Source organism: Gouania willdenowi, chromosome 5, assembly GCF_900634775.1.
Source record: "Gouania willdenowi chromosome 5, fGouWil2.1, whole genome shotgun sequence".
NCBI classification, from domain to species: Eukaryota; Metazoa; Chordata; class Actinopteri; order Blenniiformes; family Gobiesocidae; genus Gouania; species Gouania willdenowi.
The window spans coordinates 12,014,756-12,156,296 of record NC_041048.1 but is presented as its reverse complement, the minus strand read 5'-3'; the positions used below and the strand labels follow the sequence as shown (position 1 = coordinate 12,156,296).

The window sequence follows — 141,541 nt, the reverse complement described above, 5'->3', positions numbered from 1 at the left end:
CTAATGATCTCTTAATTAAACGCGAGGACCCCTTGTGATATAAGAGACATCACTCCAATGTCTGTGAGTGTTATCTACCTTAATCCTGATCTCAGCCTAATCCTTTTTTTATCACTGCACCTGCTGCTACTGCTGTAAATAAAATGCTCTATTGCATCAGAAACAATCCTCCATTTGTTAATGTGAATGCTCGATTTCAATCATGTAAAACAGTATTTTTTTTTTTTTTGATGTTAGGGTGATGATATCCTAGATTAATATGCACTATAATCCCAGAGAAAAAGACAAAACATTTAATGCAGGTTGATATTTGGGGCTTAGTTCTGTTCACATGAATGTTTAATAGTTGTCTAATCTTTTTAATAGTTATCATAAATCCCTAAAATAAACCTGATCAGTATGAGTTGAAGCTTTATGTGATGTACCGGTAGACAGTATTGCCAATAATATTGCACAGATTCTCTGCAAACGGGACCTACAGAAAGTAAATATCATTTTCACACCAACAATAGGAAAACAAATAAAAAGTGATACTTTTAGTTTTTTGTTGGTTTTCACTGCGACACAATAAAACCTGCGCTCGCTCCTGAAGCGGTGAGGGATTCTAAGAATAAGATTACTGACACAGCAAAACTCTTTTCCTGTTTTTTCACGCAGGGCAAGCTTTTCTCATGCTGTGAATTTTAAACCTTCGGCTGCTGGCATAGACACCCACATAGGTGGAAAGTTAACTTGACATTGTTGTATTTTCGGTGCATGTGCATGTTTGCTATAGTTGCAGCTGTGCAAACAGAATTATTTGTTTTCAGGTTTCTCGTGCTGCATCAGCTCTGCATATTGCACCTACAGTATATTTGGAAACAATCTAAATTTCATATCCTTTTGTTGCTTACTTTGTCATAACTGTAACCACATTTTGTGGATTTTTTTTTTTCGTATTTTTTGCTATAGCAGGCTGTAGGCAACACCAAAAGGTTTTATATACAAATATTTCAGCGTGCAGAAATATTGCTGTGACAATACTGATATGATATAACTTTTAAATACAAAGATTAACCATCAATGTTACTTTGATTATTACTTGTTACAGCCTGTAAGAGTGTTGTCCCAGGAATAGAGTAAAAAGGAAGCTATACCTCTTTACAACGTTGGTTATTCTTTGTTTTTTTTCTCATCTTAAGAATAGCTGCACAATAACATGTCTAACCAGACACGTACGGTTGTAAAGAAGGCAAGACATGTCATGGTGTGTCAGTGTTTGTATATATTTATTTATAGAATATGAAAAAGAAAAAAAAAAAAAAACATCTTAGCTGGAGTCTTACTGAAAGCTTATTTTTGAGGGCTCAGTAGGTTGCTACTTTTTTTTCCCACTTGTCTGCACATGCTGTCAAAGGTCAACACTACAAGGAGTGCAATCATGATGAGACAGCAATGCATGTTTTGTTATTGCAATTAAATACATTAATTTATTTTATTGCTTAATTGTGACCATCACCAGCCCTCCCTAAGGAAGGGTAAGAAATCTTTTATTATAGGGAGGATATAAAAAGGGAGAGCAGTGTTAAACCGAGGGGGAGGGGAAAGGGAGCAGGGAGCACAATCTGAGTAGCTGGAAGTTGCTCAAAGTTGAAAATTTTGAACTTTTCAAGCAACTTTGAGTGATGCTGTGTCACAACATCCAATTGGCAATGAGTTTCTAGCCACGTCACTCCCCTGGTTGTCACGTCACTATAGTTGCATTTGGTGTGAACGCACCTTTACACACACACATCTGAGGACGCACAGGCATGTCTTGGGCTTTGATAACTTAGTTTCTACATAACTTAGAAATGTTTGCTTCAAACAAAAAGCTCTGTCACACTTGTAAGCACACCCTCACTCCCTCTGTTCACTCATCTTGACAGTGTCTGAATGGATGGGTCTATATAACCCCTGTATAAATCTGCATGATGGGTGAAGTTAAACAAACTGCTCATACTCTGGGCGCCTCTGGCCACAAGTCATGGAGAGTCCGCCCTCTCCAGCTCCCCTGAGCCGTGGTCGGGGCCCAGCTTCCTTAAGTCCTACCTCCCAGCCCCCACTATTGCTCCGCCCCTGATATGGATGAAGATAGAAAAACAACAAGTGCTTATTAACCTAAAACTTGTGCTTCGTAACAGTTGTTAGGTACAGTATAGATATTTCACGTTGTATGTTCCAAGCCTCAATATCTTTACCAAACGCTCGTGACCAGTGCCACCATGGCCTCCTGTTGTGTTGCTTGTCCTATTTACTTATTTATGTCCTTTATAATTCAGCCATTAGAATTAATCTTTCTTTAAATACTGTATAGTCTCTCAGCTTGACAGGAAGGATGGAGTCATGGGGGAGACGGTCTCTCGTACTTTCCCGACTGTCTGTTAACACCTTAGGTACTCTCCTCTTATCTTCTGAGGTAGAAAAAAAACAAGACACATGGTTTGTTTTTAAAAAGATCATAATCTTGCAATGGGCTTTCATACTGTCATACTTCCTTGTGTACAACAATATTATCCACAGGGGTCCCAGATGCTGGGTTGTGAAGACAGGCAGGGAGAAGAGGCTTTGTCTGCCTTGGTTACAGCTACAACTTCTTATAACAGCTGCTGTGTTGAATTGTTGCTTAAAAAAAAAATTACATAGTAGCGTTGTGCTAAGTAAAGAGGTTCCCTTACAAACAGCAGTCTTTTCATTGAGTCTCCATAAGCAGCTTTCAACAGAAGAAGGTTATAGAACGAACTAGAACCATAAACAGACATGTGTAGTTTAGCTTGTCTCGGGTTTTACTGCAGCTCTTACACCACGAGAGGCAATCCCCACAAGAGGAAACAGCTGGGAGCACAAGGCAGGGATAATTAAACATCACTCCCATGCAACCAACTTGACACAGAATTGTTAGGATGCAGCTTGTTAGGATGCTGATTTTCATTAGTAGCCCATACAAAACAGCATTTAAAAGAAAAACACCTGTTTATTATTCAAAATGTTTTTGTTTCATAACCTGTTGGTCAAAAATTCTTTGCAAGTATGCATTTTGTTTTTTTGGTAACCGATTAGACGTGATAATAAAGATTTAAAATCTTTTTATTTTCCTGAATTCACTTGTATGTACTTGTGTCATTATGATTGCAATTATTATTTTCTTTTTAACCAAGGTAGTGTATTACAAATTTCATAGTCTGGTCACAGTAAATAATGGGGACTGAGGTTTAGCAGGTGTGTTTGGAATTGGAGCTCATCGATATGGAGAAACAAATGTCATTTATTGCACATGTTGAAGCACAGGCGACAGAGAAGAGTTTGCGGATGTCAGGCTTGCTATGCGGTGACCTAAGCCTGAGGTCTTGGATCTATGCTTGGCTACTAAATAGAAATTCTACAATGACTTTATAAAAAAAGTCTACATTTATTTGTGAATGATAGTCAAATGGAATGACAGCGCTGGGCACGGTTGCCTCTCTGGAGAACAATGTGTTGGACCTCATGTGATTGGTCAGTTTAGCAATTACACGGGGAAGCCAACCAATCCTTGTGTGACATCTATGTGCCGTTAAACTGTGTCTTTATTTGTGAGTGTGTGTTGCAGGATCTAGTGTCTGATCTGTGAGAAAGCTTCCCTTGCTGAAGGACAGTTTTGAGATTGCATCCTAGAGAGAGACAATACAAAAATATGCTGACTCGTGTATCTAAGTCCAATGCTGCGTTCACACCTGACACTTTTCGGGCGTCAAAATTGCGTCCCACTCCCCTAGTTGGACGCTTGTGCTCATTGAATCAGACGCTCGTCACCGAGGGTCGAAGACGCTCAGTGACAAGCGTCCAAACAAGTTGGGAAGAGAGCGCATTGAGCGCGTTTTGGGGAGGAGCTTCTCTGTTGCCGGTGAAAAGTTTAAATAACTTACCAGAGACCTCCTCACTAATCCTCCTCCAAGCAAGGTCCTTTCTATTCCTGTCTCAATAGTAATAGTCTGTTGGGTTATACAGCTCAGAGCAAGCACAGCATAGTTGTGTTGGCTTCCTGTTGTCATCCGGGTCCTACAGTCCTGTCATGAAATACATCACTGTTGGAGAAAGCTGCTGATTGGTCGACATGCCGCGATTCCAGCCAAAAGTTTAACAATCCCAACTCCAGTGTTGGCCGCGTTGGAGGCATGGGACGCGCATCAAAAGCTTGAAATCTCCAAACGCGCACAAAAAGCTTCAAAATGCACTGCACAGGAGATGCGAGAGGCGCTGCGGTATCCCTCAACGCTCCGAGAAGCGCGTCCACCATATATTGTGTATACAACCCCGACGCTTTTGACACGTTTGGTGTGAACGTGCCATAAGGCTAAGCAAAAAGGCAATAAGATCAAAGCACAAACCCCACACGGAGGTTATCGGTATGACCACGAAACAAGTTGAGGGTGATAATGGGTAAATTCACCACACTGGTTCACTCACCGAAGGACCTGGACCTCCTTGGTTATTATCTCTTTGACTTCATTGTAGAAACAACACTCGTACCGCTCCTCAAAAAGGTAAAAAAATGGCGGTGTCGGCACAAGAAAGACTGGGGAAAGCAACTGCCGGAAATCAGGTTATGAGTCGAAAAATCACAGCCTTTGTGGTTCATGTCGCATAGTTAGGATTCTTGGAGGTATGAGTCAGGCTACAACGTAGGGGTCTTCGTCGACGTAAAGGGCTATGGCTTAGAGATCCTCATCAGCGCCTCGACATGACACAAAAACATAAATCTCACTTTAGTCTGAAACACACACATACACACAAATCCTTCTCCCAGCTATAGACATATTGCTGTTTATAGAGTATGCACTAGCACACACACACACACACACACACACACACGCACACACGCACACACACACACACACACACACACACACACACTCTCGTCTGAAGCACAGATTGTCAATTAGGGAATGTTTTAGGAGAAGCCATGGCACTGACATTGAGACAGTTTGTGTGCCATTAATGTGAGATTTGCTGTTGTCTGGTGCCCAATCATACACACAGACACACACACACACTACACACATTCGTCATTTGATGAACTCTCTGACAGGGGAACATTACAGCACCGGGAGACGTATTTGTGGCGAGTGTTGTTTGTGTGTCATATTTGAAGTGAAAATAATGTTTTGGTCTTTACAAACGCTCCCTGATCAAACACTTCAGTAATTTGTCTCCCTGGACCAGATTTATCTGGACTTGAAAACAGGTTGAAAAGAGCTCTATGACCCACGGAAACGTTCATCCTTTGGTGACTGATTTCTATTTCTGTCCTATTTATCGGCAGCTTCATATCTCAGTGTGTGTCCACATGTGATGCAGCTCAATATTTGAAGTGATGAGCACAGTAAATAATGATTTCCCCAGGAAATTAAAAAGCAATGCTATTGGTTCTTCGGAGCCTGTATGACTTTATTAAAATGGTCATGAACATTTATCGGCTGCTCGTCAATTTCAAGGCCGTAGTGTGAGGAGGAATAATACACATACACACACAACAGCCTGGTCACACAGTGCTGTGGGATGTTCTATAACTAACATTTGTCAAACGTCAAATCCCAAAGAGGATCTAATGGCCTGCCAGTAGTCCTGACCTTCACCCTGTTCAACGCGTATAGGATCACCTTGTTCATGTCCGACTGACCAACACAACCAGGTTGGCTGGGTTACAAAATACTGATAGTAGTGAACGTCTCACAGCAGTGTGCTTTCATGCTACTGAAGCTGCCGACTGTGAAGGTAAAAATGGATTGTTTCTTCAGACTTTGATCATCTGATCCAGAAGTGACAAACTCATTTAGTTCAGGGGCCAAATGAGGACCATTTTAACCATAAGTGGGCCACAGATTTTAGGTACGCCCTGGTTTGCACTTTGTATACATGATAAAGTATACAAGTATATCAGTCCCTCCAGTAAGAAATGGAAAACTGAGCTCTGCAAATATTGTGGATTTTAATTGAATTTTTGTATTTGGAGATGCTGAGATATCTCCTACTGAGTTAGTTGGTAATTTACAAAATGTTTCATGTTTTTTCCTTTCATTTTTCCTTTCCTGAGGGAGCCAAATTTGATGCTCTAAAGCAGAGATTCTCAACTGGTTTCGACCTGGGACCCACATTTTGCCACAGTCATTAAATCGCGACCCACTTTTTTAGAAGTCAACCAACCAAATGAAGTGTTTCAAAAATAGCTGTTGAAAACACACACATATAATCTTTTTTAAAATATAAATCTATATATTTTCCTGTGCAACATGCATTTTACAGGATGCCTGTCAAAAGAAAAGTATCTTTCAAAATAAAAGACAAGTCCAACATGAGAAACATTAGGTATTTATTTATTTATTTATTTATTTTTGACCAGCTGTCTTGGACCCAACCAGTACAGGTTCGCAACCCACTTTTGGGTCCCGATCCACCAGTTGAGATTCGCTGCTCTAAAAGGGCCGGATTCGGCCCCTGGACCTTGAGTTTGACACCTGTGAGACAACAAAGAGAAAAACTGTTTTGCATTGGTGGAGACTATTCTGAAAATGTTCACATACTTAACACTGCACATTGAAAAAAAGTCATGTTCCTACGTAGTGCCATTTTACAGTAGGAAATAAACAGGCTTTCCAATGTTATAAGATTTATTGCTGTTTATTTGCTGTTTGTTCAAATCAAACATTCAGATTGACACCTTTAGAAGTCAGGTCCTTCTTTCTTCAGACTCTTGTATTCATTGTTGATGGTCCAGTAACTGCAAAAGGTAGAAGGATTCATCAGTTTATGTTTTTTTTCTTCCACATTTCTTTTTTATTACAGTCGTCGTTTGGGAACTCAGTGGAATTTTGATGAGATCTTTGCCTCGCTATCGAGAACTAAAAATATAAATATCCTGTCCATTATTCCAACGAAGCTATCAAACACTCAGAAAGCACAAAAATACACACCATCCAGAAGTCATCTTGTAGGTGGTGTCAAATTATTGGTGTTTTCCCCCGTGTTTTCATCTCAATGGTTAATATTTTCATTAATTTTCAAGGGCTTTGGCATTTCTTTAGAGCAAACGTAATTACCTTACTATCCACCTCTTGGAGCACAGGGCTCCATCTACCTTAAATAGTTCCCAAAATACAACTTCTTTATCTTTGTTTGATGAGATGCTAAAAAAAGGATTGATTTCAACAAATATTTTCTTTAACTGGACTGAGATCAGCTGTCACCTTGTACTGGTAGGTTGGATCGAGCTTGTTCCAAGGCTCTGGGTTGTTTCTCTTGTCCCAGAACCTGCAAATGTAGACCCATAAACAGCATGCAGAATAAACTGTTGAGTAAGTGTAAATACCTAGAGGGTAAATTAGAGTTGTGCACAGCAAGTGTAGGAAGATGAAAACTATTAGAAAACAGACAATGGCAGAGAAAACACTAAAGAAAAAGGAAACAAATAAAAAGAAGCAGGGCCGGCCTTCCCGCCAGGCAACACAGGCGGCTGCCTAGGGTGCTATTTACTCGAGATAAAAATAATAATAATAATCTAAAAAGGTATAATAAATGTGAAACATACCCTTTACAATCAGTGGACATGTTTTCTCTTAATAAAATAGTAATAATACAAATCTGTAACTATACCTGCTAATCCTCTTCCCATATTTATTCTACTTTAATTCTTGTTCTATTCTATATAATTCTTTTGTGTTCTTTGGTTTCAAGATTTGTGTTACTGATTGGAAAAACCAAACAGGGAAGTATTAATGTCCTTGCACTGACACTTTTATATTTTATTTTAACTTTTGATTGCACTGTTTTGCATTGCTTTTGGATGTTGCACCATTGTTGTTGTTGTTCCCTCAGGATATTTGCACTATGCCTGTAGGTGTTATATTGTATTATAGTGTATTATTCATTTTTTTTTCAATGGTTTAATGTGTCACAGAATTGTGTTGTTATGTATTGTTATTTAAAAATAAATAATAATGTGTACACACTGTGTATAGCCTTTCAAACAAACTGAAAAAATTCATTTATTCGGGGGGGGGCTAAAGTCCACTCTTGCCTAGGGCACCAAATGACCTAAAGCCGGCCCTGAAAAGAAGGATAGATATAAAAGATGATAAATGCAAAATAAGTGAAGAAGTTGGGAGATGAGGTGAGCCTCTTCTGTTTATTACCCAAAGCCTAACTTTGACAGCTCCACCTCCTCCTTTTCCTCCCTTTCCTCCCTCCATCAGCACATCATGTTCACCAAAGCACAGAGAGAGTGACAGGAGCAAAGCATGTCACCCCTCCTGTCCCTCCATTACAACAAACACTGGGTGCACTGAGAGAGAGAAGGTGGGAGGGAGGGAGAGAGGCAGCCGCTGACCACAGCACTCATCACCAGCTGCTGATGAGGTCATGCTTTATGGCTGACCCTCAGAAGAAGTGGCTCCATGTGGCCAAAAAATAGGACACAGGCAGTGCAACAGTGTGTGTGTGTGTGTGCAGGCACTGGGATTTGTTGAATCTATAAAATGTCCCATTTAAATTTAGCAAGCGTTGTTTGAATAGGCTAAGATATGTACAGTATACAAAAAATAATGGAATCAAAGTTAGAATAAATATGTGTTGAGGAAATGTTGGAAATCAGTGAAATATAATCAGTAATATTTTTTTCCAATGTATTAATATCATGCTTGTTTAACTTTATTTTGATTTCTTGCAAATGTCTCACATCTGTGTTTGTTAAGCTGTCGTCTTTGAACCAACCAGTCACATAAAGTGTCAGGATACAGATGAATTTCAGAAGCTTGGAATCAAACTGTTTTAGGAAACCTGATCATATTTGTAGAGGAAAAAAACTAAGATTTCTTGCCAAAATGCACTAAATTACTTCATAATTATTATTATATGTAGTACTTCTCAAAGGTGCCCATACTTTATATCTCACAATGTCTGATCTAATTGGTAACAGAAGTTGCTCTACACGTTAATAGCCAGAAAGCATTTTCTCTGTTTCTCAGACATATGCTCATAACAGCATTGTTTCATGTTTTACGTGTATTTTTATCTTCTGTTTAATGTGAGTGCAGTGACAGCCTGACACTAACTAAAGCACTTTTTTTTTTTTTTTTTCAATGACTGGCAAATAACTGGTTTTGCAGACCAATTAGTGTTGTTTTAATTATTGTAATGTTACTGCCTTCTAATACAGAGTTTTTATAAATGCAACAAAACAACAAGTGTTAAGTTTTTCCTTTTCTTTCTTTTTTCTTTTTTGAGTAAATTAAAGGTGCAGTCTCTTGTAAAAGTGACTTTTTATCATATTTGCTAAAGCTGTCCTTATGTAAGGACAGCTTTACATGAAACTAGTAGTTTGCGTAAAAAAAAACAGGCTCATTGAGACCCCAGAATGCACCGCGACCGAGCAAAAAGAACCAATCAGAGCTAGGATTGTGTTTGATGGGCTGTCTGACAGCTGTTGCTCACAGGCCCCGCCCCTTTCCCGGGGCTGTAGCGCCGTCTTTTTTACAGTGTATGGTCTGGAGGAGTAGAAGATATTACTGTGATGTTGCTGTCGGATTAACGTTAGCTTGTCAGGGACTTTGGAAAGTTTGGAGGCAGAGCAAGAGAGCAGTGGGGAGGGAAGGGGAGAGAGGGATCTGAAAGTCGCGGACTGCACCTTTAAGTTTGATTCATTGAGGCATGAATCAACTATGATTTTATATTTAATATAAAAATATCTCGAATAGCAGCTTTAAAATAGTCAAGGAGGTAACATTTAACAAAAAGTTTATTTCAAACTAAATTGGAAGTTTAACTTTACCCTGTATAATGTACTGTATGCAATTGTAAGTATGAATATGGGCGTTATTGATGGCAATTCTTTCTGAGACTGTTTATTCAGTGAATAATTTTTACTACAATAAACACTATGTGTAGCAATGAAGAGTTGAGTCGTCTGTTTAACCTTGCAAAGCCTATTTCTACATTACAGTACCACATTCATTCATTTGTCATAAAGACAGATTCACCAATATTCAAGAAAATGCAACCTGCGGAATAAGGTGGTTATAAATCTTGTTTTAATTTTACCTCAGCAGTGGGAGGGTAGATATCTTTAGAATTTGTGCTGTGTCGACAGACTTATGTGACGTGGGGCCCTCTTGCCAAGCGGATCAGGTAGAGAGCGGCCCCTGTCATTCCCAGGGTGGTGAAGAAAAACTGAGGGATTAACTGTGCGGAGGAGAGAAGGAAAAGCAGAAACAGAGGATGGTAAACACACGTATTCCATCAAGTGGTCGGCTGTGATATGTATCATGTACACCTGTGTGAGACACACACACACATACATACACACAGGTAGTTGTTATTCCATTTTTCCCTTCCCCTGCCCTCATCCATATGCATGAGACCCAGGCCATGTGTGAGGCAGCATGCTGTCAGCCCAGGCTGAACAGGCAAGGACGCCGAGAGAGAGAGAGAGAGCTGACGCATCTCAAAGTGCAGCTTCTCCTCCTGTAATACTCTACCTGTCAGACTGAGCGACAGCATCACACACACACAAACACACACACACACACACACACACACACGAGTCTACACGTAAGTCCTCACAAAGATGCCCAAATGAGCTCACACATCCAAAAGCGTGCATACTTCCTGTGTGTATGCAGATAAACCTGATACAAATTCCTGTTTGACTAATGGTTCATAAAATAATTTCTTAAAAAGCACATAAAAGAGATCCTCCACTGTTTTTACAAATGTGGCCTAAAAGTATTTATACGCATAGATGGAGTTTGTGAATCTTGCTGGGGGGGCAAAAGAAAAATTAGAATTAGATACAGTATATACTGAAGACCATCTCGAGATTTGCGCCAATCACAATGTGTGTAACATACAGTAATGCAAAAATGATTAGTAACATAATTGATAATGTTGACTACAAAATTTGTGCTGACGCATTGTTTAATGTTGTAAATTCATGGGGCTGCAGTCGGGATGGGAATCGAAAACCGGTTCTTTCTGAGAACCAGTTCCCAGTAATCCAATTCCTAGGAATCGTTTGTTTGCTTGCCTGTCAATTCCACCTATCGGTTCCTCCTACGTTGCAAATATGTAATGATACAAAACTCCTCCAGATCCTGTATATTGTGTTTATGCTAGCACCAAGTGAAGCTCCTTCCACCGTATAGTTTGCTGTCCACCGCAGAGAATCCACCTCCTCCACCTGCAGCAGCGCTGCCCTTCATGCAGTTGTAGCATCTCTGTTGCTACGCTACTCACTTCCGTGTTCTGTACACTCGCGTAAAAGTTGCTTCTTGCACGGACTTTTCATCCGAAAACAACAAACTTACACAAGAGCACTGTAACTATTCTCAAATGTTTGTAGCCAAAATGTGTCATATGTTGTAATAATAATAATAATAATAATAATAATAATAATTCATCAAATTTATATAGCCCTTTTGTAGATATTATTATCCAGTGAAAATAATCTATACCTGGTGGATTAAAAGAGAACTGATATCCCTGCAGGAAATTAAAGAGACAAAGATAATATAATAAAGAGTTAAAGCAAACAAATCCATTTGTATTATTGAATTCCCTCACCCAATGAGAATCGATAAGAGAATTGGGAAGGAATTGAATCAATAAGCAATAATGATAATGGAATCGGAATTGCTAAATTCTTATCAATTCCCATCCCTAGGCGGCAGTAGCTCAGTTTGTAGGGACATGGGTTGGGAACCATTGGGTCACCTGCTCAAGTCCCGGTGCGAACCAAAAATACGGAAATTGTTCTTCACTGCCAAGGTCCTCTTGAGCAAGGCACCGAACCCCAACACTGTTCTGTTGCGCTCCCTTCATAGTAAAAGCAGCCCCACTCTGACATCTCTCCATTAATGCATGTCCACAGGTCCTGTTTGTGCATGTGTATGATTCAGATGCATGTCCCTAAAATAACAGAGTGCAAAAAACCCAAATTCCCCACTGGAATTAATAAAGTATTTCAAATTCAAATAAAATCAGGCCGGAGGCTGCTTTCTGCTTCATTTTTGCTGCAGTACCATACATGAACTGCTAGGTGCACTGTCGCTTCACCATTATACATTGTGATGAAGAATTGCGCAACGGAAGAAGAACCAACCTAAAGTCTCAAAATTTTGGGACCGTTTCACTGAAAACTGACACTACACACCTGAGGTAGAACTAACATCTTAGACATGAAAAATTGTATATTATGCATACCTATCAAGTTTTGGATTTGAAAATAAGTGACATTTACAGGGGCCCGCTACGAGCCATCCCACCACCCCAACTGAGCTCCAGTATCCCTTATATTTTAAGACAAGTGTACAAGAAATCTAAAATACCCACTTGATCATGACCATACCAGCCTGTTATTGCCCGATCCCGTTAGATCTCGGAAGCTAAGCAGGTCTGGGCCTGGTTAGTAGTTGGATGGGAGACCACTGAGAATTCCAGGTGCCACAGTGGTATCTGTCATTGTGTCCTTGCAGACCAAGCTTTACATCATTTAACACTGTTTTTTTTTTTTAAAGCAGTTTATATTTGTGGCACTTGTGATTGGCTGATTTTTCATGGTGACTTACGTCGTTTCTTCCGCTGTGGGAGACGCTAAAATCTCAGTTATTGATCTAATAGAACGTGTAACTGTGTCCCATCCTGCTGCTCTTTAGGAAGGTAAACTTTCTGTCACATTTTACAACGTATTTACACCAGTTCTTTTTTTCTTCTTCGCCGGAACATCTTCATTCATCTCTTTTCTGAGTTGTTTCTGTTTCCACTAATCTAATCTAATCTCGTGAGAGCTGCCACCCAGGCCATGTCAGGTGGCAGTTCTCGTGAGGGTAGTGACGGCGTTCAGTCTAATAAGGCATCATTTAATTATTATTACATTAAAATATGAGATATTTATGGGAAAATACTAATATGAGACTATGGTGAGAAAGAGGGGTAAAATACGGGAGTTTCCCGGGAAAAACGGGATTCTTGACAGGTATGATATTATGTACATTATATTAAGAATATTTTTTTAGAATGAATTTGGGAAAACTGTAATTACAATTTTTCATCACTAGCGGGGTCAATGCTCCCCATGCGAACTCTGTGTATGGATCTATGCCCAACAAAACGCAATATTTTGCACCATATTAGTTTTATTAACTTTTAAAAATTGGACTACTTTACTGTTTTAAAACCTGTAATCCGCCATCTTGAAATCACGTGATTGATGACGTCACACACACCCATTTGAATGTAAACATCCCATTGTTTTCTATTGGAGTGAAGCATTCATTCTGCTTTTTAGATCATTTGGCAACTTTTTTGGTCAAAGTGCAAATTTGTGCTGTTTTTGGTTGCTCTAATTAATCAGGAAAAAAAGTTAAAGATGTTGATGTAAACCTTTTTGTTTACCGAAAGAGAAACAGAAATCATGGACTGTCAAAGATGCACAAACCCTGAGGATAGAAGTCCTTTTGGGTGGTAGACCTTGATTTAGTCTCTAACTTCAGTCACCACAGCATTAGCCGCTCACTGAGCTCTTCTTCTCTGCTTCATTGTCTTCATTATTTACTACCAAACCGCAGAATTGGAACTGTCGCCCCCTGTGGTCATACATTATTTTTCTGGTCACACCTGTTTTTATTCTGTTTTGGTAAACAAAAGAGGTTTACATCAACATCTTTAACTTTCCTGATTATTTAGAGTAACCAAAAGCACCACAAGTTGGCATTTTCATGGTAAAGTAGTCCTATTTTTTAAAAGTTGATAAAATGAATATGGTGCAAAACAATGTGTTTTGTTCGTCATAGAACTTCTAATAAGGATTTCAAAGATTTTAGGCCACATTTGTAAAAACCGTGGAGGATCCCTTTAAGACGATGTCGGGATAATGAGAGACGTACTTCTTTAATACATGTGACAGTTGTTTAACAAACAGTATGTTAGTCATTAACACATTGTGCCATCGTACATTTTCTGTCCACTTTGTCACTGAAAAACTTTATGTGTGAGAACAGAAACGAGAGGGAGACGGTGAGAGTCGCACCACTGGCGACCAGCTGTTCACAGCCCACGCAGATCGAGGGAAGCTGAAGAGAAATGACAGTTTGCTCAGGTTGAACTGAAGGATGTCTCCACTCAGCTGTATCAAGACATCTGTCTCTCGTCCAAAAGTGTCGACACTTGCATTGTTGTTGATTAGGAAGACGCCAGATTAGAAAACTTAAATATACACTACCGGTGAACCTCAACATTTATCATTTCCCCAATAAGATGAAGGATTTCCGTATTTATTCACCCAATAGACAATTTATAAAACTGAATTAGTGTGTGACAGCACTCAACGTTTGATAATTCGGCATTTTACAACAGGCGAAAATAAAGCTTACATGCTAAGTAGGTATAGAAGATAAATCATTAAATGACTTGACTTCCTAACCTTCCATGACAACAGATTTTTATAAAATGCAAATATTATTAATGATCAATGGGTGTGCTCAAACCGGACGGACGGCAGGGGTTTGAAGAATCCGAAGACAAACAGGACTTTGATTGACAGGTCCACCTTGAAACAAACTGACAGCCAATCAGGAAGAAGCTGAAAACATCAAGCTGGGCTGAGACGTGCGTGCACTAACAGAGAAAATGGTTCCAAAAGTGATATCCCTTGGATTTAAAGATTATACCGTGATTAATAACTGATATGGAAAAATTATACCCAGTTCTACAGTACTTCCCAGTATGATTATTGTTTAATTTGGCTAACAGAGGAACTGTGGAAATTGTCAAATCTGAAACAATGCCGGATTGATATGTTTATAAAAGCATATGTCAGATTATATCACTATTATTTGACAAATATGTACTTTGTTCAAGTAATTCCTTCTGTATATCAGTTAAATAAACTTGCTCTGTAAAATGGCACTAGCCGTGGTACATTCCTCATAACTTGGTAAGACTTGTAAATTAAAGTTGAGGACTTGACTTGACTTTGACTTGACTCGGGACTTCAGTGACATAACTTGGGACTTACTTAAGACTTGAGAGGCAGAGACTTGTTCCCACCTCTGTATAGGCTTTTATCTTGTAGTCGGAATCAACTGAATTGATTAACTTATACAGAATGACTTTTGGGTAACACTTGAAGGCTGTCATCAAGTGTTGTTCGCTAAATTATGACATCTTTCACAAAATTATGACACCTTTCCCTCAAATTAGGACACCTTTCGCTAAATAAGGATACCTTTGAAGCTATGTTGGTATTTTTTTTGCGTTAGGTGGAGCGATCTCGTGGGGTTAGGTAGGACAGTGTTTCCCAATCTTTTGTGTCTCATCTACCCCCGAGGCCTCTCTTCAGATTAGGAGAACCCCTTCGCTCCAATTTAGTAACCTTTCTTGTTTTATTTACATGTTGTTAACATGTTGGCCTCTGAAATCTCCTACAGCTTGAAAATGTCAACCTGTACATTTAACGCACACTAAATATCAATTTTGTACATTACAATTATTGTATATCAAAGAATATAGTTGTGTCAATTTTTAGTAATGTGCATAACATGTTAGTAACAATTTAGTAGGATATTAAGGCCACATTATTGTTTATTCCATTAATGCTGTTTATTGTCAATGGGTGGAAAAGATTTTGGATGAGCATGTACAGTGTCGGAAATAGGCTTTAAAATGACTCAGCATCTTAAAAATAGATTCATCAATGTTTCCAAGCACCCTCTGCAATGTGTTCAAGTACCCCTCGGGGTACACGTACCCCTGGTTGGGAAGCACTGAGGTAAGATTAGGGTTCGGGGTTAGGGTTTAAGGGTAGGGGTTAGGGTAACAAATGACAGCCTTCATGACACCTTATTCATGCTAATGACTAATGACTTAATTATGAAACTTCAAGTAAAGTGTTGTCACTTGTTATTAAATGTTTATGATCACTATTTTAGACATTCTGTCACAAATAATTTGTCAGTTATTCATGAATAATTTTGAACACGTGCGTGTGATTTAGTGAGTAGGACCCTTTTCTTTGTCTCTCAAACCTTGAACCTGAAAACTCCACTATGGACAAAATAAAGATTAAAAAAAAAAATGGAATGACCGGAACAAAAACTTTCTACTATGACTACAACATTACAATTCATTTTTTTCAGGTAGTTTTTTAGTTGTTAGCAATAATAAACAACACAACACAGGGAATAGCTGCAGTGATTAATGCTTTATCTTACCATGCCTTTTACTATTGTTTAATTAGCAGACAGACCCTCAGTCGTGTAGATAAGGTGTTTTTAAAGTGTTTTTCGAGTGTCCACATTCCTCCAAATGTAGGTTTACGATGAACTTTTCATAACCTTGAAAAATAATCTTGCAAAGTTTTTTGTTTTTTCTCACATTCACACAGAAAGTGACACTCCTCTTCGATTATCGCTGGAATAAACACAGACATTAACAAAGAGAAAAAGGTCATTATACACCCACTCACACACACACACACACACACACACACACACACTTAAATACACACACTCTGTGCATTGCTACCTACTGTCGTGTACCGATATTGACATATACCACATAAGCAAACATTTCACCTTTCGCTAATCTGCCTGACTGATATGAGAAGCTTTTCATACTCTAGGGTACATTGGGGTTTGATGCTGTTGCTGCCCAAGCCTGTCAATCCATAAATGTGGGTCACCCTCAGCCAGGCTCAGAATCAGCAGGGGGGTAACAAATTAAATACTGACATTTTATGTCCCATTTCTTCTGTTTGTTTAATTATGATATTAGTAAAGCAGATTAGCCTCTACAATTATATGCCGCATAACACTTGCTTTTCAGATGTCAATAATAACGGCAGAGCTATACATTTCACGTAAAACACTTTTAATTGTACCATAATAAGCTCAAAGTCAACATTTGAGTAGTTGAAGGTAATTCCACATTGCACAAATACTCTTGATTAGTGTTCTCAGTAGCTTATTTTTATTTTTTAAATCTAAGTCACAGTGGCAAAATAGTTCAACTGTGAAAATGTGTTTAGTCTGCAAATAAAACATGCTGTTTTTGATTTAGTCTTCCTACATACAACATTCATCTACAGTATATTGTTTCAACCTGCACACATAGGGACTGTTTAAGGTTTGTGGTAGGGTAAATAAATCCTGTAATACACATATTTTATAGACCATATTCATCATGAGATCAGCTTCAGTAATAGCTTCAATTTTTATTTGCAGTATCACATCCGTTTAAAGAAATGTAATCTATATTTTCAGTCATAATTTATAATGGTTGCAAACATAAAGAGTAGTTGTGATGCAACTTACCCCAGGATGTTTCTTCGCATGTTGAAACACGGTCACAATTGTCTTTATGATTGTTCACAAACTTTCCACCTGAATAAGAGCTGATAAATAAAGGAACTGTGTTCTAGTGAGTGAATGTGTGATGTGATGCTGTTTGCTGAAGTACAGGCTTCGTTCGCTTTCTCCCACTGGATAGATGAGAGGGTCAATGGGTCGGCGGAGAGCCAGTCCTAATCCTCATACCCACATCTGTTGAGGACACTGTATGTTTCCTGTGAGGCTGGCTGAGTACTCAGTGTCCCAAATGTTCTGTTATGTACAAATAAAAACTGTAGACAGTGAGCTAAGTTTTTTTAGCAAGACAACAGTTGTGGACAATTTTCCAAAAAATCTTTCCCCAAGGAGCACTTCAGTTCACTTCCATAATAGCTTGGTGTTATGCGGCGGGCGTCCACAGTGCAGGCATTGAGTTGGATATATTCTCATTACGCTGCCATATCCAAAAATGACACCCCACTATTTTCATGGGTACCCATAACACTTAAACTTTACAACAAGCGATCCCCGGCTGGTTTTAAATGGTGCAACTTTTGCAGACGTTCCCATTACTGTGTGTGTGTGTGTGTGTGTGTGTGTGTGTGTGTGTGTGTGTGTGTGTGTGTGTGTGTGTGTGTGTGTGTGTGTGTGTGTGTGTGTGCGCGTGTGTGTGTGTGTGTGCGTGTGCGTGTGCGTGTGCGTGCGTGCGTGCATGCGTGCGTGCGTGTGCGGGCCAGGGGGTGGGGTTAATTGTAACAGCAGCATCTAACATGTCCCTTGGGTTGAGACATTTGTCCCCGCCTTGATGATATCTATTGATTGGTCATTGATGTGGCACCTGCAGACCTTTTCAGTTCCTTAACAGCACTTTGCAACCAAATGTAATTAACACCAAAATGCTTTGCTTGGCAAAAACCACAGGTAATTACTATTCCTCGCTCACTGTGCCTCGATCATTAATCATGTTTAAGGCGGATGATGCATCGCGGTTGCTTTTTGTCTACAGTCGTGTCATCACGAAATCCAGCAGTGCTCATGATATTGGTCGGTGTTTTTCAACTTTGACTTTATTTCTTGCTAACAATGATTGGATTTGGCTGGTGGTAGGAAGAGGATATTTCATTGATTAATAATATCATTTTTCACTTGTTTCCAAATATCTTATCTGCTTATTAGGTTTAGCACACTTGTGTTTGTCCAGCTCCCAGACATGATTTGGAAGAGCGTCCAAACTGTTAAGATGTTACAAAAGTTTTCAAGCTCATGTAATGAGAATGTAACTTTAATATTCCTAACCAGACATGGTCGGTCGCCCAATTTATGTTGGCGCACCAATAAGTAAATCATATCTTTCATTTTCCAATTAACCCAACTTTCTTTTTTTTTGCTAATATCATCTACAGCATTTTAATAACAAATTAGTAGATTATATTAACGTCGGCCACTGAGAAGAGAGACAAATCTGAGAGACCCGTTGGATCCAGGAATACACAAACTATTTCCAAATAAATATAGTGACGTCCCTTTTTAAACAACTGTTCCTCAGGAAATCTACTTTGATCGTGTCAGTGAAACCGAATTGTTATGACTATAACTTCTGTTCCCTGAATAAGAGGAACGAGGTACAACACATATAGTATGGGATATCACACCCCAGCGTGGCCTATAAGACACCTCTAAAATCATGCCTTTTAAGGCAGATGATCTGTGATGACGTATGTGAGGCTCTGCCTGCATAATAAATACGGCTGTCATCACAGTCATCCTTCAGTTCAGTAGCCGCTCTTCACCGAGCCCAGCTGCGTAGCTGGGCAAAGAAGTGTTGTACCTCGTTCCTCTCCTTCAGGGAACAGAAGTTATAGTCATAACATTTTGTTCCCTTTCAGTCGTTTCACTCGGTACAACACATATAGTAAGGGACATGTATACATGCCCCGCAGAGCAGCTATGAACAACAATCAAACCTCCTGCACTCAAATGCATACTATACCCAATAGAAAGAACCGAATGGGCCACTGAAGCGGCCGTTACATCTAGACAGTAAACCGTACAGAAGTGTGCAGTGAAGACCAACTGGCGGCACGACAGATGTCCCCTAAAGATGCCCCTTTAAACAAAGCCCATGATGTAGACATGCCCCTGGTCAAAGGTGCCCTCACACCATGAGGTAACTGAAGATCTCTGCTGTTGTAGGCCAGGGAGAAAGCCTCCACAATCCAGTGAGAAAGCTGCTTTGTAGACAGGGCTTTACCTATAGGCTGGATTAGCAAAGCAGACTAACAGCTGGTCACACAAACGCACACTCTGAGTGTGATCTATTGGCTTGTTTCCACTGGCGGTATCGGCTCTACTTGTCTCGACTCTACTTGCATTCAGGACCCAATACTGTTTTTGCGGAGTATTTCCATTGAGCAACAACCTGATGGGTGAAACTGCCATGACGCCATTTTCCGTGCGACAAGACCCACGCACACGGACACGCCCACAAGCCGACAAGCTGACAGAGACGAACAATGGAAGATGCCAAGGCACTGATGTTTTTACTTTTTGACTTGTGGCAGCTTGGCACAGCAAGAATAAAGGAAACATGCCTGAGAAGGTTGGAGACAACGAGAAGAAACACTAATCAGACAAATAGAAGCGTTTGGGAGCCCCTGTTCGAGTGCATGGACGGTGATGATGAGTTGGACGGTGATGAGGAGTCATGTTGAGAACACCTGAAACGTGCACTGCACAATATGCATGGGAAAAGGACTGAAACTGAAACCAAAGGGCTACCATTGAGCTCATAAAGACTGGACGGTTAAATGTCATTTGCTGGGTTAATTAAGTTGTTGAGAAGAGGAAAGTCGTTTAACGTTTGCTTAAAACCTTGTTTATGTGTTTAAGGGCGAAAATAAGTTAATATTTATAATATAGCAAATTTCTCTTTAATAAAATTGTGAAAATATTTAATTAATGTGATGATGGTATGCCTTGGCCACAAAAGGTTTGGGAAGCACTGCTTTAGAGGCATAATTTTGTGTGTCGATGACATTTCGTTAGAGTTATTAGATGCGGCCAGCGATGGAGAAGTTGGACACAAACCTCCGCAGCAGTGTGCCTCTAAAAAAGAGAGTGGCCATTGCACTGTGGAAGCTTGCGACAGGCTCTGGATACAGAACTGTCGGAAACCTTTTTGGGGTGAGCAGAGCCACCGTGAGACGTTGTGTACAAGGTTTCTGTGCTGCTGCGGAGACATACCTGGTGCCAGAACAGATACGTTTACTAGCCCGGGGAAGTTTAGGGAAGTGGCTGCCTATAATGAGAACAGGTGGGGGGGGGTCTCACAGTGTATTGGCGCTATTGATGGATCACACATACCAATCCTGGCACCACAAGAGTACCACTGAGATTACTTTAATTGTAAAGGGTGCCATTCCATCATTCATCAAGGAGTGGTAGATGGTAGAGGACTTTTTTGGAATGTTTTTGCAGGACAGCCTGGGAGCTTGCACGATGCTCGGGTTTTGAGACTGTGCACAATGTGGGAGTTGGCAAGTTGGGACAATCTATTTCCAGCTTATACAGGAACATTGGTGGGGTGAATGTGGGATACTACATCCTTGGCGATTCTGCCTACCTTTTGCAGAAGTGGTTCTCTGACACTGGGCACCTCACTGCAGAACAGCAGGTGTGCAATAAGAAAATCAGTGGTTGAAAATGCCTTTGGTCGACTGAAGAGAAGATGGCGTTGCCTCATGAAAAGAAATGACTGTGAACTTAAACTGGTAAAAAGTATGGTGCTGACTAGCTGTGCGCTTCAAAACCTGTGTGAAAATCATGGCGAAGTTTATGACAGGGAGTGGGATTCAGAGTCAGCGGCAGCAGGGCCTGGAGTGTCACTGTGTCTTGGTATCAAGGAAGAGGGGAGGGATATACGGGAGGGTCTGATGCGATACTTGAATAGATAAGTGTACTTATCGTTGGATGAACACACTGCAAATTTATTTACATTTTTTTCCTAATCCTGACACTTTGAAAATTAATTTGTGTCAACACAATCAAACTTGAATCATTCCATACCTGACTACTTTTTTTTTCTTCATGGCAAACTTATTTATGGTTAAACATTATTTAGGGCAGAGATAAAAAAATTCAATAATGTATTCATGTAATTGGTTACTACTGCCCTATTGAATGCTTAAGTGTTCTATTATTGTCTTGCATCCGTAGCCAAGGATAAAAACAAGTTAAAATCAATAAACAGAAAAAGAAAAGTGTAATTCTATAGAAAAATAATAAAACTACAAAATTTTCCTACAATTTATTATTTTTGACCCAGAGTAGCTTAAAATAAATAAGATGCATGAGGATTAGTGTTTGAAAAATAATTATAACATTGTCTTTCAAGCACAAAAAATTTATTAAAATATTAAAATGTAAAAATGTGCAAAAAGTTAAATATACACATGCAAACACAGCATGATATCCCATACTATATGTGTTGTACAGAGTGAATTGACTGAAAGGGAACTTAACATATTATTCAAAAAAAATTTTGCTGGAATTATTACTTCCAGTGACTTATTTCCAAAAACAAAAATCGACAAAATCTTAGAGCTTCTTTGGGTGGCAGTGTTGGAAATTAGCGAGGGCCATGGGAGATTTGGCCTTTAATTTAGCCGAGAATACCCAAAAAAACCTTGTCCCCTTTGAATCTTTAAAAGTGTAACTGTAACTACATTTTTTACATGGCCCCCAATAATTTTAAAAATGCCCCCCATATTTTAGACTAAGGGGGCCAAAATTGCCAACATAAGGACCTAAAATAGCAGTTTAACAATAAATAAAAAGCTGTTTTACCAATGAATTTGAAGCTCATCTTCAAATAAAAATACTCTATATTGTTAAAATAAGGCACAGCCATCAGGGAAAACCAGGTAATTGTCTACAATGTCTGAAACATCGTGGATAATGCATGTCAAACTATTGGTCTCCTCTTTTTATCCAAAGCACAACACAAGTGTCTTTTTTTGTTGCCGTTTCACAAGCTGGTGATTGAAACATTGAGCCTGCAATCAAACATACACTGACTTTACCACACATGATGATAACCCAGAAATCAGGCAACATGACCCATAACAACCCCATGCATTTTTAGATGGATTCTTCATTTTTTAATTTGGAAACATCTAGGCTCCACAGCCTTGGACAAACTGAGTGTGACTCTATGTGACCCCACAACGATTGCTTCCCCAGCACAGAAAAAAGAACAACATTGCTTTGTTGATTCTTCATACAGAAAATGTTGTGACAGCACAAAAACAAGCACTCAGAAAACACAAACCTCCACCAAGTGCCAAATATTCTATCTGCCAGATATTGGCAGTTATATGGATCAATGATCTTGGTAATGGCACAATGATTATTCACACTTTAAAGGTTTGTAAGAAATGCCTATGCCCATTAATGTTATTATACAGTAGGTAATAATGGAATTGTATGGCACTCCATTTTTTTGATAAATTGTGATGAAATGTGCAACCTGGATTCAATCTGGATTCAACTTTTTGGAGCAATTATGAAACCAACCCAACGTAACTGATTCAAATTTCAAAACAATCGGTCTATTACAAACCGAGATATGAATTTTTTAAGTTTCGCCATTAATGAAAGATAACGATTTTTCCATATTGATCCGGATCCTTCCCAAAATTGCATGGAATTTTCCGTGGCATATGGTCTATCTTTGGTAAAAATGTTGACGTAATCCTGCAAACAGACAAACAAATAAATGAAAGCGCTCATGCAGCATCAAACTTTGGAAAATGCCCAATTTCATTCTGAGCTGACATAATTTGTCAAAATCGCTAAGTCAGCAATCTGGATCGGATCTGGATCATGTTTGGTCAGATGTTGCGTGTCATAGCCTTACATTATCCTGCAAAATCTTGAACGAATCGATGAAGATCTGACAGAGAAATTTTGCCCCATGCTAAAGACCTTGATCTTGAACCTACCTTCACCAAAATTGAATGATTTCATCTGTGTTCAAAAAGCAATTAACAGGAAAAAATTGAAGTGAATTCATCAAAAATTAAGGACACTATCGGGTGCACAAACAGACACACATACAAACAAACATGGCGACCAATATGCTTTTGAAAATCGTTTGCGAAAGTAATAAACACTGTGACCTAAACACAATATACTGTATATTAACACAATATGACCTCAATGAAATTATGAGAAAATATTAATAGTTGCTTCTGTTAAACGAATCAATAGCTTGTTCAGCAATTATTCATACCAATAAAGTGTGAATTTTTGTTTCAAAAAAGGTCACATCTTTTTTTTTTTACATTTTGTTGCATTAAGGAAGCCCTGAGAATTTTTCAATCTTCAAAGGAGGGCGAGGCAGAAAAAGAGTGATCAATTATTAGTGTATGTAAATTAAAACATTTACAGCTGTAAATTTGGATATATGTTGTATATGTTCAGTTTTTTTTTGGTCAGGGTTGTGTTTTCATCCATTACAATACATTTTTTCAAGCTCGTTTTAATAAAAAATCTTCACCAGAATCTCATCGCTCCAAAGCCTTCTGTAGCAGCGATACAATAGGTGATAAAGTTGGAAAATGTGAATATGTTCTGCACCTGATGGAAGCTTGTTTAAATTACCATATGGGCTAACAACATGATGAATAACACAGAGGGAACATTATATTTCTCCAGGGGTTTAGCTGTGAAACACAAGCATAAACAAACAGCACACATGATGTGTGGCTATGACTACATTAACAGCCTTAACAGCACAATAGAATGTGAGGATTGAAGGCAAAGCACTATAAGGGAATGTCATGCTCTTAAAATGTTTAAAGGGCCCATGTTACGCTAAATGGACTTTTCTGTGCTTTAAACATCATAAAGTGCTATTTGGGCTTCATACACATGGCCAAAGTGTTTTTTTTTTCATTGATTCCCTCATTCGTTAGTTAGAGAGTGATTTGCTCCTTTCTTACTGCAGGGTGAGCACAAACACCTTGCTCCACGAATTTGACGCGGCACTGAGCTGGAGAAGCCGCGCCTCCAGGAAGCTCTCTGCTGTGATTGACATGAAAACATTCACGCCCACAAAGGTTAACATTTCAGCGTCCTTCGCGCAGTGCTATGTATGTATTATCTACGGTTTATGTATGGACCGGCGAACGCCCCGCCCCCACGCTCTGTCTCATGTTTATAAAGCAGCATGAGCTTGGCTATGGAGTGGGTGGGAAGAGGACGGGCCGTTGTCTGGCTCTACGTCACCGTGCAGGGAGGAGGAAGTCAGTGTCCCATCTATAGACACGCCCACTCATGAATATGCATTAGTAGGCCGCAAATCAGCCTGTTTGTGTAGAGTTGCTCAGAAAGTGACTTTTCAGAGGCTGAAACTCTGGAAAACAGGCAAGTTTGAGAAAATAAACCTCAAATACTATATTTTTGGGGTTCTTAGAACAAATGGAGATGGGTGAAAAATAGCATGACATAAGACCTTTAAGAAATCACAATAAATCTCAGACTTTTCGTCATACTGATTAAAGATTCTTGATTATAAGATCACTAATAGACTTTCATGTATTTTAATGCAATGTTGTGCTAGATCATTGTGTGTGTTAACAACTTGCACTGTCCATCAGGGGAGGTCAGTTTTGGAACATTCTTCCAACAGATATGAGAGAATGCCCAACTTATAGCTCTTTTAAAAACAACTTAAACATGATCTTAAGGTAAATCAGTGCTGCGCTCATTTTAATTAATTTGTAATTTGTATAGTTTTTAAATTGTGTTTTGTATTTTTTTATACTGTACATTGTGTTACCTGTGTGACCTGCCTCGGGACTACAATTGTAAATTAGCATTTTTGCTATAATCTGGCACATTTACAACTTGTATATGATTGTTCATTGATGTGTGTTGTCCCGATCAAATAAATTAATAATTTATAAATAAATTGTGTACAGTTATAGAGTTTTTCCAAAGGTGTGTTTTTGCAACTAATAATCCATTCAATTTCACAGAGTCTTTCCTCATTGTGAGCACAGTCATTAAATACTGGCTGACTCATTTGGTGGCAATAGGCAACACAAGTCTGCAGCATTGTGCTACAAATTGACTGATGTGTGCATGTGCACAGGGGCTTTTTCCAATTTGGAATGTGTGTTGTGAATCACAAATGCTTTGTTAGAAAAATAAAGAATGAATCACCAATGGAAGATGAAATAGGTCTTCACTGTTACAAAATAATGGTTTTGATTCCATGTCAGGGCTTTGCTGTGGGTAGTTTACATGTTTGGTTGTTTTTTATTGTTACTTTTCCCCCTTATTCATTCATCTGCTACATTTTGATCTATATTGCAGCTTCCTGTATAATGTATGTGTTTGCTTGAAAAGATTATGAAACTCTCTGTATTGCTGTACGTGCAGTCAAGTGCTGCACAAATCTTTTAGCAACAAAAGCTCTGAACTAAAACACATTAAATGTGTTTAAAAACAAGTACAATAATAACCGTTTGCTTTTCTTTTTGCTAACTATCTCTTTTATCACATAGTTAGACTGTGACCATACCAGCCTGTCATTGCCCGATCTTGTTAGATCTCGGAAACTAAACAGTTTTCTGGTTAGTAGGTGCCACAGTGTGGTGGCAGTCATCCCAGTGGTATCTGTCCTTGGGCAAGGCACTTCACCCACATTGCCTAGTATGAATGTAGCTTGTGAGTGAGTGTTGGTGGTGGTCGGAGGAGCCGATGGCACACCTTGGCAGCCGCACCTCCGTCAGTCTGCCCCAGGGCAGCTGTGGCTACAATATAGTTTACCACCACCAAGTGTGGAATGAAAGAATAATCCCTTAATTCTGTAAAGCGACTTTGAGTGTCTATGAGAAAGCGCTATATAAAATTGATGTTGTGTTATTATTAAACCTAAAATAATACCTTGAGTAATGCTGCCTTGAATAAGGTTGAAACTTCTTTCTCAGCTCTTGCTTTGATTGGCTGGATATATAAAGCGGTTTCTGAAGATGAAAGGATTCATAAATTATCTGATGTTTTTCAGAGTTCAAGTGTCAAATGTGTCAACCCTATTATAAGTATAAACAGGGAAAAGTACATCAATCAAAGGAAAATAAAATACAGTTGCAGTCTGGATTGTTTTATTGGTAAAAGATAAATTTTATTATTTAAGTCATGTTACTAATACTTACCCCGGTTTCAGATATAACCAAACCAATTTGCACTAGTCATGTCACTGTGTTGATTCTGTTCTTTTTCATCATTTGTGTCTCATGGTTTTGATTCTGTTGCGTATGAAAGGTTTTTTTGTGTATTATTTGATGACTGTTTTCATCTGAAATCCCCTTTCATCAAAAAAAGTGTTGACTAAAACTTATTATTATATGAAAGAACAAAAGAACAGGTCAGCTGGTTGTCATGGACTTTATTTCCCAGAGTGCTCAGTGCAGCTTCTCTCCCTCTTCACCCGTTTGAGTGGGCGTGGCCAGTTCCTCACTACCTGTTTTAATCTGTCCATTCTCTTCTTTCCTGAAAATGAAACCTTGTTTTTAAATTTACTTTTTGAGCTTCGTTCTTTGTGTCTGCGTCCGTGTTCTCGGGCCTTATTGTCACTCTAATATGCATCTCTTTATGCTGCTGTGCTATTTGTTTTTACAATTTTGCTCTCAACAAAAACTAAAACTGATTTTCTGTATGGACATGTCAGAATAAATAATATAACATCATAAGAATTAAACTGTAATCTTAATGACGCAAAGAGTTTTAATTCAGAATTAACCTCAGGATAAATGCCATGTGAGGGATTGCAATGCATGTCATGCTAACTGTAGCTACGACCCAAATCAGAAATGTAAAAAATCTGATGCTGAAAGGACAATAATAAAGACAATATTCATAATCATTGATCCACTAAGAATACATAAAATTGTGACTTAAATAGAGTACATGTAATTCTAACAGCAAGCGCTTTGTGTCTTTACACACACACAGATGATCTTCTTTTTCTCCGTTATTTATTTAAATAAACCAAGAACCACACAGAATAAGATGATTGGAGCGTATGACATCTGCGTACACGGCGTTATCCATCTGTGACTGATTTCAGCCTCCTGCAGTCGCTGCATAAGTAAGGAAGTTAGACTAACGCTGATCATGGTTGTTTGTGATTTGGCTGAGCAGAAGGTGGAGGAGAGAGTCGCTCTTAAAGCAGAAGGCATTTTAGCTAATAGCCATGTGTGAATGTAAGCATGAAAAACAACACAAGCTGTTGCAGACGCAAGTCTAAAATGTGGGCTTTTTTTTTTTTTTTAGTGCGCAACTAAAATGTGTGCACCTTTAACGCCTGGAAAGCGAACATCCCTTAACACAATCTGTGTGGCAAAGGTTTGTCATGAGACCTATTTTATGTTATTACTATTACATAGCACTGCATTACTTTAAAGCTCTTTGCTATAAGGAACAGGCCACTAGTGTTTGCACTAATGCGGTTTGGCCACAACTGTGTGTGCCTAACTCTGTCCCAAGAGTTGTGCGATTGCTTTGATGCATTTTTCAAAAGGGTCTGTGACATGAATGCCAACAAACCAGATTCCTCCAGGCAGCACGCAGTATCCGTGCCATTCCTCTTTTGTCACATTTTTAAATTCATGGTGGAATTCATGTGGTAATGTAAGTTCTGTGGAGGCCTCCAAAGTGGCCTGCCACCGCTGACTAAGACCTGGCAACGGTGCAGCTGTAATAAAACTTAGCTTTTCTTTCTGGGAATTTCCATCTGGCTTTCTAGGTTAGTTGTCCATGCAATGCAAATGAAACCCTAAATATGCGCAATTTGCTACAGTGTAACAAAAGTTATGACACCTCAGTGGGATTTATTGAATTTGCTTCGTTAGCTTACTGCTGTGCAGATACTGTAACCAGATTGTTCTTTGAATGGAATTCATGCCAAAACATTAACATCATAATGCCAGAGGACAAAATACCAGTGGACAGAATCCCAACCCTTTATTAGAGAAGAAAATAAGAGGAAAAAAATGCCACTTTTGTCTTTTTTTTTATTGAATATTTGCCATCACCCGAGAACCATTTTAACACCTTATTGATATGACTTTTCCATTCTTTCAACTACATCAAAGTAATGACCAGATTATCAAAGTATTGCTAGTATTCATTCAGAAAACAGATTCAAAGTACTTCACTGCACAATTTCATTTCTTGAAATATAACCAATAAGTAGCAGTCGTTTTTAGCTGTATGTGACCTTTTTTTCGATTTGTCTTCCATGTTCTATCTTTACGTCGTGTCTTTATTTCTATTTACATCCGCCAAGGAGGTAGTGTTTTTACTGGCATTTGCCTGTCTGTCTGTATGTCTGTCTGTCTCAAAAAGCTCTGAACAGATTTAAATGCAATTTGGTAAGCTGATAGGCAATGTCAAAAGGAAGAACATGTTTGATTTTGGAGATGATCCAGAAAGTATTGTAGATACAGTACCTCTAAACTTGCTTTTCTTAATTTGTATGTATTCCTATCAGTGTTTGGAATAACAGCCTGTAAAATAATGGCATTTGGTAACAGCGTTTTTTTTTTTCAGTAACAGGGTAATCTAACTAATTAAGCAACTCAAATTTAATGAAGCACCTCATGACACACGCATCTAAAAAAATCTGAATTCTTTGACATATACTGTAGCAACGGGTTTTTTTTTAACAGTAGCACAAATAGTTACTTTCCTTGGCAATGAGTTACTTTTATTAAAGAGTAATTCAGTTACAAACTCAGTTACAAGTAGTGAGTAACTATAACTAATCATTTTTTTAAAGTAACGTTCCCAACACTGAAATTCCTATAGACCAGTGGTTCCCAACCTTTCTTGTCTTGTGTACCCCTTGAGCCTTTTTGTCATACCATGAGTACCCCCTCACTCATACGTGTTCATGATTCTCCAAAAGTAGAACACAACACAACTGAATATTCAACGCTAGTCATTTTATTTCATCTTTATAAATTGAACAATTAATATTCAGCCATTATCTTCTTATTCAATTCAAATTAAACATAAAATTATGTTGCCTTGAAGGCAATAAAAATTATTAATATAAGAAATAACATTATAGTAAACATTTGTATTATTAATACTAATATATTATGATTATATTGTTATTGAAGAAAAATAATAGTTGAAATTAGAAAAAAAAATATAATAAATAAAAATAAGTAATGTAAATAAATAAATACAAAACAAATAATTAACCTGCCTGTGTTATATATAACTTTTATGACATTTTTTCACAAAAGGAGCTTCTTTGAATATGTCTCCTATAAACAGGCATTTCAATTTCAAAAACAAGCCATAGCGCACACGTACCATTTTATTGACGGACTTCTTGGAAATAAATTCTTAATTTTTCCACATCCCCCCTGCAATGTGTTCACGTACCCCTAGGGGTACGCGTACCTCTGGTTGGGAACACTGCTCTAGACAACGCAAGGATGTGTGTTGCAGCTACTTTCGATGTGTTTGGAGTTAATATTACAAATTCTGATGCTGAAGCCTGTGGTCTGCAGTAGTATTTACACTTGGGATCAGCAGCTGATAGCGCTACACAACAGGAGCGAGCAAGAGAAAGACCAGACATCCTGGCAGAGGAGACAGAAATAATACCATACATAGTGATTCTGAGTAGGAAAATGTCATGACCAGAGACATGCATGATGGCAAAAACAACAAAGCCTGTGAACACCCTTTACTAAGGAGCAGTTGTTTAGTACATGGACTGCTTGATAATTAAAGTTGTCCTTTTTAGAGACTGGCACTTTACTAATAAGGTTGAGATTCTGTCCAATGGTACTTTGTTCCCAAGATTTCTAACCGTTGGGATTTTTTTTATTAAATTTTTTTAAAAATATATTCACACTGCATTTAAAATAGGAGATGAACCAAAAATTAGTGTTTTTGTCACTTTGGCCCTGCAGGATAAAGTAGGAGAGTTGAAATGAATCTGGTGCTACTGAAAACTTAATAACCAAAGTCCCAACAACTAATGACTTAAAGCTGCAGTTTGAACATATTGTAGTCCAAAGTGTTCTGAGTGAACAGTGAATCTCTTCTCCTTCTCCTGGCTGTGTAAATGAGCTTTAGAAATACAGGAGCGCGACGCTGGACTTCAACCAATCAGAGATCTTTTTACCAACAGGGCGATCCCGTGAGCTGTTTTAAGCATTACTATTGACTGCTCGAGCTGCTCGTCAAAAGTCTATGCACGTTCTCGATCTGAGAATAGGGACAGTCCCATGGGATTATATTCCAGCAGAAGTCTCCATCCCGGCTTTTGACACAGCGGTTACAAGGCAAAGCAAGAGGAAAAAGGAAGTCCAAGGTGGAGAAGCAACAGAATAAAGGCACAAATAAATGACAATAGACGAGACCAATAGCTTGTAGACCTAAGAGAAAAGTTATCTAAGGTGGAAAGAACAGACCCAATTCATCTGCAGTGTGGACGGAGTGTGTGTCTGCTCTGATCAGCTCGGATCGACTGCAGCTGCTTGTGTGTGAGGAGCGGCTGTGACTCTGAGCCTCTTACTGTCCTCACAGCAGTGAGTGATACTCAAGATTTTAAAAACTGCAGCTTTATTGTGGTAAACGTAGAGAAACGGGGGAACATGCAACTTCAATTTAGAACGGTTACAGATCCAACACAACAATGGAAACCAGAACACTCCTAGCTATATGATAAACATCTACACAGAGAACACTTAGCATCATTTGTCACAAACCACAGGTAAGGTGTTAAGGGCTCAGCTATAGGAAAGTGTGAATGAATTCACACCTTTGATGGAAAGGTGTTTCCAGTATTCACTTGTTTTCTGCTTCAGCACCAGCTAGTGTTACCCATCTGGTGGAATATGGCAATGTGAAAATATTTGGAGACAGGAAATAGGTGAGAAATTATTAAAGGGATGAAAAACCAAAGGCTTTTTATGTTTTATGTTCAACAAAAATATTTGAACACATCCAATAGTCTCAAAATGCTTTGTCTTTGCTGCGTTTTCTGCAAATAATTAAATTGTGGATCATCTGGACAGTCTGAGTTTTTATTTCAAAAATGCGGATTGAATTGTTCATCATAAATTCAGTCATATAGGTTAATATCATAATGTTAGAATCAACATCATATCTGAATATGAGGGGTAATAATAGCTTTTCCTCCCTCTGTCTGCAGGCCTTGATGAAAACCTAATTTTATTGCCACAATCATAATGGGATTATCTCCAGGTGTGATGAGGGCGTTTAATGAAATCATTACAAAGGATTACTTGCTCTTTTTCACGGGCTTATTAAAAGGCCCTTTGTGTTATGAAGCTGAGTGAGCGAGAGGCGGCTTTTTTCCCCCACTCCGCTCTGACTGATTGCATGTTTGTCAGTCTGGCAGTCGCACCATTTGTGGCTGGCATAAAGCCTGCAGGGAGCCACAAGATCTGATTGGGAATCTCAGGCAAAAACAAAAAAAGAGGAGAAAGGAAATAAGACATCCATTGGCGGCAGTGGCGTTGTATTGATGTGTTTGAACCTCTTGTTTTCGTGCCCTAAAAGCACTCATAAAAATGCCTTTTCAATAATCTCTTCACTTTGATGCATAGTTTATCTGATGCGGCTGTTACAACTGAGTTCTCTCTTTTACTCTCCCCCCTTTTCTTCTCCTTATCTTTTCCATTGTATTCATCTACTACTTTTAGATCCACCACCTATAATAGCACTCATGTGACTTTACCTCCATCGGCATTGAACTGTGTTTAACCTGCCCCTGTAAATCCTATTTCGTACACTGCCGGAGGGAAGAGGTTTCACTGTGGATGTTTCGTTTAATGAGCAGCACAGGCAAATCACACCAGTGTTGCCATCCATAATTCTCTTTGATTGAGTTCTGGATCGTAAAATCAATGCCTCCTTGCCCCCTGTTCATTTGTAGTTAATATTTCTTTGTATGACAAAGCAACTTTGTTTCAACCTTCATCAACTTGCCCTGGCCCGAGGTTCTTCCATTCATCAGCATTTGATGGCAAAGAGACCACAAATTCTTCTTCTTTATTGTTTTTATCGGCATGTCTGTTGTGTTCGTTCTCCTGAAACGTAGAATGGCATCCACCGGGGTGTTCTTTTATTGCTGTGACCACTAAAACAGCTTATGAACGTGCACAGCAGGTAATGATAAATAAATACACACTTTAAAACATGTATTTCAGCAGTTGTTGAAGTAACTCAAAGTTCTGAGTGAGTTTTATGCTGATTTGTGCTATTCTCATTTGAGTGAACCTGCATCCATTAGGTTTTTAGTGATGCCTTCTCTACAATTTCCGGAGAAAAATCTCTAGGAAAAAATGAGTTCATGTGTTTAGTTTCATGTTTTCTGCCAATTTAAAAACATAATTTTAGCCAACTAAATACTACAAAAACTCATTTTCATTAAACCATCCATAGTATCAGATTAGAAGCAAAGTTGTGGCCTGATGGTTTAGCAGACTTGTAACTGAAGGGTTGCTGGTTTGAACCCCACCGTGGGTCATTACTGTGGGCCCTTGGGCAAAGTGCTCTACCCTAACTTCTTCTCAGTGCTGCAACCTCAAGAGGGCAGAAAGAAGAGTTTTAAGTTTGACAAATGCAAAAGATTGATTTTGGAGCAATTCAACTATTAAGTCCATATCAGTTAAATCAATTATTGTGGTAGTCGACTCCTCCACACCCTGTCCATCGTCCCACCCTGACTCCCTCTCCCCTGTTCCCTTTCTGCTCACCTAGGTTTAACTCTGCCCTCTTTCTTATATTCTCCCTTTAATAAAGTATTCTTACCCTTCCTTAGGGAGGGCTCGTGATGGTCACAATTATGCATAACAATAAATTATTTAATTGCAAAAATAAAACATGCATAGCTGTCGCAAAGAGATTGCACTTGTGTTGACCTTCGACAGCATGTGCAGATAAAGCAAAAAATATATAATTATTAATTATGGTAATGTAACATAGTAATTTAACTTAACTCATTTAGGAAACAATTCAATTAAGTTGGTCCAACTATTTTCTTTTTTAATGCAGAGATATTCAAATTCATTTTCTATTTAAAATTAAATCTTTCAAACTGCAGGTGCACTATAATGCTTCTCGCAGTTTTTTTGTTTTTTTTTACACTTGCTATAACTCTGCTTTTGTAATTTATTAGAGTGGCTGGAAATGGAAACATAGCAAACAAAAGTCCCAGTTTGGTTTGTTCAAACTGTGACCTTCAGAATCCCAACAGCATCAACTCTCAGGTATATTCGAGGCCAAACTACTATTGATCTGGAGGGTTTTACCAGAATTCAGCGAATATAAATCTAAAGATTTTAGTTATGATTTAACACATTTCCATGACTATTTAGAAGACTGTGGATGACCAAAGTATTTGCTATATTTGTAACCAGCATCGAAAGACAAGTAAATAACTGACAATTTGTGCACCGAATGTTTTCATGTGACCTCCACAAAAAACTAGTTTATTACCTTTTATTCAACAATAACCTGCTCAGTCTGCAACGTTGATCAGCAGTTGTCGCACAAAGCTCCAGTAAAGATGATGAATTCATCATTTGGCTGTGACAGATGAACAAGAGTCTGAGAAATATGTACCTTCTCACCAACAGCCTGCGGGAAAATTTGTCTTTTAGAAAAACTTGAGGAAACTCAGTCGGCAGCTGAACGGCTTAGTGTTGCTTTTCCTGCCATCACTTTCGTCGACACTGAGGATGAGCAATGGCTACGTTCACAGCTGTTGTCACGACGAGATGAATAGCTGCGCCTAACTGCTCAGAAATAACGCTTAACAGAGAAAATGACTCCCCGAGTCGTGAATAAATATTTTAAACATTTGTTCTGTGCCTGGTCATCACTGATTCCAGTTAAAGGAGGGGGTGAAGGCAACGGGTGGAGGTGGAGGTGTAAATCGTTGTGGTAGAGCAGTGGCAAGAAATCCAGTACTCAGCTGCTTCACAATACCCCATTAGTCTTCATTTTCAGCAGGACATGCAACATGGCCGCCACGTCTTGAGGAACAAACTAAAATTTATTGTGCTGGCCAGTTCAGGCTAATTGAAAGAAATTGTGTGTCTGTTTGCTTTACAGTAAATCTGCAGAGGATGGCAGGTCGGGGCGGGGGTGATGATTTGGGGCCGGAGTTGCTTGCCCTCCAATCTTCACCTCGGCCTTGGTTTCCTGTTAATGGTTTGATCCATGAGTGCCTTCCACTGAGCAGACAGCCGGAGCTGTGGGAATCATTTAGGGAGAATTTATGAGACGCATTCATTGGGAAGTGCGTTTACACAAACTGGCTTCGATCGGCAGCGGAATCGCTGTGATGTTTACAATGCCGTGTGTGCATTGCTGGAGTTTGGGTTCTCTCCACTCTCTTGTACACAAAGTAATTATGACTGATTGTCTGAGTGCAGAGATTTTAAAATCTCAGGCATTGGAGTTCAGGCTTGTTTTAAGTGATTATGTTTGTGTAATTTTTATGATGAATCATTAATAATGGTGAAGCATTGATATTGAAAACCTTTGTCACAGATTTTGATGACATCTTAGGCGTCAGACAGCATCTCACTCACTTACTCACACACACACACACACACACACACACACACTCACTCACTCACACTCTTTCAATTATTCAAATATACTGATTCTAGTTTAGTTAATGGCAATATTGGCTCTCTCTCAAGAGCACTCTGAGTTTGAGTTTTGAATTTATTTCATTTAAAACAGGGACAATACATATTAATAAACATATACATGTAAACATGCAACGGCTAATTTCCATCTTTAGTCCCTTCTGCAGGTTGATGTCAACAACATGAGATAATAAAATCAATCAAACAACAGTAACAAGTAACATTGACTTGAGTGAAAGTTTTGATGTGTGTTGTGTAGGAAAATTAAATTTATTATATTTCATTAAAGCTGCTTGAGATGATTTTTTTCCCAGATAAATCTATAGTGTAGCCCTCATACACTGAAGATCATTTGCACCAAAAAAAGATGTAAAAGGTTGAAATTCCAACTCGAAAGTTTGTTTTTGACCTCCACCTTAAACACTCCATCCCTACAACCTAATCCCTAATCCCTACTCTCTACTACCTCCTCCCTACACCCTATCTTTGATTTATTGATTAATGAGGCCTACAATATGTCTTTATCTAATAAAAAATGATTGCCACCAGGAACCTGTAAAGCCTTTTTATGAAACATAATGGTTGTGTATGGCAAACAAAGAGTGGACCACTACTATTCCACAGCCAACATATGAAGGGTGTCATTAATGTTCATGTGCCTGTGTCCCATCCTGAATGTTTTTGGTAAGTTTAATGAAAGCAACTACAATGATTTGTTGTTTCTCTCTCAAGATGAATCATCCAAGAATCAAAGCTGCATTAATTAATCATTCCAATATATTCAGTCAAAGTAAAATTATTATCCAAAGCAGAAGGGTGGCAATTATATTAAATTATCATTTTATTTTATGTTTCTTTAATCGGTTTTAAATTATTGGGCTGTAATTTTCTTTACAGTAGACTCTTAAGATAAATCCCAATTCACTCATCCCTGCATTAAAAAGTGTTTTGTTTTCTTTAAAGTTAGAAAGGTAATGTAGCTACTACTGTGTGTGTGTGTGTGTGTGTGTGTGTGTGTGTGTGTGTGTGTGTGTGTGTGTGTGTGTGTGTGTGTGTGTGTGTGTGTGTGTGTGTGTGTGTGTGTGTGTGTGTGTGTGTGCTGCCAAAAACAGTGCTGCTGCACAGCTTTTTGGACTTACGCGCAAGGGAGAATAGAACCCTTAATGTTTTTTTTTTGTTTTACAAAACTATAACAATAACAATTATCACATACAATGTAATAATCATTATTGTATGCTCAATGATTCAACATAATTAATGAGTAGTAAAGTGATAACTTTGGACTCCTTATTTATTAAAATTACTGTAGGTTCTCCAGTCTGATTTAAGCTAAAACACTATTTCATTTAACTAGTGCAGTGCCTGTAGGAAGTATGTCTTGCTATAGAAAAGTGGGAGGTTAAGTAGCTTTTTCATGGATGGTTTACATAGGAGCTTTAATTCCTTTTCAAACTGACCTTGTAAACATTTAATTCCTAATGCATGCTGCCCACAGTGTGATTGGCTCTGGTGCCCCCACGGGCTGCCTCTAACTGTTCTGCGTGATCAAAGGCTCATTCCACAGTGATGATGTCATCATATCTAAAATTTTATAAAATTGTTCGCTCCCGGTGGACAATTTCATCAAATAATTTATGAACAGTATCGTTGCAGGCCAATCAAATCCAACGTTGTACACCTTTGAACCAAGCAGCAGCCATGTTGAAAGTCTCAAGTCAATCTGAGCCTGATTTGCAGAGATATTTGAGGAACACACACACAGACAGACACACAAACAGACATATTCCTTGTGGGGAGGCTTGCAGTGCCCTGGCCCTCCTGGTCTCCCATGGGGGCTGCAGCCGACTCATAATCAGAAGATGTTTAAGTAGCCATGTGGTTTATTTCAACGTGTAGTTTATTGGCTGAAAACAATAACCGGAGTGTGTGGATAGCAAAAGACAACTGGTATGTTGTTCAACTTTGGGATTCCGAACCCCAAACACCGATGCCACCGTTTTCAAACACAAACACTGTTCACTATGTCCGCATAATGACAATAAAGTCTCTTTAATCTTGTTATTTGAAGGATGGCGTGCATTCTTCTGCTTCAACTACTACTACTTTTTTTTATCAAAAACCAAAAATCACAGTTTTCTTAGAAAACAAAGGGTTTAAAGCTGTTTCTCAGTTTCACTCATGCACGTATGTTCCTGGTTTTCTGATGGTGCTTCACACATTGGTAACCAGGAGCCACTGAACTTGAAGGGGCGGAGCAGTTCTTTGCATCTGGACAGATCATAGTAACCTGGACTACATGAAATCGCGCGCCCTCCAATTTGCGATACCACTCATAGCTTTGACAATATTGTCTCACCCTCACGTATTTCAACCCAAAAGATTCCCTTCCTAAATTTATGCCGTGTGTGTGTGTGTGTGTGTGTGTGTGTGTGTGTGTGTGTGTGTGTGTGTGTGTGTGTGTGTGTGTGTGTGTGTGTGTGTGTGTGTGTGTGTGTGTGTGTGTGTGTGTGTGTGTGTGTGGCGCGCGCGCGTGCATGCGCCTGTGTGTGTGTGTGTGTGAATAAACAGCAGACTAAAGCACCCAGTGACTCAGTAGAATTAACTCAGCCCTTTTAAAATAGGCAGCGAATGTATTCTGCTATGCCGAGTGGTGCAATCAAATCTTTCTGAATTTTGGGCAATAATGCCTTTCCCTGCTTTTTTTAATCAACTTAACTTAGGGCCACTTGTTGTTAAATGCTGAGCTTCAGATGGCTCACAGATCGCTATTATAACAACACACTGTTATAGGGGGAACCAGTAGTAGGGGGTCCTGACCCACCTTTTTCACGTCGATACAATACAGATATTGCAGGCCTGAGTATTGGCCAAAAACGATATCAATCCGATGTGGTATCAACACAAAAAAATCATACATGTTACTTTTTTTTAGTGTGGAATGTTAGAAAAGGTTTGATCAGAGAACAATAGTCAGCAACAGTATAGGTATGAGAAAAACTGACCCATTCATTGTTAACAAATGGATTACATACATTCTAACCATATCATAATAATATTTTACAACTGAATGAAAACAAATAAAACATAAAAAATAAGACCCTGAAAAATAACATATAACATCAGTAGGTCCAATAATAACAAAAGACATGAACTGCTGGGCGAAGTGGCGCCCAGCAGTTCATAAGAAATGCACAACAGGGGGGTGGGGGGAGCAATGCTCTCCCTGCCTCCCGAATACTCCGCCTATTGTTCCGATCTGATTTTGCTAGTATCGGACCGATTTCTGATATCAATGGTAACCTTAATTTAAAATGTATTATTAAAAATGCCTTATGGTGTTGTCTCATGTCTGGGTATTCTACATCTTTAAAGAGTAACTAAACCCCTGCTTTCTCCTGACCTGCCACTAGGAGGGAAATAAAAAATATGCCTTGATTATGGGTGGGGCTCCTGGAGCAGTTAAGACACGCCCAGTCTATACTATAAAATCTCCAAGGAACAATCTATGCTATGCTAACTAGCTATTCATTACTCACTGTACCTCTCTATTCACTTTTCTCTCAATCCAACCTACTCACCACAGATTGTAGAGCTGCTCGTTTTTTATAAAAGGGGCGTGGCTAACAGTGCTTGTTTGTGACACAAGATGGTCCAAAAACATCACATTATCTTGTTCTCAGCTAATAGCAAAAATCTATTGTGATGGTCGAGTTTCAATCCATAGAGGACAGTTGATCTGGCAGTTTTACAACAAAATATGCCAAATTGAAATACTTTGACTAAAATATTGAGAGTTTGAGAAGGATCAATCAACAGCACTACTTCATACCCAAATACGTTTTTATTCAGCAGGAAAAAAAATGGTTTTTGGGTTTAGATACTCTTTAAGTGTTGATAACAAAGCATATAAAGGGTAAAGCAGCTGCCTGTAGACATGTGACAGCCACTGAGCTGAGCTACAGTTTCACACTGAGTATAAATCATAGCCCACCACAGCCAGAAACACTTGGACAACTTACACCTGCTGCCTCCTCCTACTTTCTGTCACAGGAGAGATAAACCATGTCCAACCTCGCCTCCCTCGCCGCTCGCCTATAATTGCTGGCGTTTAACAGCACAGCCCAGAATCTAGAGAGCAACCCAGAAGGAGGGGGGAGGCTAAGAGCTCCCAAAATGAACGCACACATCTCTGGTGGAAAAGTGACTGGCATCAAGTGTTTGAAATAATAAGATGCAGCTGTTGATAGCTGCGACTGTCGTATGCTGGTTTGCTTCCTTGTGGCCTCCGTGGCGGCTGAGGAGCCATGATGAAGGCAGACAGCTGACAGGTGCTCCAGGAAGGCGCTGCCATCAGGTGCATCTGCTATACTTAACTCAGTCAGGAGAGGGAAGACAAAGACTGGGTGGAAACAGCAAGAGAGAGACGCCACGTGAGTGTGTAAAGAGAGGAGTGTCCAAAAATATGAGAAAAATATAAGAAAAAGAAAAATATATAGAGGAAAAAAGGAGTGTTTGTGTGCTTCTTGAAACTTTCTGCAAGCGGAGAATCTCTTTGGATGTCTTTGAGCTCGGCGAGGCTGACACAATAGATGCCTCTCCGTTTCGACATTGACGGAAAAAAAGCTGACAATCCTACTGAACAGGTCAGAGGATGGAGAGGCAGCGTGAGGAGATAATGAGGAGAGATAATGAGCGAAAGCAGAAAATGATGGAGCCGTAATGGAAAGAAATAAGAAAATTAAACAAAATGTGTGTGTGCGTGCGTGCGTGCGTGCGTGCGTGCGTGCGTGCGTGCGTGCGTGCGTGCGTGCGTGTGTGTGTGTGTTTGTGTGTGCGTGTGCGCGTGCATGTGCATTTGCGTGCGTGCGTGTACACATCAATGCATGCATCAGCACTTTCCAACTGCTACAAACATGCAGACCCTTCTTCTCATAGGCTGTGTTTGAAATTGCATACTAACGTCCTACACATACTACTCATACTACTCATACTACTCATAATACTCACACTACTCATACTACTCATACTCCTCATAATACTCATACTCCTCATAATACTCATAATACTCATAGTGAGTCTGACGTCCAAATGAATACATTAGATAGTATGCCAAGATTAAGTACTCAAGAAATATCCGGATTTTTTAAGTGTGCACGGTGAGCACACTAGTCATACTCAAGCGCCCCATGATGCATTGCAAGAGGAACATAAAATCGTCATGGGACCGGCTTCAAGCTTTAAGTCAAACATCCCTGTTTCAAAATAAGAGCATCTCTTCTTCTCCTGCATTCATTGTTCTTTCACACTTTTGTCAGTAGCACAATGGCAGGTCTCTGAAAATCTGCAAAATGTCGGCATGAAATCTGCAAGTTTTATGGATCAAATAAGCACATGTTTATATTCTACTTGGACACTTTCTCACTTAAAATGTTTTCAGAACTTTCAAAGGTAAAGAATCAACAGAGATATTTAGTCTCAGTGGGCTTCCTCTTTTTGTTGTTGGAGGTTCGAAATACATTTTTGGAAACTTTGGAGAACACTTTAGTGGGAACGTTCATCATCGGTCATTATCCTAATCATACTTATAGTATGTAGTAGACAGTATATATTATTATTGAGTTTGCAGTGTATAGTATGGAGTGTGTGCCTTTTCGAACACAGCCATAGTTTTTTTTTTTTTTTTTTTCATTGGTATTATCATTTTAATGTTATTGCTTTTGACCTGCCAGGGACTTCAGATTGAAAGTAACAATTGGCTAATTCTTTCATATTTAAGCTTAAATGTTCATTAATATGCACTGTCCCCTTTTAAATAACTTATTTTGTTGTTGTTGTTGTTTAACATCACTGGTTCATAATAACAGGGTTAACACACAAATAAATAATTGATAGAAATAACTGCAGTATCTAAAGAAAGCACACACACATGCTTATGCACACCTGTAACTTTTCACAACAGTAATTACATTTTATAAAACACAAAAATAAATTTTTATTGGTTCTGTGACAGCTGTTTATATTAATGCAAGTTATTGCTACACCACCAGAGGGAGCCATGTCCCATGAACTGGGTGTTGGGATAAATGTCTAGCAGGGGTCAGCAACCAGTGGCTCAGTGACCAATCACGGTTTACATTGCACGTTTACTGAGAAATCTCAGCACTACAACAGGAGACATCTTTGCACCAAGTAAAAATACGTAAAGCAGTGGTTCCCAAACTTTTTGTGGGTCATGACCCCATTTTCTTCCCTCGCGCTGTAGTCAATTTGCTAAAGCAGCAACACTGAGGCTGGAAGGACAAATATATGTGTAATTTAATCTTTCTGCTATATGATTGACTGCTGCCAACAAGAATTGATTTTGTTGTATCGTTTTCAGTGCAATGACAATAAAGCTCTTAGATCTATTTTAATATTACAATTTTATGGTGACCCCAGAGACATTTTACTTTCTTTCTAGAATTAGTTTTTGATCATGTTTAGCGCACAAATTGACGAGATGCACCAACTCAGATATTGTTCTACTGATTTTTTTATTGGGTTTATATTTGAGAAAGTGAAAGTTTACAGGTTGAGATGATTTGGTGTTTTAATTTGGAAACGGTTAATGGTTTTTATTTTAATCAATTACTAGACATTTTAGGCAACCCCACATGAGGTCACAACCCCAAGGTTGGAAAAGCTGATGTAAAGTAAATGGTAAAATGGACTTGATTTTATATAGCGCTTTATCACCACACTGAAGCAGTCTCAAAGCGCTTTACATATCAGTTCATTCACCCAATCACTCTCACATTCACACACCAGTGGGACAGGACTGCCATGCAAGGCAACTTAGGGTTCAGTGTCTTGCCCAAGGACACTTCGACACATAGTCAGGTACTGGGATCGAACCCCCAACCTCCCGTTTAGAAGACGACCCACTACCACCTGAGCCACGGTCGCCCAAAGTAAGGTGTGGGAGTGTTTATCTATCAAAATATAAGATCTTTGGCAGTGTTAGTGCTAGAGGGAAGCCCAGCTGTGTGTCAGTCTGTGCTGTAGGTTGTTAAACCTCCATAATATTATTAACAGAGTGAAACTCAGTCATTCTTAGACACACTGTTTAATATTAGGGTCCATTTAAAAGCCTCAATCACTCAGACACATCTCAGTCAAACATGAGCCTGGAGGTTAACAGATGTTTACAGCTGCTTTAGTTAGACAGGGGACCAGTTTCATCAAAACACCAGTGAACCTGCTCATCGGGGTTCACAGCAAACTGGTTCTTTAGATAAAAAATATAATTAAATTAATTGACAGTATTTTGTTGTACTGTTAATTAATCCAGCACACACACACAGAAGGGAAAAGTATATGTATATACAGTATATATGCCTCTCATTTGTTTGGTGGGCGGAGCTACAGTAGCCGTTACAATGCTAAAGCAGGGGTTCCCAACTGGTCTCATCCTGGGCCCCACATTTTGCCACATCATTAACTCGCGACGCACTTTTTTTTTTTTTTTTAGAATTCAACCAACCAAATTTAGTTTTTCAAAAATAGCTGTTGAAAACACAAACTGTATATAATCTTTTCTAAAACATAAACATGCTTTTCACAGCACGCCTTTTTTTTTTGTTATTATTCCTATTTATTTATTTTTGTCATAGTATTTTTCTTATTTTCATTGTATTTTTGTTTTGACCAGCTGTTTGCGATTCACCTAATACAGGTCCACAACCCACTTTTGGGTCCTGAACCACCAGTTCAAAATCACTGTGCTTAAGAGTACAAAACCCTGATCTAGTGCATAAAAAGTTCTAATAACTACATAAATCTGCCTTTTTGTTTCTTTTGTTTGAAATAAACCATTAAAACGTTCTGAAAGCTGCCTCAGTCAAACTCGCACATTAACAGCTCCCAAATGTTACTACCTCAGTGGTCTGTAATGCTCCATCTGCACAGTTCCAGTAGTTTACGTAGCACAAAGTGCAGCATTAGCAGGCAGCATGCCTCAGCTCCATGGCTGCACACAGATAATGCTGATGGCCACCCAGTCGCTCTTTGGGTGTAGGAGTTCATTATCAACTGTGGGAGGAAATCTCACAGCTTTGAGATAACGGCTAACAACTCATTTTCATTTGGTATTCAACGGTCGAGCCGACACAGGCGGATATAAAACTGTTTGGACAGATATTAGTTGTGCTGAAAGGGTGAGGCGATGCTCTGACCTGTCACTGTCTGTCACCATCAGGACTGAATACATGGTGAAAGGCTTTAAATTCTGTACGTCCAGCACAGCGCAGAAATGTTTGCCAGCTCGGACAATGAGCTCATGTTTTATTCAAACCTTCAGCATTAATTCAGTGTCGACTCAGCTCATCAACTTACAGCATCTGTGGTCTCGCCGTAATGGGCCGATAGGACCGTGATACTTTAGTGTGTGCTTGGAAATCACTAAACTGCTCTGATTTAATTCAAACGTGTAACAATAAAACGTATTTGGCTTCTTAGGGAGGCCCACAGATCAGCTCCAAAGATTAATAACATCGCTAACATGTAATACTGACATTTTTCACCTTTTCTTTAAATCCTATGCACCAAATTTTGGTGTTTAACAATGAAACTCCTTGAATTGATCAACAGTTTCAAAGATATCTGTGATTAAAACATGTTGCAACATCACCTTCTACACCTCGTGAAGAATCACTATCACAAAAAAAGTAGCACCAATTATCCTCTTAGATACTGGCAGTAATTTGGATCAGTGATCCTGATCATTCACACTTTATAGGATTGGAAAACATTAGTAACCACTTTAATAAGTTTAATAACAATATAGTAGGACAAAATGTATGGGCACCACATTTTTAAAAATACGTATCCGATCCACATTTAACTCAGGAGCGTCAGGAAGGAACCCGAGTCCAATTTGAAAAAGATTGGTTAATTACGAAAAGAGATATGATTTCTCGATCCAGAATTAGCATACTGATCTGGATCCCCTCCAAAATTAAATTGAATTTTCAACAGCGTAAGTAAGATCATCTTTGGTTAAAACTTTGTGGAAATCCGTTAAAGTAATTTTGACGTCCTGCAAACAGAAATATTTTTTTATATATAAACCCCGGTGAAAATTTGACCTCCTTGGTGGAGGTAATTATTATGGAAGAAGGACCTGGCTACTATCTGGCCTACACAAAGGTAACTGCTCAACCCGGAAGATTTTCCCCATGTAGATCTATAGCAAGGTCTCCCATAAACTTTGTGGACAATCTTGCTGCACTTCTTTCACACTTCAAGGCTTTGTTTATTTCAACAAAACAGCTTTGCAAACTTAGATGGATTTTTCCCCCCACAAAAATAAAATTGAAAACTGGTGCAAAAGGTGGGAAATCTTTAAACATTTAAATCTAGAATTGGCAAACCTGGTTAACTTTTCACACAAAAGCATGTTTTGGGTATATATAAGATTTATTTTATTATTTTCAAAACCTTTTCTGCATTTTCACTAAAATATGCAGGTAGGTCTTCACAGAAATTTTGTCACTGTTTGTTGAAGGAACAAATATATTGTTTACTGGGACATTGCACTATAATGGTGTCACTGGTAAGAAAGACCCTATTTCTTGTTTACAGAAAGCACTATTGGAGATACTTATTCGTTTACATTGGTATGTTGACACTTATTTACAGAAATGTTGCACTAAAATAGTGTCACTGACTGTTCATAGGACACTTTTTCAATGTATTGTCTTTCAGAGATATAAAATAAAAATTTACATTTTTCACTTAATTTTTTTTTTTCTTGTTATGTCATAGATTATTGTAGATTGATTTCGGACCAATATATCAATAATCGCATTATTGTCGTATCGTGAGATAATCGTTACCGTGAGCTTTGTATCGTGTGGTACCCAGAGGTTCCCACCCCTAACGCTGAGAGTGTATATTCAGCTCTAGATTTACAATATCAAGTAATGCTGGGCGAAATGAACCAAAACGCATATCTCAATATTTTTTTTTAAAATGGTAATATACGATATGAATCCCAATATTTTTAGCTCAATAAATCCTAAACAGAAAGACATTTCTAAGCTAAATGTACTGATGTAAAATGCCACACAGGCACATGTATTAACAACCAGCTGCACAATATATGCCACATTTGGCTTTTTCTCCTATAAGGGACAGCATGTGTGAGTGAGTTCTGTGGTGTGGATTGTTTAGGGGACAGTCTGGGTTAGAATGCACTTAGTATCAGAATCAGAATCAGAATCAGAATCAGAATCAACTTTATTGGCCAGGGGTGAATGAATACACACGAGGAATTTCTTTTGGTGACCTGTGCTCTCTCAGGTAGTATAACATTAAATAATAACAATCAACTAGAATAAAGAAAAACAAACAAAACAAAGAAAAATAAATGAAAAAAGAAGTATAAACATAAATATAAGAGTAGTTAGACTAATATGTGCAAACTAAATAAAAATAACAAGATAATAATAATAGTAATAATAATAATAATAATAATAATAATAATAATAATGAAATAAAATAAGAATACAATAATAATAATAATAAGATAATAGTGCAGTAGTGCATTGATGAGTATTCCATCTAACTGTGCTTTACATGCTGTTCTGACAAGTAGTGAAAATTCATTTTTTAGTACAAAACACGCAATCAAATAAAAATTATCATTATAGGTGATATTGTAATTTTCTATATCACCAAAAAATCTTGATATATCTTCAATCTCAATATATGTTTGTTTTTAATCAGTTTACAACCGTTAATTATAATTAAAGTATATAATTTGCTGATTGGACCTCTCCACACAGGTGTTTCTCTTACCTAGATATTAGTAGGTAAAACATTCCCAGAGACATGAGTGAGATCCCGATGTGAAAGGACACGCCCACTGCTCCATACTCTTTGAAGACTTTCTTCAGCTGCTGAGTCTTGTTGGGTTTTCCTCCTTCGGGCTCTTCATCACCTGAAGCCTTCTCGGGGGAGGAAGAGGAGGGAGCTGAAGCTTCCTTCAATGTTTCCACTTCCTGGTTTCAAATTTAAAGGAAACAACAAGAAGAAGGAATGAGAAGGTTGGAAAAAGAGACGAAACACACTAAGGCAGCAGGAGAGGGACAGTTGAAATATAGAGAAATATGACAACTTCATGTGTGACAGAATAGAGTAATTTCTGCATGTGTTTGCCAATAGAAAACGTTAGAGACACATCTGTGTATTTATTGATTGTGTGTCTAAACTCCTACAGAGATGGAGGGAAAATGTGTGCTAGCTAGGCCTGTGCCTTCTACTTGTAGGTCAAACAACGCTCTAGATGTTTACGAGTCCCCTTTTGTTCCCAGAGATGCAGAGAGTTGATTATACACAGGCTGCCGTTTGCTTTGCTAGTTTACACAATCACTCACCCTTTCACACATACTCATAAAAAGAAGCCAACAAATAATCCAACAAATTAAGTTCGTGTAGTAGTCAATCTCCGGGACGCACAGGCGGCCGACGCTTTACGATCTGACAGCACAGCATTAACGTGCCTTGATGAAAAAAAAAAAAAGGGAAAAGAAAGCTCTTGGTGCAATTGTGTCTATATTTGAACAGTTGTCGGCTTGTTTAACAACTCCGTGTTTATCTTTAGGAGAGACTAGCACATATTGCCTCTCAAATAATTTAAGGCACAAAGACTTCACTTATAGGTCAATTCTTAAATCAGGCATTTACACAGGCTAATAACTTGGCACACAAACACCAAATATTTGTCTTTTGTCAAAAAAAACAAACACGTGAATAACAGTTAGCAAAGGAGGAATCTTTGAAAATATTTGTGGTAGTGCAGGTTTACACAACCTGACTTTAGTGACTTGTTTCTGTTATAATCTAATGCCCATCCGCCCTCAAATGGTGTTTAAACCTTTAAGATGTGCGTCTTGGAGATGCTCACGCTCTGGTACTACAATGCTCTTTGTGTTTTAATGAGAGAAGATATATATTTTGACTCCCTTTAAGCAGATCAGTCCATTATAGGCCTGTATAATATTATTTAATGTATGAGTGGGAACAAGTTAAACATTTATTTTTCTTATTTTATATTGTGCATTGTTGGAATGTCAGTGCTAACTAAATATTTTCATATTTTTAATTGAAATATTAATTTATACAATTGCAATGTTTTAACTTTAGTGAAATTAGTACCCATTTATACCCATAAAAGCAATGGGAATAATAATTAGCACAATAATTTATTTCGGTGTTTTTTCATCGTCGGTTTCGTCAATAATTTTAATTTCAGAGCATCCCTAACATCAAGATATTAATTTTGGTCCGTATCGCCCAGCCCTAAACTCAAGTCACATTAACAATAGACACTGTTCTTTCTACGAAGTTTAGTTGTGTTGTAACACTCACTTATGGCGGATTACAAAAGTGTAGCCGGTGCGAGAGATAGACAAGTCTAATCCTCCAAGGCCAAAGCCCTGCATGTTTGACATGTTTCCAAGTATTGTGGCATTGGCAACAATCATCCCTGCAGAAGGCCTGATAAAGAGGCTACCACTGTCAGGTAGAGAGACAAACATGCAGGACAGGACCCCTTGAGGACTGGAGCAGTCCACTCCTACTAGCCTGAACCATGAGCTCTTAAACAAAAAGAGAAGTGAAATATGGTAGATTACACATGGAAATAATGAACCTTTTGTCTGAATTCAAAATTCCAATTTGACCCAACATAAGTGTGAGAATTATCAGAAAATGAATCATGTTGTAGGTAGAAAAGAAGCTTGTCTGTAAAAAACAAACTTCTTTTCTCCTGGCTGTAATTTGTCTTACGAAAATTTATTCTAAACCTTCTTGTTAAAGCAACCGTCCTGGCAGCATGTTTTAGTGAGCAGCAGCAAACAGCAGACAATGGAAGAGAAGAGTAGTGAGAGAGAGGCCTGTAGCTTCTCAGAGGCTAGAAAGGCCAAGCAAAAAGTAAAGGCGAGCAGCGCTGTGGGAGGGTCATGTGAGTGAGCGGTTAGAGGGCGTTGTGCCAGCGATGGTGCTCAGACAGAGAACAGTGGGGCTGCTGTGTCTGATAACAGCTTTACACAGCCATCAAGACACATGCAAAGTCACAGGGGTATGGAAACACAAAGCCACACACACACACACACACTGAAGGACGTGGAATTTTCATAGCCTCTTTGTATCAAAGGCATTATGAAATTATTTTTTATAAAATCCAAGTTTGTGCATTTGTAACAGGGTCACTTATGTGTGCATATAAAATATTTTGTCATAAGTATACAAAATCTGTGTCATCTTAAGTTTATTTTATTTTATTAGTTCATGCCTGACAAGTTGGGCCTCCGAGTCAGTATGTAGGATTTGACTTTGTGTCTGTATCCCTATGTTCATGTTTTAATGTAATACTTCTGTCTGTCTAGCTTTCCTGCACCTTTACCTCTGCCCTTTTCTTAATGATCTCTATGCGAGAGGAGCATGTTTGTGGATTAGACTGACTGGAGACTGACACGCTGCTGTCAGAATAAACCATCTATCACACAACGCAGAGTCAGACTCGACCAGTTACACATTGTCAAAGACAAAATGTATTAAGTGCTCTGGAAAAATTGAAATGAAGTATTTTGCAAGTACAGACATTTTTCCTAATCTTAGTGTAATCACATACTGTACGCATACATCAGGGATGGGCAACGTTTATCACAGTGGGGGCCACTACAGGGTGCTCATCTGAGCCGACTGAGGGCTACATTTTTAAAATTCATGTCAGCATTTAGAATAATGACAAATCTAAGCATTACTACAGGAAAGAAAAAAGTTTTTTTATATATAGGCTATTTTCCTGTCATTTGAGTACATTTTTTGTTTCGTGTGTTTTTGTTTTGTTGCCGTTGTGTGGTGGGTTTTTTGGAGTCATTTTGTGTATTTCTCTTATTGTTTTGAGTAAATTTGTGAGTTATGTTGTAATTGCCCATCTGCACTGTATGTTGACTGCAATGAACGAGGAAAAATCCCATTGTCCAATACTGGCACAATTTGGTGTCATTAACTAAGAAAATAAATTTCAAATTGAGAAAATGGGCTCCATAGTGTAAATGTTAAAGATGCTGTTTTGCGGTGGATAAAGTGAATTAAGATTGACTGATTTTTTTTTTTTTTTCCACATTAAACTAAATACAATGTAACCGCTGAGATTGCTGTTGAAAGTAGGAACTATTGATTTGCTCTAGTGATGACGGTCTTAATCATTGACTCAGTCAAATCACAGCCTGTTGTTCCATTTTTAGGTAACTGGAGCAGATCCTTTGACAGGTAGATGTTATTCATGATTAAAGCCTATACTTTGAAGAATAAAGATGTAATATCACACATTTAAGGTCACACAGAGTTTCCACTCCAGATTTGAGGCATGGTTATTTATCCGACTACAATTTTTTATTTTTTGTCTTTTTTGTAGCGATGCACCAAAATTCCAGCCACCAAATATTTTCAACCAAAATTGCCCAAAAGGGCATTTTTGGTTTTGAGACGAGACATGTTTGGATTTTAAATAAAGCTAAGATGCTGATTTTCATCAATAATTTATATGCACTTTGTGTTTTAATGACAATTTATTTCATTTAACTCACTTCCAGCAGCTGAGTCAGTTATAAGCCTGTACAATATTATTTAATGTGTTAGTGGTGTCAAGTTGAACATTTTATTGTTTATATTTTATATTGTGCATTGTTTGAATGCCAGTGCTAAATAGATATATTTCCATAATTTTAATTGATTTATTCTTTGAAGCAGTAATATTAATTCATACAATGGGAATGCTGCAATAGTCAAGTTTCAACTTTGTTTTTTTTTTTTGTTTTTTCCATTTTCGGCCCTCCGTCAAATGTTATGCAGCCCCAAAAGTAAATGTACAAAATGAAATAAAAATACACAACAGCAACAATACATTAAAAAAAAACAAAAAAAAAAAACTGCAGTAAAATACACTCAGAGGAAAACACTCAAAACAAAACTGCTAGACAAATGGACTACACAACGGTAATAAACAAAATTAAGCAGGAAAATATAAAAAAATATATATATATATACTGTATATAGAAAAGTACACCAAAAAACACAAAAATAACTATGCAAACCCACAGTACTAACAAATAAGGAAAACAATGACAGAAATGCACAAAAATTACAGAACAACCACGTTAAATGGGGGGGGTATCATTAGGTTTTAAAGTTGTTTAAAAAGAAAGAAAGAAACCCTTATTTGTTTATCTAGTTTTCCACATTATTAAATGTTTGTGCAGCAGACAGAAGTCCATCTGCCTCAAGCACTGATGTCGCCACATTAAACGAGTAAAACGCTCATTCAAATAGGGGCGGTCTGCACCAGTTCTGCTCATGCACTAATCATTGCTGCTACCTTAGTGAATTCCACGCAGCAGGTGAGGAAACTACGTCACTAAAGGATTTAGGGAAGCAACTGAATTACCACCCTGTATTTCAGACATTTGTCAATCCGGCCCCAGTGTATCGTTACACCTCTAGGGTTTTATATTGACGGTCACATTTCCAGTGTAGATGCAGGTTAATTATAGTTATATAAGGAGGACTTCCGTTAGCCCACTTTAGCTGAATACATCATGTTAGCTTGTGTAACCAGCCTCTGACACTCCAGGGGGGTTGTAGTGAAACCATGAGCTAGTTGTTCTCTGCATATTTCGTGTGTGCACCACAGGTTGAACTCGGTGACTGTGTGTGTGTGCGTGTGTGTGTGTGTGGTCAGAGGTCAGACAAACACTTAATTTACCGCTTTGTTGGAGCTGCTGCTCTGTGAGCTGGATGAGGACCGGGTCTGCATGCTGATCCTACGGTCGGCTGTAAACAAACCATCGGAGCTCCGCTGATGGCGCCTGTTTGTGCTGCTCAACACCTCGTAACGATCTCTATCGGTACTTTTTAAAAGCTCCACAGCCACCGTAGACACCCGCTCCGACTGAGTCCAGCCCGACACCCCGGAACCACACGACGTGTGCCGGCTGTGCCCAGGAAGCGGTCTCTGTTTGTCCAGGAATACCGTGGATAGAACCCGGTGCCGCTGGAACGTGCGGGCCGTCACAGGGACGTCCCTCAGTCCGTTTGTTGAGACCAGCACCAAACACCAGCCCGGTGACTTCTTTAGGGTGTGTTTCAGAGCCGAGAGACAGCCAGTGCAGCGCAGAAACATATTTGTCCCACCTGAAGACTCAATAAACCGAGTTATACGGTCCAGGTTAACTAATTAAAGCAGCTAGTAGCTGTTAACATGCTGGCTCGAGCTCTCATGCGCCCAATCCTCTGATGACCGATTATCGCTGGTAGCCAATCAGAGCTGGCTCAGGTAGCCAATCAGAGCTGACGCACGCTGGGTGGGTGGGGCTATTTAAAGGTGTAAGAAAGAAAAATGAAGTAGATTTAGTTATTATTATATATATATACACAGCAACACACAATATGAACACCTGTTTTTTTCTGTGACTGAAAAGTTGTTTTTATTATTGTTGTCATTGAAGTGAGTTATTATTTGATTGAAAATATTTTTTTTTGATTGAAGCAATATTTTTTGGAATTTAATAACAAAGACACAATGTCTACCCATAATATGGCCAAAAAAACATGACTTCAATAAAGAAAAAATATATATTTACAATCAATTAATAACACACTTCACTTAAAAATAAATAAATAAATAAAAGAAAAAAGGGGTTAAAATGCATTTTTTTTGGGGGGGGGGTTAGGGTTAGGATGATTTGCATTTGAATGCTGTTTTTCATTGACTGAAATGTAGTTGTTTTATTATTGTTGAAGTGAGTTATTTGTGCGTTTTTTTTTTTGTTTTTTTTTCCTTTGATTGCAGCAATATTTGGGGGGCTTTGATAATAACGACACAATGTCCTCTACCCATTATATGACCCAAATACAAAAAAAAAATGACTTTAATAAAAATATATACAGTATATTCAGTCAAAAATGAACTTACTTCAATAAAAAAAAAACTACTATTTAATCAAAGTAACAATTGTTAAAATGCAAAATTTTGGGGGTGTCAAATATTTATTTGCATTTGAACACTTTTTTCTTTGATTGAAAAGGTGTTTTTGATTGGAGTAAAAAAAAAAAAAAAAAAAAAAGCAACTTTTGATTAAAAACTAAAGACACAAATCTACCTCCATAACATGGTTGCTGAGTCACTGATGTAACATGAAGCTCTGTAGAGCAAAGGTGGCTGACGCTGACATTACTGCACACTCTGCTGCTGACACAGCTGTTTTACCTCCGTTGGTGTGTATAACATGTGCAGTGGAGTCTCTCTGTGTTACTTGGCCAAAGTGTAAACCACAATTCAATCATGTTGTCCAACTCTTTGACTACATTATCTACAATTATTCAGTCTACTTTTCTCTTTACCTTTGTACTTCCACTTTAAAAGGTAAATGGACTTGATATTAATATAGTGCTTTATCCCTACACTGAAGTAGTCTCAAAGGGCTTTACAATATCAGCTCATTCACACTCACATCCACACACCATTAGGACTTTACATTTGTGACATTGAACAACAAACTAGAAATGTTTACAAGGCGCTGTATAAAAATGGTGTGGTGAGCGTGAGAGCTTTGGACTTACAGTATGGCACAGTTTGAACAATTAGTGCGAGGTATCAATAGTCAAGCATGCAAAGAACATGATTTTACAACACACACACACGCACACACACACACACACACACACACACACACACACACACACACACACACACACACACACACAGATTAAGCCTTGCTTGTTAGTGAACTTTTAGACAGAAATGTGTTTGAGTGAATAGGAGAGACAAAAAAAAAGGGTGGGAGACTTTATCCAGAGAGCCCAAAAGCAACATGTGGGCTGATTAAACTGAAATTGCAGTAGAAAGAATGTAAATGAACAACTTTTAGTAAAATAATGTCAAAATGGACAAGAATAAATCATGATTTATCCTTTAGAAAGCAGTCTACTGTGAATGAGCTGCGTTTCTTTCTATTCACTATGTAGACCAAGTTGCATCACATCCAAAAACGAACTGATAAGAGACAAAACCGCCTTTTTTCTCTTCTAGCTTTTTCTTTTTTTTTTTTTTTTCTTTTTTTCAAATCAATGCAAATTTTCTGTTTGGCAACAGTAAATAAATCATTGAAATGTCTTATTTAAACGGCATAATACTGTCTTGATTCTAATGACTGGGAGGAAAAAGAAAAGAAACATGAGGAAAAGAAATGTGAATGTTTAAAAACCAGCAATTCAGGTTTACTGCAACATTAGTTTGTTCCTCTTTCATTGACGCGTATTAGAACCAGTTATGACACGTGGTTAGTTGGTAATCTTTGTGTCAAAAATACAGCAAACAAAGAAGTGTGGTCTAGTCGGTGGGCCTTTCTTAAACTGTCCTTTTCATGTATAGTTTACATTGATTTGTACAAATGAGTAAGTATGATGTACGTGTTTGTTTTTTTTTGTGTTTTTTCTCTTTTACCTTGTTTGCACTTGCTGTCGAAGGTCAACACTATAGTGCAATCTTTTTGCAACAGCAATGCATGTTTTATTATTGCAATTAAATAAATGAATATGTTTTATTGCATAAATGTGACCATCACCAGTCCTCCCTAAGGAAGGGTAAGGAAACACTTTAATAGATGGAGATTATAAAAAGAGAGGGCAGTCAGTGTTACACCTAGGTGAGGGGGGAAACGGGGAAGAGGAAGTCAGGGTAGGACAATGGAAGGGGTGGGGATGAGTCAACTGTTTTAAGGTGAGAGTGCAATGTGGTGGACTGAAAAGATTTTTAATTAGCATTGAAGTGAGTTATTATTTGATTGAAAATATTTTTTTGATTGAAGCAATATTTTGGGGGGATTTAATAATAAAGACACAATGTCTTCTACCCATAATATGGCAAAAAAAATATCACTTTAATAAAGATTTTTTCAATCAATTAATAATCAAATAAAAAAGGGTTCAAAATGCATTTTTTGGGGTGTCATATATTTATTTGCATTTGAACACTTTTTTATTTGATTGAAAAGTTTTTTTTTTTTGTTGAAGCAACTTTTGAATGAATAATAGTCACAAATCTACCTCCATAACATGGTTGCTTTGCAGTCATTGATGTAACATGTTTTACAATTGCAATTAAATAAATGAATGCATTTTATTGCATACTTGTAACCATCACCAAATACTTTATGAAAGAGAGAATGTAAAAAGAAAGGGCAGTGTTACACCTAGGTGAGGGGGAAGGGAACAGGGAAGAGGGAGTCAGGGTGGGGCAATGGAAGGGGTGGGGATGAGTCGATTATTTGAAGGTGAGGTACTTGTTTGAGGCAGCACAATAAAAATGTTGTGTTAACGTGGTCAGTGACGGTTCCTAAAGGGATGCTGGGATCAGCTTTAGCTGCTGTAACATTGAATCTGACAAACAGGAAGAAAAACTGCGTGAACAGTAACACTGAAGGCTTGTTTGGTCCTGGAAAGCAGATGCTTTGACCCCCTCCTGCATCTATTTGTCCTTTTGTTTTGACTCCACTTTCTTTAACTGCCAAACTGAAGCTTCCTTCCTGCTGAGACGCTCTTTTCGGCCTGTCATCCTGCCATCCATTTATCTACATGTTCTCTGTCTCTATTCACAAAAAAAAAAAAAAAAAAAAAAATACATCCTCCTCTTCCATCTTGTACATATTGTCTAATCAACTCCTGGGGCTCCGTCATTTCCTTGCATTCCTGTCCTTGTACAGCCTCTGGCCAGTCAATGTGTGTCTTGTCTTTCTGAAGCAGATTCTTTTTGCCCTTCACTGGAGAGGCCAGAAGCACTGGGAGCAGAGCCAATAGCTGGCACTCACTGTGGTTCAAGCACAATGGTCAAGGCAGCCCACACAAAGGAGGCGATTGCAGTCCAGATCATGTGTTTCCAGGATTGTGCTTCACACTCTGTCAGACTAAATGTCTCAGACATACACAGTGAGTCCAGAGGGACGGCCAGACAAAAGGCTAATTTACTCAAGACTCACAAAGATACCTTTGACCAATTAGGAAGTGCTTGTTTGAGCGATGCTTTAAGTAAATCTTTGGGGTTCACCCTCACTTCACACAAGAACATTCTCTTAAACACAAACCAACAGGACACACCATTTAAATAAAAATTATTTTTTTAAAAAGTGGTTTCCAACATGCTGTTAAATAGTCATTCTCAATCTGCTATAATGGGTTTAATAAGCACCGATCCTCCTGCTGGCACATTTTCCTATATGTCTGTGGTAGACACTCAATCAATCGATTATTAGTTGAAATTGGATGTAAGATCTTTCAGTCAAACTATCATGTGTAAGAAGGTAATGATACCTATTAGTTTTAATAACCAGCCGCACTCAGTAAATGCTTTTATAGAAAAACAAACACTTTCTCCTTTGATGAAAGTCTGCAATCTGCCATTCATGTGTTCACTATAAAATCTATACAGACGACACTGCACAGGCAAACCATTCCCAACCCTCACTTGGTCTTCTCCATCTTTTTAAAGAATGAGCATCACGGCAACAATGTAGAAATCAAAACATCCCGCTTCAATTGTTTGCATTTAAAAGTTAGCAAGGGTCCTAAGTTAAAGGCTCTTTTGTAGTATGTAAAAAATGTATGGGCAGCTCCATTTTTTAAAAAATTGCAATGAAATGCACAGTCTGAATCCGATCCGAATGAAACTGGGTAAATGAGGAACCAACCAGACATAACTGAGTCAAATTTCATAAAACCGAGATATGGATCTGCATTTTTGAACATTTTCCAAAGAGGAAATGTAGGGATTGTTTGGTTAAAATTGTATCCAAATCTGTAAAGTACTTTTGCTATAATTCTGCTAACAATTAAAACAAATAAATCAACAGCAGTGAAAATATTATCTTCTTGGTGGAGGTAATTACCATATGTGACATGTACTTTTGGGAATTGTTTTAACTTGATACTCTCAAGTTACTAAGCTAGTACGAGTGTAAAAATAGCTATACTTACCTTTAACTTATCTAATTTAATATAATATACTTACATCATATAGCTCTTTTTATAAATGTGAAACAAGAAAAAAAAATGAGCAGTTGCCAGATGCCACAAAACAAAAAGATTGGGTTTAAACCCTTGTATTTAAGTTTAGGACTTAGGTTCTGATCACTGCTATTCCCTCCCATTAAGGTACGATAGTAAGTTATTGGTCCCACAATGTGGATAAAGCAATAACTATGGTATTTAGACAGAGGCAGGAGTGACACTGTGTGTATTTATGTGTTTTGACCCTGTGATGGACAGTGACATGTCTCCAGTGTATAGTCTGCTTCATGCTCTCTGAACAGGCAACGCAGACATATGTATTTAGTGTCTGCCCATCCAGAACAAATCCAAGTAGAAAAGCGTTTACATCACAGAGTTCTGTGCCACTCTGTGCTTTTAACAGGAATGAAGAATAAACGGAGGTCATTTTAAACTCTCAAAATATACAATTTATTCAAAATATGTTAACGCAACCATCAATATAATCCAGTAATTACAAATTCAGTAGTTTTTCTTTCCTATTGATAATGCCAAGCCTTCATCTGTGTAGACTTTGAAAACTGACAGTTTCTTTCTTGTGATACAAACAAAGGGCATCACTCATCATCACAATCCATCTGATTGGACTTTATTGATAAGAATTAAGAAACCAATTGTAGGATTTTTTTTTACAGTTGTCAGCAGTTTGGGATTATTAAGTAGATTTGAGCAGATTCAGGTTCTGAATGTAATAGAAATATGTTCTCAAACAGATTTTACACAATAAAGTTCCCATCTTTACAAACTGACATCCGTCCATGTTCCCTCGTTGTAACGACACAGACAAGTTGATGCACATTTTGAAAACATTGAGACAAATACTGATACAAACATGATATCAACAAATTCAACTGTACAACTGTACAGAGGACAAAAGAAACAGTGGAATTGTGGGTAATAATCACATTTCGGAAGGGGTTGGTCATCAAAGGCAAATAATTCTGAGACAGATCTTAATATCCTTGATGTTTTAATTTTTAGCTCAAGGAAAATGTCTTTGGCACACATGATCAAAAAAGTTATTAGAGGAAAGGAAAAGTTTTGTATTCATTGGATATTTTTCCAATTTAGATTAAAAGGATTGATACAGTAACGCTGTCTGTATGTGAATGATAAGCTGGCTTTTTACACCAATTACTATCACTTTATTACTCGTTTGGCTCCAGATGTTTCTGTGATGACTCAAGTACCCATAAAAAATTTAATTAAAACACCAACTTGGATTAAAGTAAAACACAGAATATTACAAGGTAGCTAAAATATAAAATGTTCAAATTTAAAAATATGAGATAGATACCCAGAACATTTTCAATTGTGTGGTAAATTTGACTCATTTCCATTGTGGAAGTTAACAGTAGAGATTCCCTGTACGTGATTAAAAATATATATTTAAACAAGGATGCCACGTCAACATTTTTTACTTACATTTATTGTCAACAAAGTCCTCAAAACTCAGCAGTTTTAGTTGTGTTAAAGTGTTAAAACCCAGTGATTTTGATGATATGTTTGAGCCAAGAGAACATTTTAATTGTTTTTATTGTAAATCTATGGAATTAAATTCAGAATACTTTATGGTTAAGTAGTGACAATGTGGAATACTTTCGTCAAGATGTGCTTTTGCGTTAAACCTGAGAGTGTCTTGACATTTTTGGCTAATTTATGCTGACAAAAGCAGCATGGACATTAAACAAACCCATATTTATGTTATTATTTTGATGACCTACAGTAATTCTTGATGATATGTGCAAGACATAACTTTACTTGTTTTGAGCTGAAGGCTAAAAATCATCCAAGTACACCTGATCCAACAGTACACATGTGAGAGCCAGAAATAATAATAATAATAATAATACATACATACAGCTAGGTTTATTTCTAATGACACAGAAATACCAAGAGGATGCTCACAATTAACATCAGAAAAATAACTAAAAAATAACCTTTTTATTTGTAGTGACACAATCATGGAGGATGGTGTGAGTTTCTTCTATATGTACATAACACTTAATTCTTACAACGTGATTTGAACCTTTGTTTCATGTTTCTGAAGGTGCTTTGCATCTCATATTGCATTCACGCTCTCCACACAGCATCCAAATAATAAATACACTCAACTTCATAATGCATGGTGGTTTTTTTTTTTACATGTTACAGTAGTTTTATAAATAAATGTACAGTCCTTTTTAGCTATAGGCTTAAATCATCAATAGGAGTCAGTTTGCGAGAACGGCGAGGCGAGGGGGACGCGTTCAAAGACCGAAAGCTGTGTTTCTCGTCTTTTTCCCACCCCTCGCTGTTAAAAGTACACTTTGGGAGTATTTCCACACTGTTTCATGGCATTGCTTCCCTTTATCTACAGGCTATTGTTTCTACACAGTGAAACAGATGTCACTGACTTTGTGTGTGCATTGTGTGTGAGGAATGTGGATGAACCGCTTCAGAACGCCGTCTTTCCTGGACACAATAAAGAAGCAAACATTGTGGTTTGATGATAGAGAAATTCCATGTCATGTCAACAATTGGCCCACGCACTTTGGTCTAAAAGAATTCTGAAATTTTAACCAATTTTTCCGTGATTATTCAATAGGTAAACTGTACGGTTATAGTGATCGGATTCATACTTTTTGAGATATGGCCAATTTAGTGAGGGGTGTTGATTTTTGCACGTCCTTACTTTTCTTCTATTTTCAGCATTGGAACAGTCTATGTATAATTGTACATAACTCAAAGTTGATAAAATTACAGGGCGCTGAGGCATATGCAAAGTATTTTACTCCAGCGCCAAATATGTTGGAGTCCAAAATCCCAACAAACTTTTTTCCAAGTTTGAAGGGCTGGCATGTCCACCACATATGATGTATAGCAGATATTTTTGTATATTCTGACAAAGTAGGCGGAGCTGTATTACTGTACCAAATTTCAGTTTCCTATGTGGTGTAGTTCCTGAGATAATGGAGGCTGAAAATGGAAGAAAAATAAGGACGCGCAAAAACGTAATAATTTTTTTACACCAAAGTGCATTGGATGTCCAGAAAACTTGTTGAAATGACATGAAATGACCTGATTGTGATTTTTATAGGTGAAGAAAAATGTGTCAGATTGGCTTATTTTACTGCATTTTGGGTAAAAATCTGCAGAGACAGGAAATGTCTGCTCTTTTGATCTATGTGGCTTTTCATGTAAAAAAAAGAAAACTAATAGAATTTCTCCTCCGACTTGCAGCATGAGTTATGGAATGTAGAGTTTTTGTTATAGCTGGAGAATTCAAGGTCCATGCATGAAGCAGAAAAAGGGTAGTTTTGAAAATGCTGTAAAGCAGAGGTTCCCACCCTTTTTTGGGTCGTGACCCCATTTTGTTATCACAAATGTCGGGCGACCCCAGAGACATTTTTTTTTCTTCTAGAATTAGTTTTTGTGCACCACCTCAGATATTTTTATACTGCATTTTATTTGAACTAGATTTATATTTGAGAAAGTTCAAGTACAGGATACAGTTATTTGATATGTATTGTGTGTGTGATGAATATTTGAAAAATAATAATTCATTAAAACTATAATAATCAATCTATTCAGGGTCGAGACCCCATGTGGGGTCGCCTGGAGTTTAAATGGGATCACCTGAAACTTTTGAAAAATCAAAATAGATTTTTGAAATGTTTTGATTATTCTTTTTAAACAACACACAATGCTAAAGCAGAACTAAATAACTTGTGCTTAGCGCTCCCCCTAAAGGTCCCTTTTGGTTATGTCACTGTCGTAAAAACACTGTTGGCAACCGATCACTGAAAAATCCTAATACAACAGTGACACTAAGGGTGCTTTCACACATATAGTCACATGTGACCATGTGAACAGTATGAGGAAGAGAGACAAGTAAAATAAATGAATGATGTGGGAGTAATATGGAAGGGAGTGTGGAAATGTGTGTGTTTGTTTGTGTGCTGACAAAGCAGCTCTGAAAATGAATGGATGGATGGATGGATGGATAGATGGATAGATGGATAGATAGATAGATAGATAGATAGATAGATAGATAGATAGATAGATAGATAGATAGATAGATAGATAGATAGATGGATAGATGGATATTTGTGTGTGTGCTGCCTGATGGAGCTCTGGGTTGCAAGTGTGTGTGCTTGCCTGTTGCCGCGACGACAGTGTGTGGTGATTGCTGTGTGTTGCTGATGAGCTGTCCCTGCATGGAGTTGCTCCGTTCTTCGGACAAAGGTCTTCTCTGCCTTTTTTTGTGCTGGCTCCGTCATGATATAAGTTTGAGAAAAGTGAATTTGTAGATAACCGTGTGCAGACACGGGGCTGGTCATAATCTAGCATTGGTTTGTATTGGGCTGCCGTAAAGCAGGGAGGCAGGAAAAGTTGCAAGTGCTGTTTTCTGGCCAGAGACAGCATGGAGAGCTGAAAGACCCCCAATCACTCCATAAACACTTGGATTACCCTCACAGGGACTATGACAAAGATTTATTAAGGTGAAAAAGTTCCTTAGTTCTGCTTTAAACACCTGTATTTCTATACTTTCACTTTGTGAAATATAAATCTTGTGAAATGCAGTAAAAAATGTATATCTGAGCTCAGACATGATCAAAAACAAATTCTCGAAAAAAAAAAGTATTTGGGGTCGCCAGAAAGTCTTGATATCAAAATGGGGTCACGATCCAAAAAGGTTGGGAACCACTGCACTAAATACTGTTTGTTTCCACTTATTTACAAAATGATATTCTTTAAAATGTATGTCATCACTCGTTCATTCCATAATTATGCTCTATAGTTGTTTTTAAATAGATTTCTAAGTAAAATATTGCAGTCAGACAAAGGAGGGTAGTTGGATTCAGAAATAAGAGAAAGGGGGTACTTGGGCCAAAAGATTGTGAGAACCACTGATGTAAAGCATATTGAGTTACCTCGTGTATGTGTATGAAATGCACTGTACAAATGTATTTTCCTTGCCTTTGGCACTACGACACGCAGCAACAGGTCCTGACTTTGGGCTGCTCGTCCTCCATTGGCTGTTTAAACCTCAGCAGCGGTGGCTCGCCGCTGGCCGGCGTGTAGTAAACAGCGTTGCCATTGGACGAGACTAGCGGCATTCGAGGGTCCTCTGAATTCATTTTAGCATCGATGAAGGAATCCATGGAGCCGTTGCCGAGGTGACCGTTGAATAACGGGTGATGGAGCAGCTTGGCGGCAACGCGCTGCTTCTTCAGCTCTGACAGAGTCTGAGGGTGCTCTCGTGGCACAGCTTCCTCCTGTGAGGGCTGGGAGGTGGTGACCGGGCCCTTCTTGGGTGACGGTGTGTTGCCATTGGAGGATGGCTGAGGGGGCACAGACGTCGTCGTGGAGATGAGGCCATTGTGTTTGTTGTTGGTGTCTTTGAGGATGGTGGGCAGCTTGGGTTTGTCTGGCAGTTCCACGGCTACGATTGGCTTAACCTGCAGTACATAAATAAAGTTTGATTAAGTACTAATCAGATAAAGACAGCAGGTGTTTAATTAGGTCCAGATATAACACATCTGAAGTCAGTTTATTAGCTTTATTACACTAACATCCAACCCATACCAGTATTATATTGTTTAAATTTCCATTTCTAATGAAATGATAAAGTTAATAGTGTGCAATTGCAGTTCTTCTCAAATGGGGGTACACAATGAAACTACAAGGGGTATTTGAGAGAGAGAGCAGAAATTTAACAAACTAAATTATTGCAAATATCAAATTTGATCATTTTTGATTTTAGTGAAAAATGATAATCATTAATATAATATTAATGTTGATGGAAGTGATTTTGATTAGAACATACAAGGGACAGTCTTGGTCCCACACCAGGCAGCAGACGACCACCAGAAATGATAAAATGTTAATGTTTTATTTTATGAACTTGTATGTTTTAAAATGTGATGATTGTCTCTTATTATACTAGTGCTAGTGTCATGTGTTATTATTTATTTGCATTTTTCACGGTATATTTTATTGTATATTTCCTGTAATTTGTATTATTTTAACAATTCTGTTCAGGGACTACAGATGAAAAATATCTTTCTGGCCAAATCTGGTAAATTTTGTGTATTGATATTAATGTACACTGTTCCTGTTAAATAAATAAATAAATAAATAAATAAATAAATAAAACTAAGAAAAACTATAGAAATAAATCTATTCAGGAGGCACCAATTACTGTTTCATTTCAATTATTTGCAAAATGAGATTATGTAAAATGTGTGTTATTACTCATTTATTCCATCATTATGCTCTATAGTTGTTTTTAAATAGTTTTCTGAGCAAGATGTTGTAGTCGAACAAAGGGGGTACTTGGGGGTACTTTGAAATCTTTAACTGAAAAAGCTTCATTTCACCTTCACAGAGCATCCACTGAGATGCTGAAAAATAAAGTTACCAAACCAAGCAGATGATTCCTAACTTTTCCTTAATCCAAACCTGAGGATCAATAAACTCACATTCACCACGTGGTGGTTCTCCTGATCCGACTCCTTCTCCCTGTCGTTCTCCTCCTCCCGTCCTCCTCGCCACACGATGGCCTCCGTCTCATACTCCTTGCGGCACAAGTTGTGTCTGTCCGACAGGCTGGCTCGACGCACAACTTTTCTGTGAACCCAAGAAACAATTTATATTAAAAAAACTGTCTTTACTGTTTTAAAATGACAACAAGCTGAAATATGTAAGAAAAAAAGTTAATTTTTGGCAGTATTGCGACCGTGGCTCAGTGGTCCAGTGAAATAACTGAAGGGGTTGGGGGTTCGAATCCCGCTCTATCCATTGTCGTTGTGTCCTTGGGCAAGGCACTTTACCCTCATTGCCTCTTACGAATGGGTATGAAATTTGCATGAATGTTGGTGGTGGTCAGAGGGGTCATAGGCGTGAAATAGCAGCCACGCTTCTGTCAGTGTGCCCCAGGGCAGCTGTGGCGACAATGTAGCTTACCTATATCGGTATGTCTGATGTGGTTGACTGATGTGAATGAATAATGGTTTCTGTAAATGCTTTGAGTCTCCTTGAAAAAAGCACGATATAAATCCAAGCCATTATTATTATTATTATTATAAATTGATCATAATAGGTACATTATTAAGTGAAAATGAAAACACATGATCTTAAACTCTGGTCCAACCCGATTGTAGTCTTGCATATTAATAATGCCTTTATGCTCCAACACACTGTAAAATATAGGGTTATTCTAATATTACTTTATAGCTGGAAGGTCACAGGATTTCAGATCTAAAACATGCTGGACTTCAAGATTTTGAAAAAGAACAAATACTATTTTACTTCTTGATTATTGCTCTTTGTGTGATGTTATATTCAATGATTAAAAATCCCTCCACAGCCCAACCTTCCTGTCTTTAGAGAGGAAAACCTACACATTGTAGTAGCCACGTTAGTGCCAGCAGGTGTCAGCACTCACCCACGACTTCCTGCACTGGACGTTCTCCTGCACAGTGAGGTCTTGTGCTTCAGCTGAGACTTCATGATGATGTCGTGTTTGTGTTTCAGGTCCAGCAGGATGGCTCTGAACTCCTCATCCTCACATAGATCTTTAACACACACACGCACACAGACACAGACACAGACACAGACACAGACACAGACACAGACACACACACACACACACACACACACACACACACACACACACACACACACACACACACACACACACACACACACACACACACACACACACACACACACACACACACACACACACACACACACACAATGAGAAGAAGAAGAACACTGCAGCTGACATTTTGAAAAAACATACGGTTTAGTATTGGCTTGAGTTGATCCATTTTCATTCTTTTAAGAAAAGCTTTAATGTGACTGATAAGGGTGTACATTGCCATGAATCTGATGATTTGATACGATTCACATTTGCATGACACGATACGATACATCCCGATACTAAACAATACGATATAAGTCACGATATCAATATTTACAAATTTCAAGTACAAAATGGTATGAAATAAAATGTATTTTATACCATTTTGTACTCGGCTGCCACCTCTGAACCTGGTTCCGCTGGAGATTTATTCCAATAAAAAAGAGGGAGTTTTTTCTTCTCACTGTCGCTGAATGCTTGTTCATGTGGCTCTTGTTGGGTTCTTTCTCTCTTACTATCGACTTTATTTTTTGTTCAGCCCCTTGAGATGATTTGTTGTATTTTGTGCTATATAAATAAAGTTGAATTTAATCAAATTGAATTGAATAATCATGCTGTGAAATATCGTGATATATCGCTGAATCAATTTTTTTCTTACACACATTGTCACCTTGGTTTCTTAAACCAGGCTTAAATGTGAACGTACCAATGGGCGTCTCGTCCAGGAAGGTCTTGGCGTTGAGACTGGCTCCATGAGACACCAGCAGCTCTGCTATATGCATCTGATCCAAAACCCAGCACAAGTTATTGTTCATTTATTAGTTGCACAGACATGTAAATGTGTGTCTTTTGTATCTGATGTGTTTTTGTGTTTAACTGACCTGACCCCAGCACGCTGCAGCATGTAGAGGCTGCCACCCGTCTGAGTCCTTCAGGTCCATGCGTCCCCCTCCCTCCAGCAGCAGCTCTGCAGCCTGCACGTATCCATTGGCTGCTGCAATGTGGAGCTGAAAGGACAGAGGGCGAGGTCATTGATCCTGGTCTTTAGTTTTATTAGTGTAGTACTGATTGGTTATTGATTAAGACATCACAGTTAAATGATATCAGGAGTATTGGGTAACTGTATTTATTTAATTTGAATCAAAATGTCAGCGCAGCTCTGTGAAACCTTTATCAATGAGTTTTAACATTGTACATGTCACACATGGACAGAAAGACATAAAGCCAGTATATGTTACACATATTGTGGTTGGCGTGAATCTCAAGACGGTCTATATACTTAATTCTATTTTGTCTTTTTTTCTTCAGGAATTCAAACTCTTCACTCATTAGTTTCTTTTTTTTTTAAAATATAAGATGAACATTTACAAAGTTTCAGCTTAACACATTTTCTGAGTTGTAAACATTTCAAAACTTACAATCACCAAAATAGGAACGAGTCAGGTTACCTTCAAGTACCAGCTTATCTTCCATGTGGCAGCTGCACCGTGCTTCAGTATTAGACGAAAACTCTGTGTTTTGCAGTGATTGCATTAAGCATGTTTAAGCCTAATCTTGCGTTATGTTATTACGTACCTGATGAAGTGATCCCTTCATTTGTGTTTAGCCCTGAGAGGTACTGTGGTTCCACCAAAAAGCAGTCAGTTTAATTTAGTGAGTAGGGTGTCTAAGGCCTGGTGCTTTAACAAAGTCTCTATCATGTATCAGGGATTAACTCCAGCATGGAAACAAAGTGAAGCATCACCACATGAAAATAACCAGAGGACTCACCCTATTAATCTTTAGAGTCATGCTACAGATTGTCTGATTGAGCTGCTTGTGTCTTTGCTTCAAGCCTTCTCATAATCTTCATCCAAGCATGATGAAGCAAACTGGAGCATGGCTTGTTAAAATCGCAGAAACCTGGAACTATCAGACCCTTACGTAACTTTAATATATTTTCTCCTAAGGGTGAGAGCAAGCTTGTATAAAATGTATAAAATAGCTATTTTTCAATTTTAATTCATCCTAAAATCTAAACTTACATCATGTTATTTCTTTTGTATAGTTTATTGACTCCCAGTCTCCTCCTCTGGAAGTCGAGCGCTGAACGTGCACACGCATAGGTTGACAGTCTGAAGTTGCATCCAATCATCTCTTTCTTTTCTTCCTCTGATTTGCGTTCGGCAGCCATGCTTTACTGAAAACAAGTTAGCACCGTGCACGCGCTTCACCATATATCGCGGCAGCCAATGAGGAGGCTCCTTTGTAGGCTCTGATCACCCCTTATTTCGCTAAATCCTGTGATTGGAGCTGGAGGGGGTGACCGCCAAGACTTTGTCTTCAGGGGTTTTATTAACTAAAATACTTAATTATAAGGCACAGACAGCACGCAGACATATGATTTTTTCAGAAATGATTACTTATACAATATACTATATGATACTAATAAGAATTTTTTTTTTAATTAAAGACAATAATTTGAGTACCCCAACTTTAAATTACTGCTACAGGTTCATTTCAATGTAGTGTGTATCTGATAAAATAACTGCTGTAAATATATCAAGCCACACATTTCATCTGCGGCTGAAAAGACACTAATGACTCTTCAGACGCACAAAAAGCTTTAGAATTTTAACAGCCTCATGAGACTGAGCAGCAGAGCAAATCAGCTTGAAATAGTGAATTCATAATAAAGCCGCTGCTCCAAATATTAACAAACCATTTACTTTTTTCCCCCCACTGGAGAAAACCTGTAGAGTAAACTCCACAAAGCTACAAGGGTTTGTGGTCTTTAAAAGCTCCTGAGCAGGATAAAGCTGGTGCTTAGGCTTTTATTAATTATTATTGTTATATTGTTATCCTGCATGTTCTTCTTCTTCTGAGGAAGTCCTACTTCCCATGCAAAAACAATCGCCAAATTTTGCACAAAGGTCCAAGTCCAGTGTCAGATTGCCTCGACTGCAAAACCAGACCAATCATCCTCAATGTGGTGCTACAATAAGCATCTAAAGTTTAAAATTGTGAAAACTCACAATAAATCAACCATATGTGCTAGAGATTTGGAACTTCCAGCAAAATGTAGCCCCAATACTGAAGAAACTTTGGCACATTTAAACCTTTTGGAAATTGTAAAGTCTGTTCTTCTGTTTTAGGATGTAGCTAAAAATGTAACCTACAGTGCATCAAACTATTGGACTGTAAACGGTGATGCAAATATGTACAAATTCTTACTGAATACATTTTCAAAATTCATGCCCCCCAAAAATTACCAAATTTCTGAGTCATTGTAGATTATGTTATAATATCAGAATTTATCTCTAAAAAAGATTCAACAGCATCTGGAAGTTTTGAGTGAAAGCAAAAAACGGGTCCTTTAAACATCAATGTTTACCTTATGGAGCTAATAAATTATTGTTAAAAACGAATTACCAACATCTTCATGCTGTCAAGGTTCCATTTGTGTATTTTGGGATTTTTGTCTTAGTAACTGAATTTTGAAGCTACATGTGACATTACCATTTGCTTAATGACATAAATGATGTTCCATCATGTGTTTGACATATTGATTTATTGACTCATCATTGCAGCTTTAGAATTCCTATAACGAGGAAGAAGAATTCATAAATATATACCGCAAAGTTTTCTCTTACTAATTAACTCAATAGAACATCGTCTCTAGTGCCAGAAACTGAGTTCAAGCCTCAAATGACTGACTTTAAATTGTAAATTAGAACCTTTTTTTCCTTTTTCCTACACTCCACAGCCACTCAGTTAATAGAGGGGTCGCTTTTAGATCGAGAGGTTGCGAGTTCAATTCCAAGGCTACACCTGTGGAAGTGTTTTTGGGTGAAACTCTGAACTCTAAGTTGCTCCAAATGGTCGATTAGTAGCTCGAATAACACCAGTGATGTGTGGATGAGCTGATATTGTAAAGTGCTTAGGAACTACTTGGTCATAAAAGCACAATTTAAATCAGTTCCATTTTAACATTTACTCTTTGCTTGAAAATTGCTATAATTTTGTCATTATATTTAGCCTGTAAAATGCTAAGACCTACATTTTCTCTACTCCAATTTCGACCCACAATTCAACAACGTGAATGTTCAGTTAATTGGTGTCTCGAGATTGATTTCCAATCCTTTTCCCTACCCATAATGCTGCAGTTTTATTGCAGCACTGACTGGAAGAATGAAATTATCATTCTAAAATGATTTTTGCCACCGCAATTACAACAATAACAGATTATATTGACCATTGCGTCACATCCCTAAGTGAGCGTTTGACATTATCAAGAAAACTATGGCTGTTGGTTCAATATTCAGGAGACAAATAACAAATGTATCAAACATTATGCTTATACTGGATGTTTAATTATTGGTCTGTGTTGTTTCAATTCTAAAACTTTTGTGGTATAGTCTCAGATATATATTAGGGATGTAACGATTCGATTCACGATACTGGGTTCACGATACGATTCTCACAATTTATTTTACAAAATGGGACTGTAGATACATTTTTTTTTTGGGAAAAAAACTAGAATATACTGTACTATTTTTCTTTTATTTTTCATTGTCAAAAGATTTCCTTGATAAACAATTCAAAACAATGCAATTTAACTAAAAATAAATCTTGAATGAAATAAATAAAGGAATAATACAAATGAAAATGAAGCCTATTAATTTAAATTCTGGTTCTATAATAAACAATGCAAAACTGCATAATAGTTCTTTTTCTTTTAAAAGTGCAACTGAAAATGTATTTAAGGCGGCCAGAAAGAAAGTATTAGCAGACTCCGCCCGCCGCCTACACTTGTGTTTACTGATCATGAGGGAAATGTATATATAATAGTTTGATATAAGTATAACTGCTCATAAATCGTCGTCTTCTTTGACCCTACAGTTAGCAAGAGGCAGAAGGTAAACTGTTTACTACTAGATGAAGATGTTGTAACCGAAGAAGTAACGTACTATTACGTCCTACAACACTTTTAGAATGTAACAGATCATTAAATGGCATTGCAGTCCTGCTTTCACTGCTTGGCTGATGTATCGTAGTAGTAAAGTGCGTCTATTTCTATACATATAATTGGACTTCTGCATTTTAACCATTTAAAGCTTATCTGTATGTTTAAGTTGATAAACAAACTGGTTTCTCTCACCAGTGTGGCTCCCTGAGAGTCCTGCTGGTTAACCTCCGCTCCCTGCCTCAGCAGTGCCTGAATGTCACTCAGCATCTTCCTCTCTGTCGAAGCCCGCGTCTCGTTGATCATCTCCTGTGTGATGCCTGTCAATCAAACGTGCAAACACAAGCAGAGATAACGGTGAGGGCCGAGGTTTTTCTGAGCTCTGACAGCATGACTATGAAGTACAACTGACATGAAACATCATATGATCAGAGACATGCAGGAACACACACACACACGCACGCATGCACACGTACGCACGCAGCTGGGATTTAACAACAGGAAAGAAAGAAAAAAAAAGAGCTGTTTTTCTTCTTTAAATAAAGAAAAAAAAAAGAAAGTTGTTTAAAATGAAAAAGATAAGCCCCAGATCATCTAACATATGTGTCAAACCCAGCCCTTTAGAGCATCCAATTCGGCCCACAGAAGACAGTAAAAATGATATAGAAAACATGAATTATTGTGTATTAACAAATAATTCAGATCTCAAATTCACAAATTCAGTGAAATTCCACAATATTTGTAGAGACTCGAAGTTTCCCCACCCATATATGAGATGAATGCAGTCATTTTTAATTGAAAAAAATGGAAAGAAATCGACATTTTTCAAAACAAATCTTGCAATTTCTCACAATAATTCCAATAAGTTACACAAAACATGGTTACAAAATGATTTTTTTAAGAAAATATCCTTCAGGGACTGATATTGAAAAATTAGAGCACAATATTTTTTCCCACACCTAAAATCTGCGGCCCACTTGAGATCAAACTGGTCCTTATTTGGCCCCTGAACTAAAATGAGTTTGACACCCTTGATTTAGCAGCTCAACAATGCAGAGAATGGAACCATTTGTCTAGTTTAGGAAGATTTAACGTCAAAGTTAATGGATAAAGAGCTCAACAAGCAATGAACAAACTGTATTTCTCCTGTGTTAAACACATCATCCACAGTGTTTTTATCATTGAGGCTGTGTCCAAGTCATCAACCTTCATTCTTTTTTCAAAAATAAACCTACTATGTATTCAGGCAAACGTGACATTTGGTTACTGTAATAAGGCAAAAAAAATCTTTGAAAATGAAGATATTTTAAATCCATGGACACTGCTTGACTGAAATTATTCACTGCACCATAAAAAACATTTAAATCTCAATTTCAGTCGCTTTGAGTGACTAGCAGATCATCCCGTGTGTATGCTGCAGTTGATTCCTCTCACTTTCCTCCCGTCACCTTTTAGCAGAGGTTCGTCCCGTCTGCTACTGAAAGCTCCAGTGATTCTGTGTGTAACCGCCTTTCTAAATCCATTCCTAAGAGCGCCGCACTGCAGCGAGATAGGACTCAACACCGTGACCGCAGCACTTGAGGGAAAAATTGATTCTCGCACTGTTCACATCAGGACTTTGATGTGTTGCCCACAAGATTGAAGGATGCATTAGACTAATAAGGAATGAAACGTCTATTCAAGTCGAACCAGACTGGTAACACTGTCACTGTTTGGCCATGCGACCTCTTTCAAGGCATTAAATGAATGCATAACGGCAGTGATTAAAGCTGAAGGTAAAATACACAGTCCAGCAAAATCATGACTCAGATGTCATCTCCTGCGTTTTTTCTTTTCTTTTCACACTCATGTACGTGACCTTGACCACTGTAAGTGTGAGATGAATATCTAATCAGACTCTTAGCTGGAGGCTGGTTAAAGCAGCAATCAGGACAATGACGGAGACCTCCTCTTTGAATTAATGCAGGTCTTCAGAAGCTAGTCTGACTATAATGCAGTAAATATCTTGTTTGCCTTTGAATTTATGCTTTTTTTTAATTTCAGTATTACTGTATTTCAGTAGTAACCCCAAGCTATGACACACTATTATATTCTACGAGACATCCTGTGCTTTGCATGAGAATCTATCAGAACAACTTTTTTTTACTGCGATACTAAAAAATTGTCAATCGAGTTGAAGACAAGAGATTGAGTCATCAACATCAAGCTCTAGATCTAGATCAGCAGTGCAGTCTACTTTCTTGTTTTGTTCCAGGTATAGACAAATCTGCTGCTCATGGCTATTATAGATGAATGGGGCTCTACAGGGATGGATCAAGGAAGTGTTAGATCACTCGATACTGCGTATAATATGCTGTGTGTGTGTGTGTGTGTGTGTGTGTGTGTGTGTGTGAGAGAGAGAGAGATAGATGGTAGAGAGCAGTATTCTCCAGTACAGAGCTGAAATTATTACAGGCACAATTAGCAGCGCCGGCGTCCCTTTGATCGGCTGAAAACTCATTCTTCTCCTCTACTGTAGCGTTATCTGCATTCTGCAGCCTCACAGGTTCTATTGTGGGCTGATCACCATGTTTCTCAGAGCTTGTGTTTCATCTGTAGACACTCGCATTCTGTTTCCAACGCTGAATCGCAAACACAGAACTGAACACAACATGGCGTTAGAGTTTATGCCACTGAAAGCTAATACTGTATGCAATCCATGAAATGTGATGTTTGTGGTTTCTTTAATGGTTTTTTCTGCTCCTTCATACACCCCACATTCACCCTGTTCACTACAAGGCTGAGCTCAACTGATGTATTTCAGGTTTACTAAGATACCAAAGGAATTATTTGACCAAAAAGTGTTTAAACCTTCTTCTTCTCATTGTCAGAACTACTGTAGAACGGCAATGGCAACCCTGTAGCTTCACAAATGTATATCAGTTGTGGATTGGGAATGTCATTAATGTTATGTTTATGTGTATTTTAGACATAAACAAATTATTTCAGTTCCAAAATGTAAAAAAAAAAAATCTGCCAAAAAAATGCAACAAATAAAAGAAGCAAACAATGAGTTCTTGTGTCTGTAACCTTGCCTGAAAAAGCACAGTCACAGAGAGAATGTGTGACATTTAATCACATGATCATTGGTGAAATTGCAGAAATGACAAAAAAAAAAAAAAAGAAAGAAAGAAAGAAACAACATTTCCCTGAAGAACACTTTAAACCCTAAAACACTATCAGTGGTTGATTTTCACCCGAGCAAACATATGTACATTATTTTCATGAAATTGTGTTTGTCAGAGTGGGTTCTGGGGTAGCTTTAGCATCTTCTCTATTGTTTTAGAAGATGTGATTGTTATTCTACTCCAAAGCCCACTTTTTCCTACAGGTACACATTTGGGTGATTTTGACCCTGCAATAGTGTTAATGTCCTGTTATTACTACACTTTGGGGTGGATTCACTTCCATCTGAAATAAAGGGTGGTCAACCAGTTGCGTCCCTAAATCATTTGGTGACGCAGTTTCCTCACCTGCTGTGAGGAATTCACTAAGATTGCAGCAATAATTAGTGCACGTGCAGAAGTGGTGGAGACCAACCTACTTAAATGAGAATTTTGCTCATTCAATGTGGAGAGGTGAGTGCACAGAAGCAGTGTAGTATCTTCCTGATCCAGTCATTAATATGAAATAGCTTTCAAGCAAGCACAAAGGTGAAGTGACATCAGCTGTAAGCCTCAGCTAAAAAAAAATATGCTCATTAATGCTTCAACGTTTGATCCTACAACAGATTTTAAAGTCTTTACTTTGTACCTCTGTTGGCCATTGCAGTCTCTATGATGTCCAGTGTTGGGTCGTCTTCACACAGGTCGTAGGGCATATTCCCATCAGAATTGACTGCCAGCAAATCTGCACCACTGTGGGAGAAGAATGCATGAATAACTGAAACGATCACAATAGTTTTACCAATAACAAAGTCTCTGAAAATGTGTAACTAATTTAATAACTACAAGTATTTTTTACAGATAGTCTGTGATGCAAAAAATTAATTTGATTTTCAGCGTAAAACTTTAATACTCATGTTTTAAAGATGGCTGAGATGGCAAAGAATGCTAAACAAATCTCTGTAAGAGCAGTAACTGATGATGTAAACAGTTTTCCAAGTTCAATTTGATTTTGTGTGCATGTGTATGTGTGCATACAGTAAGTACATTACATCACTCCATATTCTCATGAATCAGTGTGTACAATCGTGCTGCACAGACGTGTTTACAGTGCAGTGTGTAAAGCCTACACATGCTCAATTACCTAATTAATGTAATTTATTAAAAATGATATGAACTGCTGTGTGCCATGTTGTCATAACAGGGAGAGGAGCAGAGAACAGTGAAATATCGCCACCATTAGCCTTTAATAGAGAAAGACAATAATAACATCAGTACAATAATCTTATCATGAAAACCTATTAACACATTTACAATAAAAGCAGAGAATAGAAATCGTTATCACAGCTGCACAATATATTCAAATATTACCACCACTGATACTGTAGGTGACGTGATAACTCAGTCTTTATCATGGCACCGGTTATTAGGAGCAACATTGTGGAGGAGTAGTAAGTGGACAGAAACATTCAAGGTTTGCTGCAGATTCTCAAGCATGTGGTCTGACCAATGAGACAGGCTAACCTTCAGAGTGCTGTTGAAGTGACTTTTGGTTTGGATAGAAAGGTGTCAGAACATACTGTGCTAGGTACAGCCCAGTGGACCCAATCTGATCCTTGTCCACCACTAATGGCCAGAATTGGTTGACAGATCATTAGATATAAGTTGTGTTTTCTATGATATGAATGACCGGTTGCCTGTGTGTTGCTTAATTAGTAAGTATGTTGCCAACCAAAGATTTTTCTGCGCTGGCATCGCACCAGTGTTAATTATGAAAGCTAAATTTGATTTAGTTTTAGTCATAGTCTTTTGACTAAAATGCAACTCAGTTTTAATCAAAATTTTGATTAAAACTTATAGTCTAGTTTTAGTAATATATATGACATTAAGATAGTTGTGTTTTATAAATATTGCTTTATATTGCATATAGATTATATACAGTATACTACTTACATTTATTCAAAATGCATGGTTTTCTTATACTAGAAAATTTCAATCAGAGATCTTTCTACAAACACGTGGGCTGTTTTTGGCGTTACTATTGTCGTAAAAGTGAAATGATGGACGTTCCAGCAACGTCTCCATCACAATGTTACACCCAACAGTTATACAGCATATCAAGAGTGGAGAAGCAACAGTTTAAAGGCACAATTACAGTCTGGATGTGGAGTGGCAGCCGCTACTCAGAGCAGTAACTACAGACTGATACGTGCATTCATGTTAGAGTCTCTGAAACACCAGAAAAATCTCCAATAACACAACATAAAGTCCATACACTTGTCACTAGTCTATATTGAGGAAAAAGTTGCTAAGTGCATTCACAAAAGACACCTGTATGGGAGGCTGAGTTTCGGTTACGGTTTAAAAACGGAGCGGAGAGAGGATTCTGCGTACCGCAGCATTAACTGGAGCATTTTCTCCCCATTTCCGCTGTGTTTTGTGTCAACATTCAGTGCAGCGATGATCTGTGTGTGTGTTTGCACCTGCCTGTGGGTCGTACTATATTTGCCAGGTACAGTTTAGAACAATACTAGGAATTTGACTTGCAGCGAAAGAACACACATCAACACACCAGAGCCGCCATTTGCGGCGCCCACATATTTAGGTGAAAAATGGATAATGAATTGCATTGCGCCCACTGCATTAATGTTTTTGCATGTCCCCCTCCCATTTTTCTGCTACCCTTATGAGATCCGCCTACTTTACATATTCATCAGAGGGAAATGCGCTAAATAGATTGTGGGCGCATTGTGACACAGAAGATGCGCAGTGCTAATTCCCTGGGGTTTGTACCCCTTATTAGCGCGTGGAGTGACGTTTGCACACGTTTTAATACCCCTAAACCTTTAGTGAATCCGATCCTTAGTATTCACGAATAACAGAAATAACATGGCAGCATTTCTGTATTACTTACTGAGCAATTAATATCTTTACAAGCTCTGCATGGCCACAAGTGGCAGCAGCATGCAGCGGCGTCCATAGTTCATTGTCCTGAGCATTAACACTTGCTCCGCGCTCCAGCAGGATCTTCACCATCTCCTCATAGTTGTCAATACAGCACTGTGTGCAGAGAGAAGGGATAGGTTCACAATTTATACAGCAAGTATGATTTATTTTGCACTAAAATCTGGATCATAAACATAAAATAGACAACTGACAAAAAAATGGAAAGAATATTTATTTTTGAATTTTCTTTGCAGGAACAAAACATGCAGAATTGACCTTTGACGACATACGCAGACAAGAAAAAATGTAAATATAAAGAAAACATCGAAGACGCAGTGGCCAGGCACAACACTGTGTCGTACTTCTGGCTGACAAGAAACTTTATAATTTAGGGTGCACACTGAGCTGTGCTGCATGCTGAAGGAATTTAATCATGGGGAAAAGGATGAAAATGATTAATTTGTCCCTCGTTGCCAAGATCAACAAGTGGAAAACATCTGGTTAAAGATTTCAACAGCATGTTGTGAGCTACAAAGTTGTGACAGCGCGCTAACACAGTTTGACCGCAGTCCATCTCATAACTCAGCTGCTCCCTCCGTGGACCCCAGTATAAACTAAAGCCCCTCCCTGAACTCACACCCATCCTCTGAGACTGAGAGACAACATGACAGAAGGAGACACAATCTTTTCTTTGTAAAAGTGGACGGGGTGAGAGGGTGGAGAAGAAGAAATACCTCACAACTAAACTATCTAAATGTGACAGCTGTCAATGGGAGATGTTTCTCCATCCTTGCTAATTGGTGCACTCGTGGCAGCATACTGATGTTAATTTTAAAAAAATCCAAAAACTTAGAGCAAAGACGAGGAAAAGCATAAATAATGTTGATTAAGGCCTTTGTTGTCAGTTTAAATCCAACAACTTTCATCCTTAAACATTTTAATCAGGGCAGCCACAATGCTGAAGTTCAAAGTTTGGGTTTTTGCAGAAATGTGCAAAAAAAAAAAAACAATCAAGTTTTCGTGAAGAAAACATCACAAAAATATATAAAGTGTATTGGGAGAAAGAAAATGGGACACAAAGCAATTGCTAGCAGAAAAATACTAAAAGATACAAGGAAATGAGAAAAAACAGTAAATGATATTTTTCTGTTTATCGAGCTGAAGCTTGTGGGAAGCAGCAACCAATCCCATTATGCTTTTTGAAAAACACAGAGATTATACACAGAGAGCTGAGTTGCTCTAAAAAGTTTCCGCTTTTCAAATTCAGCTCATCGTTGAACAAGTCAGTAGAGTCTCTATGAAGGAAAATGTAATGAAAATAAAACCATATTTTGCTTCTCACTCAAGTTTTGGACAGTTTCAGTCAGGCATGTTTTAGTCTGCCTGCGCCAACACGTCATCATCCAGCTCTGCAGAAACACTAATAAGATACTCATCAAAATAACATGTTGGGATAGCAACGCTTAGTAAAACCACACTGGTCTGCAGAGACCCAGTTAGAAACCTATTATGGAAAAAATTTAGCTAATAATAATAAACAATCTTTTTATCTAAATCCAATTTCATATTTTAGAATAATTTGGTATACAGAGTAAAAAACATAGCTAATGTTCCATCTATTGTGCATTAAAATACAACAATAAAAGTTAAAAATATAACAAAAAAAATGATTAGTTCCAAAAGTTATCACTCATTAATTCAGAAATTGCTGCTCTCTTTGGGGGGAAAACGTCTTTGCTCACGTACAACGTTTGGTTTCTAAAATTGACATGTGGTTTGTAGATCATCTTATGTTGTTGACATCAACCTGCCGAAGGGACTAAATATGGAAATTAGCCGTTGGCTATAATCTTGCATATTTACATGTACATGTTCATTAATATTTATTGTCCCTGTTTTCAATTTTTCTTTAGATAGTGAAGAAATTTTAATTTATTTAAAGAAAGTGACCAATAATAAGTTTAACTAGGGGATAATTAATTTAGGAATGCATTAAATTTATTTGAGAAAAAAGCTAAACGGTTTGTTTGTGAAATGTTTGATGAGAAAGTGAAATTGGCCTTTTAAGTTTGCATATTTAAATATAAAATACATATCATATTATTATTACCTAAATCATAATCATTTGAATGCATCCTTGTAGTAAATTTTACTTTAAAGACCATTCATGGTATAAAATGTGCTACATTAATATAGTCCATTAACAAACTCACAAGAGTGTCCTCCATTTTTTCCAAAAAGTTTAAACTTACCTTTGGATTGTCCTTTGCAAAAAGTCCTCCATACAAAAAAAAATAATTTAAAAATATAAAGTGCGGCAAGAAGAAAGTTTTTCTATGGGTACATTAACAAAGAGGATGAGCTGAAGTGCCTTCTCTGGAGGTTTTAAGAGTCCGGGTGAGAATACAAGACGAGGACAGAGAACTTCAAGGAGGATCACAAACATGAGATAAACCAACAGGAGAGAAAAACCCAGAGAAAAGAGGTAGAGGGCAGATTCTCTGGGTCACCATGCAGAGTCTTTACTGGGCTTCTTTGAAATGGTGATGGTTGAGTGTAAAGTTAGAAATACATAAAGGCAAAAGTCTGACGATATTCAGCTAGCATAGATGGAAGTAATGAGAAATAGGCTTCATTTATATGGTGGTTTACTTCCCATTAAAGTCGCCCCAAAGTACTTTACAATATCAGTCACATTTAAACTAAATACATAGATGAAAATAATCAGAATGTTTTTGTCCCAATTTTTCCCCTTCCCGACCAAGAACGGCAAACACTAGATTATATCATTTCTAATCAGATTATCCGAAAGATAATCCTGTGGTCTGAGGTGTGTTGACCGAGAATTTGTCCCGAGAAATGGCTCGGCGACAAGTCAGAGATGACAATCTTAAATATTGAATTTACGACCAAAACTCTTTGTGTGTCAGGAAATCTGACAACTCCCAACTCATGACTTTGTGATTTGTGACATGGAGCCAACAAAGAAGCGAGCTGACTAAGAAACATGTAATGCCGCGTTCAAGGCAACTCGGACTCGGCATTTCCGAGTTGAAAATCCTGATCTCCGAGTTTAGCTGCAGCATATAGGAAAATCTCAAACATGGCTGACTGCTGTAGTATTAGATTTTCCCCCAAAATTTACAGAGTAGGAGCTCAGAATACTTGGAATACAGCATTAGATCACGCTGTTAGATCTTGTTTAAGATCTAACAACGGTAGGACGGGCGGTTGCGGTGTAACGGTTAAGGAAGCGGGTTTGTAATCGGAGGGTAACCGGTTGGAATCCAACCTGGGCCATCACTGTGGGATGTTGAGCAAGTCCCTTTTTACCCTAACTAATCCTGTTGTACATCGCTTTGGATAAGAGTGTCTGCTAAAGAAAATTGTAATGCACACACAAACACAGTACAATCGAAACTGTTCTATGTGTGATTTTGATCTTTATGTGTGAGGTCTGTAGAAGATAAAAAATCTCTTCAGATTTAGAAAATCCTTATTTGTGTACTCCACTTTACACTCACACCAATGGTGACCAGGCAAGGCACCAGTCTCGCATTGGGAGCAGTTTAGGTTTAGGTTTCTTGCCCTGGGACAGAAAGGTATAGCTATGAAGTCAAACCCCCAACCTCCTAATCAGAAAACAGCCTCTCTACCACCCAATTAGCCCCAAGTGGTAGAGATATATAAACAACCTTTAATGAGAAATTATCAGAAATTCTCCTGGGAGGATAAGTGTGACAGAATGAGCTGAAATTATAAAAAACATCTTCGTGACCTTTAGAGCCGCTAAAATAAGGAGTGGGAGTCGGCGGTTTTCTTTCTGTACGTCAACTCCCAACTGCAACAGTTCATTTCTAACATTATGAACCAGTAGAGTTAGTGACACCTCTGTTAGTCTGTGCCTGCATGTGTGAAGTATCTAATTAAAACTAAAACATTCAGAGAAGACCTTATGGATTACAATTTCCCTCTGAGTTTAGTAATTGGCAAGCTTGGCGATACGTCTCAAGAAAAAACAAACAGCATCATCAAACAGACAAGAATAGAATACCTAAGAGACATATAAGCTTGTCAAAGACGTTCGATACTGTAATATATTAACTTGCCGGCAGTAGCAACAGCAGCAGCAGCAGCAGCAGTAGTAGCAGCATAATAGATGCAACCTACACACAGCAGCAAAACAATCAGGCTACTCTCTGCATCAAGAAACCCACAGATGTCAACCCACCAGCTTGCTGACTACAAGGCTGATCCCTGAGCTGTTCCTCTGCAAAAAAAAAAAAAAAATCACACACATTTTTCTCACGTGCTAAATAGCAACTAAATTAAAGATAATGAAGCAACATTGAATTAATAAGCCGTTCATAAGCTCAAACAAAGGCCTATCCGTATGGCTAGAAAACAACAGTAGCAGTAAAACAATAGGCTGAAAGTGGGCAGAGGGCACTGCAGATGGGGTTCAGGGGCCAAAAAAGTGGACGAATATGAGAAAAGTATGAGTAAAATGAGGGGAAAAAAAGAGATCAGTGAAGAAGACTATAGGCCAGAGGAGCCAGGAAGTCATAAACCTCACAGAAAAGAGTAAGAAGTGATTGAAACCGGTTTAGCTGTCTGAAAAATGTCATCAGCAGCTTGAAAGGGGAACAAACACATATATTTTTTATTAATTGATATAAGGAAGCATTAATGTGCAATTCAGTTTCACTTTGCTGGCAATGTCCACTTAAGAATTCCATGGCTTAATCTTAATCTTAACAAACCAGCTGCTAAACTAGGCTAATGGGGCGAATTGCTAATCACTAACAGACAAACAAAAATAAACAAACCAGCTACTGTACAACATGCCTGCTTGGCTGGTGGAGGTGGTGAAAGGGCTGTGGGTCCAGAATACAGAGAAGAAGAGAAAAGCCTACCTGGAGAGTCAAGATAAGCAGCTAAAACAGAAAAAAAAATTCAGAAAAATACTTGCTTTAATGAACATTGAACAAAGATCCCAATTGGCTTAATCAAGAGAACTTGTTCATGTTTTACTTCCCCTTTAGCAAGCCAATGTTGTTACTTCCTGTATTATTCTGTTTTTATCTCTTAAATAGATGTACCAACACTGAAGAAGCCCCAAACAACAGTAACAAAGCCCTTTTAAGACCTGAGGTAACATGTGCTTCTTTCCTGTTATCACCATTTGCAAAGATTCTAAGGTCTATTATTTAGAATGAAGTCACAGTGTGATTTTATGTGCCTATTACATAACAATTTATTTTGGCAGATTTTAATGCTGGTACCATGTGGTAGAAAATAAGCCATGAAAGTAAAACCATTGCTGTTCCTCAAATTTGATGTAAGCGCAGCATGTTGTTTCATCTGTAGCTGTAAAACACATTCACTTACTTATCCCCAGGTTCAAATTCTCCATTTTAAGTAGAAGAGTTGAATAAATAAATAGAATAAAATGAAATAAACAAGAAGACAGTCATCAACATCCCCCGCCAAAAAACAAACAAAACAAGGGCAATAACTATAGCGCGCATCTCATTTTCGAACTCCATCAAGGTACTGATACCCTGAAAACACACACCAAATTTGGTTATCCTATCTTAAACAGTTTCTGAGAAAAGTTGTCTCCTTTAACTCGGACGGACGGATGGAGCTCAAACCTATATACCCCGTCCACACTTTGTGGCGGGGGATAATAAATAATATCCACAACACAAAAAACTTGCAACAATGCTCAACTCAAAACACTAACTGAAAGGAAAGCTCCAAACAGCAGTGATGCCAGATAACCTGTGTTTTTGGTCTTATGATGTCAAAACACCCAACACTTCTCTAAAATGAAAGCTTTTTAAACAAGACTCCAGTTCCTTGTGGCATTTTTTCAGGATCAATGTAAAAACCTGGTACCAGAAGCATTTCAAATCAAAACCTCAGCGACCATGAGCATTCACAGCAGTGGACCACTATAATGCAGGTGTGTCAGGAAACCTCTGCTAGTAAAGACTCACTAACTACTTTTCATTATGTAGTAAGTGCTGTTCAGATGGGCTTTACCATACAGTCTTACATACATCTGATGAAGTTTCTTACTCCAGGTCCCTACAGCCGTGTACGTCATTGTTTACTGTGGTGCTTTCGACACCGAGTTTGAAAGCCATCTGTACAGGGTTAATGGTTCCAATCAGTGAGGTGAGACGAGCAATAGACAGATATGCGCTTATTGACAGAAACAACACTGAACATTTCACCTCTGTGTGTTTGTGTGAGAGAGTGAGAAAAGAGGGATAGAAAGACATTGTTTGAACTAAATTTCAGAGCTATGAACTCTATTATGTAGGTGTAAATGATACGAGATTGGTCTTCAGGAAAAATCTGTCATATCTGATGAGTCGTAAAGTGTAAGTATAACCTAAGACCACTTTTTTCTGCTGAATACATATGATTAGGTTTTATTGATCCTAGTCCCACTCTTCACATATTAGTATTTAAAGTTAGCGTTTTTAGTAGGGATGTAACGATTAATTGTAAGGCAGTTAAAAATTGATTCATAGGTATCACAGTTCATATCGATACTCTTTAAACAGCAGAGGGCGCTATCTATTCATCCTTCTCTTGTTCAGAAGCGTAGGCGGTGGGCGGAATCTCCTACTACTCTCTTTCTGGCCGCCTTCTACTCATAAACATGTTCATATATGATTCTTTACCCCTTTAGCACCAAAAGAATATCTGTAATATTACCTGAATATCTGTAAAAGTCACGTTTTTCTATTCGCTCTGTATGCTGGCGCATAGCATCTCTTCTTCACTGCTAGAATATCTGCATGCCAACCGACCACTGGGGTACCAGTGCCCTCTACTGGTCCAAACAAATATCTGATGTAAATACAGTGCAATGGTTTTTTTAAAGTCCAATTGTTAAGGCACAAAATACATTTTTAGTTGCACTTTTAAAAAGAAAAATAACTATTATACAGTTTTGCATTGTTTACTATAAAACCAGAACTTAAATTAATAGGCTTCAGTTGTATTATAACTTTATTTATTTAATTCAGGATTTATTTTTAGTTAAATTGCATTGTTTTGAATAGTTTATCAAGGGATTCTTTTGACAATGAAAAATAAAAGGAAAATAGTACAGTATTTTCTAGTTTTTTCCCGAAAAAATAAAGGAATATTTTTCAGTCATCATTTGTCTACAGTCCCATTTTGTAAAATAAATCGTGAGAGAATCGTATTGTTCAACCCAGTATCGTGAATCGAATCGTATCGGGAGTTGAGTGAACCGTTACATCCCTAGTTTTTAGTTGAGAAGGGACTGGTTTCCTCCTCTTGCAGCCCTCTGAGAGCATTGATTGACAGCTCCATGCAGAAATACTGTGCAGCACTGTGGGGGCAGGGCTGCTGTGTCTCAAAGTGTCTTAACTACTCATGAAGCAATGCCCATAATCAAGGCATTTTTTGGAATTTGCCCCTAGTGGCAGGTCAGCAATAACCTGGGGATCTACTTACACTTTAAAGGCAAAAAATAATAGGGATGTTCTAATACAACTTTTTCACTTCCGATATGATACCGATATTGCAGCCTTGAGTATTGGCCGATACCAATATGATATCAGCAAGAATCATACATACTTTTATTACTTTTTTTGTAGTGTGGAATTTTAGAAAAGGCTTGATTATTTAAAAAAAAAAAAAAACATTTATTAGAAACCAATAGATTACATATAATTAACCTTTTAGAATAAGAATATTCTATGATTGAATAAAATTTATTTAAAAATAAAATAAAAGATATTGAAAAAATAAATTAAAAAATACAATATATATTATATCGGAGATTTTAGATAGATATCTGATATCAATATCGGATCGGGACGCCCCTAAAAAATAAACACTAAAAAGAAACACCAGAACTTAAAGACACCTAAGGTGAGGTCCACAGACCCCTGGGGTTCAGTCAAAAATAAATAAATAAATAAATTAATAAATAATCAAAAACCTTTTTTCCTTTTTTTAAATTACTTCACGTTTACAAGCTACAATTGGAGACGAGTTCCTGATTTTCATGCGTCTCCTTATTGTTTATATATTTCACCCAGCCATTAATAATGACTAGTATCCAGTAGAGTAAGGTCCACCAACATCCCAACTCAAACTTTTCAGTTTCGAGCATAAATCATCTTATTTAGAGGTTTTATTCCCTTTACATTGAACGTAAATTTACTTTACAACATTCATCCCTTCATGTATAGTTATAAAATATTCACTCGTGCTCAAAGGTATGAATATTGGATGGTTCCTTTTAGACCAAGGCAATGCTTTCTGGATTATAAAGACCGTTGGTCCTTTTCTGTCCCGTCAGTGTGATAATAACACATACAGGTGTATTCACTTTGCTATTTTCTGTCCTGTGCCCATTTCAGTGTTTTAAAATAATTCAAAATTGGAAAAGACCTTTTCATCAGTCATTACTCTTATAGGATTGGTGTATTAAGGTCAACCTAATGCTCTGGGCAGCTTTTAAAATATGAGCCACACTGAGTAGTGATTGATGGACTGCAATTTTTCCATTTCAATCCATCCTGGCTAAAGCCTCAATATTAGGCGATGAACAGTCAAGATTTGAAGGAGGAGCAGTTACGTAGGCTCCGGCTTAGTGGAGAGAAGTATTAGAAAATGACAAAATGAGAAAAAGTGAGATGAAGAAAAACAAGGAAGAAACTGTTTATCATTTAAATGCTTAAAAATTAAAGGCAATCTGTTAAGAAGTCTGTTTTGTTTTCACTTGACATTAGTTGACCATATCATGTTACATTTTGAAATGTTAAGTTAGTATGGGAGGGACAAGCAAATGACTCAGGGAGCAACAGCAGCCTCTAAGAGAACATTTGGATGATGGGGAAAAACAAAAATGAAAACATAATTGACTATTGTATAGCTTTTTGTCTTAATAATGTAAACTAACTGATGGGTTAAAAACTGTAGAAAAAAAATAAAAGTGTCATTCAGATGACAGCAGTAATGCTATTGATTAGGGATGTGAATCTTTGGATGTCTCACAATTCGATTAGATTCCGATTCTTAGGGTCACGATTCGATTCAAAATCGATTCTCGATTCAAAAATCGATACAGGCAAATTATGGGCATCAAAACAATACAGTTATAAGATCAATTTAAATGAACTGATTCCAAATATATAATCACACAAAGGCAAACTTAAGACAAAAGGTAACATTTATTCATGCCAAACAAATAAAAACTTACTTAATGTACAAGAAATAACTTGCATAAATAAAACTGCCTAAATAAAAGCTTAGGCCAGCTGCCCCTTTCTTCCAGAAGTATGTCTCAACTCTCAGTGACTACAAGAATTGTATAACTGCTTTCTTAAAGGTCTCATGTCATGCTATTTTTCACTCATCTCCATAGTATTATAGTGAGGTTTATCGTCCCAAACTCGCCTGTTTTCCAGAGTTTCAGCCTCTGAAAAGTCACTTTCTGATCAACTCTACACAATCAGGCTGACTTGCAGCCGACTTATGCATATTCATGAGTGGGAGTGTCTATAGAAGGGACACTGACTTCCTTCTCCCCGCACGGTGACATAGGGCCAGAGGATGGCACGTCCTCTTCCCACTCACTCCGTAGCTGAGCTCATGCTGCTTTATAAACATGAGACAGAGCGTGAGGGCGGGGCGTTCGCCAGTACATACATAGACTGTATAAAAAGCATACACAGCACTGCGCGAAGGACGCTGACATGTTCACCTTCGTGGGCGTGTCTGTATACATGTCAATCACCGCAGAGACATCAAATTTGTCATCAAATTGGAGCGAGGTGTTTGGGCTCGCCCTGCAGTAAGAAAGGAGCAATTCACCCTCTAACGATTGAGGAAATCAATGAAAAAAACACTTTGGGCATGTGTATGAAGCCCAAATAGCACTTTTATCATGTTTAAAGCACAGAAAAGTTCATTTAGCTTAACATGAGCCCTTTAAGTGAATCAATTTTTTTCCATCCCACCCCTACTATTGATGGTCAGTGCAGTTTTGGATGGAAAGTAGGTTGTGGTTGTATGTGTGATGTTTGAAAATCCAAGCAAACACATTACATACTATTAAAATACCAACTTTGTGATTCAATAGTTTGTTTCAGATTTAATAATGAGGTCAGGAAGTCAACACCTGCTGCACATGGGACCTATATTTTACTTTGTGCATCCATCCTTTAACAACAGCTATAGCAGAAGTCACTAAATATCTCACAGTACCAAACTGATGGTGACAGGTTGAACGTACCTGATGCAGAGCCGTTAAACCGTCTTCATTGCAGAGATCTGGACTGACATTGTTTTTCAGTAGGTATCGAACTGATGGGAAAAACAAGAGAAAATCTGGATTATGATTCCTGACTGATAAAACTGTTTCTCTGCCTGCATTAGAATGTTGAACCCAATTTCATAACTTGATTAACAACACAATCTTTTCCAAAATAGGAAGATATTACAAGGACTTTTATACATAAGTGCATAAGATATATACATACTGTACATTAAGTCATGCTTAACAGGTCAGATAGTGGAGCCCAGAGTTCATGCAAACATGGTGAATGCTTTTAGTTGTTATGCTGCAAAGAAGTGGAACAAACTGCAGCAGAGCTAAAGTCAGCATCCAATGTGAACATTTTTAAATCCAAGTTTAAGGCACTCTTTTTAAACTGGTAAATGTTTTATGTTGCACCTTTTATTCTTGTAAAGCACATTTAATTGCCTGGTGTATGAAATGCGCTGTACAAATAAATTTGCCTTGCCTTGTCTTAACTTAGTATGAAAAATAAAGCGAGTATAGAGAATATGAGATGCATAAAATGCTGCAAATACAAAGAAAAAAAAGCTCAATAAATTATAATTACAACTACTAATAATAATGCTAATGTATTTCCTTTAGCTGAACACCTCAACCTAACATTTAATCCCCAAATGACATCATTAATCCATCTGCAATCCATTAATGGTGATGAATGCATTCATGTAGGAAGCTTTAATCCGTCAAATTATCAACCTTGCCATGACTTTACCATATTGACCTTGGAAATATGAAATGACATGTGATGAGGTGAAGGGTGATGACGCTCAGTATTACACAGTTTGTCTGCCTCTGAGTGCAAAGATAAATGTTCTGTATCCTGAGCCTAAATCACAACCTGTCAGCTGTCACAGTCAGAATACTGGACAGCAGTAAATTCCATGACCCAGCGTTTCTGGTAGTGATGCCGTACAACTTTATTTTTGACAGAAAAGAGAGAAGAAAAAAAAATCAATATGATTCAGACGTCGTAAACAAAGATATAAAATGTAAGATTGTGATTTTGACCTCACATGAAGAATGCAAAATATGCTATTTTGGGGAAAAGCTTTGGTTAAATATATGTCCAAAGTTACAAAAACTCAAACTGAAGAGATGTCAGATAATTGCGGGGGTTTTTTCACAGCTGATAGAAAAGGAGCGGATGGGGCGGCAGGAGATCTAGGTTAAAAAAAAGACGACAAAAACTGGTGAGGTAAAATTTTGGTGAACGTGTTGCAAGTTTTTTTGTTTTTCAGGTGAGGTTGAACTAGAAGCACAGCAATTTATTCACTCACCAAATTATCTCATCATTACGGAAGCGGAATAGGGCCAACTTTGATGATGAAAATAATTTTCGGCAAATCAAGAATAAAGTCGAAATGTCAAGATTAAAGTTGAAATTTTGAGAATAAGGTTGAAATGCAGTATAATGTAGAGATTGAAGTCAAAATATATAATGTTGAGATTGAAGTCGAAAAGATGTGATTAAAGTCAAAAAGCCAAGAATAAAGTTGAAATCTCGAAAATAAACTCAAATTACAATATTGTGATAAATGTAGAAGGTTTGCTAATAAAGTCAAATCTATGGAAGCTGACTAGGGCCCATTCACCATATACGACAACAGTTACCATCAAGACTGGCCCCAATCTGTTTCCGTACACCTCCTTATTAGCCAAAGACGGGATTCAATGTTTTTTCCTTCTGAATAAATCAAGTTTTTGGTAATATCTCTCCAAAGTCCTGACAGAGTAACTAAACCAAAACCATCCTGGTCCGACTCTCAACATTTTAGTCAAAGAATTTCAATTTGGCGTTATTAGTTGTAATTTTGCTATTGGCTGAGAACAAGATCATGTAACGTTTTGGGACCATCTTGCGTCACAAACAAGCACCGTTAGCCCCGCCCTTTTTATAAAAACTAGCATCTGTGGGCTCTACAACCTGTGGCGAGTAGGTTGGATTGAAATAAGAGTGAATAGAGAGGTATATTGAGTAATGAGTAGCTAGTTAGCATAGCATAGATTGATCATTGGAGATTATATAGTATAGACTGGGCGTGTCTTAACTGCTCCAGGAGCCCCGCCCATAATCAAGGCATTTTTTAAATTTCCCTCCTAGAGACAGGTCAGGTGAAAGCAGGGGTTTAGTTACCCTTCAAAGAGATTACAACGCAGTGTTTATGAGCTAAAAGAGAAAGAATCTTTGTTATTAAACCCAAAGTATTGTTTAATACATTCATCGATACGCAGCATTTTGTAGACGGCCACGGTGTGCTGTTTGTTGCCTTATGGTGAATGTTCGCTCCTTAGCTTCCGTGGATTTGACTTTATTAGCAAACCTTCCACTTTTATCACAATATTGTATTTTAACTTCATTTTCAAAATTAAAATTTTAATCTTGCCTTTTCGACTTTAATCTCAACATTTCAACTTTATTCTTGCTTTGCTCAAAATTATTTTCTAGATCAAAATTGGCCCTAATCCTCTTCCTTACATTATGCACCTTAAAGACCTCTATCGGGACTATGATGTGCATCTCTGTGAGCTTTTTTCTTTATTGAAACATTTCAGCCTTTTCTGTAATTAGTGGCAGCCACCCGACTCACACAAGTCACATACAAAATCCCAAATCGGCAAAACAAACCCAGAGAAGCTGTGCTGCGACATCTGAGCAAGGAGAGAAGTCAGATGAAGCACCTTAGTTCCGATCACAATGTCACGCGCTAGTTGTGCCTTCCTTCTATAAAACCACAGCGCTGTCGCAGCAGAGTACACAACATGGTTTTATAAACAAGAAATCGCAGAGGACCCATAACACAAACGTCATCTTCTGTGCAGACACATCCTCTGTGGTTTCCCTGTAATCACATTTCTCTGGGTTTCAAATTACGAGAGCACTAATACTCCAGTTCAGCTGCCTGGGGAGGGAACAACAGGATTTGATTGTTTTATTATGATGAGCAGTCGGAAGGTATATATGTGTTTGTCACTGTGGGATGACAGATTAATCCCTACTGCAGCAGTCAAATGAAACAATGGATGAAAAATGTATCTGTTAAAGTTGCCAAATTAGAATCTGACTGTCAAAGTAAGGAGAAAAACATGCAGAAATTACAGATTTTAGTAATGGATGTAATAATAATATATATCGTAACGTTATAATGTTTTCTATAACAGGGAATCTCAAATGGTCTCATCCTGGGACCCACATTTTGCCACGGTCATTAAATCGCGACCCACTTTTTATTTTATTTATTTTTTCAATTCAAGCAAACAAATTTAGTTTTTCAAAAATAGCTGTTGAAAACACACGTTTTCTTTTTTTAAACATAAATTTATGTATTTTTCTGTGCAACATACGTTTCACAGCATGCATGTCAAAAGAAAAGTTTTTTTCAAAATAAAAGACAATTTCAATATGAGAGGTAGGCATTTATTTATTCTTCACCTAGCTGTCCGCGACCCACCCAGTACAGGTCTGCGACCCAATTTCGGTCCCGACCCATCAGTTGAGAATAGCTGTTCTATAATAATGATAATTAGAGCAGAGGTCAAAGTCAGAACATTCATTATATAAGAAAAAATACTATAATATGCAACTATAGGAAGAGTAGAAAAATAAATACGCCTTAGCGTATATTAGGGGTGGGAACCTCTGTGTACCTCAGGATACAATACGATACGCGATACACAGCTCGCGATAACGATTATCTCACCATATGACGATACTGCGATTATTGATATATTGGTCAGAAATCAATCTACAATAATCTATGACATAATAAGAAAAAAAAAAAGATTACGTGAAAATCTTTAAGGCAATAAATTGAAAAAGTGTCCTATGAACAGTGACACTATTTTAGTGCAACATTTCTGTAAATAAGTGTCAACATGTAAATGAATAAGTATCTCCAATAGTGCTTTCTGTAAAAAAAATTGGGTCTTTCTTACCAGTGACACCATTATAGTGCAATATTCCAGTAAACAATATATTGGTTCCTTCAACAAACAGTGACAACGTTTCTGTGAAGACCTACCTGCACATTATAGTGAAAAAGCTGAGAAGGTTTTGAAAATAATAAAATAAATCTTAAATCCCAAAAAAAATATTGTGATATATTGCCATATCGAGATATCGTCACACTCCTATCGTGTATACCTGCAAACAATAAAGATGTGGTTGTTTTGGTACTGTATAACCTGTAACAATGTTATTTTAGTATTTACAAAACTTTGGTTTTTATCAATATTTGGAAAGACAAATATTATGTCATAATAAGGCACTGGTTCTGTCCCCCTTAATAATATTATATCATTTATGTTTACATTACAATTTATGACTCTACTATTACTGTTTTAAAATATGTGACATTTGATGTTATTTTTACGAGTTTTTATAAAGAATAGTCACATTTCTTTCTTTTTTTCAATAAAGACTTTTTTGAACAATTTTGTTGACATTATTAATACTTTCATTGTTACAGTTTATTCAGATGATTTTTCTGCCTGTATTCATCAAACTAATTCATAAATATGACTTTGTTCTGCCTGACTGAATGACAAACTATCCTTTTTCCCCACTCGAGCTTTAACAAACATGTTTATAATATGTTTCATTAGGTCAGAAAAGTATCCCGTTAGCAGTATATAGTATCAAAAACCTCTGTGAACAGCAGCACTTGACAAACCCTGGTTTGTTTCAGTTACTTCCCCTGCTATTAATTAAACCCTAGGTCAACACAAAGCCCTGCGCAGGGACAGGCAGACATGATTGTGCATGTGAATATCTACACATATAATTACACCTAAATGCAGGTTATTAGATATGATTATGAGCAAGTAATTTTCTCATTCACATGTTTTCTGCATGAGCGCATGGGTCACCTCATGTCGTGTACAGAAAAATTCTTCCTTTTTTTTAGTTACAAGTAAAAATCACCTTTTAATGTCATACTTGCAGAAAGCAAACAATGGATAAGATAGATTTTTTTTTACCATTTTTAGTAAGATTTGTGCTGCTGTGGTTTAATGGTGAATGTGTCAAGTGTTGCTCTTGGTAACGAGATCCTTTGTTGTGACGTCTCAGAAACATGAACGAGGTAAAGGGTCATTGGGAGGATTTATTGAAGTGCCAAGAAAAGGGGGAATCAGGAGGATAATTGGGATTCTCAATTATTCAGATGTATACACCAAGAGAGTGAGTGTGTATCACGTAAAAAAAAAACAAATTGGCAACACAAAATAAAGATTGCAACGTTATCCCCGTCTCATTGTGGAGACACCCAGGAAGCTCAAACACACAAACAGAAAAATCTTTTTAAACACTATGGAATTACATCCAAAGTGTCGCCATGGAGATTATCTGGATGCCCCCAAACCACATGCGCACCTTCCTGGGCAGGCCCTGTAAATTCCCAGTGAGGGAGAAGCCGGGGCTGAGTGATACACTTCCCAAAAGATAAAAGATAAATCAACAGATAACACAGCAGGAAGAGAAACCCACCCTTCCTTCCTGTTATCTCAATTTGCCTCAGCAACAAAATGGATCTTTCCCTGTGTGTGTGCGTGTGTCCTCAACGAGTGAGCGAATACACAAATGCGTTGCCAATGATTACGACGGTTTACAGAGGAAGAAAATAAATAGGCAGAATAATGATGGAAGCTTTCTGAAACAATGAGGCACAATGAAGCAATTGTGTTGAAATGGTTTTTAAAGTTCTGAACTTAAATGAATATACGCCAAAATCTGTTTGACCATCTTAAACAGCTTTACTTCTATTGAAAAAATAAACAATGCTATTTGGTGTAGCGTCATTCCATGTTATTTCAACACATTTTCAGGACATCCCATGTACTGCGGTCTCAAAAAATTCTGAAATTCTTCCTTAATAAATCAGTTAAAACACTGTACATTCTTTGTTTGTTCTAATGAATACTTTTTGAGATATGGACAATTTAGTGAGGGGTGTGTGTGATGATTTTTGTGCGTTTTCTTCCATTTTCAGCTTCCAATATATCAGGAACTACATGGTAAAGTAATACAGCTCCACCTACTCTCTTAGATTATACAAAAATATCTTCTATGCATCCTATGTATTGACAGTGAAATGCAATGTTTGCGATTATTTTAAGCAAACAACGCAAAAAAAAAAAAAAAAAGTTGATTTAAGCACAAATTTTCCATCACTGATCTCCTTTCATATCTTCCTCCTATAGGCATGGACACAGTGAAGGTGACATTTAGGAAACAATGTATCTATTGATACAGAAATTGATAAATTGATAAAAGAATCAATAGTCCCCGAGACTATAGGTACGTTTTCCGGACCTATAGGTGTTTTCACCGTCTATTTATACGTTTCCGTATCAATAGCCACTGCCTTTAGGAAAATAGGTAAACTTTTCTACTTCATAACACCGTCATATACAACAATGACATTTTTGTCACCTAGGGGCCCTAAACTAATGAGTCACAAAGCCAAACTCAACAGTTTTCCCCACAGGCTTCTTTCTGGGCTTCAGGAGCAAGAAGAGAGTAGAAAGGAGGACTCACGGCGGAGTGGAGACCGACTAACGATTGCGAGAGGCATTTGGGTGCAGCTGAATCAATGTGGAAAATTGATTTTCTTTCTCGAATCTAACTTCGTAATGCCAAGGAGGAAAATATTCATTGTCCAGCTATAAAAACTCCAGCAGGTCCTCTTAAATCAAATTCAGATGCTGATAGTCATTAGATAAAACATCAGGCACATGAAAGAGGCTTTTTAAATTTAGAGAACAAACTATTATAGACACAGGAAACTGAACCACCAGGAAGGTTCTTCACAGCCAAAAAAAACTATACAGACATACTTACTTTGAAATATAAATCCTACACTTATTACAGTTCAAACCCTTCCCCTGAGCCTATTTGGGTTTTTGACAGGATTTCTTAAAAATGACTTAATGTTTGAATTTGTTTGCCCCATTTTGGGATTAGGACTTGTTCAGGTCATTCTCTCTTAATGATAAACAGTTGAGAGGCTGTAAAGTAATGCTAGCAGTGTCTGTTGACCCCGAGAGACTAATCGAAGTTATGGTTGTTCATTTGGTAAAGCCACATACCTCATTGTGTTCAGCATGTACTCACTCAACCCCATATTGACATGGATATCTTTTGTTTATACATAATCCATCCAAAACTCTCATGTTGAATCAGTGCCTGAGAGTGTGTGACACGCCCCCTGTCCCTCCCCCGGTAGGGAATGGAGACATGACAGGTGGGGCGCGACAAACAGGAGGATGTTTTCTGTATTAACAATAAAGATCATTAGCAGTAAACAAAACTCTGACACACAAAGAAAGTAATAACAAATAGCCTTAAATAGTAGGAAAACTAAAAAAAAAAAAAAGCGTTAAATTATTAGACTGCATTAGATATGCAACCCGGAACAAAATCTAACACGAAACTAAAGTGCAAAATAATGACAACATGTGAAGTGGAGCGAAACAATGAATAAACTTTGAATAGCTGATTTAAACAATTTATTCTCTTATTTGTTTTCATAAGCTTTTTGGCACAAATTGTAAACAGTTTGTTATTTCCTGTATTTTTGACTGCTGCACTTTCACATTTGTGTTTTATGCAGTTAATTAGTTTCATTCAATTTTCGAGCTTTGGTTTATTTATGAAATATGTTCCTTGCATAATAAACTATAATACTTTTATTGCACTTTATCTTAAGTTTTTTGTCACAGATTGCTACAATGTTTCACTACTACCTGTATTTTTCACTACTATTGCACATTCAAATGTGTTTTTTATGCAGGTGATTAGTTTAATTTATATTTTTTTATTATTTATTTTGTATTATGCAATGTGATGTTACTTAATCCCTGTTAGATTCAGATTCACTTTATTGTCAATGCAATAAGTACAACAAAAAGTAAGGTGCAGGCCATTCAGTGCAAAAAGACAACAAAATATATAAGAAATATGAAATATATAAAAACTTTGTTATAATAAAAACACAACACGACGAGATGAAATAAAATTAAATTAGCGAAATTAGAGAAGCTGTAGTGTGTATATACATTGCAGGATGGATATACTGTAACACAGAGGTATTGTTAGTTCAATACATTTGAAAATGAGTTATTTGTCAGGATTTTTTGGGGGGAATGGGCGTAGGTGGGGCTTGAAAGTTTACCTTCGTTCAAAGTGGGGAATACCCAAAAACGGTTTGATAACCACTGCGTTAAATGAAAGAGCCTAACCAGCCATTATTACTGTAGGATATTAGGTGACTCTTGTATCAATCGAATCTTTCATTAATTTCTTCTTCCACAAATTTTTTGCTTTTGAAACTTTTAATTTTAAAACAGGGGTTCCTATTATGCAGATCAAGAACAACTGGTCCCAAAGGCTTTCTGTGACGGCTTCATCTGGTTGTTATTATGGTTAAGGCACAATTCCTCTCCCTGCTAATTTGCAAAGAAAGCCTAATAGTTTTCACTGCTTACACCGTGCATAGGATCTTATGGTCTTTATCACAATGCCTGCGATGCTGCAGCTTTAATGTTGCCTTTTCACCTTAATCATGAATAAATCAACATCAGACTTCTCAAGAGTGCACTGAAGGTTCAGATATATCCATTAGGGTGGGTTTGCCACTCAAGTTCCTCTCTGCAGACACATAGAATCCAGATATATCAGGGGATAACAGTTTACAGAGTATTTCTCATTGAGAGCCGATAACAAAGGTGAATTAATATAATTATTATCCTTCAAATGTTTCACCGTTTGTCTACACATTCACAGCAAACAAAAAAACGAAGCTGATGCCAATCACAAACTCTCAACATTGTTAAATTTCCCACGAATGTGATTTTTAAACGTCGGAACAGCTAAACAGCCAATTACGTTAGCAAAGCTACTTCCCCACATTAACACAGTCCTCCTGCCCACTATGCACAAAGTAGGACGCGCAACACACCCGTAAGTAGCAGCTAAATGACATTGGTTCCTAGTAGGACGCTTGAAGAGAAGATTGTTAATATATTTAGCATTCTGCTGTGCGCTATAATTACTCTCCACATGACGGGTTATTAGGGGTTTTTAATTGTGCATTAGGCAGCTTTAACAGATGTCATTTGATGGCATCAAGGAGGAGACATAACAAACCGTGAATAGGAATGCCTTTGTACTTATTGTCAGCAAATTAATGGAACAAAATAAACGGCTCGCATCACTGTGCTATCACAGTGTGATTTGAAGAGTTGATTGGAAAGCACAGACAGGCTGCAAAGACACATGATGATGTAATTAGGAGACTAATATTTCCAGCACCAAACAAACATTGCCAACTCTCTCTTGGTTTGATACTGTTGGTCTGTTGTTTTTTAATATCGTCTGGTATAATGAGAAAGAAAAAAACTCACAGACAGGGAAGCATTTAATGAAGTCATGAGCTGGTGTGAGCTGGTACCTTCGACATCGACACCAATAGACATACATGATCATTTTCATCTGGAGTTTTACTATTACCACAAGCTAAATGATTCCACACCCTGTCCAGTTCACCTTATGCACACAGAGATTCAATTACTTAAAAAAAAAAACACGATTCAAGAACCTTCATTAATGTTAACTATTTATCTTGGTGGATAGCTGCACCAACAGCTATTAAAATTACTAATGGTGGTTTATTTTCCCCTGTTGCTTATGAAAAGATTGGACAAGAGCACGGACGTCAAACTCATTTTAATTCAAGGCCCAAATACGACCCAGTTTGACCTCCAGTGGGCCAGACCAAAAACATTTTTTTTTATGATTTTGTGAAGGAAAAAGCACAAATTAAAACAAAATCCTGAATGTTGAGCAACTGGTCAAAATTCCTTTACTTATCAACTAATTGTCTGGAAACTTGTAATGTAATTTGTCAGAATGCTGTGGGATAATTTGAATTTTCCAGGTTTTTACAAATAATTGCTATTTATTTTACTGTAAATATTGTAGTACTGCAACCCTCATCATATTTTATCTACAAGTTATACGATAATTTACAAAAAGTCCTGTTCTTTCTGTATTTTTTCTTCATTTGGGCCGGATTAGATGCTCTGGCGGGCCAAACTTGTTATTTTAGTGAATAATATCACAAGACACAATCAATTTACTTTACAATCTGTCTAAGATTACGGAGTGTTGTTTGGGTTATAAAACCTTTAAATAAGATGATTTGCTTTAGCAGATACAAATACATTCAATGGGATATATGAAATATGATGCAATTAAATATGATGCCTCTTGCATGTGACTACACTGAAATCAATCCAAAACAATTTAATAGAAACTGTTTCAAACCATAAGACAAGTCGGTTTGGGGTAGAAAAAAACTCATTAAGGTCGGTGATTTCCTCACCGACCTATTGTATGACTGTTGAAATCATTATATAAGCCACTTGACACAACTGACTCCTTAGTAAACCTTAATAAAAGTTTATAGATGAGTTGTCTACGATCAGCAGGAGCTTTATTACATTTATGGAGGTAAATTTAAATACCTGTGATTGCACACAGGCATCCATCAAATCTCAAGAGCTAATTTTATGAGACGGTGATAACCATAGCAGCATGACACATAATCTGTGATTAATTGTTTTGGCTTGTTGTGATCAAGTCGTGTTTGCTGTTTGAAACTCTGCTCAACTCAGCAGGAATAATTTAGCTCCTGAGTTTCAGTAATGAAAGAGAATCTGTTTCCTGAGTATTCAGTTCTTCACATAAGATTCACAAAATTAGCTTGAATGGTCACTAAAAGGTTAAGATATTTTATTTAGTGTAGAGTTCAAGGTATACAGCTATATCGAACTGATCTGATAATAATCGTCTTTTTTTTAACATCTTAATCTATTAGCTTTTACAGCAGTTGAACTGTCAAAGTCCAAACGTGTTCCACAAGTGCTAAATAATAAACATGATTATACAGTATCTGTGCTGTATCCGTGTGTTCATTTAACGTGCTGCTCCTACAGTGTGCTGATGGCTAATCCGCACTGGATAATCCCGGCTTCTTTTGCAGGATTAGAGGTGAATGGCTGTTCACTCACTCTGGGCCAGCAGGTGGTGTGTCGCTGTATAACGTTATCGGATGGTTGAGGGTGGGGGTGTATGGGTGGGATGGAGTGGGGGTGCAGAGTGTTAGGGTTAGAAAGATGCTGAACAAGCATAAAGGACTCAGCAGTGGGGTTTCCATCCCTCATCAAACTCCACTCACACTAAATAAACAGCAGCGTTGTTAACCTGTGCCCTTGTTACCTACAAAGCCTTCAGGATCGACTCATCAACTATAAAAGATTCCCTTGCGTGACTTTATGAGCCAATGATATTCAGCAGTCATAACAATCCCAAGTGGCTTCAATGGCAGGAGAGCAAGGGGCAGTGGTGATAAGGCACAATTTGTGCTGGTGCAGCCGACTATAGCTCTGGGCCATGATAGTCTGGACAACTCATGCAGTTGGCCTTGGTTACCATGGAAATGGGATTGAATTTAAGAGGCTGGTTACTCTCGAGAGATGTGACTGATGTTTAAGGAGTACAGAGATCATAGCAAGCAAATAATAAACCTGATCCTAAACCGGCAGAGAACAGCTTCAAGTGTATCCTTGTGTCAGTTACAGACACAATGTAGGAGATTAAAAAGAGATGTAAACAAAAACATAAAGGCTGTGTTTGAAACTAACCGAATCAGAATCAGGAAAGTTTTATTTGCCAAGTACAGTTTAAAAACAGTACAAGGAATTTAACTTGGTGGTTGGTGCGTACTACTCATACTAAGTCTGACGTCAAAATGAGTATGTAGTGCATTCACATTAGATAGTATAGAAGTTTGAGTAAGTGAGAATTACCTAGATGCATACTATATTGGGACATTTTCGAAGTATGCACGGTGGGTACACTAGTCATACTCAACCGCCCCAGGATGCATTGCGAGCGGAACGTAAAATTGTCCTTGGACCGGCTTCAAGCTAAAAGTCAAACATCCTTTTTTCAAAACAAAAGCATCTCTTCTTGTCTCCCATTAGTTTTCAACCCTTTTGTAAATATGGCTCTTGTTTTGAAGGGAAGTTTTATCAGTAGCACAATGGCGGGTCTCCGAGAATCTCCAAAATGTCGCCATGAAATGTGTTTTCGCGATCAAGGATAAAATGACCACATGTTGATATTCTACTTGGTCACTTTCTCACTTAAAATGCTTTCAGAACTTTCAAAGGTGGCAAATCAATGGAGATATTTAGCCTCTGTGTGCTTCAGGTTTTTGTGATTGGAGGTTCGAAATGCATCTTGGGAAACTTGGACGTATACTTCAGTGGGAATGGTCATCACCCTAGTCATACTGTACTTTTAGTGTGTAGTAGACAGTATATACTCATTGAGTTTGTAGTACATAGTACAGAGTATGTCATGTCAAACACAGCCAATGAGTGTGTGCTTGCAATCAGGATGGAAAACAATGCAGTGATTGGCAATTGTCAAATCAGAGAGTTTAGTCGTGAAAATTGGCCATCAACTTTTTTTCCATAACAGAGCAGTTCTTCTAGTGACATTGTTGCTCCTGATTATTGACAGATAACACTAGCGCTGTCGTAGTATGAGCTCAAAATGGAAACATGACTTTGGGTGTGGACCAAAAAAAAAAAAAAAAAAAAAAAAAAACAACAATGAGAAACAGGAGAACAGAAAAAGAATTTGCTGCCTGAGGCCGTTCACAGAAACCTGACAGGAAAGTTGGATTGAGAATCCATTAGCTTCAGTCCTGCAATATTTATAGTAATGTACAGAAAAGCAGAGAGGCAGCTTTTCAAATCCACTGTTGTTGGCTAAATTCAACTCACAGTCCAATTTACTATTTGCCAGATATCCAACAAGAGTGTGCCATCAAATCTCTGCTCCACAAGATGAAATGCAAAGTCCTCCTTGAGTAATCAGTCGCTCTGAATGACACTTAGAATTTATTGTCCATGAATAAAGTGTTCAGTTTTGACTCCACAGTACCACATTTATATCATGGTCAGTTATTTAGAGAAGTTTTGTCCATAGAAGTGAATGGGTATGTAACACTGCCCCCTGCAAATGTGAGCTGCGTTAGACACCCGTGACTCAGTATAGAGAAAGTAGTTACCGAACAAAAATGTATGAATGAACCAACAACAAATGAATTTACTGTAACCTTAAAAGGACACAAGAATCCCTGAAATAGCACAACAAACACAGAAGATTTAGAAATAAAGTGCACTGAGAAATCATGTAAGCACGACTCAAACCATTAAATCACTTTACATTAACCTTTAACTGATGTTTTTAGAGATACTGAGGATTTAGAATATGTAAATGAATAACAAGCATCCATTCATATCTTCCATCCACTGAACAATAGCAAAACAAAGACCTCGGCCTGACATTAGAAGAATCCTCAAAATATTAACTGTCACGAAAAATTATTTACATTGACTCGTTGTGACAAAGCCAAGCACTTCAGTGAACTTATAGTTGGAAATGGTTCATCCATTACATTTATAATATCAGTAGAATATTAGAGTCCAAAAATAGACACTTTTTTAAAAAATGCCATTTTTTTTTGCCAAAAATGATCAAATCGGAAAAATGTTAGCACTAATCTAAAGCCATGAGTCACCTTACAGTAAGGTATCAATGGTCCACCTCCTTTCCTTCTTTAAAATCAGTCCACGACAAAGTTTTTTTCAAAATCCTCAAAAACGCAGTTTTTTCATCAAAAATGGTCCGACAGGAAAATGTTCTTCATTACCTAGAATTCCCATATTAGTCCCAATGTTTTGATGCATGAATTGTTGCTGGGTTATGAATTCAGATTTACACCAACATAAAATATCGGAGTCCAAAAATAGAGACTTTTAAAAAAGAAAAAATGCAGTTTCTTTTGCCAAAAATCAACCAATTTTTCATTGCCTGGAATCCCCCCATTAGTACCAATGTTTTGTTGTGAGAATGGTTGGTAAGTATTGCATTAAAAGACCTACACCAGTCTACACACACATACAGACAGACAGACGGACAGACAGATGGACGACGAACTGATGACAATACCCTTCGGGCGAAGTTGACCGAGGGTAAAAAAGCAATATTCTCTAATGTTTAAATAGTCTGAATCTCACCGATTGTTGTTTTTGAAATTTAACAGAGATGTGACATTACACATTGTTGCAACTAGGGTTGCAGCTATTGATGATTTAAGTAATCAAGTATTCTATCAATTATTCCATAGATTAATCAAGTAATCGGATACAATTTAGATTGGTTTAAATAAAGCTCATTTTAAATATTCAACAGAAAAAATGACTGATCATTTGTCAATACAAGCCTATTATTTTCCTTTTTGAAGAAAAACTGACATGTATTCATTATATATGCATTATGCATAGTAGAAAAAGGAAAAACGTGCATATATTAGTAACAAAAACATCCCACTACATGTGGTGTCAACTTAAGAAGACAAAAAAAGAAAGAAAGAAAGAAATTTCCTAGATATACATTTATTTATTTATTTTATTTTGTAAATAAACGCGGCTTCAAGGCAGAGAAAATGCGTAATTGAGGTATTCTAAGGCTGTGACCAATTGTTGCAGAAGTCCTAATTGCAACATGTACTTCTCATTTCTTGAGGTGAAACCTGTGAGTCTCATTTGCTAAGCTTTTTATTTTCTTTTTTTGTTTTTAATTTGTAATTAAATCAGACTAACCTCCTCCGCCAACACAGCTGGATCAAATTCATCTGAACATGTTTGTTCCCTCCTTAATTAAGCTCCACATTAAAGAAGGAGGAATAATCAAAAATAAAAGAGAACGCCAAAACTGAGGCAAGAACTAACCAAAGACCCGTAGAGACGTGCTGGTTTGATTAACAGAAAACTCAAAATCATTATTTGAATAAGCCTTTGTTGAGACCAGTTCTGTAAAACGTAAATGCCAACCTGACGATGGCGTAGGTGGAAATGTCAGAGGGTTAATGAAGTCAGACGGATCCCTCATCTCAAAAGAACAAAGCAGGAGAACCCTAAAGATTCAATTTATGAAGCGCACGCAAGCACCAAAGGTGTTTATACCACTGGTAACATTCAACTATGACTCAATTATAAGAAAAAGTAGGAAATATCTCAAGTCTAAAGCACACAAACAGATATAGATGTGAATAAAACACAGAGGCAACATGGATTTAAGTCAAATATGAAGATAAAGATCAAAATTATTTTTCAAAAAATGAAGTTATTGCTATCCTCATCTTATTCACTAATTTCAGCACATTTGTTGGTTGCATTGTTGCATTTAGTCTTTAAAATACAGAAGCATGTTTTCATATGTGAAATAATGGCTTGATGTGTTTTTTGTTTGAGTTTGAGCCCAATTTAAGGAAAATAAATCTTTACTTATACAGTACTTCAGATTTAAAAACTCTTTTTATATACTTATGTTGGATTAGTTTATATCATGTAAACATATTTGACTGGTTTAAATAATTACACAACTGCTGTATGAGTGTGAAGATCATTGCTAAGGAAATAGATAACATGCTTATTCACATTCAGCCTATTGTTGGCTTTGTTTTTGCATGATATACTTTAAAGTCTCTTCCTATAGCCAACATGCAAACAAATAACCAGTAGAAACAAGGAGAGTGGAGGCTAATTTCTTCTCAGCTGTGTTTGGTGATAATTTCTCTTATGGTGGCAAACCAGAAGAAAAAAAACCAGGGCTTAAGATGGGTTGGGACTTTTCTGTGAGGCTTCTCCAGAATTGAGTAACAAAGTAATAATTGTGGGTGTGCAGTGAGTGGTGATTAGAGAGCTTTGAGAAGGGGAAAATATAGCACAAGGCTGGGAAAAAAAAACATGGCAGGGGAACAGGACACACTCCTGATCTTATAAGTATATACAGTATACTGTATATACGTATATATAAGGTCCAAAATGAGATTCACATCTGATGTGTTTTAAAGTCTGCTCAGTCTAAACAGACATGCAACACTGAATCTGAATTTTGTATCCCTGAAGTGTAAAATCATAGTTAAGTATGATTAATGGCAGCTATATTTATTCATGTAGCTATTTAAAATTCATCAACGACAACTTCAGATTTGGTGGGAAAATTAAAAATAAATAAATGAAATAAATTGTAACTTATAGTTCACTGTGAAGGTGCATCGATAGAATTATTTTTGTATGTTGTCCGTGGCCATGTATACAGAATCATACTTTACTGAAGTAGTTAGGATTTTACTTCAATATTTTTTTTGATTAGATAAAGTCATAGCGTAGGCCAAAGATAATTTGCTCAAAAAGAAAATATGAAAGTTTGAAATTGCTGCTCGAAAGTTTGTTCTCATCTCCACCGTAAACACTTGATTTATAATTGACGTTTCTTGTGTTTCTTTGCTTGACACCCTTGACACCATTCTTGTAATATCACCTTTCTGCGAAAACCACAAAATAAACATTTGCCATTTTTTGCCACAACTATCTCTCTATAAAAGCAAGGAATATCTGTCTGTCTATCTGTGTGTGTGTGTGTGTGTGTGTGTGTGTGTGTGTGTGTGTGTGTGTGTTTTCCTCAAATATCTCTGCGGATCAGGATCAACATGGCTGCAGGGTGTGCAACGTAGGATGTGTTTGGACTGCAACGCATCATTGGTGTTAATAAATTATTTCATAAATCCATTACAACCACCGGAGCCACCACAGTCACATGCGCACCAGAGCCAATCACTGCACACCGTAGCCACGTGCGCACCAGAGCCAATCACTTTAGAGCACACACCCACGCCCCACCCATTTTGGAACATTGGAATATTAGAACGGTAGAACATTGGGACATTGGTCCTACCTCTACTGTATTGATGTCATCAGCCCAGTTTCCCATAGCAATACGTACTTCCTACTGGCCAAAAATGTGTTGGGAAGTCATTTTGGCAGAGTTTTTGGGGAAACACAAGAAATCACAGTGAGAATGAATTTAAAACACATCAATGTATCTATCTACAGGACTCCATATCCTACAATGTAATGCACTACACTTTTCCCAAGATTTCAACAGAGTTGGAGAAAACTTTTCAACAGCAATTTGAACCTTTTAGATCTTTTTTAGATCTATTTTTTTAATTTATTGATCTATGAAGCCTACGCTAAGTCTTTATTTGATTAAAAATGTAATCTCCAGCATGATCACAGGCCCTGTGCGTGATATTTTCTGTTCATATAAAGTCACGCTGAACTGCAGCGCTTTTTAAAGAATGTTTGTACTTGCATGCGTTGACATTTTTTTTAAATAACTGTCATTGATGCAGTATGCAGGGTTCAGCTCGAGATTGTTTCATGAAAAGAACAAATCAGGAGTGAAATACAGTGGTTTCATGATGGCAGATAAATAACAAACATTCCTGTCAGATAGTAAATCAGCTTCAGAATCTCATTCCTTGCGGATGGCACAGCATGTCCAACAACATCGGCTCTGAGTGGCCTGGTGAAAAATGGAAGGTGGATTTGAACCCATTCACCCATTCTTTGTGACAAGCTGCTTTTCACTTTAGGACTGTGGGTTTTAGAATAACTACTACTCTTCAGTTGAAGGAAGCCAACACATCACAACGCATGCTTCTCTTCTTCCGGGAAACTGCATTCTCAAAGACATGAAAGCTGAGCTACAGTCCAAGATGTCGTTCTGCTATAGGCAAAGACACTTTGATAAGCTGAAAACGAAGGTCAAGGTATGCCAGCTGCTTTTAATATAAAGGTCCATATAAACTATTCAATCATTTTCCCACAACAGCACTGGGCCTACAGAAATGCTTTGTCGGTAAAGATTGTGTAGTTCAGTCAATACAGAAGAAGCACTAAAATCCAAACAAACTTTAAAAAAAACCCTTATTGTGGATTAATAAAACACAACTCAACAAGTGCTTCAATAATTTACTGGGTACCTTTACAACCGTGTTACTCAACGTCCACATCTTCAACTCACGTTCCCGTCAACAAGTGGGAACCACGTCATCAAATGTCTATTGTTAAAAGACTCATGTCAGTCTCAAGAGCTCAGTACAGTAATGTTTATGTCCTTTGTGACTTTTTAACCTGCTCCTCACAAAGCAAACACGCAATGTAATTCCAGCAAGTTCCTTTTGTCTTTTTTTTTTTTTAAATAATATGTTAAGGTTTCAATTATTCAGACAACTTTTTTCAGGAAATGTACATTAATCTCGTGAAATGTTTTGACTGTCAACTGCAAGTCTTCCTCAGAGGCATCTGCCGATTGCTTTGATGTATCCTTGACTTCCGTGTGTAGTAATTCCAGTCGGAACGTGTCAAGAGTTCAAAGTACATTTCGTGAAAAAAGTTGTCTGAATTTATGAAACGTTAATGCTGCTCTCACACCGAATGCTTCTTCTGCGGCACCGGACGCATCTGCCGTACGAAACGTATCGTAGGATCCGCAGGATCAAAAAATGTCCCCATTCGCATCATACGCACGCCTGAAGTGAAGCACCGCCTTTTTTCTCCTCTCATAAATATAAACCACCAGCGAAAAAGCCGGTGTGATTAGCCGCTATCGCTATCCTAGCTCAGTGCCGACTTTCAAAGATGAAAACTACGGAGAGAACTTTTACCTGCTACGACCACCTCCTCGCTGATTCTCCTCCACGCCAAATCCTTCCTAGTCCGGTCCTGGTTATACAGGCTGTGTCATACAGTTCCGGGTGGTCACACACAGCTTCTACACTATGGTTGAATAGGTGATCAGACCGGTGTCCGTGTTGACGGCCTGACGTCATCGTCAACAAAAACTGTGATTGGCTTTCGTCATGTGAAACAGCCGCAGGAATTCAATATTTTCAACTCTTGCGAATGTGCGGATATGTGTAAAATTGGGAGCGCGCTCGCACGGCCAACGCACTTGACGTGCGGATCGGACCACACCGCCGCACAGGAAAGATTTAGCATCTGGGACGCATCTATCCATAGACTTTGTATGTAATCTGGACGTACAGACATTTCGTGACGCATCCGGTGTGAACGCAACATAACATATTAAAGAAGCAATGTTATGAATCTAAATGTCCAGTTCTCCGCACAGAAAGACACTAAAATGCTTCATAGTAATTACAAAGCCATCAACAACCAGTTCTCTAACAGACAAGAAGTTTAGGTGTGTGTGAATCAAGCGGTGATGATGACATCGGCTGAAAATTAAATCAGGATGCAGCTCATTCCTCCTGATTCCTTCAACTTTTTTCAACTTTGTCAAAGAACACTTAGCGGTTTGTGCTTTCACTCTACAGCTTCACACACACGCGCACACACGCACACAAACGCACACACAAAGAAGAGACCTACTTACAGTCAGAGCAGCTGAAAAAAAATCATGTTTTCATTTCCTTGTCTCAACTACAAAAACACACTTCTGCAAAGACAATTTCAGTTCATGTAAAATGTATTCTTCCACAGTCACAAAAGAAAGAACACTATAGTAAATGGACTCGATTTACATTTACCACCAATGTCGTCCCAAAGCGTTTCACAATATCAGCTCATTCACCCTTGAACTCTCAACCTCTGGATCAGAGGACCACCCCCTCTACCACCTGAACCACAGTGGCACTAGTAACAATTATCAATAAATAATAGTTTATCAAACTTTTGAAACACAGCAGTGCACCAAACTATAAAAAATGTTCCTCAATCATAAAAACCTTATGCCAATATGCAAACTACAGTCAAAAGATTTTGAAAAAGGTTAAAACTAAAAACAAATAGCTGTAACAATACAGAAAGCATAAGCATACTTATAATTATCATTCCAGCTCACTATGGATCTGTTGATGCTTCAAAGAAAAGCAGTAAAAGGTCTCCCCCAAAATCAAACCAATTAGAGATTTAAGAGCCAATCCAACGTCACCTTGGGTCAAATTCAATCTTGGCTGTGGTGTGCAAAACGGTGTTGTTTTTGCGCTCTACCCTGTGTGATAACTACATAAAACAAAAGTGATGTAAAGTCGTTTTCATTTCCAGGCTTGTCAAAAGACAGAATTTATTACTTATTATTATTTTTGGAAGCTCACTTTTGAGTCATAGACACACAAACACAAACATAATTTTATTTTATTTTTTTTGCCTTACTTATATTTGTTCAACCATACACTTAAATTTATGATGCGATCACCTCCAATCCATCACAGGCCTCCAGAGGCTGTGAGCACTGAGCTGGAGCAGAATAGTGCTCAAAGTCACAATGCTTGATTGAGCGTATTGGAACCAGAGGGAAGGAAAGTGCAGATTTTCAGCTTCCAGCTGTCACTAGAGCAGTCTGGGCAGCACAACATGTAGCGCATCCCCTTTTCATTTCATCTCTCCGCAGCTATCATGGTCACACATGGTCAAAACAGTGGTGACGGCAAACATCTTTGTGCGCTGGGGCCATCAATGGCTTTCATTGTGGCGAGTGCTGCAGACTGAAGCAACAGGAGGGGGTCCGCTTGTTTATTACAAAGTGTAAAAAATAGATGAGGTGTAAACACAACACTGCGGCTGACATTGTAATCGTCAGTCATGCAGTGTGGTGAAATATTCAGGATAACTGTCGCACTTTTTCACTGCTCCCACGTGCAGAATCATCAACAAACACGTCTTTACTAGTACGAGCACATCATCTCTACTGTATCCACCTGTACCTTTTCTAGCAAGCTGGGAATCCTAACCTTGCAGACCTGTTATCTAAATGCTTCCTTTCAATCTCACGTTGCAGTACGTAAGTCCTGCACACTTTCGAGCTTTCCACCTGGAGTTCCTGAACAAAATTTTCATAGCCCTCGCGCTGGAGCTTATGAATACTCTGCTGAGAGCGTGCACGCCCTGCAGTGTTGCTTCTGCTCTGTGAGGATTAGAGTAAAAAGGCATCACTCCTGAGGCAGTTTTTTTTTCCTATCTGTGAAGACAGCTTGCACCAGCAATAAACGTACAGTAGTGCAGCCATGGGCTGTATTTGTTACTGTGAGCTGAGTTCAATTTAATTTTGGTTTGAATTGACATTTAATGGGACATCTTATCTGAAAGATAGCATAGGCCTGATATCGGCCCACCATCACAGGCACATGGCACTGCTGTGGCACAGATAGACTGTTTGGACTGCAGGAAAAAAACATCTGGTATCAAAAGAAATTTTAATCAAGACTAGAGGTTCTTCTGTATCATTTGTCTTTGATAAAACTGAGTCCCAGTAGAAATGCATTATTTTCCAAGTGACTTCTATGACAGTTTGAATGAACAGGCCCAGCTCATAGTTTTCTGCCCTTAGCACTTTGATATTCAGCTAGAATGATGACGGGAGGGTGAAATTAGCGTAATTTTTTAATACAGTGACTTCAAAGTGGATACATTCTTATCATCTATGTCGCCCATCGAGGTTGTTGCTGTTTTCTGATACATACACCAGTGGTTCTGTAACTTTTTTGGGTATTCCCCATTCTGAACGAAGATGAACTTTCAAAACCCACCTGCACCCATTGCACCTCAAATAATCCTGACAAATAACACATTTTCACATAGGAACAAGTAACATCAGGGTTCTAGCTAAGGGTGGGAATTTTACGATTTATCGCAATTTTTTGGGTGCTGATCTGTATTTGTATTTTTCACATTTTTGTGGGCGACCACTGGGTGGCCCAACAAGTGACTGCAAACACAAGGACGACTTGCAGCACAAAGAAGAGATGCAGCAGCTGGGATTCCCCTTTAGCAAACAAACCAACAACCGTGATTAAACCTGCACCTGTACGTTTTAAATTCCTGTATATAATGAACTACGAGGGAACAAGTAACACCATGTATCATAATGCAACTAACATATTTCATAAATAAATAAAAACTCAAAAAACTAAGTTAAACTAATAACCTGCATGAAAAACAAATGTAAAAGCGCAGTAGTCAAAAATACAGGAAATAACACAACATTGTTTGAAAGCTCACACGCCGACCTCAATAATTATTTTTGTGCTTTTGTTCAACATTGCATATCTAATGCAATTTAATAATTTAATACTCAAAAGTTCTGCTAAACTTAGACTTCTCACTATTACTTTCTTTGTGTGTAGGAATTTTTGTAGAGTTAATAATCTTTATTGTTAATGAAGAAAGGCATTTAAAAAGATTGGCATGAAATTGAAAATTTCCTCCTGTTTGTCGCACCCCACCTGTCATATCTCCGTTCCCCACCAGGGCGGCACACCACACACTTTGAGAAGCATTGACACACACCAAAGTGCAACTCTCACCTTCATCCGAATCATTCCTCGCAGACGCTTCCAGCAGAGCGACACTAGCAGCGAATGACACGTGCCTCCTGGACTCAAACTGTTGCAAGTTGTTGGCGTTGCGTCCCTTTTTGTCAGCCTTGCGCTTTTTGTATTGCATTTCTTTCTCGTACACAGCCCATCTCTTCAGCTGCTGAGTGCGCCGCTTCTGAGCTGCCCTCAGCCTCTCCAGACTGGGCACCTTGTCCAGCTGCTGCAGCTCCTGGATCAGCTCCAGGTGGTTGGCCATGCTGCTAGGGAGGCAGGTGGGCAGCAGGGGAGGAGATGGGTGATGGTGAGTGGAAGAAGAGAAGAAGGATGTTAGATCCTAGCGAAAGCTGCACCTTCGGCCGTGGCCTCCACCCGTTATTGGTGTCATCATCTTCCCTTCAGCCTGAGAAGGAGGAGAGAGAAGCTGTTAACAAAGCTTATGATAACTTTTACTATAACAAACTTTAATCAAGTATTATCACTTTTTATGTTGATGCTAAATGAAACTACCCACCCTAAATAGTGTTTTTTTTAACTATGACTTCATTATTATGTCAATTTTCACATTAAAATTTGCATTTTTTATTTCACAACATTTTTCACTGTTATTCTTTCTTTTTTCTGTTTTATATTTCACAGTATTTTCTGTTGTTGTTTCAACCTATAAAGTGTCTGAGTTTCTATGAAAGCACTTTTGAATAAAATGAATTATTATTATTATTACTATTTTTTGATAAAAATATTTTTCATGGATTGTGACGCATAATGTCGTCGTGGTTTTTCTTTAGCACCGTTAAATTCTTACCAACTTCAGTGGCTATACTGAGCATCTTTTTTGAGCCGTCCAGTGGCTTTTCTTCAAAATTGGCCAAAAATCTACCAACTTTTTTTTTTGTTTTCGCTGGCAATAATCACTGCAAAAGGAAAAAAGATTTTTGCTGTCACTACATGAGCCGTTATAGTCCTCTTTCAGAAATCCTGCGATAACGTTAACCACTTCCTCTGAGGTGTACGCCAACACTGCACCTAATGTGAGACCGGTTGTAGCAGGGCAGCACATGATGTTTGTTGTCTTAAGTGGTAAACATGCGTGAGTCAGTGACACAGTTTTAAAGTGATAGCTTGAAGTAGAGCTAGCATTAAAGAGAGAAAAGAGTCCTTCCTGTTTCCACTTTGAGGGCAGGCATTGAGATAAGAAAACACATAGACAAGCTCAAAAGAGAAAAGGTCACCACGTTTTAAAAAAAAAAAAATGAAATACAAATGAAATAATCTGCAGATAATCTCTATTTTACTGAAGCAGCAGCACTCATACCAATTTAAAGTCCCCTGAACACTCAGCATATCTCCTGTAATGAAAGGTAGACTAAACTCTTTCTGACCATTTTTAATGCAAACAAACAAGACTCTAAACCAGTGTTTCTCAAATGGGGGTATGTGTACCCCTAGGGGTACGCGATGGCACTACAGGGGATACATGAGAGAAAGAAAGTGGAAAATTAAACTGTCAGTCTTGGTTATCAAACCCCAGGCGTGAGATGACCAGAAATGATAAAAACACTATGTATTCAGGAGTCACTAAAGTTTTTTAACCTTGGGGTCGGGACCCCATGTGGGGTTGCCTGAAATTTCTGAAAAATTAAAATGGAGATTTTTGAAATTCTTTAATTATTATTAGAATTTTTTTTTACATTTTTACAAACAATACTATAACAAACTATAGTTCTACACTTTCACTTCGTGAAATAGAAAACTAGTTCAACTAAAAAGCAGTAAAAAAAAAATAAAAAAATATCTGAGCTCAAAAAAGTAATTCTAGAAAAAAAAAAGTATTTGAGATCACCAGAAATTCTTGAAATCAAAATGGGGCCCAAAAAAGGTTGGGAACCATTGCACTTTTACACTCCTTCATTCCATTATTATGCTCTATTGTTGTTTTTAAATTGTTTTCTAAGCAAAATGTTGTAGTAGGACAAAGGGGGTACTTGATAGGGATGTGAATCTTTGGGTGTCTCACGATTCGATTCTGATTCTGATTCTTAGGGTCACGATTCGATTCAAAATCGATTCTCATTTTAACCAATTATGGATTCAAAGGATTCTTGATTCAAAAATGTTTACAATGCATAGTGTGTTAAGGCAAATTATGGCATCAAAACAGTTGATACAGTTTGTATAAGATCATTTTAAATAAACTGATTTCAATGATGTAATCACACAAAGGCAAACTTAAGACAAAAGGTAACATTCATTCATGCCAAACAAATAAAAAATTTAAAAAAAACACACACCCCTTGTCTATACATACATTGTTGGGGTCAATGTTGTTTCCTGTTTGGATAGTGTTATATACTGTAAAGGTCTGGGTGAGTTTGTGTGTTTTGGCTTAACACTGTTGCCATAGTAGTCGGAAGTCGCCATCTTGAAAGCCCATGGCCACTGGTCTCTACTAAGTTCTAAGTTCTTGTATTTTAAGCTTGAAAAAACATATGCTTGTGAGTATGTTTAAGTGTACTGTTTGATAACACTCCTAAGACTGTTTGTGAAAGTTAAGCATAAACGGTGTGTTTTCCCATAGACGTTAGCATGAAGCTAGCAGACTTTTTGCATCGTGGTATTTTCTATTTATGAGAACACTAATATGTATTTGTATGTTCAGTTTACAATGTTTCCTGAGTAAAGACTCTAAGCAGATTTTCTGAATCAGATTCAGATAAATTTAAAAAAAAATTCTAATAATTTTTTTAATGGATTTTTTAAGTTTATGAATCGATTCAGAATGGTGGATGATTAGAATCCCGATTCTTATGTGAATCCATTTTTCCCCCACCCCTAGTACTTGAGCCCAAAATGTTTGAGCACCACTGCTCTAAACAACACCTTTTATCATAGTGGTCTATCCTGTAGGGCTGGGCGATTTTGCCTTCAAAAAAATCTCTGGTTTTTTAAAGAAAAATTCGAATTTCGATTCAATTTTCAATTTTTTTTTTTAAATGCACTTAAAAATCACTGCAGAAATCAGATATATTTTCAAAAGTGCAACTTTATTGCTGTGACTTTCTTCAAGAGTTAAAATGCATAGAACAATCCCAAAATAAAAAGTAAACGAGGCTGTCATTCAACAATATCAAGCTTTAATCCAGGTTTAAGCAAAAGTGCAACAGAAACTTCACAGTAGCTTACATTTCCTGATTAATAAATCAGATAACTACATATTTTATAACATATAACATTACAATTAAAAAAAATATTAAACTCTTCCCTTAGCATCTCAGCATAGTGCAAATAAAAAACATGCCTGTGGCAAACATATACTGTAGCCTACTCAAAGGGTAAACAATTGTAAACAAAGAGGGGGCTTGCTCACATCGGAACGCAAAAAAGTCTGAAAAAACTGTGGTGGGAAAAAAAAATTTTATTATTTTTTTTTTTTCAAACTTGAATTTGCAAAATTAAAAATCGTTTTTATCTACAAATTCGATTAATCAATTAAATCGATTTTTTTTGCCCAGCCCTACTATCCAGGAAGGTTTGCGTCCAGCGTCCGCAAAAAGCAACCTTATACAAGCCTGTACAGGAGATGAGAAAAAATACAGAAATCAAATATCGCACAAAATAGCTTGTAGGCTCTGAAATGCCATGCAGCCTGACACATGAATTATACATTATATGACATATTTACAGAACTACTTATTATAGATTTTTTTTTTTTTCTTCAGATGCACAAAAACACTTTGATCAGCTAAAGTTCAGAGGAGGGACATTGTCAGATTGAGAGTCCAGAGAGTTTAAAATTGATGTAAAACGGGAAAGTAAAAAAATCAAATGTTCTAGTTGAAAAGATTTATTTTATTTGTAGATAAAGACTTATATTCTAAATTATAATTTTGTAAGTCTATTTTCCCAGATGAAGCCCCACGCCACTCAGCAGCCCAACTAAAGTACACATAAATAGATGTGACACATTTCCCTGACTATCCCTGAATATAAATATAACGTTTTTTTCAAACTAGTGTCAGATAAAATAAAGCATCCTGTTGTGTGGTCTGTCAGCGTCATCTGTTCTTGACACAGTGTTCGTCACATCACAAAACAGACCCTCCAGCTGCTTTTGCAAAGCTCATCAGAAGTGACTGAGGGAAATGTAATGATGTGTAAAATAAACTCTCCTTGTTACATAGCAGGGCTCCCTTAGGGTTGCAGTGCGGAGGCAGCAAATGACATATACAATACATTTTATAAAACTGACCAAAGATATGATGCGTGTTTATATCTTTCTTTGATGGATGGGTGGATAAAATAAATGATGGATGGCACGTTCACCTGTATAAAAGATGGATGGAAGCAAAGTTTGGCTTAAAAAGCTGCAGTCAAGTTTACAAGAGTTGTTTTTAGAGAGAAGCGCTGAGTACATACAGTTAATACCATCATAAAGATGTTGCCGTATTTCTGTTAAAATCAAAGCTGCCAAGCAACAGTCTGTGTAGAAAATAGTATTTGAGCTGTGTCAGCATGTCCCATCAGGCAGGAGGCACAAAGATGAATATGAATGTGTGAGAGAGAAAATGAACAATACAATCTAATACAGACAGAAAAGATCCCTCCCCCCCACCCACATCTCAGATGGATTAAAATTTGATATCAAATGGTTTGTAATAAATCTGTAATGACAAAGTTGGGTACACAAACACAGTTGACCCAAAAAATAAATTGTAATTTCATAAGCTGCTTTCTATTTGCTGGATTGTACAAAGTTAAAGTTTGATGTGGTGCATTAGAGCTCACATTGCCACAGCCAGCAGCAAAAGAAGTGAATTACCTTCAGACAGGATGTGTGACAAACAAGAGACCGTCAGTGTTTACTTTCCCAGCCTTTGAAGGTCGGAGGCAATGATGTTGGGTAATATGAAACTTAGCAGATTATCCTGATCAAATCAGGGGGAATCAGTGTGGAGGTAACAACGTTACTCAAACATAAACATTCTCACAAGCACACCAGTGATAGCAAAACCATGGAACAAAACAACAATCAATGAGGCCACAGAAACACAGAGATCAACCTAATAACCAATCGCGTTCACTTTGTGTTCATTTTTCCGTGGAAATGTGTTGTTGTTTTTTTAAGGAAGTTTATTAAAAGTTGTTTTTTAACAATACAAGACAGGGAGACCAGGGTGATCCAAAATTATTTTTTTTACATTCTCTAGGTTAGGACCTTGCATTATTTGGGTCCAAATTGTATGCAAATGAATTCATATTTAGAGAAAATACACTACACTAGAAAATTGCTCCATACTACAACATAGCGAGCCAAATAAAAAAGGCATATTAGAAAATTTGTGCTTTTGTTCTGCGAAAACAAACGGAAACTTGCATAAAAATGTTACTTAGACAGTCCAATAACCACTGTGGCTTTGTTGACAAAAATGTTCCTGTATTCTCTGACAGCCTGGAGTAAGGGTTTCAATCTGCTACTTCATTTTTTCCAATACTTTGATGGACCACCCTAATGCTGCGTTCACACCAAACGCGTTTCGGGCGTCAAAATCGTGTCTCATGCACGTAGTTGTGCTCATTGAATCAGTACGCTTGTCACCAGCGTTGAAGATGGTTGGGACATGCGTCGAGGGGGGGGGGCATCTCTGATGCCGGTGGTGTTCATACAATGGATGATATTATGTCAGTTACGTTCATAATTCACCCATCGGCGCTCACATTTCCTACCAGGACACCAACTACAGGCACTATATTTCAGCAGAAGTGCCTGTCCTTCTGTCTACGCTCCCGGTCAGTGTTTTTTTTTTTTATTCTGAATACGTCACAGTTGGGGAACGGTCCTGATTGGTCGACGCGCCACGATTTGCCCCAAAAGTTCAACAATCCCAACTCCAGCGCCGGACGCACGTCAAAAGTGTCCGCCGTGTGAAAAGCTTCAAAACGCGCCACACAAGAGACGCGGGACGCGCAGCGGGACCTCCGACGCTCCCTAGAAGTGCATCCACCATATATTGTGAATGTACACCTGCCACTTTTGACGCTTTTGACGCGTTTGGTGTGAATGCGTCATAAGGGAGACTTCAGCACACTACTGATAATTTACATTTCCATAAAAATACAAGCATGAGTGCAAAGATGTTCTGCATTTACGTCAATAATTGTTGTCTCCTGTTCAAAAGTACAACATGGTCCGGTGTTGGATGAAATAGTGGAGCGTTCCGGCAGACGTCTCTACTGGCGTTGACCAGCGGTGTTATAGACGTTATCGCTAAATGGGAATGAATCACTGCTGTCCCATTAATGTGGAGAAGGATCATTGACTGAGATTCCCCTACTGTTGCATTAAATGACCAAAGCAAAGTTCTCAATCTAGGGGAAAGCCTGATAAATGCTGATGAGGAGATTTTTCTTTTGGAAAGCAGTGCAGTTGGTTTACACTTCTACTGCACTGTAAGGAACATGATGGATCTAAGGTGAGAGAAATGGTGACTCTGCATCGTGAAATCACTACTAACAATGTTAGCAGTGATTTGATGATTTGCTGACATGTCAATGTCAGTGATAGTGTCGCCACTACTGACATTGATGTGGATGCTGCATCTTGAAAAATGCTGTTATATTTAAACTGTCCACTCACATACAGGGTTGTCAAACTCATTTTAGTTCAGGGGCCAAATACGAACAAGTGAAATTTCAATATTTCTGTGCCCTAGTTTGCTCTTCCAGGTATAATTAATATGTAAAGTATGTAAGGCACTGACAATATCCAAGCCATACTTGACAAAAATCCGACACTGCAAGAATTTTACTTTAAATTTCGATGATTTTTTGACCAAACTCTTAATTTAATTTAATTTAATTCTGAAATAATTTAAAGAAAAAAGCAAGAATTTAGAAAGATTGAGAGTTCTTTCAACATATTGAGATTAAAAATGACTGCCATCATGCAATATAAGCGGAGGGCCGAATTGGCTGCTCTGTAGTGCCGGATTTGGCCCCCGGGCCTTCAGTTAGACACCTTACTTGTTTAATCTGAACTTCCTAAAAAGCTCTTATGCTTGGCCTCCGTAACAGCAGGTTGCATTTTAATTTCATTGTAGATGTTTTACAATGAAGATAAATACATCCTATTCTATTAAATGTAGAGTAGGCGATTTTCAAAAGCTAGCATGATTTTGAACGTAGCCTCCCAGATGGCTCCGCCTTTACCCGCCCCTCCCCTCTGTGCTCTTGTCTCACTCACATGCACGTGCACAGCTGCTGCAGAAGTGGAGCTCAGCTCATCGCTTGTATTGTGTAGAAACTTTGTTGTCTCATGTCTCATTCAGCAGTAAGTAAACAATAAACTTTACCATTATATATTTTAAAAAACGTGTGTGAGCTCGTGCATGCGAGGGACTGAGAACGAGCAGGGAGACACGGACACGTGATTGGTTAAAAAAAAACGGTTTGTTTTTTTCCATTGATGGAAGTTATTACAGGTTTACAGCTGCTACAGTTGACAGATTTTCTTAGCACATGAGATCTTAATTTCTGTCAGGACATGAAGACAATTTCAAACAAAAACTAAAAAAGTGTATCTGGACAAAATCACCTTCCCTAGCTTTAAGAGAAAATATGGAGGGTCAAAATATTTAAACTCCAGCGAGTTGCAACAGATGTTGCCAGTAGTCAAACTCTGATGAGCTCATCAATATCTTTCTCTGCAGAGGTGTTGAAAATCGCCCAACGATTTAAAAAATCCAAGCAAGAGCATAATCCGTTGGGTTTTTTACACCTTGCCATGATAAGACTAAAACTCATTAAATCAGCTGTCGAAATGTCTTTAAAAGTCCAAGAGAGAAACTCTGAAACTGTAAAGAAGTGTTCCGTCTGTGCAGTAATTTAAAAAAAAGCCAAAGTGGGTCCCACTTTAGCTTTTTTAAAATTACTTGGTTTGCCTCAAAGGTTGCCATATGGAGAAGCATGTAGCAGAACGGCTAAACCACTCGACAGAAAAACATCTGCTGCCTTGTCTGTAGCTTTCTCCTGGTTAGTCAGCTCCTGACAGCGAGTTAGGAAGTAAAGATAAAGATTCACATCAAGCTAAAACTTAAAAGTAATCATCTGTTGAGGTTTTTTTTTTTAAACCAAAGTGTAAACAGATGAAAGAATACAGTGTTTATTCTCGTCACAATTTTATAAATTTAGACACTTTTGAACTGTTGGTTAGACACGAATTGAAAAGATGATTGCGTTCGTCTTTTTCTGAATATTAATTTGAATTCAAAGTGATTTAACCTTTAAAACTTATGCTGATTAGTAACGCAAACATGACATTCAGGTCAACGCTAATTCAACCTGAGTATGAATATGAAGTAACAAGATGCATCAGCAAATGTCTTTTTAGTGGCTGATGAGTCTCTGCTTTATGATTTTTCCTTCATCAACCTCATTATTGCCGACTTAAGGCAATCATAAGCAAAGACGTGGTCACGAGTATAAGAAATGTTTCCAAGAATACCTCAGGGTTTTAAGAATTGTAGCATTTTTTTTTTCTAGCCTAAAACAGTCTGAAACCACATGAGTTAAAAGTCTGATGATCTGCGTGGCAACATTTTCCATCAAGAGATGAAAAAAAATTCTGTGTAACACCTAAACAGTTTCACCGTTTACCACACGGCGTCGGCGGCAGCCGCAAACGTCTTATAGGCCTTAGTGATCGGCTTAAAAACAAGAATTATGCAAATATTTAATAGTAGATCAGTATGACTGCCACATTAAAATAAAATTAAAAAAAAGATTAAAGTCATAATATTCTGAGATATAAAGTTATAATTTTATAAGAATAAAGTGGTATCTTAAAATTATAATTTGATGAGATTAAAGTCATAACATGTTGAGATTAAAGTCATAATTTTATGAGAATAAAATTAAAATACAAACTAGGGCTACACAATTAATGGAATTTTAATTGTGATCACAATTTTGGTTGCCATGAATAAATAAACCTGATCATCTACAATATTTACATTTATGATAGGGGCCTTTGCTATATTTAAAATTCTTGGGTAATTTTTTTTTTTTTTATAATTTTTTTTTAATTGCAATTCTTATTTAAAGCTTCATGTCACACTGTAAACTGTACACATATTGTTTGTTTAAAAGTAGTGTAATAAAATAGTTTTTTTTTTACCAAATATGATAAACAATTGTGATCATAATCGTGATTACATTACTTATCAAAATAATTGTAATTATCATTTTGGCCATAATCGTGCGTTATGGAGAATGTGGAGTTCACTTCATGGCTATCGATGTTGTTTTTACTTCAAAAGGGAATTCTGAGCCCTGTTCCATTACAGAGTTTTTTAGGATAAGGCTTTATTCTCATAAAATTATGACTCTATTCTTAGAATATTACAACTTTAATCTCTTAGTGCCCATTTTTCTTTTTATTTTAATGTGACCATAATATGCCGTCATAGATCAGCGAATTGGTTTTTGTTTATAGAAATGGGTGAAGATGTTCATTTGTGTCACTGTAGCTTTATTGCATTTTTAAACACCTGCAGATAAAAGAGAATAAATCATGATTAGGGACGTAACGATTCACTCAACTTCCAATACGATTCGATTCACAATACTGGGTTCACGATACGATTCTCTCACGATTTATTTTACAAAATGGGACTGTAGACAAATGATGATTAAATTTTTTGGGGGGAATAAACTAGAAAATACTGTATTATTTTCCTTTTATTTTTCATTGTCAAAAGAATCCCTTGATAAACTATTCAAAACAATGCAATTTAACTAAAAATAAATCTTGAATGAAATAAATAAAGAAATAATACACATAAGAAGAAGCCTATTAATTTAAATTCTGGTTCTGTAATAAACAATGCAATACTGCATAATAGTTGTTTTTCTTTTTAAAAGTGCAACTGAAAAAAAAAACAATCATTGCCCTGTATTTACGTCAGATATTTGTTTGGACCGGCAGAGGGCGCTGGTAACCCAGTGGTCGGCTGCCATGCAGATATTCTGTGCAGTGAAGAAGAGATGCTATGCGCTAGCAGACAGAGCTAATAGAAAAACGTGACTTTTACAGATATTCAAGTAATATTACAGATATTCTTTCGGTGCTAAAGGGGTAAGGACTCATTTATGAATATGTTTAAGAGTAGAAGGCCGCCAGAAAGAAAGTAGTAGCAGATTCCGCCCGCCGCCTCAGCATTTGGACAAGAGAAGGATAAATATATAGCTCTGCTGTTTAAATAAAGGTACTGCGATTCAATTTTCAGAAAATCAATATCAACCGTGATACCTATGAATTGATTTTTAACTGCCTGACGACTAATCGTTACATCCCTAACCATGATTCTGCCTGCGGAAAGATTGTGTCGCGAATATGGAGCCATAGGAAAAGCATTTACAAAAGGTGACACCGACTATTTTTGTGGTTAAGATCTTTTAAAATGGGGGTAGAACAAAGTCAAAATGTGTGTGAGAGAGTGTGTTTGGTGTAAGCCCTCTGGTGATATCACAGCCAGTTCCCCTGGGGCAGAACAGCAACAAATCATAGATTGACCTTAATCAGCTCCCTGGCAGCAGATACCAACGCTGTCCTATTCTTACACTTTGTGTTTCATATCACTGTGGAAAAAGCTTCAATTTCACACTGATTATCAGATAAAAAAGAAAGTCAGACGATGAAACATCAAACAGCTGCTGTTTCCAACAAACTGTTCATGCCCAGAAACAACTCTACAAGAAAGTGAGAATAAGAATCTGCTTCTTTTCCACTTATACCACTGAATTTATGCAGCCTGCTATTTTTTTTCATACATTGTAAACTTCCTGGAAAAAACTGCAATATTGTGGTATTACAAAGTCGTAAAATCTAAGCAAACAACCAACAACACCCAAAAAGTGTGAAGCAATAACACCCCCACATCACTCCACTTCCCACAATGCAATGCAAGAAACTTTCCATATAACGTCAATAAGAGAGGGTTTACAGTGGAAATAAAAACAAACCTTCGAGCTGCAATTTCAACCTGTTACATCGTTTCTCAAGCACATTATGTTTGATTTATTGATCGATGAGGTCCACACTGTTTTATCTGATAATAAAAGAAAAATCTAGTACTACATAAACCAGCTTATTTAAGGGTTTTTTTGGATTTTCTATCCTCATGACGAAAATTACATTCTATTGAGAGCAATACACTAAGGATGGTAGTTCAACACATCAGACAGGATTTCCTTCATTTTAACTTTATACTACATACTAGTAGGGGTGAGTGCCGATTTCAAATCTTTTTTTTTTTTTTTTTTTAATCAAAAATGTATTTATTTATTGTTTTTGTTTTGTTTTTTGCACTTCATTTTCCTCATATTTTTCAGATCAGTGTGTTCAGTGACATAGATTACATATGCAATATGTATGCATGGGCATTTTATTTTCATATGATCTGTTCAGATCAGTGTTCAAATGGACACAGTCGTGTAACTCAGGGTACTTTATCCTTTATGTTCTCACTTACAGTGGTTACAATGCTTTCCATGTGTCGCAATGGGTAGTTGTTGCACTTTATTTTATGATGGCAGTGTGCAACGCTGCATTTTTTGAAGCAAATTGCTTTGACTCAATTTGTCCTCTGAATGATCAATATCTTCTGATGAACAAATAAACAAGCAACTTGATTTTTCATCTCTACGTTTAATTTTGACATTAACTGGGTAGAATATCGCAATATATCGTTATAATATCTTATCGTGACCCAAGTATCGTGATACGTATCGTATTGTAACATCCTTGCAATTACTCACCCCTACATATTAGACACATTCAGTAAACTAGGTAAAAAGAAAAGCAACAAAGATCCTGGTTGACTAATCCATACTAAATTTTAGTGAGTTGTTTACAAAAAGGAAATGGAAAGTGGAAAATCTTTTTTTTTTTGTTAACTGGAGTAATTACAGCATGACTCTCTCTTTCTCATGTCTTTAGGCTGTGGGCCTCTAGGCCACCGTACTTACCAAATAACCACTAAGCTCTAACCAAGCTAAACAGAAATGAAAAACGATTATAGCGTTAGCCAAAAGAAAAACATTACTTTGTCTCAAAGAAAGAAAAGAGCAAGTCAGTCGTCTGGAGATGGCGCAGCTTTGCATACGGACAAGGAATCAACTAGAGCTGCAGTAAACAGATAATTTAGGAATCCATTATTCTAGTCATTTTTTAACCGATTAATTGTACATTTTGCAGTTTTCATGCTTCAGATTTACGTGACACAAAAACCATTTGGTGCTCTTTGTATAACAAATGAACATAGAATAATCTAACAGAATAATTAGATTATATAGGTACTACTTAAATGTGCAGCCCTACTTGGAGCATGAACATTATCTTTATTTAATCAGCACAGCTAATCCTAAACAGTGACGGAGAAAAGGAGCATCAATCGCATGGAGTAACATTAAAAGGCAAAGCATGTTTTAATGGCATGAGATCAGAGTGTGGCTGCTTTGATCCTCTTCTCAAAAAACTCAATTAGGTTTGTTTGGCTGCTCTGCACAAAGATGCACCTGCTTTAAAAGACTGTTCTGTTTATCATTTTTTTTAGTAACCCAGCCTGTGTTCACCAGGACAGGAACAGGAATATATTCACAATATTTACCCTTTAGGATATGTAGCGTGTGAATAACACAAGCAGCTATCGATCATGCTCCTGCATCAGGGCTAAGAAAACATTCAGTGATGAGATAAACTTCCTGTGAGTGAGTAGCCATGTGAATGTTTAATCTGTAATTAAAGGCATATGCTTCCTCTTTAATAGTCATTGTATAGGCGATGGAGAGTTTCTTTCACAATAAAACTTAACAAAAAGTATATTAACGCATAATATTATCAAACATTTATTTATTAAACTAAATGTATTTATTGACATTGTGTGTTAAGAATTAATTGTTCTGTCTTTCTATTTTTTTCATGCTGTTTACAGTAAATTGTAAAGAACATTTAATTACAAAGATTTGTCTGAAAGGTGCTGTATGAATGAAAATAAAAAAAAAAAAGGATGTTTGCCAATGGAAAAAAAAAAATGCCTCTTATGCTAAAAATTACCACCTCTCATGATTTTAATTGATGAAAAGTTATTTTAGTTGTAGCTACAAAGACTTTTACTAACCTTTCGGTAATTTTCTCTGGCAGAACCCTGTTCTCTCTTCATTAAAATTACAAAATCCATTACCACAAAATATTTCTCTGGTTGTTAGCAGACAGCCAAAGTCTTGTCGTGATTAACTCCATAAAATCCACAGACATCCTCCCAGCTATTAAAAACACATGGAGCAAGGCTTCTCCCCGGAACAAGAAGCCCCCGCCCACTAGAGTCATGACCTCGTCAATCAACGAGTCGTAACAAAGCACATAGAAAATCAGCCCAGTGTTTAAACTGATGATGTCTCTTCCTGGTACGAGCCGTCACGGAGATCAAGATGGGCAAAAAGAAGAGCAAGGAATCCCCAAACAGAGGAAAAGAGCTTTAAGTATAAAAAAAGTTGTTTTTTTTTATTTGGTGAAGAGGATGAATACAAAGTTTCAAAAGCTAGAATTAATGATATTCAATAGGAAACTGAAACTACATTGGAGTGAATTTTTATAATTCACAGTTTAGACAAATGTTGTATTTTATGACAAATACAGACTTGACCATTTTCCCGCCTTCACTTTTAGGAGTAAATGTTTGAGTTCTGAATGGGGTTTGGAGGAATGCCACTGTGTGTTTTTAACAGTTCCCCTTCTTAGGATCCAAGAAACCTTCTCACAGTAAGATTAAATCAACTGTTAAGGCTACTCAAATAATGCAGCAAAGATATTTAAATAAAAACTGTTGCTAAAATAAACATGGACACAGGATTTATGTGATATAATTGTTTTTTTTAAAAAGCATTGATAGTAAAGCCCCATCGATTAATCAACATAAATCAATACCCCGGCTTTCTCTGCAACTACACCAAACTTGCCATATTTTAACCTATTTTCAACACTTTTTCTTGTCATATTTTTGCTCCTTTTAATGCATTTTTGCAACATTATACTCACATTTCTGCCACTTCTCCATTAAATTTCAATGCCTGTTCTGCACATTTTTTTCACTTTCAAGACGTGTTTGCACATATAAACACTTTCCACCACTTTTCCCACCTAATGTCACACATTATTGTCACTTTTAAACAATTTTCACCATATTTCATGCTTATTTTTGCCCATTTAACCACCTTAACAATGTGTCATGCCCAATTATTTGCCAGTTCAAACTAATTGTTCTTACTTTTTTCTGTCACTCTTAAGCCAATAGACTTTGAACCCCTTTTACCATTTTTTCTGTCCTCTTTTGGGCACTCTAATTTCAAACTATTAACTCATTGACTCTAGTCAACTGCTGATTACAGAAGAACAAAACAAGCTAATTTTTAATGAAAGTAGAGACTCTAATCTTTCAGAATCTGGTTTCAGATTTCACATTGTCATAGTATAAAATATCCTGTGGGTCTTTAGAAATCAGTCAAATGCTCTAAAATGGCTGGCAGTGAGAGGGTAGCCGTTCTGAAAATGGCTGGCAGTGAATGAGTTCACCAACTTCTGTGGTTTTTAAAACCCCCATTTCACCACTTTTTCTACCATTTCTATTCCACCACATGACTGTTCAACCACCTTCAGGTATAGTGGGGGTCCCTCGTCTCTGGCACCTTTTTTTTGGCGATTGCAGGCTGAAAAGTTTGAGAACCACTGCTTTACTGAACAATTAATCAATAAACTATCAAACATAACCACAGATGATATTTAGGATCACACTAACACACAGCTCAAATATGAAAGTCCAGTGCGTATTGGTTAATAATGTAATAAAATAAAACAATGGCAAATTCCAAAGGCTACACAGCTACAGTATATCATAACTGCATGTTGCATTTTAGATCAGCACTGACGTTGGTAACATCGCGTGACATTTTGCGGTGAAGAGGCGTCTGCTGTGTTATGAAGAAGCGCCACACAGAGACACAGTGGTGGCACTGTCAAACACAATAGCTCACTGTGTCTGACAGAGTGTGTCCATCTCTAGGCTCCATCTACATGTGTGCACATTCAGGCAACTTGTACAAACCCTGTTCAAATGCCACTGGTGGACACTGTGTTCTCATGCTTGTAAAGCAAGGGCAGCAGAAGATGGACGTCCACCCCCCACCCTTCCTTTACTAACACAAAACCCCCAATCCCTGAAAGACCCATCAATGATGACTCAGGCCAGAGCAAACGTCTCCAGGTCACACAGATTCATTTAATCACCTACAGATGCCTCAAATGGGGAAAGCTGATTATATCCAGTCTATTTAAATGTACAATAGAATAATACAAGAATTGTTTCATTCTTTTTGTTTGTTTGTGTTTGTTGACTTGCTTTTTTGTTTGCTGGCTTGTTTCCTAGTTTACCTGCTGTTGTATGACACCATTAGCTTCTTTGCCTATTAGCTGTCAGCTTATTTGTAAGCTTGTTTGTTTGTTTAATGACTTTTTTAGCCCAACCAGAAACAGCCATCATCAACTTAAAAAAACAAACACTTTTATACTAGATATCATTTGGTCAGTCTAAGCCAGTGCCAGGACAGATGTAGAAAGGCCAAGTTGCTTAAACCAGACAGACAAAATGAAACCATTAACTGCCAAGCGTGATGTAACCCTAATCATACAAAGCGACCACAAGACCATGAGAGGAAGATCAAAAACAAAACCCCAACTGTTTAATTTTCCATTCACACTCAGGTGGAGTAAGAGCTATTACTTGAACCCAAATTTGGTGAAGAAGAAGGTGTTTTTATTACATCTTGTACATGTTTGATTGCCATTTAAAAGGAAAAGAAGTTGTAGTTGTGATGATTTATTATGTGAACTGAGTAATAACTATATGGATATCAGTTTAGGTTTCTTAAGTCATTAGGGCAACTGTAATCTCTCCAAATTTTTTTTTTTTTTTTTTTTTTTTTTTTTTATGAACCCACTCACAAGAACTAAAATAGACACACTGCTGTTGCCAAACCAACTTGAGAGTGACAACCCTAGCCATTAAACTAATAGTTAGGATAACTATTACAGGTTTATTATTCAACTTTGATTTAGAAGTGAAAATTAAATCCACTGCAGCCATTTAAAGCTTTCAACTTTGTCAAGTACAATGTGATTATTTTGTGAGCATATTTGCAATTTCATGTTAGAATCAAGCTTTGAGCCTTCTGGAATTAAATTAAATGACTTTTCTCAGTAGAGGATTTAGCTCAGTCATGATGAAAATTGTGCCAGGATGAGTTTGAATCCTTGGCTCTTGAATAGTGTCATAAAACAAATGAAACAAACACTTCAGTTATCGTCAGCACTGCGGCTCAGTGGTGGGCACTGAAGCAGGACTCAAAAAAAAGCTTTGCCCTGGTATAACAACCTTAGCCTATGGAATACATTAAAAGTGTTTTGTCAAAAACGCTTTTAATGTGAAATCTGTTATGCAGCCATTTAATAAATGCATTTTTTTTTTTTCAGCAATTACACAAATACTCATTTTTAACACTTCATTTTGTATGTTTTTGTATGTGTTTTCTTTGGTATTTATGTTTGAAATAAAAGAAAAGTCATGGTAAATATAATGGGCAGCAACAGGTCATGTATACTTAATTTTCAATTGTTTTATTTTGAAAAATTGCCACTTACGCTGACAAGCTCCTGGATCACTCAAACACACGCACGCACACACTTAACTTCCAACGATGAACAACCACGCCCACTCGTACCTGATATGACTGATGTGTGATCACCAAACCACGCCCCCTACACCTGAGGAAATTATGCAATATTTAAAAACACTTTCTCTCTCATGTTCCCCAACCTTGACCTAACATAACATGACAAAAGGAACAAGAAGACATAATCATCAACATCCCCCACCAAAAAAAAACAGAACAAGGGCAATCACTCCAAAAAAATAATTGTGCTCATTTTCGAACTCCATCAAGGTATTGATACCCTGAAGCCACATACCAAATGTGGTTATCCTATCTTAAACAGTTTCTGAGAAAAGCTGTCTCCTTTAACTCGGACGGAAGGACGCACGGACAAACGGAGCCCAAACCTATATCCCCGGGTGACGGGGGATAATAAAACCCTTTGAGATTACTGAGGTTCTTGCTGGAAATCAACCCTTAATACTACAAATACTGTTCAGTTTGCAGTTTAAAACCATGAAAACTCCCAACTTTAACTTTTATAATAACGACACCGCCTCATGAACTGCACATTTTTATCACTTTGTCCTTTTCTTGGCATGAGGCCGTTCCTCAGAAAGAAACACAGCTAATGACACAGCATAAGACCATTAAAACCGAAAAGGAGTTGGTTTAGACTGTTACACCAAATTCTGACATCTTAACCTTTGTGACAGTCGCATTCATTAGCTGGAACACGACCCCTGGTCATGTCAAAGCACAGTCACTGAAGTCATAGTGACAGAAAGCAGGCCTGCTTGGACAGACACATACACACACACCTTCAAGATATACACTGAACATACACAGTCCTTCAGTCAAGGACAATATGTTTAATCCTTCATTTCTGGGTGTAGTATATTTATATTGCTGTAACAATTTGTAAATGATAAAAATGCATAGTGTGTTCTGCGCATGTGCACCAATAGAATTGGTAAAAAAGAAAAGTGTTTCTTACCAACACCCTCTCATCAACATTTATTGGTGCAGAAAGAAGGGGAAATACTGTTCTGCTCTTGATTAAATAAAAACAACTGCCTTCAACTAAGTACCATTAGTTTTGAGACAGGATGAATTTGTTGCATTTTGGAAAATGTTGATGCTCAGTTTCAGTGCAGGAAATTTACCGTTGTTTCTGGCAACACTGGTCAGACGGAGCATGCATATTCTCATGCTGCATATTCTCTCCCACGACTTATAGTTTTGTCTGGCATCTCCAAAACAGTAGACTGATGTTTTATCCTAGAGAAAGCAAGGTCAGAAAGGTTTTTGTTTACAATGGTTACGTTTTGGTATGGACAGGGCCTTATTCAGATGGATTACACCATTATCCTAACATGGGTATCGGGAAATGCAGGAAGGGAAAGATGGAAAAATGAATGGATGCTTTGGTGGGTGGGTGGTTGAATGAATGAAAACAGAAAAAAATAAACACTTGTTTACTTCTCTTTGGACTGTGAGAGGAATGCAGTTACCAAGGTCTCTAAGCATGAAAGTCCACTCTTGTTCATTTTAAATAGAACATATTGTTCCTACTTGCTTGCCAAAAGTTGAACAAAAGTTATAAATCAACTTCGTTTATTCTGTAAACTGTATGAGAAAAGAATAAGCTCTATAAAGATTGATTGAACTTTATCTTATAAAACACTGAATGATAACCATGTTGAGGAGTTCTTACTCTATCACAAGCTGTGATTGAATAGTTAAAGCTGCTGAGGTCGATAACCAACATTTTTTATAACACAAAGACACAGTGACTCATGGATCAATAAATAGAAAGTATTTCCTTAAAATTTATTCACAAATGTTGAACTTGCCACTTGAAAGGTCATCATTGACTTCGCCAATAACAATGGGTTTGTTGGCAAAAGGGAAACTTTACCACATTGCATTGTGGGATTTGGATTCCTGAAGAACGCAAAGATGGCGTCAAAGCGGAAAAGTTTCTTTGAGAAATGATTGAACTTCATTCTTGCCCGAGATTTTTCGTGTCTTCACCGGACGAGAGAGTAATTCGCCTGGCGCCATTACATCTTTCCAATTGCGGCTGGGATTCAGGTGTTTCCGTGGTAGCAACATTCCAGATAAGTTTGGCAACAAATTTAAATTGGTGAAAACACCAGAAATGTCACTTTGGCAGTGTTTTGGGGGGCAAGAACAACTTTTTACAGGTACAGTTAAAAATGTTTAATTTATTGTCTCTAGCAGCTTTAATGTTAATCTGGTCAAACAAACCAGTGTGACTTACTAGTGGAGATATTTTTGTTGCAAGTCTTTTTTAGAAAGATATTTTAGGCAATACATAGTAAACATTTCAATTTCATACCACCTTCTGACATCGGAGTATTGAGAAATTCCAATAAGTCACAAAATAAAAAGTTTTTCTCTTGAGGGCTTGGTGAGAAGACAAATAATATAAATTACCGTTAAGTAAATTAATCAATGTAGCGCCTAAAAATACGGTTTATAACCAAACAAGTTTGTCGATCTTCCTTTTCGAACAAACTCAGCTTCTTAGCTCACACGTTCAGCCCTCTCTACCTCAGAGTCCTCTGAGAGGATGCTTTTTATTCTGTCTGAACCACTTGTCCTAGTTGGCGCTGGGTGGGCAAGTGGAGAGAGAATTCATTTCCTGTGGTGGAGCCTTGATTTAAAGAGCTCAGGTCAACCCGATTCTGGGTCATTTTCTCCCTTGTTGTAATGAACCAGAACAAAAGGTAGACGACACGACATGATGCTGGTCCACGCAAGAAAGAAACCACAGCGATGTTAAAGGATGCTCCTGCTGCATTTGGAACCAAGAGCTAATTCATTCAAATGCAACATTTCATTTTACAAAAGATCAGGAAATGATCTCTACTCGAATCATTCCAAACCAACTCACATTAGCTTATGTCTATGTAAGCTCTTTACCCAGTGTTCAAAATTGCTAAGCTGGCAATCTTGTAGCAAATCCTCATTTCTCTGCCAGAACATAGCTTGCAAGGCCCACTAACCAACAAATTAATCACTGCGGCAAAACACCACTGGCAGCAAACTCATGCAAAAGCTATATTATAATTTCCTATTAACCTAATTCATGGTTTACATCCTCTTGAATGACGAAGCAAGTACTGGTACAATGCACCATTTGCAGTACAACCTTCGAGCTCGCTAACATCCTGAATGTGCAAGTCGGACATAAGCAGAACCCACCCCAAGTCATGGTTGGGATAACAAGGTCTGATAACTTTTTAGGGTCACTATCACATTCTTAACAGAATCAATGCAATGTGAAAATTGTTTCAACTGAAATACTTTTACTATTAAACTTAATCACCACATATATATTTTATTTGGTGTGTGACAATAAAGACAAACAGATAAAATGGTAGCTTTGAGAAAACTCAATGAGTCTCATTAATTGAATTGTTGAGGTTGAAAGATATTGTTGCCGTGAACTGAACATGTTTAATAAATGTACACTATATCATGATATATTGTAAGAATTAATGCATAAATGCATCGATGCCCGCTTATATCAGGACATATAATGACTTCTTCTCAACTGCTGTTGACAAGGTCAACACTCAAGGCAAGGCAAGGCAAATTTATTTGTATAGCGCATTTCATACTCAAGGCAACTCAATGTGCTTTACATGATAAAACATTCAATTGTTTAAAATCAATAAGAACATTTAAAATCATCAGTAAAATCAATTAAAATCATCAGTAAAATCATCATGACATCAACAACATGACTAAAAATCTCTCTCTCAATCATATGCAGTAGAGAAAAAAAGTGCCTTTAACTTTGATTTAAAAATGTTCACATTGGATGCTGACTTCAGCTCTACTGGCAGTTTGTTCCACTTCTTTGCAGCATAACAACTAAAAGCAGCATCACCATGTTTACTGTGAGCTCTGGGCTCCACTATCTGACCTGTGTCCATAGATCTGAGAGACCTGCTGGGTTCATACCTGACTAACATGTCACTGATGTATTCTGGACCAAACCCATTCACAGATTTATACACCAGCAGCAGAACTTTAAAGTCTATTCTGAGGCTGACTGGGAGCCAGTGTAAAGACTTTAAAACTGGACTAATGTGTTCTGACCTCTTTGTTCTGGTTAAGACTCAATAAAGATAAGCATTTGACATCTGTAATTCAATACTTATCAGGGTCCCCTGTTCATCTTATCCTGTTCACATTCATAGGATTCTGTAGCCTTTTCTAACTGACTGATTCAGGGAGCATGGCAGTGCAAATGTTAGATGGGTCACTGGATTATTCATCTTTCATCTTTTCGTCTGAACCGTTGTGATTCCAAACCTAAATTTCCTGTTGACTGAAAAATGATTATGTAAACCGGAATTGTTCCCTGCTGGTCCTAATCCGCCAACAGAAACTGGGGCACAAACCCATGCTCTCGCAGCTGTGAGGCAGAAATACTACAGTATATCCTATCAAGTGTACTGTGTTTAATCAATACAATTCTGCATTTTTAACACAGCCTTTATTCAACTTTAAAGATAGAAAAGGAAAAAAATAAATCATCTAAATAAACCACTATAATCCTTGACACATTCACTGCTGCAACTAAATACAACCATAGCCATTTTGTCATAGATAAAATAATCTTCCACAGCACTGAGATTTTTAATCCCTCACAAATCTTGTTTCCCTAAACTTGTTAATCTATTATTTGGACTGCAGTACTTTATTTTCATTCATTGTATTATTTGCAGCATATTTAAGCAAAATATATCTTAACCAAAAAAACAATGCTCGAAATGTTAAAGGAAAATGTTAAAAGAAAAAGCTTCACTGCATTCCTTTAAATCGATGGCACATCCTAAATAAATTAGTCTTGGTGAATCTGTGAGCTCTCTCCTAATGAGAAAAGTTGCTGACTCATTATGTATCAATACGTACATTTACGTCTCTTGATCTAGAGTTGGAGATGTCTCACACTCTATAACGACAACCTTTAAAGAAACAAATTCATCCATTAACAGCAGACTTCTTTGAACAGATTTCTAACCTGTGCTGTTTGCTCAAAGGCTTGTGTGCTATATTAAACATGTGAAAGACATGCATTGATGGAGCTGATGGTCCATTCATATAAACCAAAACATAGGTAGGAAATTCCCCCTGCTCACATCATATGTTTCCCATTGTGCTCTCAAAAAAATCCATATCTGAGTAGTGTTTAAATTGAGCACACAATCCAGGAAAAGATTGAGCCATCTACATCCAAACTAATCTTCATTGATCTTCTAAACACAACAAATGCATGGAAGTCCTTTTTCTGCCACACTTTTTTTCTTTTACCTCATTGTGTCTTTTACAAAGGAGTCCAATTGAAGCAGATAAAACTAGATATGAACTTTTGAATGCTTGTGTTCATGGTCAAGGTAGAGCTGATTGTCCATCTGCATCACCGGCTAGTGTTTATTTCAGGCCACTCTGTTTATTTAGAAAAGGGGTTTGACGACAATACACCCTGTCCTTGAGGTTCACTCATCTCTCCTGCTGCAGAAATCCTGACCTCTTATGGCGACGTCGGAACAATTCCTTCTTTTATTGTCTTGAATAATTTCACGTCAATCCCGTCTTTATCTGTCTCCGTCTCTGCCTACCTGTCTCAATATGGCCATTTTACTGCTTAATGACTGTTTGAGATCCTGCCGATGACCCAGCCAGGGTAAACAAGGTTTAGACTGAGCTATCCTGCAGTAAGTGTCACTTCTAATCCATTACTAAACCAAGATGGGTGCACAGTACGACTTCACTGTCCCAGTGACTGCAGGCATGGATAGACAGATCAGTGGCTACAAAAGCTAAAAGCTCCCTTTACCGCTTCACAAAGCACAGATCTATCCATGTATCAGAAGGCAAAGAAAAAAAGGTCCACAATCTGTCCCTCCTTGGTTTGAGTCTTCGTGTTGGGCGTAAGTTCATGGAGTTTATGTGAAGATTGTACTATAGTACTATTGTGTTATTGACATCATTTGACCAAAATACCATAACAATAAACATACTCAGGCATAGTGGACTGCGTGCAGAATATCCGCACTCATTAGAGCATGTGTAAAACTCAAGGCCCAGGGGCCAAATCCAGCCCTTTAGAGCATCAAATTCGGCCTGGTTTAGAAAGAAAAAATGAAAGAATAAAACATGAAACATTTTGTAAATTACCACCTAATTTGGTTGTATATCTCTCAGCCCCTCCAAAAAAAATATTCAATTATTTGCTCAGTTTTCCACTTCTTATATCAAGACGGCAGTCATTTTTTACCTCAAATTGTTGAAAGAACTCTCAATTTTTCCAAAATCTGGCAAATTTTCCTCAAATTATTCCACAAAATTTCCCCACATTTGCAAAATCAAGGAAATTGAAGTGAACTTCCTGCAGGGACTGATATACTTACACACTGTCATTTATATATTGTTTATACGTGGAAGTGCAAACCAGGGCACATCATGGTTGAATTTATTCTTTTCCCAACAAAAAAAAATCTGTGGCTACTTAAGCTCAAACTGGTCCATACTGACACCCCTGCATTAGAGCTTTCATAGTCGAGCGCTTTCTGGGACGTGTCATGAAGGTGTTTGGACTTTCCTTCTTCATCTGCCATTCTCTCCTCAAAGCTCATCTATTTCTCTCCTGCTCTGTTTCACCAGGTTTGGAAAAATCAGAAATGACTGAGTCAAACAAAAACTGTGTTCTGCAATAGGATACGCCTACATGTGGACAGACACTTCATGCAATTCTCAAAATATAGCAAACTGGTCAGTATAGAAAGACAATGTACTTCTACATTTTTAAAGAAGAGAGAGATGCAGGTCTTCGCCAATTAAGAGGAAAAAGAGGTGGGACTGAGAGGGATGCAATGGACTGGCGCACTGTCCAGGGTGGACCCACGCCTAGCGCCTCAAACAAAGTTGGAGATAGGCACCAGCAGACCCCTGGACCCTGAAAAGGAGCAAGCGGGTCAGAAAATGGATGGATGGTCTAAGAGGGAGTGTCTTTCCTACTCTTTCCAGTTAAGGCCGATTTTCATTTTGGCAGAGCACAAAGTGTTGTAAATGATTTGTCAGGAATAAAACTTTAAAAACAGTTCAAGGAAGAAACATTTAACAAGGACATGTTTCACGAAATTAACTTCTTGAAACGGAAATAGTTGTGCGACACAAAATAAACCTTCGGCTTCAGCTACATCACAGAGAATATCACACATTTTCACCATAATTCTCCAGTGTTTGGAAGAGATAAAAAATACAGACTTGTCAACTAGCACGCAAAATCCTAAACAACAAAATCTTGCTTGGTCATGCTTGATCTTGCAGATGTCGAGCAAAATATACGCATAGTTCTGACTTTTCAAACATGGAAACATGATCAAATTAATCCAATTTAAATGGGTCATCGGGTCATTCTCAATAAAGATCAAGCTGCAAATAACCGGCAAACACACACACACACACACACACACACATATATAACCTTCCTTCAACTGCAGCCATTGCACAGGCAAGCACAGCCAGGCACCAGAGCATGCAGTCCATTTCAGACCAATGGGGGCTGAGCAGAGAGGAAAGACAGAGGAAACCCAACATTAAAGGGCTCAAAGCAAACATCACAGGGAGACAGTATTAAAAAATAAAAGAAGCAGCAAAAGGCCTGGATGCACTATCACCCACACATGGACAACAGTTAGTGTTGGCTGGGATCTTTCTTTGAAGTTTAACAGATGTTCTTATGAGAGGCTTTTTATCCATGAGAAGGAAAGGCAAAGTAGGAATAATACGAGCCCAAGCATTGTTAACACAAATCCCCAAAATGTATCAAAAACTCAAGACTATGCTTCACTTAAGCAGGATTTATTAATACCGGTATCTTTTATCATGTGTTCTGAATCTACTTATTTGAGACCTCGTGTGCTGAAGTCCCTGAGTGGGTGGCTCAACTTCACTCAACAATGTGAGGAAAAAATCTCTACAGACCTTCCTCAGACGAACTCCTTCCTGAACAGTGAGCAGGCCACAGGCTCTATGAGCTCACTTCCTCTGAAGAGGCTTGGTTCACTGAAAAAGTCCTGTCTGCTCTGCAGCTAATGCTACACACAGAAACAAGCTAAGAGCTACATATGCAACTGTGCTGCAGAAAAATCAACTAAGCTTCATCTACAGATGAGCCAGGAATTATATATATTTTTTATTTAAAAAAAAAAAAAAAAAAAAAAAAAAATATATATATATATATATATATATATATTTTATTTTATTTTATTTTATTTTTCATGATTAAGGCTGTGTTGTTGTAATGCTATAGCTAATTTGTACACAGTGTTTTTTGTCTGCAAATGTCAACTGAGGTTAACACTATCAGAAGTGAAGTCTTTATATGCATGTTACGTTGTTGCAAAAAATGAAGTAATAAGTTTATTCTTTTGCTCAATTTTGAACAGCCTGGGAAGGATTGACCAGAATTTATTAGGAAGAAAGTCATACAGCAAGGGAGGGCAGTGTTACACCAGAGTAAAGAAATGGGGATACAAGGGAAAAGGAGTTTGGGACGACAGCATAAATAAAATAAGAGCATAGTCACTTTTTGGTTGCACTATTTGCAGAACGTGATGCTGCTAAGAGTGCTAATGTATCTTTGTTAAACTGACAAAAGTAGAAAATCCAACTTTACCATTTTAGGCAGAGCTGAAGCCAACATCAACAGTTATTAAAGCAGAACTAGTTATAGTTTTATATTAAAACTGACTAGTTTTTATTCTAAATATTAGTTTATTTTAGTTAAAACAAAACACACCTATGTTACAGTTTGAGAACCTCTTAATGGTGCTTACACTTTAAGAAAGGCTGGTCCATATTGTCCGAGACCAACTAGCTAAAGCCAAAATCGCTAGTCGTGAGCTTTGGTTTGAGCAGAATAACTACATTAAGACATGTGATTGTATTATACTTTCAAGTCTCATAGCATTGTGGTGAAAGCTGAAAATTCATGGAATGAAGAGACTTGTGTTACTGATTACAGATTAGTGACCATGAGACGTTCACCAGTGGCATAGATTGGCACCACATGCTGCTAAAGGGGCTACATAGAAAACAATGATGAATATGTTGTATCCACTCAGTGAGCAGTCACATGAGGGGTTCAGATACCCCAGCATCAACCAGCGGGTGAGCTATTGTTGGACCCGCTGATCATTAAAGTCTAATCTTTATTTAAAACCGCTAGCCTATTAGCAGCAAGTTTAAATCAGTAATAACTACGGTAGAAATAGAATATAAATAGATACAGCTCGGGCTATTTTTCTGATCTTTTCTTTAAAGGCACAGGTAAAACAATTACTAAGAAAAGCCATATGTAACAGAACTTTTAGCAGGGGAAACTAAATAGGAAAAGGCATTAAATAATATAAACTGTGGTACTAGATTGAATAGCTGCAGTGAGAATTGCCTGTGTATATGTATGAGTGCCACAGATTAGCAGGCAAAGCTTTGTCCTGGACTGTAATCAGAAAGCTGATCTTGCGTAATCACTTTTCGATAGCAGGGAGGCTCCCTGGCTTCAGGCGCAGCTCGGAGAAGATGTCTTAAGCAGCAGGAGGTCAACGAACAGAGCTACACTTCACAGGCATCCAGAGAAAACTGGTTGAGAGAAAAGTCTGTTTCTCAAACTATGTAATGTTGTGATGAGATACGGCAATATATTCTAAAATAAGGGGAGCCTGTTGCTTATAGTCAACCTCCATAGTGGCTCTGCCTTCATATTTTATGCGTAGAAGTCAAATCTCCATGTTAGATTAGCCAAATATATCTGAAAGGATAAAAAAAAACTTGGCAGCTCTTTAATGCGGGGACCAGTGGAGCTCATATAAGATTTGAATCAACTCAATCAGACAAACCGAGAAGACCAATATTACCAATGTACTGTATAGGACCAGCAGATTTATCACCTGAACCAGGAGAATGGCTGTCACGTGGACGAGTGTAATGCCAAAGTGTATGAATTGTTTTGTGAGTTCTATGGAAAACCCATTAAGCACTCAACGACTGCAGCTCCCTTAATTTCGAAAAAAAAAAAAAGCCTCCCTGCTCAAAGGAGATGGGCTTTAGAGAGAAGAGCATCAGAAAAACATCTCTTTATATCTTTATTTATGTATGGAGGGTGGGACGATTTGCTGTACCACTACATTTCATCAACCCATGATGCTTTGCGGCAATTCATGGTGTAGGAACACAGACTCTATAAAGCCCATCTTTAAATTAAAATAACACGATTATGGGGCTTAGAGAGGAGTTTTCTTGGGCTCACATCTTCTAGTAAGTACATTTAGACCTTTAACATCTTCTCCCTGCATCCTGGTACTTCCAATCCGTCTCAGCAACCCGCTATAATGGGATGCTTCCAGGTTCACCCAGCCCCCATATGTCCTCTCATGTTCCTGCATAATCTTCCATCTGTGATTCATGGATGAAGACACTCATCTCTACGTGTATACATCCACTGCACAGGTACGCATCTGATGGTTTTGACACTTTGTTGAATAATTCAAGTATGTTGCGATGTCACACCTTATACAAACAGTCACATGGGTTATTTGAACAGGCATCATGTGGACCCTGCCTGAATACCGACTGTTCCCCCAAGGGTTAGTGTGACAGCACCATTACTTAGACTGTGCCAGTAAACAAATTAAAAACACATTGTTAAGTATCTAAATAGTATTTCACTTGTTCATTAATCCATTTATTCCTACATTTTCCATACCCATTTATTCCAGTATCCCATGGGCACCAAGTGAACCCTTTATGTGCCACGGGCCACTAGCATACCGAACTTAGCTTTCACGGGCCAGTGCTTAAGGGGAAGTGGACATTTTCTCAAAATATAATTACCTGAAGTCATAAAAGAAAAACAAATTTTAAACGTTACCCTATACAGGGACGCAGGTGTCTGTTGGTGCCTATTCCAACTGGCATCAGGGCCAAGAAAGAAAAAACTCACAGGGATATAACACAGAGACTGAGAAGCACATTCACACGCAATAGAGATTACAATGAAGGCAGAGGCTATCTTTACATTCTATCCATACGCAGCGCCCCTATTTGGCCAGTTTAGGTCACATGATAGGTCAGTTATTGGCCAGTTTAGGTTGCGTGACTACGACTAAACCTTACCCTGAACCTAACCCTAAACCTAACCCTAAAAATTGTTGCGATATTGAGTTATAACCTAACCCTAACCGCCTAAACCTAACCGTACAAATAGACACTACATGTTTTTGGACTGTAGGAGAAAACTTTAGTACCCAAAGAAAACCCTTGCACTGCTTAAGAGAACATGCAAGCTCCACACAGAAGAATCCCCATGAAGCTGTTAAAGCAGATTATGATAATATCAGTGTTAAACCAAGGATTATAATGTTGTTATTAGATTACTTTGTTGTAACTAGTTCATAGCTAAAAGACAACTTAGGTTTGGGATTTATTTCTTTTTACATCCAGTGAGATATCGAATCATTGAATTCATGAATTTTGAGGAGTGCACATAACTTTTTTCGTCTGGTGCTCAGGGGAGCACCTAGAGTTCTTGCTCAATTCTTTTAAAAACAGATTTTTCAAAACCACCTGACATGAGGAACAGAACTGAAAGATCCACAGATAACGTGACTTGTACCTTAATTTACCTGAAAATGAATAGAAATAGCAAACCTGAATGTCTGCTTTTTAAAACATTACAGTATATGCAGTTTCCTAATGAAATGACTAAAAACTATGAGGTCTACTCTCCCGTCTGGACCTAACCGCTTTTTTGCGCGCCTGCAGTTATGCACTTCTCTCCAACGCGTGTTCTCCGGTCCAGGCTCCTTACACGCCCACCGCACGTAAGGAGCCAAAAAGCGTGTTGTGAGAATGAAGGCGGGCTGTAGGAAAGGAGGCGGTGATGTAATTTTTTTGGACTGTCTAGAAATCACGGAACCTGGAGTTTTCCCAACGCTTGTAAATGTCATTGAAATCCGTGAAAATGATAAAAATTTACTTTTCATTTGAAACGCCTTCATTGATAAACAATATAACAGGTTGATTTGATCAGATTATTGCAGTGTGACTGAGGATCGGCCGCATTCTGTCTGAGTCACAGTTAAAATCTCTCTCCTTGATCATCATCGTCGTCATCATCATCATCACTGTAAAGCGTGACCGAGTTAGATGCGCTGGAGATATGAGGAAATAACTCTTTAATACAGAGGGATGTTTGCAGTGAAACAACTATTGGCTTCCATTATATGCAGTTTTAAATATAAATTGTTTAAAGCGACCTGAGCTGAGCCTCATTTAAATATGTGTGGGAACAGTTTCTGATCCATCCTCATCTGCATATGACAGCTTGTTTCACTCTGTAGTGGATCAAACTGTGACTTTACGTTGGACATATTATGAAAATAGTTGAATCACTGTGACCACCGTGGACAGAAGTCTGCGTCTGTCAGAGTTTTAATTAATCACACAGCAGCAGCTGAGTGATCACAGCTGCTGCTGCACGAATCTGTGTGGCTTCAAATGTAACTAAGTCCATATCTCTAGTGCAATATAATGTTTCACCTTAACACCGACATTTCAGGGTTGCTCCACCCACAGTGCGTAACTGGGATGAAGGTGAAGGCGCGTAGCGACTGACTTAAGTACAGGGGGAGAATAGCGTACAGCCAAAAACAGCGCTGCTGTGTGGCTTTTTGGACTTACGCACATGGGAGAATAGAGCCCTAAATGAACAAATATCTGAAAACAAAACATAATGACAGATTTTTTAAGAGCGTACAATAATCACTGAACAGTATGTTCTATCCTGCATATAAGCATCTTTATTGGAGATTGGATTATTGTCATTGAATTGAGAGGCCAGTAAGGAATCGGATACACACTCTAATATAACTAATCACTTAGACTTGATCCAAATGAATCCAATTAGTCAGAATAATGGAAGAAATGTACCAAACAAAAATCTTCTGAGCCTTTAGAAAAGAGCGGATGCATGAGTTGGTGAACAAACACGAACATATGCTGCAGGAGTAGTTTAGACTGAAACTGGTGTATTTCTCTGGCTTTTCAGAGTTGATAGAAATTAAATGTATACAAAAAAGAAAGGGAGTGCACAGGGCGAAAAGAAAGGTTTGGTGAATATAATTAATTCTAAAGAAATCAAAGCACAAAAAGCTATTGGATGTCAACCAATGAGGTGTCAATCAAACAGGGAGTTCAGGTGTAACAATTGTGGTGCAGTGTTATGAAGTGACTCACTCATAATCCTTATGTCAATTAAAAACAATTTACTGCCATTTTTACCCCTAAATGCCACAAAAATTATCTAATTTTGAACCTTTAAGCTTAAATACGTAAGATCTTTGTAGTAGAGATGAACGTAAAGAGTACCTTTATGTATCCCTATACTGTACATGCCAAGTATGTTTGCTTTACTGGTGCATTGTACATATGTAATGATAGGACATGAAAGACAGTTTTTTAATGAAAAAATTTGACAGAAAACCTGAACTACAGTGGACTGGGCCTGGGAAATATATCGATATTCAAGATATATCAAGATTTCTATTTTGGCAATATTTGAAATTACAATATTGCCTATATCAATACATTTTCATTTTATAGCTTATTTTGTATTAAAATACTTGTTTTAGAAGTCGCTGCTTTCGCTACTTCTCAGAACAGCATGAAAAGAACAGATAAATTGATTTTCTGAGTGTGTCTTAGAGACCTTCCACACTACAGAACTCACTCACATGTACTGTCCCTTACAGGACAAAAAGCCAGAAGTGGCACATATTGTGCAGCCGTTTGTTAATAAATGTGTCTCTGTGGCATTTCTTTGAATCAACTAATTCAACTCAAAATTGTCTTTCTGGGATGACTTTATTGAGTTAAAAATATTGAGATTTATATCGTATATCGCCATTTAGAGAAAAATTATCGCTATATGAGTTTTGGTCCATATCGCCCAGCCCTACGGCAGAGCCAGTTTGAAAACCACCAGGATAGATGATAATTCATCAAACTAAACAAACTGCATTCCTCAAAGAAAACGCAAGTGAGGATGGATAAGAATAAGATGGACCTCTCACAGACAGTATAACCCCTCGGAGTCACTATAATCCTCATTATATAAGTGCTTGGACTCAGAAATGCTGTACATCTTCACTAACAAGTAAGGAGTAAAAGCAACAAGGCCCTTAAGAAATCTTCAAAAACAGAAGAGTTTTGTATATTTTCCATTGAAACTTTGAAAACCCTGTAATGTAATCCCTCCCCTCAAGATATGAATTCAAAAATCCTCATATTTGCGACCAGGATCCATCTCATAATTCACTGTGACTTCAACAGCCACCAACAACGTCTCCAGCCTGTGCTGCTGCTGCTGCCCCAGTTTGAAAGTATAGCGGAGTGACGCGGTGGAGGTTGCAGGAAGAGCCATGTGCAGCATTAAAGCGGTGTAACGGGCTCAGGCTCTGTCAGCTGGATTCAGCCTTCACTGCCAATGACGCTCCTCACACAAACAAACACCACACATTACATTTCCATTGAAAGCTTAAAGTGAGTCTGGTCTGGACTGCTCTCCTCTAACCGGAGTGGGACGGACCGGATAAAACCTCCTTCCTCAGCTTTAGTTTCACACCGCTTCATCAGCGTCAAAGAAAAGCAGCAACAAGGTGGAAAGACGTGTGGACTCACCTCAGAGCGGGAGGGGGGGCACAGGAAGCAGGGCTGAGGTTTTAACTAGTCCCGTTAGAGGGAAGACACGGCTGCAGAGGACGCTTTGGCATCAGTGTGTGTACGTGTGCGCGTACGTGTTTATGAGTGTGTATGTGAGAGTTTGCAGAGCGGCTCTCTGTGCCTGTCCTCTCTCACTAAGACACTCCCACAGGGCGGAGCTACACATGGGAGGCGGAGACTCACACTGAGAACGGTTAGCAGGGGCGCGCTGAATGGGGGCCATCACAGTTTGCTCCATTTATATAGAGAAAAAAAAAAAAAAAAAAAAAAATATATATATATATATATATATGTTGGATCTGTTGGCTTCACTGTTTCCTATGGACGAGGGCCACTGAACAAAAAACAGATCCAAGAGGAAGAAAAAAATAATTAAAAAATTAGCTCTTTTTTTTTTGGACTTAATTTTTTTGTGTGTGGAGTTTTTATGTCTTGATTTTTTTTTTTGGTCTTAACTTATTTCCAATCCTGCTTTTTTCTTTTTCATTTTATTTCGGGACACCCGCAAGCTCCTCCCACACACCACGAGTGGGGGCAGGCAGTTCTCTGAGCGAGAATTACCAAATTTTTTGATTTTCTGCGTGAGCGATGCGTTTCTGGGGAATGTCTTCTCTTAATGGTCATTCTCACTAATTTCTTTTTAGTTTGATGACTTTTTTTTAAAAAAAAAACTACAAAAAGATCTGATTTTTCAATGTTCAACTCCAAAATATGTATTAATTTCTTTATATAACATACAGTATGATAATACAAATGTTCTATCTATAGTCTACAATAATACAAAATGCAGTTATACTTTATTACTGATCAGAATAGAATAGTATCATAGTTATAATGCTTGGAACAACATTTCTTAAAAAAATGGTGAGTATGCATAAACTGAAACCCACGGTGTGTGAATTACCCCTTGGAGTCAGTATTATTAAGACAGTACACTGTCTTAATAATGACTAACAGCAGGGAGAGCTGTGTTTACTATTCCAACATGTTTGAAAGGGTATATTTCAATTTCATTTAGCATTTAATCAATAACTATTGAACTTGCCAAAATGCCAGAAGATATCAGGAGTGTCCTGGGCAACCCTGGTCAGAAAAATCTGACAAAATTATCAAATAAAATAGATCAATTAAAACAAGTAATAAAAAAAAATGATAAAATTAGTTTTTCCAAAAGGTCAAGAAATGTTTACATAAACATAAACATGAAAACAAACTGCATTTGTTAATCTAAAACACTTGTTCAAGGACAAAATAAAGTTTAAGTTAAGTAACTATATGTACAAAGTAGGTGGAAAAGCCATTTCGGCACATATGATATTCAGCAGTTGAAATGTGAAGATGAAAACTGACATGAATGACTTTTCTAAAACTTAAAAACTTAATCCACATCTTTCATGGCTTTTTTCAAACAGTTTTAACTATCATTATTATGGGGGCAATTCAGGTGATGGAATAATTATATAGACTTCATAGAACAACAGTAACGTGAGACACAGACTGGTTGTAAAACATATAATTTAATAGCAGTTAAAGTAAAGCACTGAGATGTCAAGTTTGTCTCTACAAAAAACTGTAGTGAGATATCAATTTTTTTTTAAGTGAAAAACTTGAAGCATTTTAGCCCTTTTGAGGTGAAAATAACATTTCAGTGTCATTGTGTGAGCAGTCCTGCATTTCTGGCAGTATAAATATTTTCTTTCTTTTCTTCCAATTTGCCTGAAAAAAACGAATTGCATTGGTAGAACCCAACACTGCTTTGCTAAAATGAATACATGGCAAAGTGTATTATCTTGTCATAATAATGAATAAGAAATTCATATTATATTCGATATCTGAAAACTCAAAAAGATAACTTTAAACCACATACCAAGCAAGTTCCACTCTTAGATCTGCATCATTGTTGAATGAGGATAACATCGCGGCAAAAGCAAATATTCTCAGAAATAGGACGCAGTCTGCGGGCCCGGGGCAGTTCCTGGGTTTGCGGTAACGGTTTTTGCACATATACTGGTATACGATGCACTGGCACGCCTTGGGATGTGGGATAAAACTCATACTGGGCTTAACTTTAGACACATTAATCCCAAATACCTGCTTTAGGTACTACCACTCACTCATTCCCCCTGTCCACAGCCACCACCATTATAGCTAAGCTTCACACTTGTCACTAAACTGGCTTGATTACACAACATAATAAGCACAATACATTCTACAACTTCACATCTCACCCTCACTGTAAAACAATCTATTCTTCCCCACCCTTTCTATTTCCTACCTTGAGTCTCTCCTCCCTGCTCCCTTTCCCCTCCCCCTCCCCCTCCACTTAGGTGTAACACTGCTCTCCCTTTTTGTATCCT

At 37.7% G+C, this 141,541-nt stretch overlaps 3 protein-coding genes and 1 pseudogene across 3 annotated transcripts; 1 reads left to right on the top strand and 3 right to left on the bottom strand.

Annotated features, from left to right (window-relative positions):
- Positions 1 to 6,717: 6,717 nt before the first annotated feature.
- LOC114462946 (cytochrome c oxidase subunit NDUFA4) lies at positions 6,718 to 17,405 on the bottom strand (the record flags this gene model as incomplete). Its single annotated transcript, XM_028446069.1, has 5 exons — positions 6,718 to 6,767; positions 7,235 to 7,305; positions 9,582 to 9,586; positions 10,150 to 10,230; positions 17,358 to 17,405. Coding segments are annotated over 5 exons (255 nt in total), but the record flags the coding sequence as incomplete, so codon positions are not given.
- Positions 12,381 to 12,498, top strand: LOC114464141 (uncharacterized; annotated as a pseudogene).
- A 28,502-nt stretch (positions 17,406 to 45,907) lies between the features above and the next one.
- On the bottom strand, positions 45,908 to 51,443 carry fam210b (family with sequence similarity 210 member B). Its single transcript, XM_028447292.1, has 2 exons — positions 50,910 to 51,443; positions 45,908 to 46,140 (listed from the first exon to the last, which is right to left on the bottom strand). Exons 1-2 carry the CDS (start codon positions 51,324 to 51,326, stop codon positions 45,934 to 45,936), a joined length of 624 nt encoding a protein of 207 aa, XP_028303093.1. The 5' UTR covers positions 51,327 to 51,443; the 3' UTR covers positions 45,908 to 45,933.
- A 9,482-nt stretch (positions 51,444 to 60,925) lies between these two features.
- On the bottom strand, positions 60,926 to 139,288 carry ppp1r16b (protein phosphatase 1, regulatory subunit 16B). The gene is made up of 11 exons (XM_028447184.1): positions 139,143 to 139,288; positions 107,589 to 108,000; positions 85,210 to 85,280; positions 74,881 to 75,026; positions 72,616 to 72,719; positions 69,019 to 69,143; positions 64,760 to 64,885; positions 64,585 to 64,660; positions 63,678 to 63,807; positions 62,713 to 62,860; positions 60,926 to 61,689 (listed from the first exon to the last, which is right to left on the bottom strand). The coding sequence occupies exons 2-11, from the start codon at positions 107,854 to 107,856 to the stop codon at positions 61,216 to 61,218; spliced, it is 1,668 nt and encodes a 555-aa protein (XP_028302985.1). The 5' UTR covers positions 107,857 to 108,000; positions 139,143 to 139,288; the 3' UTR covers positions 60,926 to 61,215.
- Positions 139,289 to 141,541: the final 2,253 nt, after the last annotated feature.

What these genes read in the sequence shown, in the direction of transcription:
- fam210b (XM_028447292.1), bottom strand. Translation starts at nt 51,326, where the DNA reads ATGTTTCTGCGCTGCACTGGCTGTCTCTCGGCTCTGAAACACACCCTA. An exon ending in GCAGCAGCTCCAACAAAGCG is followed by an intron (nt 46,141 to 50,909) that starts GTAAATTAAGTG and finishes ATTTGAAACCAG; the next exon opens with GAAGTGGAAACATTGAAGGA.
- ppp1r16b (XM_028447184.1), bottom strand. Translation starts at nt 107,856, where the DNA reads ATGGCCAACCACCTGGAGCTGATCCAGGAGCTGCAGCAGCTGGACAAG. An exon ending in GTAAAGATATTAATTGCTCA is followed by an intron (nt 72,720 to 74,880) that starts GTAAGTAATACA and finishes CTTCTCCCACAG; the next exon opens with TGGTGCAGATTTGCTGGCAG. An exon ending in AGAACCACCACGTGGTGAAT is followed by an intron (nt 61,690 to 62,712) that starts GTGAGTTTATTG and finishes TATGTACTGCAG; the next exon opens with GTTAAGCCAATCGTAGCCGT.